This window comes from Buteo buteo, chromosome 17, assembly GCF_964188355.1.
Source record: "Buteo buteo chromosome 17, bButBut1.hap1.1, whole genome shotgun sequence".
NCBI classification, from domain to species: domain Eukaryota; kingdom Metazoa; phylum Chordata; class Aves; order Accipitriformes; family Accipitridae; genus Buteo; species Buteo buteo.
In genome coordinates, this window is record NC_134187.1 from 12,816,414 (window position 1) to 12,960,592 (window position 144,179).

The following is a 144,179-nucleotide window of genomic DNA, read 5'->3' on the forward strand; positions in this document are numbered from 1 at the left end:
ATTTTACCCTGTTCTAGAAGGAGATTCAGAATTTCAGCCTGGACTATATTGAACTGTATGTTTTTACTCTGTGCTTGACTTTCAAATTCTAATGCCTTAAGTAGAGAGATTTGTAACCAAGGAAACATGAAGTGGAATTTCTCTTATTATTCAGTAAATTTGACACAAACTACAGAAAGCATCTATCCATTAGCACTCTGAAGCTAGAATGTTGTCCTACTTCCTTTCCTAGAATTTCTCTCTGTCTTTGATAAATGACTTATAGCTTCAATGTCAGGTATCACGGATATACAGACCATGGTAGAAGAAACTGAAAAAAAAAGCAATTATTTTCCTTGGCATATATGAAGAAAGATTTATGATTTCTGTTTCCTCCATAGATGAAATGTTTCTTGAAGAGCTATAGTATCCTAGCCAGCCGTTCCCTCAGCAAAGGGTCATAACGCGGTGTCAGAGATTCTGGAATGTTACGATTATCTGGTTTTAATTATTAACAGTTTTGACAGCTTTCAGACATAGCTAATTCTAAGAAAGTGCTGATAAGAATAGTGATGATGTTCTGATTAATGCACATAATCAGGACTAAGAAGACCAAAGTTAATCCTATAGGTTGGCTACAGAATTCTCTGTTCTGTTTAAAGCAATGTTCAAGATTTCTTAAGGTTAGTTAGACCCCAGCTGGGCTGAGTATTGAAGAGAGTATGAACTTGGCTTTTTAGTAAAGGAGAGAAGGTGATTAGAAGTAATTAATTAATGCCAAACGAACTCTTTGGCTTCCACTGCAGAAGTAAAAGGAACAACCTGCATGACTGATAAACATAACACTGAAATTTCCAGTGTTTGAGCTTATGGTTTGTAGTTTATTTCTTTCTCTGTTCACAGCCATCTGAAACGTACCAAATATACTATTCTGCACAAACTAGAAGGGTTATCCATGTTGCTGTTGATGATGTGTATGCAGTTTGGGTTGCAGACGAGTCATCCAACTGCCACTTGCAATGAAGCCTTTCTGTGAAATTTGTTAAGAATTTGAGAATAAAATCAAGGTCTTGAATTGTGATGGTGCAAACAGCAATCAAGTTGTTCAGTGCCTTTTACTACAAGTATATGATTTATTATATCTGTTATAGTACCAAAGCAATTGGGGATTAGTGAAAAAAGGAGGAAGATAGATTTGGTGCACATAGAAATTCAGATTAGATCAAACCCTTCTGGTATATTTATACCAGATTGGCAATATGATATGATTTATGAACTGTTAATTAAAGCTCCCTTCTCTGTGTCAGGTTAAATATATGAGTATACATTTCTTTATCTACATTGATAGCAGATAGCGAAGCCATAACTTATCTGATGACTGTACACGGCATATTGATGAAAAACTAGACTCAAACAACTAAACACTTGGTAAATATGACAATAAAAGACAATCACAAGCAGAATAAATTCCCACTTGCCAGCTATTCCTAAATAAAATCAAGCATAAGATTGATAAATAGTCTTTGCATTTTCTGTAATCATGTAATGAAAATACTTTTATAAATATATTCAAAATATTTTATTAAGGTAGAACCACCTATGGCAATTGCTAGAATAATATGAATTCCTTGATTCTAATAGGCTGCTAAAGTTACTAAAGGTAATTTTGTTATTTGCTAATAATTTAAAATGTATAAAATAGCTAATTTTTATTACTGTATTATGATTGATCTTATGGCTATGATGTATAAAATATGGCAATTAGTTTTGCCCAGCAAATAAAAGTCATGTCTGTGACATCCAATTCTATATATTGTAATCTAAGCAATCTATTTTGTAAAATGAGTTGTACAAGGATGCATCACTTGATCCATAAAAGAAAACAACTTTCACTATGTGTTGTGATCTTTGTGCTTTGAGCTCTAGCAGCTCCAGATAGAAATTCCGTACTGTTACAAAAAATTCTATATTTCCTTCTACATAGTCTCATAATCTGGTCCATAACTTCTAGTGTACATAACATCATTAGACTCAAGAAGCAGCAAAATGGAGCACTAGAATATTTTAACAGTTAATATGAAGAAGAATATTATAAAAAGTTTGTGCCTCTGTAAATGCACACTAAATCTTGATTTTCTTCTTTGCTTGAGTAATTCAATTGTAATCTTTATGACAGTTCAGATAGCTAAGGTGACCTTTTTGCTGTAGTATTCTGTATTTGCATAGCACTTTTTTAAAAAGGTGACTACATGTGATAGTTAAGTATTGTTTCTATTTCTGTCTTTTCTTTCCTTTACCCTTCAGCCACACCATCCTGGCCTCTATTTCTTGTTGTCTACTATGTTACATCCTATTCAGCATTATGGAAGGCCTAATGCTGATGGCATTGCAATTGTATTATTTATCAACAGAGAATAATAGTGAAAAGGGAGAGGATGTTGGAAAAGGGGATAGGTGAAATTTAGAAAGCATTCTACATTTCCAATATTACTGACATATTTCTGTGAAGGAAACTCAAAATACTATGCTTCACAATATTCACTGGTTGCTGTGCTATCACAATTTCTTTTGTAATAAAGGACAAGTTATCACTCCAAAGTAATGAGATGATTAATTCTGGAAAAAGGATACAGGATGGAATGGAGAGTTATCATCTATGTTACAAAACTTTTACCACATCTGCACAACGTTGCCATCCATCACATCAGTTTCACTTGATTCTGTGTGCTTTTGATTGGATTTATTTTGCCTGACTTGAATCTCTTGCTCTCTATGCAAAACAGAGAGACAACAGACTTAATTCAGTTGTCTGAACATAAGCATTCATGTCTATTTAAGATAGCCGAGAGAAGCCTCCAGCTGCTTCTAGAGAAGGGTGCAAGTCTCCGCCAAGTCATGTGTTGTATTTGTCAACCCCACACAGATGTTTGGACAGAGTAGGACATCCCAAATGATGCTAGACATCCTGTGTTTAGGCATCTGAACTAAGACCACACATCTACACATTTTCAGAATATAAGTAATCCCATTTCTTTGAGCCATATAACTCACAATGATGAAACACATATGAGAGGAGATACCCTTTCTCTGCATTTAGTAAAGGGAGTCTAGGGACTTCATTCAGTTCACTTCTGTGGCTATGCTTGCCACTAAATATGTGTTCATCATAACAGACAAAAATGGAAAAAATTATTCAGACAGTAATATTTCATAACATGGACTTTGAAAACTGAACCCAAATGAGACGCCTCCCCACCGCCCACCCTCCCCGAGTGTTAGTAGAGGTTAAGGCTATCTTCCCATTGTAAAACCCAGATCTTCAACTAGGAAAAAGCCACTGGAGAAAAAATAGGAACCATGAGGTCTCATCACTTATGGGATAGTCTTTAAAAAAGAGGAGAGGAATACTTTTTGTATTGTTATTACCTACCACCACCCTTCCCATCCTTTGATATAATACACAAATATCATTCCCTTAGTCTATGGACCACCCCTGTAAAATGTCCACAAAACATCCACAAATGTCCACAAAAATGTCCATTGAGTTCATTTAGTCCATGACTTTGGGCTCCATCTGTTATGGTGGTCACTCAGGACAGGAGAGGTGGTGTGTTGTGTGGAGTTACTGGGCACCAAAGCCAGCCCAGGTCAGGTCACTGCTGCACTTCCACTGCTTCTTGCAAGATTTGTCCTCCACTGGTTCAGGTGGTTCCTGCAACAGTAATTCCTATAACATGCAACTCAAATCATAGTTTACAATAGTTTAAAGGTATATCCATTACAGTCCCCACTCCTGGTCCCTTTGGGCCAGGTTATAGAGTTGAACATTGCAAGGAACTCCTCCCCTTGCTCCTAGCCTGGCTAGAGACAAGGGTTTCCTGCTGTAGTAATTCCTATAACATGCAACTCAAACCATGGGTTAAAACAATTCAAAGGTATTTCCATTACAATCTCCACCCCTGGTCCCTTTGGACCAGACCATCACATTTAACATTGAAGTGAACTCCTCCCCTTGCCCCTGCTCCGGCTTGCACTTACCCACAGACTGCAGTCCCTTAGGGTTGTACCCGCTCCAAGTGGAGCCTTCTCGATGGCCACAGTGTCTCCAGGGGTGTACCTGCTGCGGCATAGACTTACCCACAGCCACAGCCGCTTGGAGGTGCACCCGCTCCAGTGTGGCCTTCTCCATGGACCACAATGTCTTCAGAGATACACCTGCTCCAGCGTGGCCGTACCCACAGCCACAGCCCCTTCAGAAGTAAACCTGCTCCAACACGGCCGTACCCACAGCTGCAGTCCCTCCAGGGGTGTACCTGCTCTGTCGGGGCCTTATCCATGGCCACACGCTTTGAGGTGCTCCAGCATGACCTCATGCCCAGCCACAGACGCTTCAAGGTGTCCCTGCTGCAGCATGGGCTTAGCCACGGCCACAGGCGCTTCAAGGTGTCCCTGCTGCAGCATGGGCTTAGCCATGGCCACAGACACTTGGGGTTGTCCTGCTCCTGCGTGGACTCATCCATAGGTCACAGTCCCTTTGACTGTGTTCACACTGGAGTTCCAGCCTGTCCAGCACAGCAGCACAGAAACAGCAGCGATGCCCTGGCCGTCTGCCAGCCCAGGCACATCACCACTGCTGTTATCAAGATGTTCCCAGGCACAGCACAGTAGGAGGATAAGCGGTACAGCGGTACAGCCAGCAGCAAAAGCAGAAAGCAGCCACTAACAAGCCCTAGACTCTAAGATACAGTAAGGCAAGCAAGACCATGGCAAGCACAGGAGCCTGGCAATTAATAGCTAAACAGCAATAACAGCTATAAATTTGATCTAGCACATTCCGATCAAACCTGTCATTATCTTGAACCCTTCAAGACCCACATTGGGCACCAAAAAGGACTGTTGTGGTTTAACCCCAGCTGGCAACTAGGCACCACGCAGCCACTTGCTCACTCCTCCCCCTCCCAGTGCAATAGGGAGGAGAATCAAAAAAAAAAGAAAAAAAAAAAAAAAAGTAAAAGTCTTGGGTTGAGATAAGAACGATTTCATAAGTAAAGTAAAATAAAATGTAATACTAATAATAATTATTATGGAAAATGAAAAGGAATAAAATGAAATAAAATAAAATTTAATTTTAAAAAATGCAAGAAAAGACAAGTGATGCACAATGCAATTGCCCACCACCTGCTGACTGATGCCCAAGCAGCGATCCGCTCCCCCCGGCCAACTCCCACCAGTTTATATACTAAGCATGACGTTCTATGGTATGGAATATCCCTTTGGCTAGTTTGGGTCAGCTGTCCTAGCCATGCTCCCTCCCAGCTTTTTGTATGCCTACTTGCTGGCAGAGCAAGGGAAACTGAAAAATCCTTAATTTGGGATAAGTGCTAATTCGCAACAACTACATCAGTGCGTTATCAACATCATTCTCACACTAAATTCAAAACTCACTGTACCAGCTACTAAGAAGAAAATTAACTTTTTCCCAGCTAAAACCAGGAGAGTATGGAAAATCAGACACAAAGCAATAGGTTCTGAGTAGGACATGTGGGTTCTGTAGGAATAGCTGTTATTTCTTTCTTATATCTAGATTCTTAGATCTTGCTATTGGAGAATAATTTTAAAATTCATTACCTTAAATTTTAAAATCTGTTATTACATATTTATAATAAGGAGTATCATGAAAAAAATGAAAAAGTATTTGAAAATTCATCATATCAGAAAGGATTATTATGCTGAATCCAAAGCAATTACTCAAACAGCTAATAAACCATTGCTTATTAGTACAACATGTTTTCTGGATGTGGGTGTTAAATCCCTAACAGCTGTTAGTGATTCCCTGCTGTATTCCTTTATTTTTATTATTGTAATCCATGTATCTCTTGAATATTAGAAGCATTTTAATACATAGAGTTACCAAGCAATTGCTCAAGACAGCTTTATTATATTCATGTTTCTTGCATGCTTCATGAGACTGCTCTGTGAACAGAATTATCAAAGCACGAGAACAGAAAAGTAAGCTGCAGAAAGAGATCAGCTAAAGGAGACAGCAATTTTAGAGGCCTAATTCTATGAAATTCTCTCTAATAAACCTCAAAGGCTCAAAGAGTGTAGAGGCTGTTAACTTTCTGCAGCTCCAGGCTTCACATTTTGCCATGTGAGGTTGGCTGCAAGGTTCTTAACCACAAATAAGTTTTTCAATGACTTAAGTCCTTCTGTCTTGGCCCTAAAATTATTCTTGTGTGGAGCATGTTCTCAAACCTTAAATACAAACCTGATGACTCCAACATAAAAAGCAGCTTAAAATGACAGAATTCATCAGTGGTGATAGTACTCCTCATAAAATGTGATGTGAGTGTTTGTCATTTTATTTAGTCTAGTTTCTACACCGTTTAGGTGCACCTCAGCATATTTTTAGGCCTTTTCTCCAATAATAAGAGAGCTCAGAGCTTACATCTTTTATAAAAGCCAGGTATTTCCTGTAATCACATGATTTCTCAAAGCTGCAGCGCTTGGAGGGAAGCAACTACATATATACTTGCTATATATTGGTCAGCTTACTTTGATTATGGTTAGATTCTAAGAAACTGTCATGCCATGGTGTTTTTAGAAAACCGCAGTTTGGCTACACGCTAGTGCTGGAACTGTAACAAAAATACAATTTAATAAGAGATATGAGGAAATGGTGGCAAATAATATTCCTTTCTGGAAGCAAATTGTTTCTGAGAATGATGATACCAAACAGGACCACAGCATTAAAAAGAGAATATATGAGACATGAAACCTTGTTCATTGAACAGATTTTGGTTTTAAGGCTAAGTACTCTTTAAGAAAACATGATTTTGTTCAGTCTAGAAAACACAAACTGTGTTTCTTTGCTTCTGTACTTCTAAGTCCATGTGTGCTATAGCATTGTAGAATGAATTCTCTGTAAATATATTTTTTTTTTCTTCTGGAAAGAACACCCACAAGAGGATCTGCAGGAGTTAGCACATCAACTGCAGAGCTTGTGTTCAGGCAAAATTAATAAATCTTTCTCGATAGGAGCTGACATGGAATAAAGCCATGTGTCTTTTCCCCGTAACCTCCATAACTCCAGCTTCCAGGAACAGAGCTTACTGCTATGATAACAGGTCTGTTATCCACAGGCAGTTGTCTTAGGCTTTGCTAAGTGGTTATGCTGCTACCCTTGGAAGCAATATAAATGCATTTACATGCTACTGTGCTTGGACTCATAACTAATATTCCAAGCAGAGCAAGCACCAGTGTCTAATCTGCAAACTGGATAAACTGTTTCTGGATAAATGAGTTTGTCATTTATAAATGCTGCAGTACGCTTTCATGTAGTTAATCATATGGGATGTAAACATGCTGAAAAGCTGTAACATCCATATTTCCCATTAAAAGGATGCTCACCTTAGAGTTAAATAAAGTTAAAAGCTCTACAGGATAGCTTGAAAAAAATAGCTGTATGATATTAGCAGGACAAATCTGATAGTTTTTCCGATGTACTGTTCAGGGTCAAATTGTTGTCACATTATCTGGATTGTGAATTCACATCAAAAACTGTGGCAATCCTTTCCTGAGCAACTCAGATCTGAGAGCTGCACTAGTGGTTGCCATTAATTGCTACCAGGGAGAAGGAGGACTGAAGAAAAGACGGGATTACTTTCTCCACCCCATCTAAAACCATTGTGGGAATCAGAGCAACAGCTGAGCATGAGACTACAGCATGTTTCATATGACATAAAGAACGTAATAGACCAGGTGGACTCACACTGGGAGCTTTTAATTTCTGAGTGGTTTATCACAACATGCAAAGCCTACCTAGTTTCATGTTGCAAGGAACATAAAGAACAAAGATTTGCTTATAGGGATTCATTAGTAACTGGCCACACAATTTCAGACATTAACATCCTGCTTTTCTGCTGCCAAGCAGCTGTAAAGTTTTACCTGCACTTGTGGGTCATAAAGCATTAACCTTTCAGGCATTATCTGAAAGACTCATCTTTGTTAATAAAAAGGTCCACTGATTTTTGAAGATAGGCCAGCAAAAGTCAGCACTAGAAGGGCACAAGGCATTATAATGATCATGCTGTTGCAGACGTCTTCTTCTCCGAAATTACACTCACCAGCCTTCCCTCAGCCCCCTGAGGAATTATGCAGGATAATAAAGATGATCTGGACTTCATTTCTTAAGCTACTCCATTTTAGCTGGAGAAGGAACACAGCACTGTAGATAGAATATTCTACTAAACTGTTTTTTGTGCAATATCTAGAAAAAGAAAACAGCTTTGTGTTTTCTTTTGCATAATACATTAACACCCTGTCACCTATAAATACTCATACTCAACCTCCTGTCAGATTCCATTTGTATTTCTATTTAATGCTTTCTTCCCCCCCTTTCAGCACACTGTTTGATACTCTGCTTTTTTACTGATTTCTTGGGAGCTTGTCTACACATGAAATTAATTCAGCAACTCCTTCCAAATATTCCTGTTTTGAAATAAAATTATCTTATTCACATTTACGTTGATGATTTCTGGACTAACCTGAATAAGTGATAAAATACTCTCATGATTTCTGAATACATTGGTATTCAGGAATAACTACTGCAGATTATATTAATTCTCTAAATCCAAAGTAACTTTTCAGCTCTACTCTTAAAATAAAGTCTATTGCTAGTAAGACTCATCCTAGTGAAATGAGACTATGCTTGATGCTGAAATTATATGAATAATATAACATAATATATAAGTGCTAACATAGTCCTACCATAGTGATCTTTTTTAATTTTATTTTAATTGTTTTTGATATAAATCCCAGAAGCTATGAATGATCCTGGGAACAGAAAACTTCTCATCTGATAGTTTTCCTATTTTTTGCATGGATGTAATGAACATTGCAATACAGACGTTTCCAAAGAACTTCTACACTGAATACTTTTAATTTGATTAATATGATCTATTTGATTAACTTTGTTTCATCTATTCATTGCACCTCTGGTCACTTTGAGCCACTAACATAAGGGTCCCCACATCATTCCATTGACTATGGATGGAGTCTGGAGGGTCTGAGTCAAGAGAAATTGTCTCTTAATCTCTGCCCTTTTTTATCATGTAGGCTGCTGCATCCATACACATTCTTAGCTCTTGTGAATTGCCCTCATTATTGGGCTATTCAATCCACAGCTGCCTCTTCCTCCTCTACAGTGTCTTTATGTGTCTGCACTGCAGAACGAGGCATGTCCTGGGAGGGACGCTGAGCACTGGGACCCTTTTCCCACATGGCAGCACTGTTCATTTCCCTGCCTTCTTCTGGAAATCTCAAACAACATCTCTCCAAGACAAATCCTAGGACAAGCTTGGGGACAGTTTACCCCCTAGGAGGCAATATCGTTAAATCTACCCCATGTTTGGCTCCCTCTGCCCCACTCATTTCCCCATCTGCAAACATCCCTTACCCTCGCTGATGCTGGGGTGGCGGGCAGGCTGCCCCGTACCTGCTGTTCCCAGCTGCGCTGCAGGCACTCTCAACCAGGATAAAAACTCTACAAAAATGTTGTCTCTGGGCCACGGAGTCATCAAATGTGGACACATGGCCTAGTGCTATGATATATGGCCATGTGCAGTCTGTCATAGAGCATGCTGGGTCAGAACCATGGGGTTTGTGTTAAATAAATGAGTTGGATTTACTCTTTATTCTTACTCCTTCACCATCATCCCCCTAAAAAAGAAAAATTATTATTGTCCACTCACACCAGTGAAACATATCTAAGAACTGACCTTTAAGAGACAGCAAATTACCTCAGTGCAATATTACATAAATTGTTGATGTAATTCCTGAAAATCTTAACATTTCTTTTTGTTTGAAAAGTACATATGTATATGTATACATATATTACAACTGAGAAAACCTACTGCTTCGCAATTAAAAGCATACTGTCAATGACAAACTTGTCAAAATCTCAATTTTCTACAGGCTCTTACAATAGTACATTTTTCTACCAGGTTTTATATGCTACCAGTACATTTGCGAGAGTAGACAGATTTTGGGGGTTTACACAGGTTAATTTGCCTTATGACATTGCATGATTGCTTTGGAACACAGCAATATATCTACTATACCTGCTGCTTAGGTCATAGGCACTAGCAACATTATTTAAAGCAAGGAGCTGTCATAAGGATTCTGTATTTGCTCTTAGCTGTATATGAGGCAGGAGGAGCAATATAGCTGTGCCTAACTTCAGAAGATTTTATTTAGCAAAAGAAAGAAAAAGAAATCGCTTTTTTATTCTACACTTTCTATTCTGTTTCTGCTATTTACATACCAGTCTTTGAGTTAGGATACAGACCAGAATAAAGACTTCTCTACATTTTAAATGCAGTGAGATCTGAGATTAACCTGATTTCTGAAAGGAGAGGATTCAGTAGCTGTTTTTTTATTATCAGTAACTTCAGGCATCTGCCTCTGATCTCTCCCTAGGCCTGGGATTATAACAGTTATTTTCTGCATTGGTGGAGGAGGAAAAGAAAAAGAGGAACAAATGTCAACAGTGATGTCTTTAAAAGGTCAAAACGAAACATGAAGTTAGATCCTCCATGGGAAGGGGAGCAGTGCACTAAAAAGGAATGACCATCCCTGAGGAAGTGTCCTGGTATTTCTGCACCAGGGCAATAGCAAGTAGTTTTTACTGTGTTTTCCAGCAAGGACACAGCTTCCATCATGGTGTGTTTAGAGGCAATGAAAAGCCACTTTACATGGACTCTGCAGCACTGCCTGGCTGCCAGTGGCTCTGCACTGTCCCTTAGGTATGGAGATGTGACAGGTCCAGCTTCCTAAAAATCTGCTAAGAAGTTTCCAAGTCATTGTCAGATCCCATTGACAACAGACCTGAAGGCTCTTTTTTCTTGTACAAAGACAAAACAAATATCTGAGATTTATCTGGCTTTGACTGGGAAGCAAGTCACTTGTAAATATGGACAATATCCGACTTATTTTTAATATTTTTTTCCTAATCAGTTTCCCAAGGCATATTCTAAGGATTTTTTTTTAATACTTGACTTCAAGCATTTAAAAGATGTGACTCTTACGCCAAATATTATTTAATGTAGTATAGTGAACAGTCTGCACTAGGACTACATCTCTAAAGGATGTGCAGAATTTCTCTTTAAAAACTTGGTGCTTTTCCACAGCAATTAACTGTCATTTCTACTCACATTATGAAGGAGTCTGGTTTATAGGAATCTCAAAGCAGTCTGAATCCCACAGGATGCCATTAAGGAGCTTGCAGAAGATCTGTCAAGAGCTAATCAACACCACCTCACTTATCCACCACCTAAAACTCATTATGATCACTTGTGAACGACATTGTAATATTAGCTGCAGGGTGATAAATCACAAAAAATGACACCAAAATAGCTGTTAGTTACAGGAAAGTGTAAACAAAGAAAAATGCTTTCCCTGCTGCTTCTTTTTTTTTTTTTACGTTTCTTTTTGTTGGTACTGAGCACCATCTGCTGGATGGTGCCAGCTCGCACTAATACCCGTCCCCGCGGTGAAGAACAGGTTATTCACACACACACAACCTGAATGAGGCAGGTCTTGCCCCCACATACAAAGACAACACGTGTTTTATATAAATATCCTCCTAATCCTCATAAAGCCTAGGCTGACGTATTGTTTTATCATTTATTTCTAAATGCATGAGAGATGCTTAGTATGTCAACAGATTGCATACTGTGTTTGAAGTGCTAAAATAATTAGTGGTCAGTGGTACCGCTGCATGCTTGTGTATCAGGCACTAATCTGCTCTTACCACTGGGCAGGCACTGTCTAGAATATGCCTGTGGAAGGACAAGCTCTAATCCTAATTATCAGCCTTGTGTTTACTTGGTGTTAGAAGATACAGATGTAAAAATAGGTTTTTAACCTTCTGCATTTGTTTTAGGCTTATTACCCCGCCTTGTAATGTAGCAGCCATAGTCTGGCGTATTTGCTCTTTAGCAAATCCCAACCGAATTTCTCGAAAAGGTCTGGTTTCACTGACTCCAATATTTCCCCATTAGAGACTATTAGACTTGTAAGAGGAAAACACAATCTCATCTCATCTTGTAATCCCCAAGACACCTACTTTAGATGTCTTACCAACTACATGCATGTAAACTGCAACATTAAAGTGTCAACACTGGTCTTCATTAGCTGCTGCTTATATTTTTTTTACATTAATTTTGCAAAGATTAGTTTTATGACAGGCATTTCATGCAAATCATTTGGAAAAAATGGCAATGTGTTTTTATTATCTGTGCTGAGTCACTAACGTACAATTATTATCTGTATGGAGCTGAGTAGTTATGAAGAGAACTGTACCAAATGTTTTTAAGCACAAAAGTAGCCTTGACCAAGCTATACCTCGAAGAGGAAATAAGAAGGAAGGCTCTCTTACAGAATTGCCTTTTTTTGGTCACAACCCCTCTGATTTCTTCCTGCAAATTGAGGCAAAATGGAGGTGTTGCTGAGGGCGAAGGCAAGACTAAGTTGTGCAGAGTGAGGGAGCAAAATGGAGCCTGTCTAGAAGCACATTTGAGAGTGGTTCTATTCACATGCCCCAATATTCAAGCCCTTTACTCCATGAAAGACATGTCAAAAAGAAATCACCTCAGGTAAATTTCTATTTTTTTTTTTCCTTTGGTAGCATGGGATATGTAGACCAAATGGAATATACAGACTACAATGCTCACAGTAAGTAAATTCCTTCTACTTTGGATTTTATTGTGAATATATCAAGAACATTGGACTCTAGATAATAGCATGTATCTGCAAAAGGTAGAGCAAGAGCCATCATTATGAATGCCAAAATATTTTTGTCCTAAAATGTCCTTTTAATTTCCTTAAAGACTTTGCTTTCTGGAATGAAAAAATTGCATTTTTTTTTCCTTAGTCCCAGTGTGACTATTCTAGCATTCCAAAAGATAATATTAAGGGGTTTAAAAGCAAAGAAATACATTGCTGGGGGACAGAATAAAAAAGTGGGTAATCATTTTATGCCATTGATATTCAAAAAATGAAATCAGTAGCACTGGAGTTATTAGTGTATTCCAGATGGCACAGCATTATTGCTACTGTGCTCCAATAGAAGTGGAAACAAAAATATTAAGTTTTATGGAAATATGGAAGGAGCCAATGCTCTTACTGCCTGAGAAGAATGTTCTTGTAATTTCTGTTAATGTTAAAACACGTTTACTGAGATAGAAAGAGAGAGTTGTGGCATAATTTGGGTTGGAATGGATCTTTGGAAGTAGTGTGGTCCAACTCCCCACCCAAAGTAGAGCCAATTGCAAAGTGGAATCCAACTCTGAAACCCCGAGGTTGCTCATGGCTTTGCCAAGCCAAATTTTGTATCTAAGGATGGAGATCTCACAGTCTCTCTGGGCAACCCATTCCAGTGTTTCATCACACTCTTTATAGTAATTGGCTTTGTCCTACTACTTAATTGGAATTTTAACTGTCTGCAGCTTGTGCCAATTGCCCCTAGCATTGGAGGCTGTGCACCTCCAAGCAGAATCTGGCTCCATTTTTAATACAAACACCCACTAAATAGTTGAAAAAAGCAATTTTCTTGCTCTTCTTCAGGCTGGACAATATCTCTACAATTGTCTTCATGTCATGTGCACCAGCCCCCAGTCATCTTGATGGCCCTCTGCCATACTCATTTCAATTTATCACTGTCTTATTTGTACGGGGGAGCACAAAATTGGACATAGTAATATAGATGCAGTCTTACAAGTGCTACACTGAATAGACAGCAGTGATCACGTCCCTCTTCCTGCTGGCTGCGGTCTTACTAATACAGTCCAGTATGTTCTTAGGCTTCGCTGCAATACATACAAATTGGTTGCATATAAACCAAACACCGGTGTGTACTTCGATGCTGTAATATAATTATAACATTGTTGTGTTGGATTGTAACTGAATTTCCAGAGAAAAACTGTAGTTAACTGCAGTTATTATTTAATTAATAATTGTATCATGTTAGCCTTGTTATTTATTCTTAAGATAATATCTCAGTGAAATTCTATAAGCTGGAGAATCCCTCCTAGAGCTGTACAGCAAAATATCATGCGAGCAGATGCACAGCAAATCTAACTGCAGTAGAAGCACACACCACTTTGCACTTCTGTAGTTAGTTTTATCCAACACTAATGAAGCTTCGTAGAACTCCTACAGAGAAGGTAATTATTACATCCGTTATGCAGAGGGGAGGAACTGAAGCATAAATAAGCAACAGAACTAATTTTAAAGTCCGCAGTGATGGCCTAAATGACCTCTTACTGAGTGGGAGTTTTAGGAATGATTTAATTAGAGGAGAACCAGGTCAAGCAGAGAACAGAAGTCAAGAGAAGGCCTTCCTTCTAATACTTTATGTTGAGTGCATATCATACTCATAAACAGTGAATTAGATTCCCCCTCCCCAGGTGCTAACATTCCCATTAGAAGAAACACAGAGTTAAAAAGGGGAAAATTGGTTAGTTCCACGGTTCTGGGGGAAAAAATAGCCAGCTAGATAGATGGCTGTAATAGTAGATAGATTCTTGAAACCATTTCAGTAATTCAGTTATTCAGTGCTTTGTCTACAGTCCATCAGTGTCCAGGACACCCTTCACCCATTTCAAAAATACTATTTTCCATGAACACAATTTTTATCAAGGCAACCTGTCAAGCTACCCTTTTAACAACAAGATATTTTCACAGCATGATTAGACAGTTTGTTTACTTTCAAATCCTGAAATGTCTTTTAGAGAGGTAGGGTTTTTTCCTTTTTATTTAACAGGATGAAATTTTTTGTTAGAAAAAAAATAAAAGATCTCAAAAATGTTCCTGGGTGAACAGGGAAATTTTGCTTAATTGTTTTCTTGGACAACATTTCAAGAATAATCTTGAAGACCTTAAAATTAGCGGTGCCTATTATATCACAACAAAAATTAACACTCTTGAAAATGTAACTGAAAAATCAGGAAATGGCTATACAACTGATGAGTGCCACAAGATGGCACTGTTTTATCCCACCTGATATAGTCTAAGCGTCCTAAAACAATAACTAGGTTAACAGACATTATAAAAACAGCAAAGGAGCATATACAGGCTTATAAAAATAAAATTAATAGTAATAAATGAACACAAAATATATATAAAAAAATTAGCTAAATAGCAGATTCAGTAGAAATAGGGTAGCACTCATTCAGCAATGACATGTCTGCCCCCATGTTATCAGGAGGTGAACAGGGGCTGGAAGTAAAGACAGCTGGTCTGGTTCAGATTAAGCAAGAATTCGTCAGTACAATTACCTAGTATTTAAACTTTCATTCTAAGTCTTTAGGTTCAGGAAATAATACTTAATTGTCCTCACAGCATTTTTCAACCTTTTTCTTTTCTTTGAAAGATAAAATGCATCTACACTGATTTCTATGGTCGGAAAAAGTATTTTGCAAGAGAAAGGAGTTCTATAGCATGGAGACTTACACATTTGTGCAGAATGTGTGTATTAACATTATTCACAGCCCTAAGAATAATTTTACCCAAGCTGCCCAGAACAACAGCATAACACGAAGTACCGTGTTTTGATCCTGGGGAACAGGAATTTGTTTCATGTTGGGAGAAAGGAGGATCAAAACAGCTTCTCAGGCACACCCAATACACTCAGTTTGGTATTGCTGGTTGAAACTTGAGACAGCTGATGCTTGTTCAGACCTAAAATGTGGCTCTTCTATTAGTGGGTTGCTCCATAAAGCTCAGGTAGCTTTCTTCACATTCCTGCATGAATGTCAAGATCAATTTTACCTGGGAGAGCATGTCCTACACCTTCTCTGAATTCCTTGGGGAACAGGTTGTTCCCAAAGGCATATAAAGGAAGGCATTCATTCCCACTGACTTCACTGGGAAAATGTAGGCTATTAAATCTTTGTATGATTGGCAGTCTTAAGTTCAAGGTACAAGGCCTGCTGGAGAGCATGTCACACAATTAATATATAGTCTGTCTTTATATCAATACAGGTGAGGGGAAACTGTCTTACTTCTGGGAAAATGTCTAACTACAATATTTTTTTAGGCATATCTTTGAAAGCCAAGCCCAGGACATTTGTCTCTGAGTTTTGAGTTGCCACTCATTGCAATTAGTTCTGTGTCCTCCCATAAAGCCAAAGATAATAGGAAAGTACCTGATGAATTTCAAGGAATATCTGAAATTTGTCCCTTTTTGGATTATTTAAATATTACCATTTTTTCTTCTATTTCTGTATTTGGAATATGCAAGAAGAGAAAATGTTTATATACAAAATGCACATATGCATGTACAGCAATATTATCTCAACAAAGAAACATCAAACTTGATAAGCATTCTAAGAAGCCTTTCTAAAAAGTATTAATTTGTTCATCTAAAACATTTCCCATCCTCTTCTTAATAGAATCACAGAATCATAGAATCATTTAGGTTGGAAAAGACCTTTAAGATCATCGAGTTCAACCGTTGACCTACCGCTACCAAGTCCACCACTGAACCATGACCCTAAGCACCACATCTACGTGTCTTTCAAATACCTCCAGGGATGGTGACTCCACCACTTCCCTGGGCAGCCTGTTCCAATGCTTGACAACCCTTTGGTGAAGAACTTTTTCCTAATAGCCAATGTAAACCTCCCCTGGTGCAATTTGAGGCTCTTTCCTCTCATCCTATCACTTGTTACTTGGGAAAAGAGATTGACACCCACACCACCACCCACTATGGTGAAATGCACTGGGATAGTCAGTCTTAAAAAACTATGACTCCATTGATCAAAGGTCCATTCACCCCTACTATAGGAAAAAAGCTTTGCAGTCATTATTTTAACAGCCTTCATGGAAAAGGAAAGCAGAAAAAAAGGGAGTAGGATGAGGGATTTGGGGTATTTTAATCTATTCAAGTCAGGAAATGAATAATAAAGGTACATTTTGGCAAACGGTTTGGGAGAAGAGACAGGAGGGAGGAAAAAACAGATATAGTGTTTGGAAGATTGGCTCAGGACCCTGAAATATGTGTTTGTAGTGAGTTCCTATTCTGCAGATAGTCCAGTCTTGTCATGTCTCTAAGCGACAAGATCTGTAATATGCACTTGCACTCACACAGAATAAATTGCTTCAAATGTGCATACATTTTAAGCCAGATCCAAATCTTTATTTAGTGATTGCTTTATTATCACAGTCAGTAGGGGAATAAATATTGTCATGGGTTTAGAAGCCTCATAAAGCTTATTATTTCTCAGTATTCATATGAGAATAATATATAAGAATTATTTATATTCAGAGTTCTGACTAATGCTCAAAATTACTGTATGGGCAAGGTCTTCACCTGTAATATTCACCTCTCGATATTTTTTGGAGGTCAGTGATGACAGAATGTAGAAATCTCTGGATTATAGCTTATTCAGTTTTGTTATACTTTTATATAAAATATGCATTCTTTCCAATTCTTGTAATCTGTATGACACTAAAGTTCATAAATAAAATAGTAATAAATGTATGTCTTTCAAGCATAAACTAAATCTAGATATAACTTGGGTTGAATTATGCAAAAAAAATCTTTTGTCATTCCATTAGAAGCAGACTTCTAAATTGCCACATGCAAATATGAAGTATGTTACCTGTATTCCAAGTGTTATAAAACATGTCACAAATTAGATTTAAATCTTTCTGGTAATTCATGACATTCATCAAAAAATGTACAGGCAACATGTGATATTTTAAAATGGGAAATTAATGTTCTGGAGATTAGAAACAAAAGAGTATTTATGGGACTTGAAAATTGGACTTTTTTTGCATTTTTATACTCTGCTCTTCAGTCAGTAGAAGCATTTCAAAATGACTGAATAAGTCTAATATAAATGAGCAAATTTTACAGCACAGAAACAACATTCTATAACACAAACAATAAAGAGAGAATAGTAACAGGCTAAATGCCACATTAAAAAGGTGTGAATTTGGCCATCATAATAAAGTTGATGCTATTGAAGGTATGGGAGATGCATTTATTCATTAAACATGCCAAAGTAGATGTATAGCAACAATATTCTGACCTGGTAACATTTGAGGTCAGTATATAATTGATACAAATTGATATATAAACTTATACAAAGAACGATACAGATTAGTTATGTTGGACAGGAACCTGGAGAAAGTTCAGTGCATTTACCTTACTAGATAAAGTATCTTTCATTGACAGTCTTCTCTGAAATGGATAGTCTTGTTCAATAATTCTAAAAATAAATTTTACTTTAGATGATTGCTTAGACTTTATAAAATATTATTCCTCCTTTACAGTGACTGACTGGCACAATATAGGAATGGGATTCAAATCCAGATTGGGACATCCTCAGCTCAATTCAGTCATTGCAAAATTGCCATCTGCTGCTATTTAAGAAATTACATAGGACTTGTGGAAGACCTGTGTTTCTGTAGTGGTTGTTGGGGGCAAGGTATGATGCTCTGTGGCATCTCATACACCATTACCTACCTATATGCAGGGAAAAATCAAGTTCTAAGTTTTGTTGACTATAACAAGATCTTTAGATACCAAGCACACATACAGACTCCTGCAGGTAGAAACCTAAGCATAGGTGTCTCTATCTGGAGCTGAATCAACCCTAGATATCTTTTTACAAGGACAGTAGAGAGCTGATGTAATTGACCACACATTGGCATCTAGGATTGTTTGATATGTCTTAGTGTTTGACCGGGTGCCTACTCCAAAATAGCCTGGATCACCTCTGTTGTATTTGGACAAACCTCTTCAATTCTTTCAAATACCTAAGGCATCTCAAAAAGCAGTGGATGCTTATGTGTGAGCAAGTGAATGGAGGATATTTTGTATTTATGAATCCCTTTACAACACAAAAATGGCTCAGCAAGCACCCGACACCTATAATTTTTCCTGGCACTGAGTAGCTTTAAGATCCAATCCTTTTTTCCCCCGCCCCTTCCTTTGTGGAATGTCTTACATAGTTTGGTCTCTGTTTTCAGATAGTTTAAATGGTATTCATGTAACCTATTTCAGACATCTTCTTCTGATCAGGTCTTGTAGACTAATTTCATAGTCAAGGAGACTACGACATATTTCTAGACTGCAATTAAACTCATCCTAAAGGATGTGGCTAAAATAGGTCAGATGAATCACATGCCAATTTCTCTTCATTGTCTATAAGGTATGGCTAGCTCAGGTGTAAACATCTAAAGTTAGATCAGATGAATCATGTAATGTGGTATCCCTCAAGGACAGAGTTGGAGGGAGGAGTTACATTCTTTCTGAAGTGACTTGTTACCACAATGTCTGCGGTTGTCAGAAGGCGGAAAGATTAATTCTAGTTATATATTTGTATAAAGTATGATTGCCATTTCACATGTTGTTATTATTTATAAGTCTCAACATATAACGAGTGTCACATTGAGAAAATAAATATGTGATTATCAATACTTGACTGAGCATTTTTTGATCACCCAAGAATTTTAAACTGGTTTGGATTAAAACCAGGCAGATAATCATGCTTTCACAAAGTTAGTCTTGAACGTGACACAAAATTTATGTTGGCTTTATGTCTTTCTGCCATTCTTTATGCTGAACATGGGAAAATGGCAAGCATTTGATGAAGCATGAAGTGGTTCAGATAGACAATGATTTGTTATGCATAAAACCTACCACTACAAGGTCTGTGCCTCATGCAAAGAAATCTCTAAAAGAGACTTGAACTTACACAGCTGGTTTATACTGGAATAATTATTATTATTATCATGTATTCATTATATTTTGATCTGGTGCTAGCAGTCCTAAACCTAGATTTACTATATCCTCTCAACAAAGACTGAGAGTTGAATAAGGCCTTGTTAGGATTAATATTTTACTAAATGCTTGGTTCAGCATAGAAAAATCCCCTTCACTTTTGCCCCAATTCATCAAATCTTCAGTTGTGTAAATATAATTCCTTGTGAAACAGGATTATAAGCAGATCAGTGAAATTATGGGAGTTAAAAATAACTGGCATAATCTGAAAGTCCAGCAAACAGGAGAAGAAGGAGTAGAAAACAGGAATAAGGAGGATGAGTAGGCTTCACTGTCAAACTGGCTTCAGTGTCAAGAAAATGCCACATGTTTACTAGTAGGCAGCTAATAACTGTATATGGCCATGACAAAAGCACATCATGTTTTTAAAACTCAAGGGGCTGAACAACCATGTAATGACAGACAAGTCAAAACACCTTCCTGATGGAACTGAGGACCAAGAAATTCATAAAGAAGGAAAAGACATGGAGGACTGAATCTGAATATCCTCCAAAGGCAGTTCTGAAGAACTGTATCAGAGTTCAGATAAGTAGCAGTTCTTGTGCAGCCTGAAGACTTAATATTGAAGAAGGTACATGCATGTCCTTAGCCAGAGGACTGTGAAGCACCTATAAGTTAGAAGTAAGAAGGATGAGAGAAACCTTAAGAATCTAAATATTACATGAATACATGTGTTCCTATATTTACATTAAACAGGTGTTTTATAAGCCTTTATGGCAGTATTGTTTATCTTTGCTTTTATGCCTTCAATACAAGAAGACTGCTCTCTTTGGCAGCTCCCAGTTGGGTGACCTGGTTCTGTTCCCCATCCCCTAAGCCTGGAACTTGCAACAGTTGAACATCATAGTAATGGATCAAAGTTTAGTTATGTTTAACACCTTGCTATTTCACATGAACTGAAAACAGAGAGACCCAGAAAATGAATTTTCATAGAAAGGAAAGAAAGTGAGATAGAGAAAATAACCTGTGTTTTGCAGTAGTCTGAGAGGTGTGAATTTTTATTAAAAGTGATTTTATGTGGCTTAGGAGAGTTTTTTGGCTCTACTTTTAAAGCACAATAGTGATTATTGTAACACGGCTTTTTTGTTGTACCTCCATGCATTCTGTATCATCTATAATATTGTATCTCTGGGAAAGTTATGAATATTGCAATTTTTTTACCATCTTGAATTTTGCACCCTGAATTTTCCATGAAAAAACAAAGGAACAAAGAAAAGAAAACCCAACATTAAACAAGTATTCAAATGAAAGACGGTCTCTATAAAAAAGTTCATCTTGAAATAAGCCAGTAGACCTCCCAGGAATGTTCTTTTACAAATATTGTCACAGTTGGAATGAATACCTCCTGCAGCCTAAGCCTGCTACCATAACTGGTCTGACTTTGTTACAAGGTGTCGCAATAGGAAGAAAAAAAAAAAACGAAAAAAAAAGCAGCATTTTAAAGACATGCAATGACTCTTAAGAGCTATACTTATTGACTATGACACAAACATCTAATGTTCCTAGTGTCACTTCCTGCAATCAGCACTTTAGTATGTGCAGAAATTATTTTTTTAAAAGAAGATCCTATTTCACTAGAACTTTTGTAAGGGCTTTTTAGAACTGGTTACATACAAGCTGCCAAGACCCACATTTGCCAGATCTTTGAACAGTTACGCCTTCTCTCAGGTGACTGCTCTGGTCGCAGTTGGGACACCAGCCCTAAACTTTGTTACTTTTCTTTTAGCATGCTTATAAACAAAAGCTAACTGAAAGTGTATACCTATAAAGAAGAAAAGCCATACAAGTGTTGATCAAGAACTGACCTGGATGTTTACAAATGCCTACAAACATTGTACTTGTGATAGATCCCATGTTGTATCTGAATGTCTGTAGTGCCACATATGGATCTCTGAGGCAAAAAGCAATTAAATGCCCCAACAGACATCACAGGGCTGCCAGAAACACCAGCCTCTGATGAAGATTCAGAGCAGACCTGTACTAAAAAGGGTCATTGGATTTTAAAATAGTTATTAAGAAAAATGATTACTATTTTCTCACATAACCAGTGAGAAGACAGAATTTAGCAGCTTTGCTTTGCTTAGAAAACTTTTTGCTCCTACTTTCCATCAAAATTCATATTTCTTACAGACGTAGAGTTGTAAAATAATTACACCAGGACCGAATTTTGCAGGTGTTGGCCCTGCTGCGTCATGGCAGGGGCCGTGACTGACTGTGACTGGTCCCCCCCGGGCTCTGCCACCCTCGGCTCTCCACACTCCTGCCCAGCACCCTGCTGCTCTCTGGCACATCATTGGAAACGCAAAATTTCCCAGCTCTTCCCAAGGCGCCTTCTGCAGGAAACGAATGGGAGAAGCTCAATACTCCATACCCTTTGCACAGGGCCTGGATGGGCAGCTTCAATCCCAAGGAACGCTGCTCTCCTGCCTCGCCCGCGGTGTGCGTCAGGAACGCGCTGACTGTTTGTGCCCCTCACATGGCTGAAGCAGAGTCCCTGTTTCTCCTTCCTAGAACAGGCTTAATGTGTGAAATAAGGGTGTAGGTGCTTGCTCTAAAATGGCAGCCATTTTAAGCAACGGCTCAAATCAAGGCCATAGGAGACAATACTGATGAAACGTTGAGGTATCTGAAATAAAGTGGGGGTTTTGAGAACTGCTTTCCAGATTAAGCCAGCAAATTTCAGCCTCAGCCCCAACTACCACAACTTGCATTCATCACTACAGGCATCACCTATATGTTTTGAGATGACAGCTTGTTTTGGGTTTGTGTGGCGGGGTTTTGGTCGTGGGGCAGGGGCTGCAGGGCCGGCTCCTGTGAGAAGCTGCCAGAAGCTTCCCCGGCTCCACGTCGGACCCATTTCCGGCCAAGGCCGAGCCCGTCAGTGATGGCGGTAGCGCCTCTGGGAGAACAGAGTTCAGAGGGGAACCTGCAGTGAGTGGGGGGAGTGGGATGTGAGAGGAACCCCTCTGCACATCCCGAGGGGAGTGAGGAAGGAGGGGAGGAGGAGCAGGGGAGGAGGGGCTGCCCCCACAGCCCGTGGTGAGACCAGGCGGCAGGCTGTCCCCCCCCAGCCCACGGAGGGGAGCGGGGGAGCAGATGCCCACCTGCAGCCCGGGGAGAGAGGAGCCCACGCCGGAGCAGGGGGATGGATGCCCCCCAGGATGGCCGGGACTCTGGGGGAAGCCCACGCTGGAGCAGGCTGTGCCTGAAGGACTGCAGCCCGTGGGAGGGACCCACGTTGGAGAAGTTCATGGAGAACTGTCTCCCGTGGGAGGGACCCCCCGGTGGAGCAGGGGAGGAGTGAGGAGTCCTCCCCCTGAGGAGGAAGGAGCGACAGAGACAAGGGGTGAGGAACTGACCCCAACCCCCATTCCCCGTCCCCTTGCGCTGCCGGGGGGAGGAGGGAGAGAAGACCAGCAGTAAAGTTAAGCCTGGGAAGAAGGGAGGGGTGGGGGGAAGGGGTTTTAAGATTTGGTTTTACTTCCCATTATGCTGTTTTGATTTGATTTTTAGTAAATTAAATTGATTTTGTTTTTTCTCCAAGTTGAGTCTGGTTTTTGCCCATGACCACAAGTGGTGAGTGATCCCTCCCTGTCTGTGTCTCGACCCACAAGCATTTCTTTATATTTTCTCCTCCTCATCCCACCACCAGGGAGATGAGTGAGCAAGCAGCCTCATGGTGCTTTGTTGCCAGCTGAACTTAAATGATGACACAGCTGCTATAGAAAGGTAAATTTCTATAATCATGTTGCATTTTTGTTAAATATGTTTTTAAGATTTCTTCTTTCACGTTCCTTCATAACCCGTATCATTGCTATAGCTATGTCAGTATTCCCAGCCCATTACTGCTGTTCTTAGCAACTTATCCAGGTCACCACAGCCATTATGCCTTACTGAAGTGCACACCGCACAGCACAGTCCTAATGCATCCAGCTGTGAATGGGCAAACAGGGATGAAGAGTCACATTTTTCCTTACTGCATGCAGGTAGTTTCTCTGTAATTAAAGCCATAAGAGAATTTCTTCATCAGATTCTCCCTTGGCTCCCTGAAGTTCCACTCCCAAATTCCATTAAAACTCAGTCTGTGCAATGTTTTTCTGCGCAAGGTATATAAAGTCTCCCTTGTGAACAACTGTTTGCGAAGTGATGGGTTTTTGTTGCACTGTAAAATAGTCCTGATATTTCTATATATACACAAACACAGGTTACTTTACACATGCAAGTACTTCACAAGCAGTTTGAGCTATATCACCTTGTGCTAACATAAACAGGCCCTTGACAGCTACAGGACTATGTAGAATACAGTATTATAAACTTTGTAAGACTTCAAAGATGAATTCTCATTATTAGAGTTTTTTTAGGTTCTATTATATGCACAAGGAAAGGCTTCAGCCTGAAGGGAAGGAAATCAGAATGCTCAGGTCTATTTAAGAAAATCTAATAAATATCACTGTTCATTTTCAGCTCTTACTTTACAACTTCATGCCTCATGTTTTCTGTCTAAAACTCCTCTTGGTATGTTTGTGATTTTTCACAAACATTGCAGTCTAGAAGTTCAGTGCCAGCTAACTTTGCCTTCTATCATTTTTTTCAATGACAAGAACGTGCACACATGTGTTTCCTGCTTGAGGTGAGGTTCATATTTACAGGATATGGAAAGTTAGCATGACAAAAGTAATGACTGTGTAGAAGGAAATTCACTTTCGTTAACAGGCATCCTATTTACTCTACTGTCACCTCACATAATATGCTGCATACCATTTCAGACACCAAAGTTCTTTTGGTGAAAACTTCCTGCACAGAAAATGGAAACTTTGACAAAAAACAACAATAACAAAAAAAAAAGAAAAGCTGAATTTACCCTGGAAAAATACATCAGTTAGATCCTTTCCTCAGATACACCCATCCAGCTCCCATTGAGTCCACTGGTCACATATGAAATTGGTCCCAGAAGATGATATTGAATTATTTGGTTTAATAAAAAATTGTTGGAAAAAATAGGTGGTTTTTTTTTTACCCACTGCATTCCACTCACTGAGAGCCCTGACTGTCTTCAAAACAGTTTTCCAAAACCTTTTAATTATGAGTGAAGCTTAATTCTCCTGGCAGTGGCTGAGGAAGGATTCCCAGTCAGCAGAAAAATATCCAGGGAGCTTGGACAATGATCCTCAGCAGCTATCTATAGGATTACTGTGGGATGAAGAAGGAAAGGAGTAAGGTTGCATTCATAAATCTTCAAAAAATGGAAGGAGAGACCCAGTCACTGAGTTAGAAATACCACGTTCAAGCTAGTGGCTGGATTTGCAATGATGGGGGAACTGCAGGGCTAACTGATGCTCTATCTACAGGCAGGCACCACAAGAATGAGTCATTTAAAGGAAATAATTTTCCATGCACTTAACACTACTAGTAGCCCTCTGCACTTAAAAACTGGGCTCCACGGGATTGCAACTCAAAGCACTGAAATTGGTATAAGACCAGGAGAAATTCCCATGAATTGATGCAAAGATTTTTCAGTTTAAATTTTTTTTTAGGTTTCCTATAACAATAATGGGGAAAAACTGTTTATTTGAGTGCTGCCAGAAATGGCATGCTTTGCATTATTGTTTTAAAAATGAAATATTTTGGATGCTGATTTCACTCAAGATTATAATCACCTGCAACAGTTCTTTTGCAAAGGCTGTAACACTAAAATTTAAAAGGACGGAATTCACCCTCATGAGAAATTATATTCTGTGCAGCAAGATTTGACCATAAGTCAGCTCATATGAATGACTGAATTGAGAGTCATGGCATAATATTCTTCTCTGCTCTGTGATGCATGGATTTAATTTTGCACAGTGATATGGATCACTGAAAATGACCATTTCCAGCGTTATGGAAGAGCTTGCCACTGATTAGAAATCATACAATGTAACTGAATTTAGGTACAAAAAGGCTGAGAATCAGTTTAAAGATCTGAATTTTAACTTTTGAGAAAAAATGTGTGAATGGTTCACTAGTTACTAAAATAGACCGAGTGTTACAACAGCAATAGCATGCAGACATTACTTGTGTAATAAAAATATGGGTGGTAACAAATTATATTGCTGTGAAGAGCAGATGAGGAGAGACGCCTACTGAAACCTGATGCTGCCTTTGAACTTTAAAATTTTGACTTAATAAGCTCTGCACTGGTGCTGCTTAGCAAAGAGCTGTCACGAAGGGCAGATTTGTTTCACAGCAGAGTTGCTTTATTAAAAATCCTCAGCATTTCCATAAAGTCCTGATTCAGAAACAGAAGGAGGAGTTACACTGAACTTGACTGCTGACCTGACAGTGAGAATGGAGCTATTGTACCCAGAACTGAATATGCATATCTGTGCTGCTTCTCGCTGAGCTTCACACGGCAGCTACCCTCAGAGGGAGAGGAACCCTTTAGACATCTGAAAGTTGCTGACTGCCAGACACTGAAACGCTGAACCAGACCCTAAAGTCAGTAGGTTTCATAGCCATTAAGAGGTGAAAATACAACTTTTAACCTTCTCCCTTTTTTCTCCATTTGCTGTAGGGTAATCAGTGGACTGCAAGCCATGTGCAGCAGCATGGCTCATGCCGTCATCTTTGTGCTATTCAGCAAACTGCAAGCTAGATGTGCTCAATTAATAGTAAAGATTGTCAGGGAAGCAGAGCTGGAAATGCTTATTTGGTGCTGCATGAATTGAACCTGCTTGTTTGACTAAAACATTAATTGCCTCACCGAGTCTTTTGCATTAAGCCTCCTCTTTATACTGTGCTTTACTTGGTGGGAAGGAGTCAGTACAGTTCAGTACAAAATGTGATACAAACTAATGCTTGGGAAGGAAAAACTCTAATGGCACATTATGTGTTGTTCATTGCATGGCTTTCCCTATTACTGCTGAACAATCAGGGTAAAGAAAATATCATCTGCAATCATTGGTCAAACAAATAAAACACACAGAGAGGAAATTCATTCCCTCATCTTGAACCTCAGCAAAACGCAGAGCTCCTTTCTGCTCTGCATGCAGCACGAGGAAGACCAGCATCCACCAAAGTCACACGTTTTTGTTAGATTTTAACTGAATTTCAAACTGTGATGAAGATAGATCTGCTTATGATTTGATCTAGTAATGATGGCAAGAAAAGGCATTTTAGTTGTTTTTTCCTCTGCTATCTTGGAGACATAGAGGCTGCCTTATCCAGGAAATATTTTAATTCTTTTTAAATCTTCATCTATGGTTTTCTTCTGTCTTCATCCTGATGGAAGCTCTGGTGCAGTTAAGACATTTTCTTATTAAGGCTGCTTTGAGACACAGCTCTCAGTTCAGTCCTACAGCTCCTTTTAAAAGTGATAGCAGCAGCAGTAAGCCATATCTTGTAAGCAAAGACATGTAGAAAATGCACTGAAAGACTTAAAGCAGAGAATATGCTTCACTCCTGTTACAAAATCTATAAGGAGCCAATGAAAAGCTTTTTATGAATTTCATTTGCTTTATGTGAAATTAATTGTGCTACAATTCAATGCTCAGTTCTTCCTTCTAACAACTGAATGAACATAGTTTTTGTCATAGGGGAAATAGCTTTCTGTTGCCACCTGTTAAGGAGCTAGGAAAGACATTTTGCATATCACATTGTCAGAGAAATACTTTGATTTGCACCACAGTGACAAAGCTGAAATAACTGTACAAGGCAGAACTGCAGGATGTCTAGCTAGGACTGTTGCAAGAAGCAATGCCAATGCAATGAGACTCTTTCTGACTCCTAGAAACTTCTTGTCACTACTGGTAAGTGAGGAGCTTCTCTCCCTAGAATAAAAGCTCAAAGCAACATCATGATGGAAGGTGGCTTTGGGGGCTTTGGGGTGAATGAATCCCAAAAGACACAACAGGGAGTGGGACAGGGGGTTAGGAGAAGTGACATTATTGGGTACACAGAAGAAAGTGAGATGGAATCAGATATTTCCTTCCTATTCATAGCAACTGATGGGAAAAATGAGGCAAAGATTTACTGTCTATTGTATGTCACTATCAGGGGGGAACTAACAGCAGCTTTCCAATGCCTGTGAGAAGGTTATCAAGAAGACAGGGCTGGGCTCTTCAGAGTGATGTATGGCGGGAGGAGGAGATACAATGCATGTACGTTGAAACAAAGGGAGGTTCAGGCTGGATGTAAGGAAAAGTCTTTTCAACATGAGGACAGTCAGCAGTAGAACAGCTTTGCCCAAAGAGGTGGTGCAGTTTCCATTCCTGGGGTTTTTCAAGACCAGGCTGGATAAACACCAGAGTAACGTACTGATCTCACAGCTGACCCTGCTTTGAGCAGGAGGTTGGACTAGAAACTGCCTGAGGTCCCTTCCAGCATGAATTATTTTATGATCCTGTGATCCTATGATTGTTCAATTTATTGTGGAAACAGGTCTTTTTCCACCCATATAAATGAACTTTCCTTTTATGCTTATAATTGACTCAGCATTAATCACTGTTCATTATAAACATCTGCTTGACATGCTGACTATTGACTTTTCATAATTACTGCTGTATTTATCTTTCAGATTAGTAATATTTTATTTCATTTACATAAAGACTCAATGCTTGCAAGACATGTAAGGTTATTTAGAGAACTCAGGAGAATGTGTTTAGTTTTCCTAGTTTAGATGCCAGAAAAGGCCCAGATAGTTTACTAATAATAAGGGCATTTACCTTTTTTTGAGCAGTTTTAACACCATCTGGAAGCAGGAAGATGGTATGTGGGCTACAATTATTCTAACTCTAATAAGAGCGAAAAAGAATAATGCACTTTTGGGAAGTGATGAAAGCATTATCTCAATGTTCTTAACACTTCTATTGCGATGTTGTTTGTATTACAAACTAGACAAATGACAGTCTAAGCTTGGAATGCCTAGACTGTAGAGGACTTAAATTGTTTTCATGTTGGCACCATCTAAGTGGAGTCTTTAACAGTGCTGTTACACTTAAATTTTCTTTGAATTTTTGATTAAAAGAGAGAAGACTCCTTTTTAAAGAGGTACCATTCTTGATTTTTCAGATTTTAGGTGAAAAAAACCAATTAATGGAAAGTGGGAATTTTTGTCAGATGACTAAAACATGTAAGACAATTTTAAACTTATCTTCTTTGTTCTCAAACAAAAAACAGAAAAGAAAATGGAGAGGAGCCAGTCTTCTACTGCCTTGCATGTAGTATAGGTCCTCTACAATTTGTGAAACATGGGTAAAGAGAAAAAAGAACCCTGCAGGAAAAAATCATTAGATTTACTCCTAGTGATTTTTATATATCCTGAGATTTGTTTTGACACAGCAAACAACAGATAAATTCAAGTGACTTTAACAAAACTTACAGCATATGCTTTAGTTTTTTTGCTATATCAGAAGAGCCAAATAACAGTAGAAGGGAGAACGAATTCCAGTTTTGAATTCCTTAAGTTTGCTGGGTGCTAAGTAGATGCGCACTCCAGGAACAACCTCCCCATCTCTCTCCATGTTATGCTGGAAGTTGTCACATTTACTCATGTCTTCTTGAAGAGTTGACAGGGTGAGCATACCATAATATGGTTCAGTCTGAACGAGGTGACCCAGGAAAGACCTACTACTTAAACTGTTTAATCTAACCTGTCTCATTTTGACTATATTAGCAAATCATCCCAGCAAATCTTTGGAGACTATAAACGCAGGCAAGAAGTTGACAAACAGCTGGGAGTGGTAATGTCCTTTACAGATACAGTGGAACTGAGAAGATAACATCCATTCACAACTTAATGCTCCTACAAAGGAGAGCCTGGATCCTGCAAATCCTTTCCAAATAGTCTATTCAAGACAGGGTATTAGGTCTCATTTAGTTTGATGTATTCCTTAAACAATTGTGCTGCATACTTAAAGCATGTGTTAAATACAGTATTTAAAGCTGCAAAGTTAAGATTTCAAGAATTGGGAAACATCAGAATCAAGATTTTAATATATCTTTCCTGTAGTCCAGTTGGGCACCTACCCTGCTTTCTGGCTGAGTCAGAGGCTACGTGTGTTGGTTTATAAACATCAGGCATTCGTGTATATGGAGTTTGCAAAAATATCATAATGTATATGTATTGGGATCCACACTGAGGTTGTATAGGCAATTCAAAGCCTGGCTTTTCCTATTACAAAAGCTAAGAATCTAATTTAGCAACCCAACCATTACTTTAACACGCTTGTGTAATTTCCTGTAACAACTGTTCATCACTTCATATATCATCAAATTGGAGTCCTGACCTTTTAACTCTCTAACAAAGATTTCAGTCAAACCTAAGTTCACTGACTGCCATGTAGCAATGGGGCAAACTCAGATGGCTGAAATTTCCATTTTCATCAGCTCTATCCTCCTCACATTTGAGAGAGAGCCTGTTGTACTCAAGGAAGGCTCTACTGGTTATCTCATGAAACACGTTCTGAATATTGTGTTGGTCAGTACCATGTATGAAGGTGAATTGGAAAAGGGGTCTTAGGCCACCTGAAAACTTTAGTGGCTCAGGAGTTGCTTCAGAAACTGTTCAACGACTCTTGCTATATGTACACTTAACTCTGATACACAGACAGGAAAAGCAACTGAGGACCATTTCAGTTGTCCAGTTTGAATTTCTTCTGAGTATAACTGGGTCCTACTGGTCAGCAGTGGAAAATTATTGTCTTAGAGTGGATCAATGATAGCTATCATGTTGACTGAGGACTAGCTGGTAGGGTTCTGGTTCAGTCTACCAGCTATGCTGCTACAGAAAGTTTCATTTATTGTTGCTGCTTTAGAAGGAACTATATAGGTCTGACTGTTAGAGAATTCAGGTTCAGTGATTTTGATCGAGGCTGAAAGCTCTTGAAGAACACAAGTAAAAAAAATGAATTCATCATTTTCATAAATGTTCTGCACTTATGAGGGTATTATATGCAGTATGTTTCTATAAACAGAGCCTTGTCCCAGCTGAACTCCTTAGACCTTCTCAAAACAAACAAAAAAGGTTTTCATAATAATAGAATGTACTGAAGATACACAGGTTTCTGTAAACCTTCTTCTATAGCAAATGCAAACAAGTCATTCACACGTACCCACCAAAATCAGAAGACAGCTTTCTGAAAAATGTCCTTTCAATGACATTGTCACACAATATGATAGAAACCCCATATATATCACTTAAACTTAGTGTTTGCTGTAGATACTGTGTTAGCTTATCAAATTAGCAAGTCAGCATGCATAGATGTGGTCAATGTTTGGAGCCTCTGCTCTTCTTCCCTCCATAAATTCTACGTGAGTTTGCGCAAAAATGCATCATTTTCAATTCAGAAAATAACAAAGCAGAAGCAGGGCTGTGGTGTGGGATAATCATTACTTCACAGGACACAGCTTGGGTTGCTGGTGCTTTCCATTTTTGAGTAAAAGTATGTGAATCATGTCAGATAAACATTTTAGCTGGGTAGATACACTGAAGGAAATGTTTAATAGATTATTTTTAAAAAAATATGACTCGCATAGATTCCTAGTCATCTATCTATAGCTCTGAACGATGGAGGTTATCCATCTTGAATTCTCATGATTCTTGCAGTATTGGTTACCTCATTTGCATAAAATGAATAGAATAAATTGTTACGAATCCAAAAATATACGGTTGCCAGGATACATCTTGCAAGATGCAAATGAAAATGGGTTTGTGCCGACCAGCTTAAAATAGTTTGGCACTTCGACATTTTCTTATTAACATTAATAGTGATAAATGAAACATTACATATCCAGTGAGCTATTGAAATTATTACTATTTGTTTTGCAATAGGAATATTATTTCAAGCAAATCTGAACTAATTTTTGTACAATGTAATTCCACTAAAATACTCTGCAGTTTCATTGTAGAAGCTGCATACAGAATGAATAAATATTCCATGTTTGCTTCTTGATAAACTTTTTAATTCGAAAGGTAAGTTTCCTCTTAATTGCTTTTATGATTTTCAGTGCTACAGAATTAACAACAAGAATCTATCAGTGTACAGGAACACTATTATTATGCTTTTTCCATGTATATGTGGATAAGGTAGTTACAGTTGAGAACCATACCCCCAAAAATTTCTAGGATCTAACTACATTCCTATACAATTACATAGCTAAAGTCCCATTATTTAATGTATATTATTCTGACTTGCAAAAAAAATGACTAAAATATAATTTATTTTTATTTTAAGCAATAAATTTTATAAATCTTGAGTATTTTTAAGCTGTATGCATGCATATCAATATCTTTAAAAACCTATACCAGAAGCTTAATGATACCACTTTCCTAAGTAGGGTTGTTTAATTTGTGTAAGATTGACAATGAAAATTAGTCGGCATTGAATGCCTAATGAAGACAATTAATGTATGAAATAAATAAATTTTTATTGTGTGCCCTTCAAGGTGTGTACATGTATTTTAAAGAGGATTATATTTCCTGTATATTGACTTCCAAACAGGTAGATAAACACAGGCCAGATTTCCAGCTGTATTCAGTTGAGACTCCTGTATTTTTGGTGAACAGTGTAGCTGCTCTAATCTGCCATGGTTGGTCCCTTATAAGCCAAGGGCTGGTTGCCCGTGCTTCTTCCAATGTCATGCATCAGTTGATACAGGAAATAAACTCGGGGTTTACTGCAATAAAGGCTCAATGTATGCTGAGAAAGAAAGCTCTTCAAGCTGAAGATATCTACAACAACCGAGATGCAGAAGTTCTCTCTGCGCCCCCAAAGTTGGTTCAAGAGGACAGAAAAATACTGACAAAACCACAGTAGCACAATTCTCTCATAGGAAACAATTTTAGACACAATTCAGAGTTGTGAAATGATAGATTAACTCCCTCCTCTCCTCTCATGGTTTGTTATGTCTCAAAAGTTACTGGCTTTACTCCTAATTTTCAGTGGTATAACTTAGAAGAAAATTATGTCCCTAAATTTCAAAATAGCACTGAGGTTCATCTTCAAAAGTGATGAACAGCTACAATTCCAAACAATATCAGTGGTACCGTGAATTATGCAAGTGATGACAGGATCATACTGAATATTCATCTAATTACTCCATAGAATATATTAGCATTATCCTTTTTTTCTGTGTTAACCACAAAAATAAAGTACTTCCAGACTGAAGAGATGATTAAGGGGCTGATTCAACAGCCACTGAAATTGAAGATGCTTTCCTTTGAATTTGGTAATCTCTGAACTGGGCTCTAAACCTCTCTTTTCCTGAGAATGCTCTTTGTACTAACCTTCTTCATGTCAGTCTGCACAGAGCTAAAATGAGCATTAAGAAAGATGCCCTTTTATTCCACAAATCAACTCCTACATGTAAAACTTGAGAAAACTGCTGGATAAATACATTAGTTCTGCTTAGCAAGTTAAACATCAAAAGCTGAAAACTCACGTTCCCATCTGTTCTGAGACTGCTGGTTGCATCCAGATGATCGTTAGTGCAATTCCGCATAAAGCTATAAGTTTCAAGACTTGCAAGGCACCATACTCTACAAAAGACTAGACAACACTCTTCCAGGTAGATAAAAATTCAAGTATTTGCCAACATTGTAGATGACTTTATGAATCATTCCTGCTAAAAAAAAAGAAAAAAAAAATCATCTCTATGTCACTATTCAAATTACAGCAGATGTTATGAGGCCAGCATCCAAAAAAATTGGATGAGATTGCTGCTATGCTGCAATGTCCCAGCTGAGCCCTGGCAACTGGTTGTGTATACATTGTCACAAATGTGAAATACAATGTGTTAAATTCCCCTGGGATTTGAGATTGCAAATCAGTTTCAGCGGGATTCAGTGTGAGATTCAGACTCCTAAATTTTAGATATCTGTATGCAGGTGTCTAAGTTCCCACTGTCACGAAGACAGATTCATTTGTGTAGCAATGGGCATTCTGAGCTACCTCTATGGGTCACAGGACCTACAGGAGATCTGATGCTTCTGGAAGAGCAGTAGAAAACAAGGCAAGATACCCAGGGGCATCTTAAAAAGCCCTGAGTGTTTCTGCTTATCCCACCCATGGATCAGGACCCGGGTCAACAGAGCCTGGGTAGCTTTGAGCTGTGATAACACAGCCTCTTAGTGGCTGGTCCATTGCATTGCTCACCAGAGAACTGACTGTGGGCACCTACCTGCTTCTTGTGATGTGTGAGACAACCATATGAAAGCACCAGACCTGGTCCCAACTGCTGACTCTAATGGGAGATTAGACTCCTAATTAATGTCTAAGAACTTTCAGGTGTTTGTATACCTAAATTGAGAGGCACAATTGACCTGTGTAAATGCAAGCACATCCTTTCATTTGAGAAGTTTAGGGTGTTTGATGTGCTGGGATGGGGCTGGTAGAAACGAGGCAGAACTTTTTGGGATAAGAGATGACTTTATTGAGGAATCTGAACCCTACCGACATGCCTCAAACTGAATTTGTCTCGCATCAGCACTGGGATGACAGTTCTGCACAGAGAGTCACTGTGGCTTGGCTAATACGCAAGTAACCCATTAAACAATTATTTCCTGGTCTCTCACGTCATTGTCCAGAGCTGAGAATCTGAAATCTATCACTCGCCTGCCATTTCCCCTACAGGCTGTTCAACTTCAGTCTTACGGCAGTATGTGACACTAGAGCTATGTAGATGTTCTACAGTTCATTTCATCAATATATAACAGTCCCTTTGTTTTTGGCAGGATTTAAAAGTTGGACTTTTCTAACTCCTAAATACTATCCATACCCAGAATCAAAATATTCTTCTGGCTAAGTCCCTGATGCATTTAGTGCAGACAATCTGACAGCATACACAACATGCACTAATAGAGTCAGAATATTTCCAAATTATGCGTAACAGCTGCCTCTTCTTTTGTAAAAGCATCCAGATGAAGACATGTCCATTATACAGCAGTCAGAAGGCATGCCCCAGAAAAAAAAGTAAAAGGGGACATTAAGCTGCTAGCTGGGACTCTGAGGTTCAGTTCTCCCTCCTGGTTCAAGTTTTACATGTGACTGTTCTTCCCGCTTGAAAGTGGAGCAATGCTATTTACTTCTTTTACAAGGTACTTACTTTGAGACTTGTGGAGAAAAAATGCAAGCCAGCAGCTTAGTGCTCTACTAAGCTGGGTGCTGTAAGGGTAGCTATATTAAACATGTGCTACAGTAACAGACACCAAGCCTTTTAATAGACTAAGTATGTCATTCAAATTATTTTCTAACTAGAAAATTTGGAATTTTCAGGCCAAAGAAGAACAGTTCAAGGACATCTGGATACAGCCTCGGTAAAGGCAAGAAGTTGAAGCGTGCAAGTGATGCCGCTCTGGGATGCCTGCTCAGTGGGAGTGACAGGCCAGAGTGTCAAGTCAGCAGCAGACCCTGCGTGCTCACAGCTCTACCAAACCACTTGGCGTCACAGCTCTTCAAAACTTGCCTTATTCATGAGAATCACACCTCTCGGTGCGCGCAGGCCCTTTCTTCGAAGCGTCTGCCCCAGGCAGAATGCAGCTGCGAACTCTCAGGTTCATTGGCACAATGCTGTAATGGCTTTGTGGTCAGCATCATGGCTTCTCACATCTAAAGAGCTCGGCAAGCAAAACCCTGGTATGAACAAATAACCAGATATTTCTATGCTGTACTTCCAATATTGTTACTTGTATGCTTTTTTCTTGGGTTTGGTTTTTTTTTCTTTCTCTCTTCCTGTAAATGACTCATAGGCTGGCTTTTGGGGAAGGGGGAAACTGAGCGCTGCGTAGCCACTCTTGCAACTTTAGCCTTATTTAACCCTCAAAGCAGCAAGAGGAAGTACAAAGTATTTTCACGAGCTGTGAATGGGCTCAGATCTGCTTTTGACGTCTTGAGGAAGTGCTGCCTTCTGCAAAGCCAGAAATGCAAAACCTGTATTTGCAGTCCCGCTGAACTCAAGCATTTACACACACACAGAGACCCGGAAAAAAAAAAAAAAAAAAGAGAGAAAAAAAAAAAAGAGCCCACCCGCTGGGAGGAGAGGGGATGGGATCTCTGCGAAACGGGGCGGGTTTGGGTCAGTGCCGATGTCCCCGGGCGCGGGTGCAGCACAGGTACCAGCCGCACGTCTCCCTGCCCTTATTTCTAAGCAGACCCCCCAGTCGTGCCCCCCCCGCCACCCGCCGGGCTGAGGAGCCAGAGGGTCCCCGAGTAAGGTCTGCGCGGAGGTGAGGCGAGGCGAGGTGAGGCGAGGCGAGGGACCCCGCTCCCCCGCCGCCTCCTGTCCCCGCTCCCCTCGCTCAGAGCCCCGCCGCCTCCCCCCCCCCTCCGCCACCGCCCCGGGGTCCCCTCCTCCCGCTCCTGCCCCCGCGGGCGCCGGAGGGCGCCTCCCCCCGCCTCCGTCCCCGTCCCCGTCCCCGTTCCCCCCTCAGCCCGCGGCGGCGGGAGGCGGGTCCGAGGGAGCCGCGCCCGCCCGGGGCCGGCTGCCGGCGGGAGCCGCACGCAGCCACCGCGGGGCGGGTCTGCGAGCGTCGCGCTGGGCCGGGCCGGGCTGGGCCGCGCCGCGCAGTGCCGCCGGCTGTCTCTGAGGCGCGGGGGATGGACGAGGGTCCCTGCGGCGGCGAGCGGCGACGGGCGGCTGAGGTGAGCGGGGAGACGAGGGGGAGGGTGCCGGCGGCTGCGCGGGGGCGGGCGGGCTAAGCCGAGCCGAGCCGCCTCCGCCGCCCGTTCCCGCAGCGCCCCTCGCAGCAGCCCCCCCGGCGGCGGGGCGGGGACGGGGCTCTGCGGCCCCCGCGGCTTTCTCCCCTCGCCCCCCTGCCCTCGCGGCCGCCTTGGTGCCCCCTCCTCGGTGCGGGCTCACCCCGCCCCGGCCGGCCCGGGCCGCGGGCGGCGCGGCTTGCCCCTGCCCCTCGCACCGCCGCCGCGGGGGCGGCCTGGCGGCGGGGGCCGGGGGACGCGGCCAACTGTTGCCCCGGAGAGCGCCGGCCCCAGAGCGTTGGCGGCTCCCGTAGCGCCGGGCGCTGGGAGGGCTCGCTTCGCCTCGGCTGCCGGCTGCGTTTGGAAAGGCGTCGGTTGCGGTGCGAGCCCCCGCCGGGGCAGACGCTTCCCCCGGGCACGGGCCCTCCGGGCTGGAAATCTGTGGGCTCTCGTTGCCGGCCGGTGGATGCCGGAGCCGCCGCGGCTGCGGGGGAGAACAGCGCCGGTGCGGGGACCTGCCTCCGCCTGCACCCGGGCCCGGGGGAGCCCGGCTTAGCTGTGAGGCTGGCCGAGGACACCGGCCGGACAACCCGGCGTAGCGCCGTGCAGCAGTGAGTACGCCTGGGCTGTGGCGGGGGGAGAGGGGGGGATTAAGCTCCCAACTTCGATTATCCCCAGAACTTTGTGTTCCGGCTGCGGGTGGTTGTTGGATGCGGGCTGCTGTGAACGCGGTGCTTCCAGGGGGATGCCGCTAGGCACGAGGTGAAAAACGCGAGCTGTAACGCCGCGTTCACCTCGGTGTTTGAATCTCTGTCCACGCTGAGATGTGTTACAGTGAACAGATACCGCGCTTGCATCTGCTCTGCCTATTATTATTATTTCCCTAATTTAATTTCGAGACCGGTTAGCTTTAATTTTATTTATCTGGGTTTTGTTATGCTAAGGTCTTAGTAATACGTGACTTAGTAATACGTGACGCCACTCTGTAAAATTGAATGCTCCGTGCTTTCGGTGGTGTTGGTAATAACTTGCCAAGGGTGGTGATGCGTGTTGGTTTCCAGCCTGTTCCTGGTAGTCTTTGACTGCCATACAGCTCATCTTTGAACCCTCTGCTATTTTTTACCAGCTCCTAAAGACAGTTTATATGTGTATGGGGAAGGGGTAAGTTAAGGGGGACAAGGATGTTTTTGCTTTGCTTCTCCTGTTCTCACCATCTGCAAGGTCAGAAAATAATGAAAACGACTTTGGCTGTGAACTCTTAGGTGGGGAGGTCTGGAATGAAATGCTGTCGTGACATGAGGTTGCCTTGTGGGCAAGGAATTTCACATGCTCAGCACTGCTCTACAAAAATACCCCAACTCATATTACACAGGGAAGAACCAAGCTGATACTTCCCTTTTCTCTGTTATGCTAACTTGTATATTTCTATAACATGTAAGGAAGACTTACACATCAGCAATGTACTACTTTATTTTTTTAAGGAATAAACTTTGTAATTTCTCGTGTTTGATTCTTCTTTCTCCTGTAATACCCCTAACCCCCCACCTCAACAGGCCCAAATTAAAAACTAACAATAAAGCCCTACTACTTATGACTTTAGCTTTCCTAGGGTAGACTTAAAAAAATGTTTTAATGAAATGAAATTACAGATTATGGGAATAGCATGAAGGGTTTGACTTAAATTCATAAAAAGCATAAAGTAGCAACTAAGAATAAAATTATTCAGTTTGAACCACTATAGTATAGTCTATCTGGTCTTTAAGGTTTCACTTAAATGTAAACTATGGCAAGTACAAGTGAGGCTCTCAGGGTTATTTAGATGGTTTCTAATATTTTATTGGATCCTGCTCTGTACTTCTTCACTACCCTCCTGTGCTGTTTTTGCAGTGACACTTAGGTTTTTTTCCGTGAACTTCTGTTCTTTATTAAAAACAGAAAGTAAACAAACCACAAGTGATTAAAAAGACAATGTATGCCAGTAATTAGAATAAAAAATACTTGGTTAATTCACAAAGGAAAAATGGTGATCATCATGCATACTACTGCATAGTTACTGTCAGCAGATGTCATTTCTTCATAATAGTGAGTCTATTAGTGAATTTTACAGTGCTGGGAGGATAATTCTTTGTTAGTGTGCTTAGCTTGTCTTCGTGACATCATTTTTTGACACTGTTTTGTCAGGCTGAAATATCTTGTCCTCAGCAGTATGGTAGTCTCACAAAGACATTGAGGATTTGCATGTGCAGTATGTTGCAGATTTCCACATGTTGTGTGTTACACAAAATGAGAGCTTAAAATGTGTGTCAAAAATACTAGATGTTATTTAGATGACTAACAATTCCCATACTTTAACAGAAATCGTATTTTATAGGTGTACAGATACTATAAATAAGACCTCTTTAATTGATCACATATATATGTATTTCCAAATGCCCTTTTAATTAAAGTTTTCAGAGAAACTGTTAAAGAGTTTTGTAGAATCACTGGCATTCTTTAGCACTAGGTGCCTAATGCATGCAGTAGCACATGAACTTGATCGTTCAGTTCACGTTTCATACAAAACAGAAAAATACTATTCTATATCCAAAACCTGTATGCAATCCAGATGTCATTAGGTCTCCTATTAAATCCCTGGAGACAAACTGAGTATGTCAATGTGACCTATAATATCAGTGGACAGAGAAATATGCGTGCTAATAATATATGTTGATTTGAAGGAGCCAAAACCTCTTAGTGTTTCCTCTGTGCTGAATTCAGTATGTATTTGGATCTGTTTCAGTATTATCAATCATTCTTTTAGCAGTGCTTTCTACTCATGTTATCTAGGAATGCAAAACAGTAATGTTAAATCAGAGAAGACAGTTTGAGAGGCATGAATTAAAATATTTAATATATGGGGCAGCTTGAGAGTTGCAAAAAACAGTCATAAATTTGAATTTTGTTGTTTAAATTAAAATTGTAATAGAAGCTGCTATGCACTTGTGTGAATGATGATGAGAGTGATGTGAATGATGTGAGATGTACAGGTCCTAATTCTTGTGAAGTACTGAATTTACCATTCTTCTACTTTCACAGAATTCCAATTCACACTTGCAATTAAAATGAAAAACGTGTCTTATTTTCTGTCTTTATATACTGCTTGATACAAGTTCTTGATTTAAACTGGTAGCAGTAGTTGCTTCTGTAGGAAAAATAACAGTAATAGATGTAGGACAAATACTTTTTAAGACAGGTATGACCCAGTGCAGCACTGACACACAGGTGCTTGAAAGGTTTTTATTTAGTATTAAATGTTTAGAAATAACCTCATAGTTGGTATCTTCATGTTGACATTAAGTTAAATATCAGTCAGTGTTACCTTAATTAAGGAATGATTACTTTTGCAGGCCAGTGGCTGAAATATTCTTGTCTAATTTATGAACTTGTCAATAGACTACAAAACTAGTCCTCTGTGGGACTTCTTTGTGCATTTTATCCTTTTTTACCTGTCCGTGATAATACTTCTACAGGGCTGTTCGTAGTGGCAATGGACAGGTCGACTTTTAACACCATGGTCTGGATGACTGGCAGTGCAAAAGGTGAAACTAATATGTAAGTCCGAGGCTTATTTTTGAGTAAATCTGTGTAAGGAATTTGTGAAGTTCGTAAAATGTGAAAAGTTCATTTTGAAGGTTCCAGTAGCAGTGCAACTTGTGGTGTTATGTGTGCCTGTCACAAGTGCTAGTCCAGTTTGGGTAAAGTCTTAGGTTAATAAATGTGATCTATAAGCATGTGTCCCTCAGACCTGTTGAAGAGCATCAATATGGCATGGGAGTTGTCATGTCTAGAATACAGCATGGAGCATACTGGGATCTTGAGTTTGGTCCCCTGTTTGTCTGTGATGAGCTCTGGATGACCGAGTCATATATAGGCATTGGAGTTTGCACAATTTAATAACACTCTGGAGGTGGTTCGATGTTTTTAAGGGGATGTGTAGACGAACATTTTAGATAAAAGCCATTCTGTACTCTCCTATAGCTCTCTGATGCACATAGGTTTAACTTAAAATTTAAATAGTTGTTAGAAGCTTTTTTTATATATAATTTATGGGATTTGGAGGGGGGGAATCCTTCTCCCTGTTGTATTACAGCCTGAATTCATAAATTATTTTACTGGCCTATTTTACAGTTAGATGCCTCAAAGCTAAGGTTGGTGTTTGTAAAACTCATGTCTGAAAGCACATTTTTTACTGTGAGGAAAATCAGATGCACAGAGCTTCATTTCTGCGTCCATCCAGAGCTGTTACAGCGTGACTGTTCTGGAGAGTGGCATCTCTCTCCTGCCTAACTGTCTTTGGCATGCTGACATGGGAATGTTCCCTCAGGATTTGGAAAGCTTGTTTTACTAAGAAATAAGTAAGTGTAAGCTATTTACTCAAAGTTGAGGAAGAAGCATTTGCAATGATGTTTATCTCTCCCTCTTCTTATATTTGATGGTGCATTAGTTACATCCCTTGCTTATGAAGTATGAAGCTTGATTCTCTGTCCCCTTTTCAGCTTGAAGTAACTTGAGCTCACATCTCCCTCTTCCCAGGAGAGGGCAACAAGCAGCATGTCATAAGCTGTCCTTTATTTCACCTGCAACTGTGTCACTTTGAAAAAAAGAATTAATTAGGCCAGAGGGAGAGTGCCTCCTGCCCTGTAATTAAGGCATTCAGGTGAGGGGAATCTGGTTTCTATGGGTGTTTCATTCTTTCATTTGATAGATATTTTTCCATTTCATAGCTTGAGTGGGAATAGTCTAGGACAGACTATAGTCTGTGGGTTAGGGCATTACCCTGGCATGCAGAGATGTGGTTGTGAGCCAGCCTCTCAACCTGGAAAGAGCCTACCACCCACTTCTACTTCCTCTGTGGTTGCTTTCCTGATGCTTTTATATTGCTCAATGGTGCTTGGGGGCACGCTCTTACCTTCTCATCTGAAACTTCAAAATTGCATGACTCCTTTCCTCATCAGCTTGTGAAAGGGGTGACTTTGCATCTTGCTCCTGGGGAGGCCTGAGGGTTTTACAACCCTTTTTAATAACATAGGTATCTCTTGAGCTTCCAGGACAGGTGACATTTAAGGTACAGACTTCACAACTTTGTTTCCTGTTAGGTTAGATGGCTTCCTGCTTACTATCCCAGTTATTGTAATTTCCATTTTATACCCAAATTTATTGTAGCCATGCTCAAAATTCTCCCGTGTGTCCATTTTGTGCTTCTAGTCTCATATGGACTAGTAAATCTAAGAAAAGTGTAGATCTGGGGGGGACGAAGGCCAGAATTTGGTAAGACTGAGGTTCCTTTCAGGAGAAAGCCCTTATTTGGGGGTTAGAACACAATTTGAGGCTGGTTAATTCAGTTGTCCAGCATAGGCATCTATCTCATCCTTGCTGAAATGGTTTACAACATCCACCGTGTCTGTGCTTGGCTAGCAGACGGCTAGAAGACCCATGTCCTGATGGACTAGCGCCTACTGGAAAGGTGGGGTATTTTAAGACAGCTCGGTACTATTTGCCTCTGCAACTGAACTGAGCCTGGTAGAGTCCTAAGACTGTTGTTATCTAGGCTAAATGTGGTTAGACTGGGAAGCAGGAGGAAGGGGTTGTTTTGTTGTTTTTCAAAGACATTTCAAAGAAAACCTGCTTTCTGTTTTATTTTCTTTATTGCAAGTGTATTTGGTATCTAGCCTGATCATTATAATTTTTGTTTTGCAGCTGCCCTGGATTAAGTCTGGAAGGTTAGCTTGAGTTAATGGCTTTCTGGGAAGAGGGGGAGAAAGTTCATCTTCTGGTTTCTCTCATGCATGTTAATAGAGATGCGGAGCTGTGGGGCAAAACTTCATTACTGTTGGTTGTTAGCTGGTACGGAAAAGCTGAGTGATGGTGCCACTTATGGAGCTGAATTGGTTTTGGAGAAGGAAAATTCTCTCTGGTAACTGGTCCATATGATCCTATCTCCAGTAAATTGATTCCAGAATTGTGTTTAAATAGCCTCTGAGAGAGATGTGCAGTGGTATTTATTTGGCACAGATGATTTGCTGGTCCCAATTTTTTGGAAGGGGCTCGTTTAATGCTGTGGAAATTGAGCGAGGGAGGCAATGGTGAGGGGAAAATTTTATAATATGCCTCAGAGTTGTTAAAAACTTTAGATATTTTTAGATCTTAGAAATAGATGTTTAGATTTTGGAAGGCTAGATTGTTAAATTTGTTATATTTTATTTCCAGGAACAGTCTAATTTTGTCTCAGTTATACTTTCTGCCACCCACATATACACAGTCTGACTCCTTGTACTCTATTGCTTTGTAATTGCACAGTGTTTTGCTTCAAGGATCATCTGTAGACTGTTGGTGACTCCTTCAGATAAAGATTTCATGACAGATATTGGCATCTTTAGAAGCTTCTGGAAATAAGTTTGTAATCATCCCTAATAATTGATGGCGGCAAAGGAAATGGGAGCTGATATTGTGTAACTGTTTTTCCTATGTTTTTATTATTAAAGCATAAATGCCCTGTAGGACTGGAACACTTCCCTCACCCTCTCAACAAGGCTGTGCTGCAGCAGAGCTCTGTAATACCAATTACTGCGGGGTTGGTTTGCTGTTCCAAATGAGATCATGACGGGGATGCTGGAAAAACGAGTCTCTCTCAAAATGTGTTTCATGCTCTGAATACTCAAGAGGTTTTGTTAGAGTGAGATACTTAAGTCTATGGGGTTTATGTTTTTAATTAGAGAAGGTGTTAAAAAATCTACTTGCTATTTTGTATCAACATCTCTTGTATTCAAGAGGAAAACAGAAAATATTTCCTGATCTCGAAGTATTCTGGGAATGTGTTGCCTGTAGAACTGAATTGTATTTCTGCAACTAGATAATCTTACTACTTTTATTTATGTTATTATTTTTCCTGAAAGACAGGGAGAGAGCACACATATTAGAGGCCTTAGAAGTATACATAATCTGCTTGTCCATTTTTATACTGTGAGACAAAAAAATTATTGGGGTCTGACTACTTACGCCTTTGTTTTACTGAGGTTTTGATTCATTATGGCACAGACAGTATCATGTTGTCCTTTACTGAACTAAAAGTAAATCTGCCAAAAAAAATCCCCTTTTGTTCTGCTGCTGAGGAACACTGTGGGCTGCCAAATCCTGGCAGTCTGAGTCACCACAATCGTAATAAAGTGTTTGTACTTTTGCGGTTGCTGTTATTCAGTGTCTTCTAATTTATTCATAAGACAAAGGGACACCTACAAGTTAAGATACTACTTTTTAAAGAAATATTCCATGTTTATACTGAAGTAACATTTGTCAAAAGAGAATTAAATACGCACTGGTAACGCTTCAAAGCTTCCAAGGAGCAAGTGGTAGTCTTTAACAGTAAGAAATATATATATACACACATATATTTAACAAATTCCATTTTCTGTCTAAGAGCAATGTTAGACTTCAAAAAATTATGAGATTATTTTAAACTCCTTAGTGAACTCTGCTGTTTCGGCCATGTGATCTGACGTGATAATGATCTGATAACCAGGGAAACTGTTTCCTTCCTTAAAAAAAAGAAAAAAGTTTTAAGGACAGAGACTCTGACCCTGGAAATGCTTATCTGTATTTTGACTTTGATGCGTGGGCTGTGACCCAGCAAGCATAACTCATGTAATTGAATTCAGTTGTTTTCAGCATCACTCCCAAAGCAAGCTGTCGAATATTAAGTTGCAATACTCAAATAGAACTCCAAATGACTGCACATAAACAGCTGAGGGAAAGCAAGGTGGTTCTGAATCAATGATGGGTACCTGTAAGGCTGACAAATATGTTCCCTGACTGCACGGGAGATGTCTGCTGGTGTCCTGTGGGTGGCTGTCTGCACACTGTGGTGGTCTGGCTGATGCGCCCTGCTGCCTGTGCTTGGGCAGGAGATGGGAGTTCTTACAAGCTGCTGATCCCATCACCCATGCATGGAGAGGAGATGTGTTTCCTTATAATTTCTCGTTTCATTAGCTATTTATGGGTGGGAGTCCTCATGACTTAGGCTTTTAACTCTAATATCGGTTATTGAGGCAGAAACAATGATTTCTTTCTTTCTCTTGATAAAAGAACAACAAGGCTTTTATTCCTTTTTTGCCTGATACATAATGAATTCTGTATGTCATTTACCTTTCCCTAGTGTTGAGCTAATGAAATTTCCATAGTTCTCTCAAAAAAAGCCAAATTTGGTAAGTCAGGTCATTAGTAACTTTTCCTGACTCCATCTTGTAGAGCTGCTGAAGAAAAGGAAGGTGAACCGAGCTGGGTGTGGGTGGTGGGCACTGGGGTGGTGTGGGACACGTGCGGAAATTCATGCGGCAAAGTACTATAATTTTAATTGCTGCTTTGCGTCATACTATCACTACAGCTGCTTCCCAAAGAAGAAGTTCGCATGCTATTGACAGGACATTCACACAAAGAAAGGAGATGGTAGATAAGCAAATGCAAATATATTACATGCCCTCTATCCTTTAGTTTTTAATACATTCTCTAGTGACAAGTTCAGCGTGAAACACTTGGTGACATGTAGTTATATATGCATTAAGTAAATGGCAGTTGATTCACGGTATCCCTCTCTGAGGGTATATATTCTTAATGCACTGAGGTAGGGATGAGTGAGTAGTAGTACAGCTCTGAGCTTCTTGATTCATGTGGCAATGCAGTCCCACTCGGGTGCTGACTTCCTTTCTCCTTTTTTTTGCCCATAAAAGGAAAAAAGTGCTGCCATATGACTTGCTTTAGAGAGAATCACAAGATGAGGATCGGGGGGGGGAGGTTATTCAGGTAGGTTTGTTTCTTGTACATGGTACAAGACATTCTGCTTTCTGTGTTTAATGTGGTATTGCTAGCAGAGTATGTGGTAGTATTCCCTTCAACTGACATTGAAGTAAAACATTTCATTCTTCTAATAACTTTTTTTTTTTTTCTATATGGATGAGAGGTTCTGAAGGGAAGTTGGATATAAATGAGCTTGGAAAGAAGATAAAAATCCCAGTTCTCGGGGATTAGGCTGTCCTCCAAACCTGCAGACAGTTTCCTGCTGGTGGTCAAAGAATAACTGTGGGTGGTATTTTCCCATCTTGTGCCAGTGGCTATAGGTAGGCATGCCTAAGTTTATTGCTTAATTTTTCACTGTTAAAAAGTTTCATGTCCGGTTTTCCAGAAAACAGACTATTCAGGTGATTCTCTGAAGACTTGCCCAGAATTCAAATCTGGACATCTCAGTGCCTTTCTGTGACTGGAGAAGTCCTTGAGGCCACTTGCTCTGCAGTCTTACAGTGACTTTCAGTGTACAGTAAAGCAAGAATTGCCTGACTTCCTTTGACATATTCTGACAAAAAGCATAGCCCTCCCACTGATGAGGATCACATTTTCTCCATAGAACGAAGGCAATTAACAGCTCTAAATAAGATCCAACCTGCTTCTGCCGTGGGTTACTAGGTGGTGTTTGATGGGCTCCTGGTTTGGCATCGGAGTGTGCAGCCAGCACCAGGATGGTCTCGAACTGTCAGCTTCAACTGTGCTGCCTGCTGATGTCCTGCATGTGCATTCAAAGCTGTCTCCGAGTCAATGATTCACAGTATTGATCAGCTTGGGTTTCGTCAGCCTTGTATGTTCCCTTTACTTACTGATGCTGTGAAACGATTTGACATGGGGGCATGTAAATCAGCTGTCTCTCTTCTTGCTCAGTCTAGCACAAGGCGTTTTAGAAATCACAGCAGAATGGATCTACCTGTGGAAACCAGACTTTTTTCTTTGGCAACTGTGAAAAGTGGAGAACTTCGACCCAAGCATTTACTTTCTTATGAAATTAGGCATTTTGTCAAGGAGTCCAAAGGGAGCTGGAGAAAATGAAGATCTCGGTAATGAGCAGTCATTTCCTAGCATCATCCTTTTCTAGTGTCACCATAGGTATCCCGGGAACAGAGCAAAAGGACCATACTAATTCTGGATCTAAAGTCACTTTTTCTTTCAAGATGGTTTATTAATTATTTTTTTTCCACATCAGAACTAGGATGTAGGCCAAGATCTGTGAGAAACAGATGTCTGTCGCATGCCAGCAGTGTTATCATCGCTGGGATTTAATAAATTTGTTACTTCACTTATGTGGGAGCGGTTTTGGTGTGTTGTAGGTTTTTGGTTGTTTTTCTTGGAAGATCTGATAGTGAGTTTTCTGGTTAATTGGAGTGATGGTCTTTAGTTGAGTGTTGATGTCACTGCTGGGTGGATTTGTCATCTTTTCATCTTTTTGAAAGACAGAAATTGTACCTGTAGTTCAAGGCACTATGATTAAAGTATTCCCACGTAAACTGGGGTGTGGGAGTTCATCATCTGGGACTATTAGGCTGGAACAGATGGTTATTAGGTGGACTCACTGGACCAGATTGGCAGCCAGTACTCCAACAGTTATAAATGGTTTGTCAAGGTTTTACAGAAGAATATGCAGTTTTGTCAATACTGTGGTGTGTTGACCCTGGCTGGACACCAGGTGCCCACCAAAGCTGCTCTATCACTCTCCTCCTCAACTGGAAAGGGGAGAGAAAATATAATGAAAGACTTGTGGGTCAAGATAAGGACAGGGTGAGATCACTCGACAATTACTGTCATGGGCAAAACAGGCTTGACTTGGGGAAATTAAATTAAATTTATTGCCAATGAAATCAGATTAGGATAATGAGAAATAAAACCGAAATCTTAAAACACCTTCCCCTCTCTCTTCATGGGCTTAACTCCACCCCTGATTTCTCCACGTCCTCCCCTTGAGCAGCGCAGGGGGATGGGGAATGGGGGTTGTGGTCAGTTCATCACACGTTGTCTCTGTTGTTCCTTCCTCCTCACACTCTTCCCCTGCTCCAGGGTGGGGTCCCTCACACAGCAGACAGTTCTTCACGAACTGCTCCAGCATGGGTCCCTTCCACGGGCTGCAGTCCTTCAGGCACAGACTGCTCCAGCGTGGGTCCCCCACGGGGTCACCAGTCCAGCCAGCAAACCTGCTCCAGCGTGGGCTCCTCTCTCCACGGGGCCACAGGTCCTGCCAGGAGCCTGCTCCAGTGCGGGCTTCCCACGGGGTCACAGCCTCCTTTGGGCATCCCCCTGCTCCGGTGTGGGGTCCTCCCCGGGGCTGCAGATGGAGATCTGCTCCCCCGTGGACCTCCCTGGGCTGCAGGGGGACAGCCTGCCTCACCAGGGTCTTCCCCACGGGCTGCAGGGGAATCTCTGCTCCGGCGCCTGGAGCACCTCCTCCCCCTCCTTCTTCACTGACCTGGGGGTCTGCAGGGCTGTTTCCCTCACATGTTCTCACTCCTCTCTCCGGCTCCAATTGCAGTTGCTGTTGAGAAGTTTTTTCCCCCTTCTTAAACCTGTTCTCCCAGCGGCGCTACCACCGTCACTGATGGGCTCGGCCTTGGCCAGCGGTGGGTCCGTCTTGGAGCCGTCTGGCATTGGCTCTGTTGGACAAGGAGGGAACTTCCAGCAGCTTCTCACAGAAGCTACCCCTGTAGTCTCCCTGCTACCGGAACCTGGCCACGCAAACCCAACTCACAATATTATTCATCACATTTTTAAGAATACTCCAAGGTAAGCAGCGTTGGGAATGAAGAAGCATGTAGTGAGATGATCTGTAGGTAAGAGGTTGTGAAAGTGGTGTATGTTTTTGTACTGTCAGTGTAATTTTTCAGTATCCTGTGGTACTGCATAATCACTTAGATCTATACAAAGTTTTAAACACAGTGATTCTTGCTAAGTATAATATTTACATCCACATTTGCACCATGGTAGTTGTGTTTTCCTTTGGAATATTTTTATATGCCTCCGTTGCATTTACAAAGACTTCTTGCTTGTGTTTCTTTTTGTGCAAAATAAGAGTAAATGTTTTTGATTCAGGTTTGCATGAATTTTTTTAAAGTAAATAAGTTGGGATTTCCGACTCAGAAGAAAGAAACAAATTTGTGAAGACATATATAAGTATGTGAATTATTGAAAAAACCCACAGATTTGTTCCTGAAATGCTAATCTTGTAAAGTGAATTTCTTCCTTGCCCGCTACCCCGATGTGGGTAAAGTTTGGAGAAGCAGTCTCAGCTGCTGTGCATTGGGATGCTGTCAGTAGAGCTATGCCTGCTTTATACCAGCTGACAGTCAAGACCAATGTTCTACTGGCATCAGTCCAGGCTTGCTGAAATGAAGAAGTCAGATGCTCATCTTCAGTCTGTCTGAACACATTAAAAAACTCCAAAACCTAGAGAGTACATATTTTCACGTGTGCTGCATATAATACATGTGGAAATAAAAAGGCTCAACTGTTACACATTTATTTGGTTCTGTTCTCTTGGTTTGAAGGCAACTATCACCTAGGTGAAGATGTGATATTAAAGGCAGAAGCTATAATGCCTGGAAAAGGTGACTTGTTAATTCTGAAATGCATTGGCTACGTATGGAATTAACTTCTAAAAATGATATTCTCCAGAAGGAACTGGGTACTATAATTGTGATGCATTTTCATAGTAGGAACTAAATAAGGAATGGATATGGCATGCGACTGTACTGTTACATTTTTAGTACTGTTCGTGACACAGTTTTGTCCTGTGCCAACTAACGCTTTCCCAGATAATGCCCAAGCATAGTTCTGGGGTTAGGAGAGACTATGGATCGTTTCCAAAAGGCTCTTTGGATCTGGCCAGGCTGTTTTGGAGGGATAGGATTTTAGTTGTACAGCCATGAGCTCTACCATGCTCACTGGTTCCAAGCTCAGAGTGTGGCTGTGTGCCCTGATCTGTTTTATTTTCTGACATATATGTGGCCACAGATCCTGCTTTCCAGGAAGCTGGGATTCAGCAGCTTCTTTGGTAAGGCAATGGCAGGATTACCTTTCTTTGTGTGCTTAGAAAGGTAAGAGAAAAAATTCTGTCAAACCTGAAAGTGAGAAGCTGTGTCTGGAAAGCTGGAAAAATAATCCAGAGCAACTTGAAATCATAGAATAATTGAGTTTCATATTGTTGTTATAAGAAAAGCCCTAGGGAATACACAGGTGTAATTAGCCATTTGGAAAGTGCTCGTTTAAAAAAAAAAATTATGAAGAATTATGGCCTGGCATTTTAAATCAAAATGAATAAATGAAATGTAAGCAGATGGCATCTACAGTGTCCTCAACCAGAGGATGTATATCCTGGCATTAGTGTAAAATTTATCCCTGTCCTAAGCTTTGCCTTCTGTTAAATAAAGGAGCAGTAGCAACCTGCTTGCGCAAACCTGAGTTGTCATGATCCTTAGGAAGTTTTGTCTGGGGAATCCCTGTCTCAAGCAGATGTTTCGGTCCTCTTCTAATTGTCTGATTGCCTCCTCTCAAGGACGTGCAAATCTAACTTTATATTTAGCAAAACCTGTAGGGCGTGGGAGGTTTTTGTCTGTTTTTTGTGTGTTGGTTTTGTTTTTTTTTTTTTTTGAAGCAGTGTTAAACCTATTGGCATCCTAATGACTTAGCAGAGTCTGATCCAACAGACAACTTACGGGTTGACTGTAGTCCGTGGAGCGCTTCCATCTGTCTCACCACCTCTCTTCTATAGGAGATGAGGAATAGCTGTTGGGATGACGTAGGCTGCCTGGTGAACTGGCCACGTATCCCTCCACCTGGAAGTGGTCCAGCGATCAGAAACAGCTCCTGGTCCCCACGTGGACAGTGACAGGCCAAGTTCCATTCCTGGGCTTGCAATTCCTGGTTCGGTTTGTGGTTTGAGGGTTGCATGGGGACAGAATCGAAGCTCTGGTCAGGATGCTCTAAGGATGAACTGTCCTGAAGTATCTGTATTGCCATCAACATCTCTTTCATCTTTCTGCATAATATTTAAATAGTATGAGCTTGGTAGTAAAGGCTTTAATGAGCCTGTGCTTTTTCAGTACATATTGATAAGTGTGCTCTGCTGCTGCTCCTTTTTTATTTTTTGTATCTTAAATCAAAATATAGACTTGTTACTTCATTCTGGAACATAGACTTTCTACTTCTTGAGAAAGGACTTCTAAAACATGAAGTAATATTGTGGTTGCATAGTTAGGATTTGAGTCTGGCCTCTGACGCACACGTCATCTTATTTAATGCTTCTGTTTCACCTTTGAACTACAAAATTATGTAGTCCATTCTGTAATGCAACTTCACTTAACTCTTTATTTGCAAGTAGAATTAATTTAGCATCTTTGCTATTTATGCTTTGTTGAATACTGATCATGCAGCCTTAATTATTTCTTACACAGCAGGAAACTTTCAAAGTAGCAGCTGTGTTTTGCCTTAAGTCAAATTGGTTGTGGACTACAACTGCTCAAATCCCTGGGTGGATAATAAGCTTTACTCCCAGCAGGTCACCCAGACTACTGTGCTGAGGGTACTGAACTGACTTCTGTGTTTCATTGTATAAATGCATTTTAACTAGGGATAAATTGACTTACTGGATGTTACCGAAACAGTAGAAGAGAATTTTCTCTTCTGCATTAACATGTGATGCTTTGCCTCCTTGTTTGACATCCTTCCTTTAAAACACCATTAAGGTTTTTGCTAAGGTTCCCAGAGTGTCTATTTATTTCTGTCAATTTTTATCATGCTGGTGTCTTCAGAAATGATTCTCCTGAGGAGAAGAGCAGTTGCTGATAAACATGTTCCTTCACCCCATGTTTAGGTCGGATTGTTGTAAGGAATATCTTGGTATTTTGTTATTTTATAAACAGTGTTGTCCCTCTTCATTCACCCTGCTTTCCTATGGAAGACTGCGATATCAATCTTGGACTGTTTATCTCCACTTTGAAAGGAATATTCCTTTTTAAAGACCCCAAACTGGAAATTTGAAGCTCTTTCAGTCAGAGTAGTTTATCCTCTTTCTCTCCCATGGCACTTGCTTTTTCCCACTCAATGGCATCTCTCTCAGTCCAAATGTCTTACCTCGATGAACTTGCCTTGCAGCCCGTTCCACGGAGTTATTGCTTGCGGAACAAGAAGTGTTTCCTGGCATCTGTTCATAGCCTTTTTTTAATGCACGTTTCATACCTGTTCATTGTATTAATATGAATTGGACTGACATTGTTTTTACTTCTCATTTGAGATTGTTTTAGTTTGATTTTGTTTCGACTGAAAGAAATTTGGATATTTGGGATAAATTTTTAAAAAGGTTAAAGAACAGACTTCCAGAATGTAATGCGTATTTTGTTAAACATCTAGTTCAGTGCTAGCTACTACTTAAGTTGTGCTTAGGGTAGCTATTCTGTATAAGTTGTAAAGTAATTTCATGATTCAGCTGAACAGGAGATGCTCCTTGATAGTTGCTGGTTTTTTGTTTCCAAAATTTAGGTTTGCTGTATAAAAACGCAGTTCGACTTCCAAAGTAATTGTGCTATTGTCTACTTTCCAGCCACAGTCTGTAATCTTTTTGTGGGTTGCACCTGTTACATGAGAGCTTATTGTTGCCAGCACTGTTAATTTTCTCCAAATAAGCCAAGTTATGTAACAGAACAAACTGATCTAACATAAAAATACGGAAATTATGAATATAACTGAAGAAAATTCTCATTTACCTTTCTTTTGGTCTGTGTTAGATCTCAAGATTTTTAACTAGCTCACTAGGCTTATGTGCTCTGATGAACATACAGGTTTTTTTAAACAATCCAATTGTCTTGTTTTGCAACATACAAATTCTACAGTATCTATCAAATATATTTTATCTTCTGCTCTTGCATCTACTTCACAACTTTTATGCTATTTCATTTCTTATAGCAATCTTCCATTTTTATTCCATAGAGTTTTAGCCTGGATTTTTTTCTGTCCCACTTGCAAACAGTTTAAAGGTTTCTGGCAATTTTTTACCATAATTAAACTTGTAAGTCTTGGTCTATAATTAATTAATTTTCCTGAAAAACATTTCTGTTCAAATACTTCTGTAGAATTTGGTGAGATATGTCCTGTGCATTTGAAGGGAATTAAGTGGTTGTTCACTCTCAAATTATGATCTTTGAAATTGTATATCCATTTAATACTTCCAGAAAGAAGTGGAAGTTTAGTACCTTTCCCCTTTTTCCCTTTCTTACTTCTGTTTTCTTTCTTGTGATAATGGGTTGTGAATTCAATTAAACTGTATTGCCTGTGGCTTCAGTGACTAAAACCTGATCTTTTCACATTGATGAACTCCTTCTGGAGTGGATCAAATAAATGGATCAGGTCATGGCTCAAATAAATACAGTTCTGCAGGTGTCTGCTTTGGTAGGAGATATTTAATTGATTAATTAATGTATTTAAGGTATTTAGCTAACAAATACTTTCCTCCCCTTTCTCAAACTGATGCAGGGTCTTTTTTTGTGTTGTGATATTCCTCCAAAGCCAGTTTATGTTATGTCGGCATAGTCTGTGCTAGGCTTGCCCTTGCAAAGCTTAATTCTACCTTTTTTATTTCTGACAATCATCTAAATTTCACAGTCCTCCTTCTTTACCTGCAGTGTTTCCATTTCTGTTCTTTCCAGTCTCTTCCTCCCACTGGTAATCCTTTCTCCTCATTTTCATCCACTCTGTTCTATCTATCACCTTCACTTTCATTTCTGGTAGTAAATCTGCTTTGGTTTCTGTTTAACATGAATCTTGCTGCGTTGTTGCGAAACCACTCTTTCCAGTTAACCTTAATTACATGAAGCTTGCTAAATACCTAAATGCTTAGTAGCTTGGGAGTTAACATGGTCTGGTAAGTGGGATACCCTCTTTGAAACTTTCTCACAGATGCTCATTTAATTAGTGCTGGTGTTCCTGAGTCCTTCAGACTTGTCATTTTTGTTTTTGTTGGGTCAAGAGGGAAGGGGTCATGTTTTCATATATCTTCAACCAGTAAAACGCTGTAGAAAATGATGGTATCTAGAGCTGGGTTTTGCAACCCAGTAGGGCTGGAGGCTCAGAAGTTGTCTCTTACTACATCACCGCTCTATAGGGAATGGTGGTTTTCTGGGTTCTGTGAGGTGCTTCCAGTTCTTTCCTTGCCCTGAGGTGTTCCTGCTTTGCCTGTTCACTGATGCCTCCTTCCTGGCTTCTTTCCCATGTAAGCTGCATAACTCTCTGTGATGTGCTGTACTATGAGATTAATTGACCTTTTGCTCTGGGCATAAGGCACAGTAGAAGATACCTTGCAGCAATACTCATTGCTTTTTTTAAAAAAAAAGGGGGAAATTACTATGTTTTGAAGGCATTTAAGTAACTTTTCTGATTTTTACTTGTTATTAATGAAACTGTTTTAATTACTAATTCTTTTAAAATAATTTTTAAATCCACAGACTGCAGCCCCTATCTAAATATCAGAAGGCTCTGGTTCATCTTCAACAAGGTAAGAGTCAACTTCAGTACTTTTTGTCTCGCACAGAACACCTGTCTAGCAGATTTGAATGTAATAAATGATAAATGAATACTCAGCCTCCCTTGAATGGCATCCTGTTATGTAGTTTTACTGTTGCACCGAACTGATGTTTTCAAAATGCTATCTGGGCATAATATTCTCACCTTGAGGTTTTTATTTGTTTGCTTTCCTTATTATAGAACAACAACTGAGAATTTTTCTTCCCATGCACATTTTCATTTACTCCACTGTTTGTTTTGAATCATTTCACTGTTAAGTGTTCTGGTCTGTGAAAACCCTTGGGACAGAATTGGCTTAGGCAGAGAGCAGGATTTGTTCTCATCCCTTTTGAAGTCCTAATTCTGTGATTTTTTTTTTAATTTTTTTTTTTTACACCTTCTACTGCCATTTTTTTTTTCTTTCAAATCTTGAACAGGTTCCCATTAAACTCTCTGAAATATAAGTTCTAAAACCCCTCTGTTGCTACAGAACTGGAGAGAATGTGCAGCCAGCAGCAAACTAAAGCAATGCTGAAAATAGACTTTTTTCCCCTAGAGAAAGGGAGTTTCCTGACTTGACCAGCTACTAATTGGTACAAAGGTTTGTTTACACAGAGGAATTATTCCTAATTAGTTCCCTATGTGGGTGCTCTACTTGGGAAATTAGTGTTACATTCTGATTTAATTTAATCTGCTTTTATAATGAATTGTTATAATTGGCAGTAAGGAACGTATTTTTAGAAGGAAAAAAAAAATCTGCACCATGCCACCTGCGAGTTTTAAAAGATAATTCCTCTTTAGACAGCCATCAAGCACTCCTACTATTTTGAAATTAAATGAATAGAAATCCATCATTAGATTAGAACTAGTTTTTAGTCATATCTTTATAAATATAGCTGCAGAAACACAACCACATGTTTTTTCAAAGCCAAAGCTTAATTCATCTGATTTATGGACCTCTGTTTTTCCATAGTTGTGAGGACAGTGAACCAGAATATTTGGGAAGAATGTTTATGGAGTTATATTAGCGTTATTGAGGTTATGGTTGAAATGGAAGTTCACTTCCAAGCTTTTCTGCAGCGGATTTCTTTTTCTTAAGTTGACTTCACCTTTGTTCTGGGAGCAAACTTGTGTCTCTGTAACTTATTTTATTTAAAGAGTTGAAAAAGTAACATAAGAACAGCTGTCCTTATAGATCCTTATGAAGAACCTGGTCCCCTTGGTTTTACTCTCAGCCTCCCCCCTCAACACTTGCAGAATGAAATGATCACTGTTAGGCATCTAAATTACATTCTTTATTTCAGTAGTTTCAAAAGATTGGAAAATTCATTTCTGAACTTAAAACCACTTTAACCAGACTTCTTTCAATGTAAATATTGTTTCAAATAGATATAGCCTTTATTATAAATTGCTAAATGTTTTGGAAATATATTCGCTTTTTCATTATTTCATTATTATTTCTTTCAATTCTTAATATAATGCATACCAGTATCAATGAACATTATTTTCTTTGGCTGTACCAGTCTTGGCAACAGCTTATTATAAAATCCAAATTAAATTGAGTCTGTTCTGCAGAATTACATGGGATAAAATTTAGTTTAAGTACCTGATCATTTCAACCCAACAGCATTTTTGAATGGTATTACTTCAAAAAAATTTTGGATGCTACAAATTTCACTTTGCAAAGAAAATTTCCATTTTCCATGGGTGTTTCCTTTTTAAGATAGAAAGTTTCATCTAAAAATTGAGAGAGGGAAAAGCACAGTGATCCCAAGTGTAATCTTGGATGTTTTTTATCACAGACGGACGTTGAATGTTTAGCATCGCATCTGTGGATTTTTGAATGTGAATTGGAACCATTGTATTTCTAGGTAAGACATAACCAAGTGTTTGTGTTTAGTACCCCCTTTCTTTTATACGTTAATTGTGAGAAAGCTAAAGAGTGCAATATGCTGGACTTCACTTTGTACAGGGTGTTTATGTCTTTGTTGAATGAGTCCACTGTTATTTGAGATTTTAAATAGTAACAGTTCAGTTGTCCTAAATTTTTATATTCCCTGAGAGGAACCACACCAGCAACTCTGCATGGTCTGTCTAAGTACGGGATTGAATTTTATGATTGGGTGCATCGTCGTTTGATTAGCTTGTTGCCATTCAAAGAGGTAGTTCAGTTCTGTCTGCCCCTTCTCTTGCATCAACACCTATACTCATCTGGGATGTGCTGGTTTAGGGAATTTGCTGCTGAAAATCTACAGGATTGTGAAGACTTCTTGGAGGACTCCTTTTCTGTCAGTTTAGACCACCGCATCAGCTCACTGTGGACTCAAACAAGTACTGGTGTCAACACAAGGAAATCGGTGCCAGTACTTGCATCAACAAATTGTTTTACTGCCTTTAAACTTCTCACTTCTCTCTGCTCCAAGAAAAGGTTTGATACATGAGGAAGACCACGAAGGGGTTGTGAACAGCTGCAGGCTTCAATATCTGAGGAGGAAGCAGAGGGTGACAGGGAAGAGCGAGGAGGTTTTAATCTGTAGATGTAATTACCGGAGAATTTGTCACTGAAGATTACCTTCTTTTTAGTGAAATACTAGAGGTCATGACAATTCGGCTACTCATGTTTAGCACATCGATTAGAGGGAACAGAAAGCAGGTCTCAGTGTCACACTTCACGTGCGGCCTAGCTGCAGTCAGCGCTATGCCAGGACTCTAGGGCTACAAGTTGCGTACACCAGTTTGGTGGTTCTGACCCAAACGTGCCGCTGTTCGGACTGCTGGGAAACGTGAAGCAGACATGACATTTGAGCTGGGTGGTTGCAGCAAGTAACACTTAAAGTCTGAAAGGGAATAATATCTTATTGTGGGGAAATAAGGCCATGCGAGATGGTAACTTTAATCTGGTAGTTTCTTGGAGAGATGGAAACCATCGAGTATGGAGAGGACTTTCTGAGCTAACCCTACTTTAGTAACAGTGAATGCTGTGATTAATTCCACTGCTGTGAGATGCATCCAACAAGCAATGCAGTGGACAAATGACCACAGAAACTTCAATTTGTTGCAGGTAAAAACAAGCCCAACATGGCAGCAGCCTGACTGGCTTTCTGTCAAAGCAGCTTTGCAGTACCCAAGTGAACCCAGGGATCGCAGTGGCAGTCTGTCAAAGTAAAGGTGTTTGCTAATCATGTGGATGTTTGTTCAAAAGAAATAAAGCTGCCTGCAGAGGAGTTTAGAACGTGTAGAGATTCATTAATTTAGAGGCCGCAAAGGATTCTGGTGAATGTGGAACTGGCGTAGCTGAAAGACAGCAGTATTCTCATTTCATTTCACTGGATGGGCAAATAAACCCAGGTCCAAGGGAGGAGGTGGGTGTGAGGGGTGGAAGAAAAGACTTATTAAGATTAAAAGCTGTAATCATAGCTTGACAGTTTCTGCAGTGTAAGAAATTACTCTTCTCTACCTTGTAAACTAATGATGTGATACTTGTAAGGACTGTATACTTAACCAGTGAAGCTTCTTTGTGTGTTTTGTTTTTACACATTCTTTTCTCCTTTAAAAGGCCTTCCAGCCTTCTATTACGTTACACTGTATGGAATTTAAAATAGGAATTATGTATATGACATACCTATTAAATTTTATAAAGATAGCATTTCAACTTAAATTTAAGGCCATTCTACTTTTTAAATGAAGGATGGTCTTTCTGAGCTTGAGAGGAAAGGATCTCAAAAATGAGTGCTCCTCATGGGCTTATCCATGCTAGTGGAGGGGACTGAGATGAGCTGAAGGGAGATCTTGGAGGCAGGACAAGTAGAGTGAAAAGGAAGAATAAAAGGAAAAATGGTAGGCATGGATTCGGAACACTCTAACATGTTACAAGAAACAGGAAATTATGAGAAAAGACTGTGAAATGAAGAAATAGAGATTTGCTAAATTACTGATTCTTTTAAATTTAGTCCATAGAAAGTTAATATTACTACAGTGTAGTTCACTACTTTTATTAATTCCATTGGTAGGAAATAATAAACTGGGAGGAACTACAACTGGTAGGAAAATTTTGTAGTATTTTTTTTACCTGATAAATTTTTGACATCCTAACTGTTTGCTATTAGAGACCTTTTACAGATATTAAGACAAACTATTTTTTCAAAATGAAGCCCTTTAAATATGCCTTTAACGACCTTAAAGATTGGCTCTTTCAGAAGGCTATGACAAAATATGGGCTGTAGAACCATCTAAACAATTTTTTTCTAAAAGAAAAGGTTCTGAAAATCAAATCTTAATATGAGAGTGACAAGCCAATTTGTGCTTATAGCTGTGAGCTGTTTGAGCTGTGCTGAAAGTCTTACGTGATAAGGTTTTTCCTTTCTCTTAGTACAAAGACAAAGATTGAATTTCGTAGGCTGTTTTTAAAATGACCAGTATCCCTTACAACTGTTTTGAAAAGTATGACATGAAATATTATTTTAATTCTCCAGAATTTGAATTTTCTTATCAGATTAAATATTTGTATAACTGTTTGCAGAAATGGTTTTGTGTGTACATATGCACGTATATGGTGATCTATTAATGTTGTTTTTTAAATGACCTTAGGGGGCAGGAGAATGTGGAGTGAGAAGAAAGTAAACTAGTTTTCATTTTCAATTTCCTGTTTTCCAAGAATACATAGGAAAGTTTCTTAATTAAATAATATGATAGCAAATGTAAGTTGAAAGATGAACTATGAGGATGATATTCAGGTCTTTGGATGTACATCTGTAAAATAGTAACTGCTTGACAAGAATTAGGCATCATTTTCTACAAAAACTAGTGTGAGCTGTTAAGATTAAGTTAGCAATGCAGTGAGAGAAACATAAAAAATTTAACCTAATTCAGACAATTAAGTTGGATGCCTGGAGTACATTTGGGAAGCTTCACTAACTGCATAAGGAGTCTGGATTGATGCCCAGGTGCTAGAATTAATATCTAATAGCTGAATCTCTGGAGTGAATTTGTGCTTCACACGCAAATGTGTCCTTAGGTATCACCTCAGGCCTTGATAACTTTTGACTATCTTCTCAGCTACCTTGATAAAATGAGGAGCAGTGTGGTCATAGAACTTCAGAATGCATTTTAGACATTTTTTAGAAAGTAATACAAAGTTCAGAAACAAGATGATCATGTTTCACGTCTGTTACTGTGCAGTTTTTGAAAGATTGTTCTTTTTTATGCTAGCAGAATGTCTTGTACATTCATGTTCTGTACTGTCACAAGGAGTACCATGTAATGAAGTTTTCAACACCAGATTACTAGTTAATTCATTGTTAGGTGTTTTACAGATACAATGCATAAATGTGTTTCAGGGAGAAATGTGAAGAAAGGTACTGTGGAAGCCGTAGTTGGTTGCCTTGTGGTGTTTGCAGATGTGTTTTCCAAAGAAGTGAGCACGTTCTCAATCTGGAATTCAGCTTTAGGCTTGATTTTAGTCTGTAGTGGTAGACTGTGACTCAGTCAGAGCCTAAAATTAGAATGCTTTCTTGAATTTTTGCTTCCTCAAAGAGGGATGGTTTCCCAGCAGGTGTTAATGATGAGGTGTTTGCTAATTCACAGCAGTGAAACTTCATGAAGTTCTTGAAACAAGGGTCGAATTTTTCAAAAATAGCAGAGAGACAGACTCTATAGACTTCTCCTGAAACAAAGGCTCTGATTTTTTACCGATAGCAAAAAGTAAAGCTTTATGTTATCTTTTTTAATAAAAAAATTCCAAGTAAATTTTTCTTTCATGAAAAAAATTGCAAACTTTTTTTTTTGCAATGTTCACCTTCATTAACACAACTCGCTGACTTCCTTCCTCAGCTGCAGTTCTTCCTACACTCAAGAGGTCAGAAAAGAGCAAGATCAACAAGCCGCACATCTGGCTGTCTCTCTTTCCAACTGGAACAAAGAAACAATTTTTTTTAATGGCTTTTTGAGTTAATTGTAAACAATTTGGTTTTGGAGTCGCTGACTTGCAGCAAATGTTTGTCGTAGGCGGATGTAGGGAAAAAGGACTATGTCCTAATACAATTCCTCTGTGGCTAGTGAGGGGAAAAAAAAATCACTTAAAAAAAGGAATGTCTTGATCCTTGTAGCATTGAAGCATGCTCAGAATTTTCAGTTCTATACAATTTTTGTCCGATACATGGACATTTCACAGGCTTAAAATATGTGCTTTGATGAGGCAGAGAGACAGAAGTAGTTGCTCATTTAATTTTCCTATACTCTTACATACAGTAATACTGATTTTTTTCCCCTTTATTTTCAGTAGATCTTTATGTATAAACAAATTGACAGTGATAAAAGACCAGAGACAAACAATAGGAATGGGGATAAAACCTATTTAAAATAAACCTATTTTAAAATGAGAGTTCTGTTCTGATACTTTTTTCTTGTATTTCTACTATTCCTAAATGCTTTTTTCCAGTAAACATTTCTCAAAAAACTGTATTTACAGTCATTAATCCTTAAGTAACATTTTGAAAACTAATCCTTAAATAATTAGTGAAACGTAGTACTTTTCTTACTTTCCCAATTACTATAATTTTTTAATACCTTGTAGCATCAGTCCATCTAATAATTTACTCTTTTTTTTAAAGTGTTTTCTCTAAAGTAAATATCTGGTGTGACTTTTGGTACCTTCACACTTCACAACAGGAAATACTAGAATTGTTGATGTATAGCACTTCTGAAAACCCAGCTGCTTTTAAAATACCTTATTATACCTTTATGTGTCTAATTTGAGCTCATATTACTCTAGTATTTTGGTTGCTTTGTTTAAAGTGTCTGTCACAATAGTTTTATTTCTAACCTGACCATCCTGCTAAATATTTGCAAATGTCTTGATATGAAAAGTAAATTGGTAATGCTGGTTTACTAATAGATTTGACTGTTTGGAGCAATGCCTAAATTTATGACAAACTTGAATAAAATGAATCATCCAAAGAAAATGTTTTCCATCAATTTGCTTGTAGGAGGTTAAAATGCACGGTACTGTGATTATTTTTTGTCAAATTCAGGTGTTTGAGTTGATAATGCCACTTAGTGGATAACAGCCTTAACTGCAGCCTTTTTTCAAAACCAAATCAGGTGGCAGACAGCTATGTTGATTTATATCCGAGTTTTCCTCCTGGCTAGAATATGCTGATCATAGCATGTGTTCAAGGAACCTTTTATTATCAACCCCATTTTAGGAAGCTTATGATATCCAGTTTCTGGATGAAATGTATTAAAATGTAGGAATCATTTATTACATAATTTTAACTGTCTTCTAGGAAAATAAGGATCTTATTTGCATATTTGATTTGATTGAAAAGATTAATCTACAGTCTTGGTCTTCCTTGCACTGGTTCTTTAGGTTAATGAAATTTAATTGGTAGTATGGTTATAATGTTGGTGTTTCAGGCAATGCTTCGTTTTAGCCCTTATGGTTGGAAGATAGTGACTGGGCAAACTCTGAACTAGAACAAGCCAATTCTTCAGGAACTCTGTTGAAAAGGACCTGTCTGAAAGTAGTTAGTGCCTTTTCTTGGATGACACTGTGGAGAGCATACACAAAAGGGGAGTATAGGACTGGACTGGGTCCTGCATTAGTTGGACTTTTGTAGACCTCAAATAATTCTGCTTTGGAAGATCAGAAAGGTGAGACAGACGCCTGATGTCTATTCCATCACTGTCATTTACAATTGCTACTTCCTGAATATATTCTTTTCATAAAGACTCTTTTTTTGCTATGTAGTTTGGATGGTAGTATTAATATCTTGGTGTATTTGTTGTAAAATTTAAATATATAAAAATTCAAACTTTTTATCTGAGACCAATGTATATATACATATATATAGTTTATATTGTGTATATATGTATATTTTTTTCTAATATCAGTGTATCAAAAAAATCCATTCTATACTAAAAGAATACTATCCTCTGCAGTTAATGGCTTTTTTTATGACAAAGGTTTTTTGCACTGTTGAAACATATATTGATTTAGGTCTTTCTTTTCCATTCCAGTCTTTAAACTGTGTTCTTTGAACTTTTTTTTCCCTAAGTAAATTTCCATTACTTCCCATCAACCCTGATAATCTTCAATCACTGAGCATTTTTTTACTTGATCTCTCAGGCTTTTCTGAAATTTTCAGTTACGCTGTTTCTGTTAGTAAGTCAGTTGAATAAATTGCAACTAAAATAAAGATTGGCTCAGAGGAGAAGGAAGAAAGCATAATTCAATTTCCAGACATGTTTCAGTGCTGTATTACAGGCTGGTTGTATCAATGATGAAGATTGAAAGACAATACAAAGACTTTTGTTGGCTTAAGTAACAATATTTTTCAGAAAATCTCTATCTTCCATTTGTTTATCATGAAATTGGGAATAATTGAGGGGTTTTTCTGCCTCATCCTATCCTCCAGAGAATTCACATCATCTAAGTCATGAGCAAAGAGGAACCCGAGTTTTAGGACTCCGTTATTGCTGAAATCACACAGGCATTCTTCCTCCCCGTACTTCCGTACACTGTACAACCGCTGTACAACAGCTTGTGTCTCTGGATAGCTAGAGTAGATGCCTTTGAGTCAGCAAACAGAAAGGTTTGGTTAAGTAAATTATTTTAATCTTGATTTTCTTACAGTTTTCATCTTCATGTATCTATCTTTTTCCTGTAACAGGCAACTAATTCTCAGTTCTTGGTTAAACATGCTCATTTGCAAGTCTCTGTGTATGTACATACGTTATGTGCATTTGTGTGTGTGCATGTGTAGTTTAAATTTTTCAGTAACGTTCTAAAAATATTTTTAAATTAACTATTTAAATAGTTGTTTATAATTTAAAATTTTCTTGGAAACTAATGAATGTTGCCTTTACAAGGGTGTATTTCTTTTCCATGTGACTTATGTCACCTGGAAGTGTGAATGGAGAGTTAGTTAAAATTGCAAATGAAACAAGGTTCTTGGATCATTTTTATGCAAAAATAAAGCTCTAAATGTAGTGTCTTTTCTATACTTTCTAGTTCTGAAAGGCATGATTTGCCTTTCAAACAGGAGTATTCAACAAAGGCAATAAGAAAATCTTGGATGTAACTACCTCCCTCCATTTTTGATTGCAGATAGCTGGCATTTTGAAGTTAGCATATCTCATCCTGTGTATCTGGTTTTTAGTCAGAGACTACAAAAGGAAAATCAGATTTCTTCTTTCTCAACTTCTAGTCTGCTTCTTAACTTCAAAAGAAATAATGCTAATTGAAACTTCTTGAACAAGTGTAAATAAAAATGGTATTTCTGTTCAAATGGAGAAAACAGGACTGCTGCCAGGGGCTGATGCAGTGTGTGTTAGATGCTGGGCTGGAATGCCCTGCTAAGAATGCTCACCAGCCTTGGGACTTCGCTCCCTGCTACAACTGGTCAGCCATATGCTGCTTACCTTTTGAGTAGAAATGTCAGTTTTCATAATTTTAGATGCAGTCACAGTTACTTTTAAACTAATTTCTGAGTTTCAGTGGGAGGAAAGGGAAAGCAATATAATTTTTTTCTAATATCAGTACTTGTTCTGAAATGTGGTTATTAAAACATTGTCTGGATTAGTTTGGCTTCAGTTTGAAAAGCGAGAGTAGAGGAGAAAGTCATCCACTGATAACTGGAGCTGTAATCCTTGCAGAAACTCAGTTTGGGGTATGCATCTCCCGCAGAAGTGAGGTAGCACCAATGACCGAGTGCAAATACGACCAACGGTTGGCTCTAGTCGCAGCCTTTTCCTTGGGTGTAAAGGCAGTGAGCGTTTCAGGTGAGTCAGCCAGGTTTTACTTAGAGTGTGGATTTTCCTGTGCTTTGTGTCAGCACCTCTGGCCTGTCCTCTGACAGTCCTGCGTGGTGCCAGCCTGGGTGGCCAAATGCCTGGCCCCGCCCTGCCCCGCCCCACCCCGCCTGTGCTGGCTGACCACATGTCCGCAGGCTCCTCTGCCGGCTTCGTGGGTCTCCTTGGCAGGAAATCCACCCAGCAGCATTGTAGGGTTGCAAAACAACTGTACAGTGTCCGCTTTTGTGCATAGGTTTAACTTTGCTCGCATGGTTGAACAATGCTCAGTTTTCTTTGTATAATGGGCCTCTATAGGCTTGTGCATCTTGCAGTGGGGAAGGGAGCAAACTGCGTCATCAATGGGCTTGTGATTAATTGCCATCCAAATTTGTCAATTAGCTAAAAATAGATTTTATAGCAGAGTAGGAGTAGGATATAAAGTCACTACTGTGCATCAGTTTTATTGTCCTAATAAAAAGTTATTGTGCAAATTTCATTGCTAAACTAGGAGTAGCTTCCAGTAGTGATTTGAATTAATTACTGCAGAGCCTGTCAGGGTCAGTACGTTATTTGAATTTTCATGTACACTGACAAGAAACCTAATTTTTAATTAAAAGGATGGTTGTAATTCAGCACCACCCATAGTACTCCTCCTTATTTGTCATCTTAGGCAGATAGCAGACTTGTTAATATACCACAAAAAAATTGCAAAGTTTTTTCGCAGCTTACGTTGGGGGACAAAACCTTGTTTGGCTTTCTGTGTAAGTAAAACACGTTGCTTGGAAATAGATTTACTACAGAATGTGCTTCTTAAAGTATTAGGCACAATGCAAAATAAAGAATCTCATTTATGTTTACAGCATTAAGAGGGCTAATGTGCTTGCCTGTTAACTAAATGCAATTGTCAAGGCAAGCTGTTTTGCAGAAAAATGCCATGGACACAATCTGCCCCTGTATGTTTTAATGAATCGAGTGTCTAATGTGAAAGAATAGGAGTTCATGAAATAATATCAGAAGAGATTAAAAAATGATGCAAAGCTAATTAAGGAAAAAGAGGAGTTTTATTGGAATTTATACTTTTCTGTAACTCCTAGACTAGTGTTTTGGAGAAGATCTGTTATTGTTCAATATTCAGTCCTCTCATCCCTTGACTGTGAGAGCAATCTGAAAAATTCTGGAGTTTAACAGCTTTCTAACCTGCTTTATGTTTAATTTATACTCCAGTATAATGATTAAGTATTTTTTCCTCAGTCTTTCTGCTTACCAGTCCATCTGCATTTGTGAGATTGATTTGGTTTTTTTCCTTGAGTATTTTACATTTGTATTTACTTAGTTTCTTCTGGATAGTATCTGCAGTTTATCAAAGTGATTTTAAATTATGATCCTATTTTCCAGAATATTGTAATTCCCTTCTAGCTTAGTGCATATTTTAAAAGTGTATTTTCTTTTTCTCTGGCTGTCACTAATTAAAAGTATTGAACAAAACCAGATCTATACAACAGATACCAGATACTGTTTAAAAACACCATCCTCTCTTTTGCCAGTAAACTACTGACAACTACTTTTGCAGATTTTCAGTGTTGTAGCAAATTTATAGTACTAAATAGCATTTCCTCTTTTCTCATCTCCAGTCAGTTGTCAAAGCTCCCTCCTTTATATATTTCTTCACTTCCTTCAGTTCTTCCGTATGCTTATACAGGCATATTGATTTCTAAGTCTCTGTTTTGTCCATTGGAGTAACCTGTTGTGTATTTTCTTAACTGTCGAGTTTCCTGCACTCCCTTATCCCTTAAATCAACTTTCCAAGAAACCTATTCTTCCAGATATCTGAGTTTACTGAAACTGCTTTTTTGAAATCATGATCTTTAGTTTGCTGTTTTCTCCTTGTTTAAGTAACCTCTGCTGTTTTTAATTAACTTCTGTATTTCCATCCTTATATTCAGTTAATTCTTCCCATAAGTATCAAACAAGTCTAAAATAGCCATTCCTCTGGTAAACTCCTCTATGTTCTAGAAAGAACACTTATCACTCCAGGAGCTTGTACAGATACATGGTTAATGAACCCTCCTGAAGCTTCTTCCCCAATTCTGTTACTCAGATGCCTCCACAGTTCAGCAAAACCTTCCTTTACAACCTTTTGGGGATTAGGTGATCTCTCAAATTGCTGTCTTGGGATCATACCTGTTCTTTCCTCCTTTACTCTCACCCAGAGACTTCTTTTTTTTTTTCTTTTACCTTTTTTCTGAAATTTTTAATTAAAAAAAAAAGTATATATTGTCCTTCGGTCTATTTACAGTGGTTTTTTGAATAATTTTTTTTTCCTAGTGGAACTCCAATGCAAATTGGTCAGCAAGTTTTCTTATTTTGTATAAGATATTTAATAAGACCAGTATTATACAACTGGAAGTATTTTAAACTAATAACAACTAACCCCTACGAAGATCCACATTTAATCTTTAATTCATATCAATCTGACTATTGATACATATAGTCAGCCACAGCTATCTTAATTCCAGTAATGTCAATATGTTTCTTTGATCAGAACTGTCTGTTTAGTATTTTAAGAAAGTGTTTGACTTCTCTCCGCTTTTCCAGAAAAGAGTACTTGTGAAGACTGCGTCAGATCCATATCTTATAGATTATTACCCTCCAAACCAGAAATACAAATTTAGCTGGCAAAATGCATTATGTCCTACATACTGACACATTCAGAGCAGATCACTAGCAAATACACAGTAAGAAATCCAGTCACTGTAGGATTTATGTCTGGCTTGACAGAGATTAGATGTGTTGTTTTGGCATTTATGTATTAAAAACAGTAGTAAAATAGATAAAGAATAAAGTTAACATGCAAAGACTTATTCCCATTATCAACTGGCACAAGAAATACCTTGAAAATAAAATTACTCTGAGGAAAGTCTTTACCATAGTTGTATGAAGAACTAGAATATGAGAGTTTTCACCTTGGTTTTTTCGGGCACTTGCACTGGGTTTTCTGTGAGCATAGTACAAAATATTCTGTATGGTGTAGTCAGAAGGCTGAATAATTGGTAGTCATTCACAGGCAGGAAGGAGCAGCAACATGTTTTTCTGTTCCCGATTATTTCATCTGAAAGTCCTGTTTCTGACTCTGTATCTGCTTATGATCAGTAATAGATTTTTCACTCATTATATCCAAAAATGTTGAAACCAGATACCTTATCAAATGCCCAAATCCAGATTTCCAAAATAAAGTGTGTTCTGAGGTGGTTTATTTCCTTTCTCATCATGATTTTGGTGAGAGAAGACAAGGACAAGGATATTTTAAGCAGAAGAGGGTGATGTGGCTGCTCTTCTCTTACAAGAGTTCAGAAGAACTAAGCCAAACCCCACCTGGAAAAAAATGAAGTGGTTTTGTTTTGAAGGAAGAAACACTTGAACTAGCCAAACTTGTTCTGTTTCTGTCAAAGGCATCTCTCTACTGTGTATCAGTTGGGTAAACATTAGTATCCTGCTTTGCTTACCTAACAGCATTAATTGATAGAGGCTCCATTTATTGTGTACGTGGAAATTCTGTCCCTGTTTTGAGTATAAGCATCTGTGCATGCGATGCCATATTCAAGCTAGGTTACTGTACTTACTATACACTCAGGTGGAAGGATCAAAGTGAAAGTGTTTTTCTTAATTTCAAATATAATTTTATTCTAATTACTTAATTGGCTTCCATTCTACATTTTTCTGTTGGGGTTTGGTCTTTTTTTATTATGACCTATGAATCAGAATCCAGATATTTTGGTTGCCTGGTTTTTATCCTTTTATAATGGCTCTTCTGACATTATGCACTTTGAAAATATATAGGACTTCTGTTCAAAGTATGTTCAGGTGTGAGGGTTGGCATATAGAAAAATCCCCCCTTTGAATAAGTTAGAAGTTCATCTGAGGTAATCCTTTTTTTTTTTTTTTTTTTAACCTTTTGATTTTATTGAAACCACGAGCCAAGCTCTTTAATCCTTGGGGCTACAGGTACTCATATTGTTGGCCAGCTCTTTTAACATTTTATGATTAATGAAAAATGTATTTGTCATTACAAACCATTTATTGACTCCCTTTGACTTGCCTCCCCTTTTTTGTAGGTTTTGTGTCCTGCAATCTGTGTATCAGTTAACAGCAAAAGTTCTTGGCTTGAAGTGTTGCTTATCTAGGAACTGTAATAAAATAATTGTTCAAAGCAGGAATGATTCTTTTATCTTGGGTTACTTTCACCTTGAGCAACTTTCTTCTCTTATTCCACTTTTCACTTCTTTACATCTGTTTTTTGGGTTTCAGTTTTTTGGTTTTTTTTTTTGGTCTGTTTATGCTTCACCTGCCTAAAGAATGTGTGGCACTGTTTTTTCTGCACTTGTGTGTGTAAATTGCTTCTTGGTGCATCTTGTTTTGCAAGTATGTTACTTATAAGAATCTTATAAATACAGTATTTACAGGCCAACATTGGGGATAATTTGATTTTTTTCTGGAAAATGAATATAGATTGCCCTCTGAAGAAACTTGGGTGTGTTTTTCCCTTATCTGTGCTTTGCTAGACAATACTGTGGGTATTTCACAGTGAAATATCTTTGGGGTTTTTTTGCAATCAGCATCACAAACACAAATGTATGACTATTTTTACATATTTTTTTTCTTAGTATAACAATACAGTCTTATGCTTATTTCTGAAATAAAGTCCATAGAGGAATAATACCACTTTTCAAAACTAACCTCTATTTGCACAACTGAGACTATTAAACATCAGTTGTTATATTTCTCTTTATCAATGCAGCTACAGTTTATAAAATTTAGACATTTACCGGTAAAACAACTGAAGATAATGATACTACCATGTCCACAAAAATATTCTTGCCTATAAGAAAATCGGAGAGATGATTAAAAATACCCCCTACTGTGGAGTTTGATGGGGATAGATATAAGATGCTGTATAGAAGCACAACTAATGAATTGCCAAAATGCAGAAGGGAAAGCAATGGGTAAAATAAAACTATGCAGATAATATTTGAGGGATGTGTAAAGCACAGTTTTCTGCAAGACGCAATTCCTTCATTATATCTGGGACAATACTTGGATGCATTTGGAGCACTGTACATAGAGTTGAGTGACCCACTGAGAAGGGGGAGAGAGAAGGGCAGTGAGACTGGTCAGGTGTAATAAAACATGAACTATCATGATTGAGCTTAAAGAGCTTTTTGAAGAGCTTTAAGAATAGTTTACAAACATCTGTGCAGAATGACAGAGCTGCTGCCATTCCTGGTTTGGGATCTAGATGACCCCACCCCTAACTCCGGTGATTTTTATGGCATTGCTGTGAACGTAAATCAAAATGCTTCCTTGACTATTACTGACTTCAGCACTGCACTTTTCACAGCAATAATATTCCCAGTTTCTGACTTACAATAAAACCCGTTCTGTTGCCTGAGCCTTGCAGAACTCCTTCAGGTGCTGGTGGTGAAAGGGCAAGGTAGGGGATGTGTGCGTGGGGCACCCATGAGAAAGTGCTCCAGTCCTGCCTGTACCTTCACTCTGTGCATGACTCCCAGCACTGCAGCATTCTAGGTTTCTTGGAGCTAGTCTTACACAAATACTTGGAGAGATTAGGTGGGCTTAATATGTTCATTGCATAGAAAAAAAAGCAGAAATATGGGTAGTGGATTTGGCAAATGCAATTAAAAATGATCTTTTATATCTTCCTTCCTCTCCCAAACAAAAAACAGTGATACAGGATTTCCTTCAGAAAACGAAGTAGATTATCATTAAGAAACTTCTGCATTTTTTAATCTTTGTTCATTTTTATTTTATTCCTTAATAGAATAAAACTGTTTTCTGAGTCTTGCACTTCTTCTGTTTCCTTACAAGCACCTCAACAAACTTTATAGGTGAATATCACAAGGATTTGGAATCTTGCTTTTGATGCTGGTGTTTTTTTGAAATCACAGTTAATTATTCACATAGTGAGGTCAGTTCCACTGCTTTAATGATGCTAATATGCTTAGTACAATATAGTTCCCTCAGACTGCGGACTGGATGCTGTCTTCACCCATGTAGGTGTGCCATTAGAAGTTACAATTCCTAATCATTCATTGCCACTCCTGAACTTGGGAGCCTCTTTCTCCTGAAACTCCTAATGGAGCTGCTCATGAGAACACTCCCAGCCCCACTTCGTTTGGGTGATCTAAATGAGTTTAAGCAGTAGCCATTTGCTGATACAGCTCAGTTTGACAAAAGCCTATTAGACTATGTTTATGTAAGCAGGCAGATTTAGGAAATAGTATCTGGCAAAGGAGTACTGATGAGCAGGAAAGGGTTGAGCTGGTGAATGTGTCCTTTTTCACTAACATGAGGTTTAAATGCTTTGTCTGTTCTACCTTCAGTGTGGCTACAGTGATGCTGATGGTTTTGAGCTGGTACTCATTAAGTTAGTCCTGTAAAGGAAGAAGAAATAAATTAGTACTTCTCTACCCATTTATATAGTGCTGTAGCTATCGTTTAAAAAACTCCACACTTCAAAAATATGTAATCGCTTAAAACAATGTGTAAACAAAGATTTTAAAGAAGAGTTAAATAACATGATACTAGCTTTGGACATGCAACATTTAGTTGATAACACTTGCTAAATTTTCAAAACTGGATTTCAGTATAAAATAAATAGATATTTCGGTATATATTCAGTATATGTGTATAAAATCTATGGCAGATTTGAAGGGCTGCATTTTGATTTGTTTTGGGGGGGTAGTATTTTATTTACCACAATTCAAAAAGAAACTGATTGGCTTAGTGGGGGAGAAGGAATTTATTTTCCCACCCTAGATAATGCCTCTAGAATGTCAAAACTAAATTAATGAAATTTTAGGAACAAAGTGATGTGTTAGAAAACTAGCTTGTGTATTTTGTTTAAAGCTCAACATTTTTAAGTATGCCACCGGATAATGGTATATGAAATGCAAAATGTTAAGTGTACCTTCTTGTTCATTACTGGTTTTATGGTTTATTTGTGTCTGTGTGCCACTAATTACACGTTGAGCATGAAAAATTGCATAATGAGCTTTAAAATGTCAACAGTAGCTTAGGAAGTGCTTTCTATATGCTTATGTAATATCTTAGGATAAGCTTTAATGGTTTGGAAAACAGTAGAAAACATGAAAGTGGAAACATCATTGTCCTGTCAACATGTCATCATTTTTAAAACATACCGTTAAAAGTTGGAATTTTACGGGATTTGGACACTATCATTCAGTAGTGCTTCAACAGCAATATTTTTATATATGCATTGAGTCTCATTTCAACATTTAAACTAACTTTATAGTAAGTAAAATAAAATGCTTTCCAGTTTAATTAAATGGAATTTTATGTTCTTAGGTTAAACCTTTCTGATTTGCTTCTGTGCATCAGCTGTTAATTTGCATTTCTGTTGCAACCATGGTATACATACTGACCTGCTCAGAATTTATGTCATTTGTTACTTTGAAATCTCGTTAAAAATTCTCCTGGAAGTGGCTTACAGTTCCTGAGGTTTGGAATACATTATTAGAGTTTTCAGGGAAAGAGTTTGGAAGATCCAAGTACTGGGAAGCAGCAAGCTATACAGAATAAAATATTTCAGTTTGGGACAAGGAATTATGTTTATTAGCACTTCCATTAAGGTGAAGGTTGGCTCTTAATAAGGAGGTAAAAACTTAGTGTTGAATGATGAGTTATAGTTTAAAGTGAAAGTTTCTTGGAACTAGGTCTTGCTTTTAGTTTCAGTTTTTAGGAAACTATAAATAAATTATTTCCAATCATAAAGAAGTAAAGCATGTTTAGCAGCTGCCTGAACCATAACTTCTAGATGTTGATGTTGCATATCACTGGGCTTTGGGTTGATGTATCAAACCAGTGCCTTTGAGAGCATTGGAAAATGCAGGCTGACCATGAAAATGGGCGTGAAGTTTGTGGCAGGGTTCTTGTTTCATACTTGTGACCTAAATAGCTGAATCAGTTTCTACACAGGGATTGAAGGAGAGGGGAATAAAATGAAAAACAAGCTAAGAAATATAGTAAAAGTTCAGGAAAAATACTCAGAAATCTCCAGAGCTCTGATGTGCTGTACTTCTGTAAGAAGGCTCAGAAACCAGAGCTTAGGCACATGACCTCAAGCTACTCAATGCAAATGAGGGAGCATATCCTCAGGTTTTTGGCAAAAAGGCTCCCTTGCTGTTCGAAGCATGCTCCCAACTAAACCAGTCTCTGGATGCAGTGCTAACTTTGGCAGTAGAAGAAATGGTTGGATACTCTCTGAAGATTGAAGGCAATGAGGTAAGATATGGCTTAAAACGAGTTGAAAGTGAAGAATCCAAACTGAGTCAGTAATTTAGATTGTGATAATATTTCATAATAATATAAATTGTTTCTTTCAAGGTTATGACAAGGAAAATAAGTGTATGCACATTATCTTCTCCCTCTTACCTGATGCTGATAAAACGTATTATACCAGGGTGATGAAAATGTTAAATTACTGAAGATACAAGTTTTAATGCTGTATAAAATCTATTTTGCTCTGTTTGCATGTTTTTTCCCATCTGTAGGCTAATCAGAAAGTCAGACTCAGTTCATACAGTGCAGAACTTGTTCTGAAAGTAAAACTATAGATTTTTTTCCTGCATATAAATGAATGTAACTTTATGAATAATGGAGAATGTTTCTTCATGTTTTAATATTGTATATGCAAGATGTTGCTAACTGTAAAGGGCTTGACAGTCTGCTCACTGGATTTGTTCTGGAGAGAAAATTTTGAAGTAGTTAATGCAAAACAAAGCCATTTGTCTAACAAAAACCTGGTTTACATGAAGCTGCGTGCTCTGAACAGATTATTGATTAAATTTGTGTCATTTTATGGAATGACTATGGGTGCTTTGAAATCTTCAAGCCTCACGTTTCCTTCCTAGGTTTTCCTGCTATAGAATATATCCCTTATATGCATATAGAAATTAGGGTTGGTGATGCTTTTTCTTCTGTAATGCTTGGGGGAGAATTTGAAAAAAACTTTGTCTCCTCATATGGAATATCAGCCATGTACATGCTTAGAAAAAGTTTTTTTGTGGTTTGATTTCTTAAGTGGGAAAAGAGTTAAACTGAAAAATAGATGAGCGTCAGATGTGAGCCCCAAGAGCCATGGTTTAGAGAACTGAGAATATTTATCTTTGAGGCAAAAATCACTTTTCAATCTGAGTTCTAAATCTAAAATTACATTTTTCTACATACCTCCAGGCAGACCTCTTTATCCTTATCTGTGCTTTTCATGGTTTAATTTTTCTCTCTTCTGAGAAAAAAGTTTTAAGTTTGCCCAAGAAAGCTATACTTTTTACATAGTTTTAGAATAATGTATCTTCCTAAGGACTGTACTGGTAAAAAACTTTTCTTCAAATCTTCCTTCCTTTTTGTCTTCCATAGAGACTTGCTTTTTTAAGAATTGGTCACTTTTTGTTTGGGGGGGCGGGTGGGTAATAACTTGAAATGCAAAGGCTTCCAAGATGATAAAAGATAGGAATAACAGATAAAAAGATAGACTTTGAACCTCTTCTTTTTTTTTTTCTTTTAAATGCATCCATACATTTTTAAAAGTTAAAAAGAACAAGCTTTTTAGCTTTTCTTTCTGATAGATTTTTATAGTAATATTTTATAAAACCTTACTGTTTAAAAACAATTAGATTTTTTTTTCATTAAATTGAGTTATTTTCATGAAATAACAGGGATTTATGCTAAAGAATCCAAACCAAGGATTAAGACCTCATTTTTTACTCTGGACTGGTATTCAGTAATACTGAGTCCAACAATTTAGAGGATTTACAAATACAGATATAGTTCTGAGTTTGTTTCTCTTGCTAAATAAATAAAATCATAAATATCTGTTTGTACTCCGTGATGCTATACTGATGTTTAAATTCCAATTTGTTGAATAGAATTATTTCTGTATTTATCCAAGGTCTTACTCGTTCTGTCCCCATGCATAAATATCACACAATTGACCATCAAAATGTTTCTCATGGTCCAGAACTTGCCAAGATGTTTAATACATGATGCAGACTGTGTCAAGCCCTTAGTTGTAGTATTCTAAGTTTACGTATATAACTGTTTACGATTTTGTTGCATTTACTAGGTTTGCTGGGATGGGTAATCTTCTTAAGGTCCTTACCAGGGAAATTGAAAACTATCCACATTTTTTCCTGGATTTTGAAAGTAAGTTCAAACAATTACAAGACAATGCGAGAATCTTTTCCCTGACTTAGCAGCGAACTGAGGAAAAACTTTTAAAATCTGATTGCTTGCAGTGTGTATTTTCCAGCACAACCAATCTGTCCAAGTCCTTGTCTCTAAAATAATTTGTTCACTCAGGACTCCTTTTCTCTTCCTTTTCTATTTTTCAGGAACCAAATGGGAAATCTTTTAAAAGTTCTCACTTGCACAGAGCTTGATCAGGGGCCAAATTTTTTCCTTGACTTTGAAAGTGAGCAAAGCTTCTTGCCTGGCTTGCCTTCTTTGCTTATTATTTCCTAATAAACTGCATGCGCTTACGCATCATAAAGCAATTCAAAAGGGATTTGCAAACAAATCAAATTACACTTCAGTTAAATATTGCTTTTTGATATTTATAAAACCATACAAAATTACTTAAATTTATTCTGAGTAGAGGCAGAAAGATAGATATGCAACTAAAGCCTTACCTTTAATTAATTTCAAAACATTTATGAGCCATTGTTAAATTTACATACGAATGAACTTGGCCTCAGCTTTCTTTAACAAATCAGCGTTAAAAAAAGATTTCTTTATGTTGCTTCCTTGAATGGAAATATATACTGGAAATAAAAAGCTGAAAAAATAAAAGCAGTGAAGGTGGCACTATATTTGCCTTGTTCAGTGATGATTTAACTGGGATTATTATAGTTTCTAAAAAGTAGTGAAGTGGTCAAAGTGTATGTGCTTGATTGCATCTCTCTTAATTGCATGGTTATCAGTTTGCAAAACAGTGTTTCACATTCTAATTTCCTTGTCATATCTATATCTGATTCAAAGATATTTCACTTTTGCTGGTTACAGTTTCCCTGCATGTACTTCTAGACATTGTCTTGAAAACTGGTCATCAAATCCTTAAATATGGGTTTAATCTTACTTCACTACTTATGTGAAATGGTCTTTATTTAAAATGCTAACAGTGTGTGATGTTTTGTCTCTTAATACCTTTGTTCTAAAAAAAACCAAAAAAACCAACAACCCCAAAAACAAACCCAGAAAAGTTTTGAGGGAAGCCAGTGTTTTTAAAATAACTTTGAAGCATGGTTTAAAAGAGAATTTCAGGTGGTGAGACACACATTTTATCACCTTGAAATAGCTTTCTTGAATCATTTATTCCTGAAGTATTTTTCTGAAAAATGTTAGTGACATGATACGAGACTGTATGTGTGTATGCACTCTGAAGCACTGGTTCAAAAAGTCATTTAAACACATACTTACATCTACTGAAATTGTTCAAACATGCTTTCTTGGATGAGAGCTAGAATGTATGACTATAACTTTGCACACATGTTAATCTTCTCATCTATATCTTATTTACCTCATTATGAAGAATCAGTTTTAAATAATGAAAAAAGGTTAATTGGTTAGTTTGGGTTTAGGAGAAGGTACTGTAAGCCGTGTATCCCTTTTTCTCTTCTGTCTATATCATTTAAGAATTTTATTGTAAACCTGGGATGTCAAATCTTTATCCAAACCACCACGTAATTTTTCTCTATCAAACTTCCGAAGGCTTCAGTAGCGCTCTGTAGCTTTGCCAAGCTATCGTGAAGGTTTTCAGCCGCTCTGAACCTCCAGGTTTAATCAGCCCCATCATGTCCTGGGTGGTAAGAATGTACTCCTGACCCAGGCTGCAGATTTGACAGGAAATGGGTGGTCTGGCAGTGGGAAGCCTTGGTGGAGTGGAGGTGGTGGTGAGAGGAGAAAATACATGTTTTATTGCCTTGGCAGCGAAGGGGTTTTTTTTGCAAAAGTGCATTGCCAAGCACCCGCTCCCACAGGAGGTGACCAGTGGTTAGTGCAAGCACGTGGCCACGCTAGTCAGGCACATCTACCTAGAGAGGACCAAAACTATCATCGCAAAATTTCAGTGAGTTTGATGCTCCTGAGTGACAGGTTAAAATGTTTTACTTGTGAAATAAAGTCCTGGAGTTTTTATGGCACAAAATCTGTGTTGTGTCAAAGGGACGTGACTGAAGGCGCCTGTAGTTATGTGCTTTGGTCTCCTTTAATTAGCCATCGTACAGTGTAAAAAGGCGCTCTTAGTGGACATAGGTAAGAGCCTGCTTGCATGCTCACTGGACGTGTGACTTTCTGTGGCCTGATTTTTCAGTTTGAGTTTGTGGATGAAAATGGTCACTACAGTTGGCCATTCAGAGGATGAGGGGTATGTTGAGTTGATGTGTTTACTGTATTTCATTTGCATCAGCATATTGCTTTCTAGTTTTTGTGCACTTTTTCATTAGCCGTAAGCTGAAATCTCAAAGTAAATCTGTTGGTGCTACTTCCGAATTGTTTACAGAGTTTTTGGATTCTCCTGTCCTGTTGTTTTTTTGTTTTGTTTTGTTTTTTTTTTTTGCTGCTCTTCATTTGGTACGTATTGTACCTGAAAGGAGGGTGTGTGCATGCTATGCATACAGTGTGCAACACAAACATTGCTTAAAAAACCAGAAACAGCTTTTTTCCTTGTATGCAGGAGTAAAACAAATACAATCTGTCTCCATGCTTCAAAAGTCAGAGGCTTTATGGGCTGATGTTGGTCAGAAGTAATACAAGTGTGTATGTAAAGAAAGTGGGGAAAAGGACATTAAGGTGTTAACTTCATTTGATAGTCGATTTAATCTGTGCTGCTCCAAGGAGGTCATCCCATGGGTGATGCTTTGCCACATAGTCTCAGATCCTTACGCTAGAATTGAAATGTACACAGGATTGCACCCATTGTGAATGATAGCTATGTAGGAAAATGAACTTGCTAAGAACTAGCTGTTCAAAAAAACCCCCACCAAACTACCACCTTACCTCTCTCCCCCACCTACTAACTACTCTTCCAGCCAGGTCAGGGTGATGTGGATGATGGCATGGTTGGAAGAGCCCCAGCAGTGGCACGTGAATGGGAACAGAAATGCAGGAGAGGATGGCAAGCAGTTGTACAGATTTAGATATCTTAGGTCAGTCATGAAGCTACACAGTAAGGTCACCATAGTAGGTTTTTATTTTATTGTTTTCCCTTATCCTCCTTAATTAATATACATTTTATAGGCAGTGTGTTGTAAGGATGAGTTGTTCCATGCAACAAAAATAAATTTATTTTCCTGTGAATTATTGTTCTCCAGGGCAGAATTCTGTTTTGATGAAAAATTTGAGGAGGACAATCTTGTATTGCACCTTCTGAAAAATTCCATTATGGTTTTTGTTTGTTTTAAAATACATTTAATTAAAGTTACTTTTCATCAGTTGCATGCTCACTTTTCTCTTACGTATTTTTCACCAACCTGATTTTTTCATATTTAGCCTTAGTCCCTCCAGTGCATCTCTTCTATGCAATTCTTGAAGTCTTGAAAAATGGGCAGGTAGAAACAGAAATGCGTAGAAAAATGAAATTTTTTCACCTAATTCAAAGTTGTGTTTTCTTTCAAATTCTGCCCTTGTGCTATATTTGAAAATGGGAAAGAATCATGAAAGGAGAAGAAGAAGTAAGTTTCAAAATTTCACCTCCCAGTTGTTTGGGGGTTTTTTTAGATAGCTATTTTAATTTTTCCCTAGAAAAGTTTAGGCTACAAAAAAAATTGTTTAAAATCATCTCCTCCCCCCCCCCCCCCCCCCCCCGCAGCTGTCTATATCATCAGTTGCAATTTTTAGGACACCTTTTACTGTCATTATCTTCGTTCCAAACTGGGAGCCAAGTTTCGTTACTCCATGCTCATACTTGAAAAAGCTTGAATCCAGCTTTAATTTCAGTTAATGTTGTATAGCAAAAGCAGTCCTTTATGCTCTCTGGTAATCATTTTAGAGTTAGGCGGTTGCTCTGGATCTGTGCAAGGAGAAGCAATCTGAAGAACCATTCAGTCCAGCCTTGAAAGCAAACAGGGACAAATGGGGACTGTGGTAGCTTCAGCAAGTGATACAGAGAATAGCGTTCTCCTATGCAGGTGAAAAAGAATTTTCTTTGAGGTTAAATGCAAACTATATGCATTCAGCCAAATTACTCTTTTTTTAAGGTCTGCTGAAAGGTTTACATAAAGAAAAAGAATCTCTTCATTCCTGGAAAGTGAACCATATTGCTGTTTTACACTTGTATCCTGGTGTGGGTATTCTTAATCAAACTGCTATGTATTGGATTTGATTATATACCACTTACTTTACTTTAATTCCTTCTTAGCTCTCAACTTGAAAATAATGTTAGGAAGAGTGAGTGCATGGCAAGCCTTGAGAGTCTGTGGATTTCAGGGTTTCACAAGCCCATAGGGCAAATTCTCTTGAAACTGATTTTGTCAGTTCAAGAACTGTTTTGTTCTTTAGATGTTGACCTTGTTTAAATTAGTCACAGGTAAATGAATTCTGGGCATTTGAGGCTCTTTCCACAGCAGTTTGCGAGTGCTCTTTTTTGCAGAAAACCTATTGTCAAATTACTGCTGCCTGTAGAAGGCCTTGTTCAGGCAAAGTAAACAAATAATTCCACATGAATTCTTGGAAACAATTTGAAGGTTGAGGTAACAATTTGTTTTGAACCTAATAGACTAACGCTTATAGGTTATTGGGAGGAGGTGTCCTTAAGTGACACCTTCAGTCCCATCCTCCTCAGATACAAATACCTTTTATAAGACCAAAGCCTTGAACCTTAACCTGAGCAGGTTCCTTTTTTTCCTGAAGGTTAGCTAGGTGGGCTCGTTACCTGATCCTAATTTAATCCCCCTCATCCCCTGAAGAATCAAGGACACTTGCTTTCTAGGATTTCCCCCCACCATCCCCAGAAAGATTCATGCAATTTTCAGTTAATCTTCATGTATGATTAAAAGTGTCTATTATTAGAACATGTCTGGCAGCAGAGCAACTGCCCACTTTTTGCGTAATAGGATATTAATTAATATGCTCACTCCACAGGCGGCAAGGCTAGAGATGTAATCTGTATCCCGCCTGCAGGAGGTTAAACTCTTGTCTCCTGCACTGCAGAGAGTGCCCTAAGCAAGAAGCTATGGCTCAGTCGGAGAAAGGTTGTCCACTCTGTGTCCGCCACGGAGCTGAAGCCTGGCGCTGATATCCCTGGCACAGCACCATGCACATAGCAAGTACTAGCCATTTAGGGAGCTTCACTTTGTTCTAGCTAGTTTAGAAAGGATGAAATTCACAAATCCAGTGTAGACTGGATAGGGTACTGTTTCTACCTCATACTATTATTTTTAATATATGGAGTATAGGAGGTTCTGATACCCTCTAAAACGCATTATTCCCTGTAGTTGTAATGCCTTTTGTGTTTTCTAAGGACATAAACTAGCCTTTCATCTAATTTTGTCCCAGACTGGAATGGGAAAAATCGTTGTCATGGTGACAAACCTGAAATAGGACGTTAGCATTATACAGTAAAATACATGTGCTGCTCTCTAACTTGCTGTCAGTGGCTGGTAGAATTATTGGCCACCTTCAGCAGTGGACAGGACAAGAAAAGCTGAAAGCAGAGCTGGTAAGACAACTTGTTATTACTCACTATTCTTTTGCTAGGCAGTTGAGGCCAGGAGGGTGTCATGTATTTTTGACAAATGCGATTCCATATTCACTGAAATGCAAGCACTAACCAGCTTCAGTGGGAATCCTCTTAACATGCAGTTTGACTGAAGGTGGAATAAAGTTCTGTGCTTTTGGTCTGCATTTCAGATACAGAAAGGGTGTGTGGGTTGGGAGTACTTCTTTTAGTACTGTCTTGTTATCTCTTCATAAAAATTAATTCCTGAGATATTGTTATACCTGATTTTGTATTGGTAAAGGCTTCATATCCTTTTTGTATTTAATCTTGTCATATGAGTACTAATGTCTTACCTACATAGCAGTTTCTATGTTTTTTCTAATGCACGCTTGGTGAAGAATGGGGTAGACACCTTGCACTGTTAGGGTCTTTTCTGAAACAGATAATAGATATTTTTCTAAGAAAAGAATGATGATTCCACCTTCGCACCCCACTATGCACCTGAAATACTTAGTGCATCCACAAATGGATTGTGGTGGGTCCAGCTTTCCCCCTTTTTTAATGACATCTGAAGCCCCATCCAAAACATGGAATAGACCATGTGTGAAGATGAAAGAGAGCATTTGTTCATGCAATGAATGAATTTTCATATCCTGTTTTTTTTGTGATGGAGTCAATGGAATTACATTTCTCTCCAGAGCTAAAATTTTTGCTTTCTAAATGGAAATTTGCTGTATACGAAAGAGTCAGGCCTGGTCTGACTCTTGAATTAATTTGATAGAGGATTCATTTAGTTGTCAGGTTTAGGGTTCACGTTAGAAACATTTGGGCAAAGGGAGGTGCAAGGGTTTCCTATTTTGTCTTATTAAAGACAGCATACTCTGAATGCTAATCATGAGTACTCTAAAAACTCAGACTTGAAATGCAGTAAGTCCAGTGATTATGGTAATTTATTATGGAGAGGGCTTGCATTCAACATGGATTAGTCAGTGGCTGTGGTTTTGTTTATAAATGGGCTCTAAGCTTAAGCATGTGCAGGTTCTCTGGTGGTATGGGGATAAGAGGTGAGCACTGCCAAGCAGCGATTCCTCACTGTGATGCAGGAATGGTTTGGTTTTTTTACTCAGAACAGAGGAACAAGCTTTGGTATTGTTGGAATAGAAAACCAATTTTAAAAGCCCAAATCTGTTATGAACAAGTCTGTATTCCTTTTAGTTGTTGTTGCCATTATTATTATTGTTGTTGACAGCAAGATGAAATCTTTTTCAAAGTGATTGATTAGAGGTATTTTAGCTGACCATTTTTGGCAAGATCTTCATGTAAAATCCCTTTTGAAACATGACCATGGTCTTACCAGAAATCTGTTTGCATAACATATTTCATAAGCAAGATGCATGTTTTTTTAAAAAAAGCCTGAATCATCCTCCCTACCTTTATTTTTAAGCTAAACACTTTCAGCATAAATATAAACCGCTTCTGCAAATGCAAGCTAAGCCTGTTGCTGTGTAGCCTTTGCAGCCCTCTTCCTCTCCCTTCCCTTTCTTTCCCTTTTCCACCCACCTACCTTCTCTTACTCCTACTTCCCCCAGTGCTGGGATACTACAGAAAGCTTAATGGGTTTCAAATATTCAGCCATCCCCCAACTCCCAAAAGATGAATTGGGAAAATTTGAAAAAGACTAACAATTAAGGGTGTTACTAAAGGCCATTTTTAAGTCCCAAAGTGCTGAGCAGTGTATAGTGTTTACATTTCTATTAGGGGATTATACTTTTTAAAGCGAATAAATTGTAAAAAGTAACATAGAAGTTAACCAACCCATGCTTCAGGTGAGCTGAACATGCAAATTTTACACTCATTAATTGTACTAATAAATTACTTATTCTCTTTTGTGACTTAATATTTGCTGAAAATGTTATTTTAATTAACTTTTGTTTAACTATTAAAATATAGATATTGATTTATAGGTGACTCCTACCTTGCCCCTACTCCGTTCTGTGGTATGTAACGGTTTAGCAAGATTACCACTTTCTTCATTAAACTCAGAAGCATTTACTGGTTTTGTTTCTTTATCACAAGGTGACAGACCCCTTAATGGCGTATATCTGAGATTTCTTGCAGCTTGGGGAAAGAACCAGTCAGTAACACTGTAAACTTAATGTGACTAATAGGTCAGTTGAACTGCCATGTCCCAGCTGGGATTTTCCTGTTTGGGATAGTTTTTCCCCTTGGTGCTACTTTCTCTTGCTTTTTGAAGGATAGCGGAATTTTTTAGTTACATGAAATATTTTGGATATAAAACCCAGCTGAGTAAGCCCAGCTTAGTTTTAATTTCACTTGTTCTGTCCTTTAAACAAGATTAGGGAAAACTTCCAGAATAAAAGGAAAGTCAAATCAGGGTTGTTTCATGTGCCCAGCCACCAGGGACTTATGGTGATATAGGAATATGCGAAAGATTTTAAGTACTAGTTGCTTCAGAGCTACAGACGTGTAAATCTCAGCCATTTGTGTGTCGTTTGTGCAAGGCCCATGGATAACTTGACACATTTAAACAAATTATCCCAACCTGAAACGTCATGGAGAGAATGCCTGCTCTTTCCATACTCTCCAAGGTGAACCCATTCATTTGTTTCTAATGGGGGGGTGGGTAAATGAATCACATACTGGTATATGGGTGGAAAACTGTGTCTCATTTCTTAAGGAGAGTGAGAAGACTAAATAGAAAAGGTATTTTTAGTATTTCTTGTCTATTAATGTAGAGATGCATACAGTAGCTCTTCCTAATCAGTGAGTTTTGAACTGAAGGTATTTCATTGCTTTTAATTCAAACAAGTAGTCCTTAAGTCCTAAGATTCACCTTCAAAGTATTTTTTTCTTCCATAAAAATTAAAATTCTATCTTTACAAGAGAATACAAATTTGGGGAGGGGGGGAAGTTGCGTCTCTGTAGGAATCTGCTGGGACAATGTGATTGTTTCTACAAATACTGACTACAGTTCTATATATAGGTCACCCATTCTTTAGTCAGTGCCAGTCGTCTTTATGTTTTAAAGCAAAAGAAGGCAAATCTCCTCTACCTCGTCTAATATGTCAATGTTCTAGGGATAACATCGCTCCCTGGTGTCACAGTGCTGTGAAAATCCCATCGGATGGTATTTGAATGGGAGAATTGATCTACTTCCAAATGTCATTTCTCTGAACAATAAAGGTCTACAGGTCACTCCCACTCTGAAAACTAATCATTGACAGCACTGAATTTATTTTAGTAGCAGGAATGCTCTGTGACGTACATAAGAAAAATGTTTATTTTTAACAGTACTGTATCTGTGTTTTACAAAAGGAGAAATAAATTGCCCTGGTTAAGGAAGCCTGGAGGACAGTCAAAGTGGCATAATACCGCACTGCTCCATCCACTGAAAGGCCTGATTTTATCCCCAAGCTGCAAGAAAAATGAACAATTCTTTGTAATCGAGCTGTGGAGCTCATGAAAGAGAGGGACATTTTTACTAAAGGACTGATGCATTATCCTGTTTTCTAATAACATTGCTCTGTGATACTGCTTCACTTTAAAATGCTGCATTTTGAGAAGAGGCATTATGACTCAGAGCATGCAAAACCTGTACTGTTTTTCCTTCCTTGCTATAGAAAGCAGAAACTTGGATGTTAGCAGAATGGCAGTGCAGTATAATTGCATATTTTAAAAAAGTACATCAGAATAGAGTTACACATAGTCAGGCTGGACATAATGTTGTTAAGTAGAGCTGAGTAATCTTGCCATCTGTACTGCAGTTACCTGTTGACTTTTTGCATTTTGCTTTTCTGTTTCTTAGATGCACAGCCCACAGATGGAGAAAGGGAGGTATGGAATCAGATCAGCGCGGTTTTACAAGACTCAGAAAGTATGCTTGCAGACCTTCAGGCTTACAAAGGAGCTGGACAAGAAATTAGAGATGTATGTTTGTTAAAGTTAATGACAGTTCTTTTGGAAGGAAAATCAAGCAAAACTCGATGTGTTCCTTGCTTCTGTTCTGTATCCAAGCACATTCTATGAAATGATACAAAAATTTTCATTAAAATTGTATTTAGAGAATGTGTTGCAGATTATGTGTAATGTTGAATGTAGAGCTCTAATGTGAAATCATTAAATGATGGCTGTTGGAACTTGTTTTAGGTTTACTATTAGTAATTATTTTCCATTTTAAGAAACAGCATTTCATATACCTCGTTTCAGATATCTCATGGTAGAAGTCAAAGTTCAGGACATAGAAGAAATAATACTCAGATGTCAGAAATACACTATAAAAAAGTTGAAAATAGTTGTTCTTTTGTGTAAGTGAAATAATGAACCACAGTAAATTATAACCTTACATCCACTTTACAGGCATGTTATTCCATGAAACTGGTCCCAAAGTACAATTCTGAACTGTAACTTAAAATTTTTCTCAGCTGACCAAACCTTTTCCCGCATCAGCTTCGCAGTTACTGTTAGTGTGACCTGTTGGTTACTTAAGAATCTGAATATGTGGAAGATTTCAAAAGCATCAAAACCTTAAAAGAAGGCTATTTCTGCCATTTCTGCTATTTCATACAAAAAGTTTTACCTGATGCTTCTACAATAGTTTTGCTCCCCAAAGAATACGTTAAAACGTGTTTCTGTATGTCAGTGGTGCATTGGAATGAGTAATTTTAAATCACTATGTTATAGGGGGAGAGGAAAGGTGGAAAACACGGCATTTTTGGACTTACTAATTTTCTATTCCTGTGCAATGTAATTTCTCATAATTGTTCTATGTTTTACAATAGTTACTTTCTAAAATAATGTAGTAGAAAAATGCCAAACCACCTTTTGCTTGTTATTCATGTATCACAGTTCTTTACAGTAATATTTTCATTTCAGGCAATACAAAATCCCAATGATATCCAGTTGCAAGAAAAAGCATGGAATTCAGTATGTCCTCTGGTTGTAAGGCTGAAGCGCTTTTATGAGTTTTCACTCAGATTAGGTGAGCCCTGTTTTAGTATGTCTGTTTATTAGGCTACTTTATATATAAAAAAAATAGAAAGCTGCTTCTTCCACAGATATTAGAGGGTTACTATTCTTTCTGCTTGATATCAACAGACATTTAACTGCAATTACATTTGTCAAGGCATATTTTTAATCTTAATTTAATTTCAAAATTTTCATGGTTTGTTAGTTTGTCACTTAAAATAGATCTGTATTATCTAAACAGAGTACAAGCAAAGAATGTGGTAAAAGTGTATATTCTCTCTGGTGCCTGCCACTCTTCAGCACTTCACTGGTCCATATTGTATTAATGCAATTTAAATTTTTTTAATTTGGATCTTTCAGTTTTAAAAGGAATGTAAACCAATAACATTGTGAGACTTTAAAAACAGGGATAACGGGGAGAAGGGTATCAATAAACTCTCTCACAGGGTGAAAATCCAAAGTTGGGCAGGTTTTACTCTAACTTTGTCATCCCTACAAACCCCCAAAATGATGTAATTACTCCTTGAATTAGGACTCTGGAAGAGAACCAGTGTGCAAAAATATATGTATGAAGTGGGAGAGCTCCTAATGCAAGGGAATTCTACAACATCCTGCTTACTAAGTCCTTCACTTTTTGAGTTATGCTAGTAATTATAGCTGCGGGAGCTGAATTACATTGCTATCAGTACCTAAGAGTACACTTTTAGTAACAGAGATGCCAGAATAATCTCTGTACTGAGCTGATGGCTGATTGGGGAAGATGAAAGAGAAAGAATTGAATATCTGAATGCCAGAAAAATGCTGTCTTTAGAATTTTTGATAGGGAACCCAGATAAAGGGTGATAAAAAGTGGAGATATCTCAGTGATACAAAATGGAGAGAAAATGTCAGAGTGCCTGAAGAGACAGGTGTCTTTGGCTAATATTTCTCACCTTAGAATAGTAAGAAAAAGCATTTCTATTAGGGCTCTGCATGTTTGGAGGTTTCCTTCCCAATACTTAAAACTTTGTTATAAGGTGGACTGAATAGAATTTGTGCTTCTGATTTTTACTCAGAGAAAGCCCTGCAGAGCTTACTGGAGTCCTTGACGTGCCCACCTTATACTCCAACTCAGCACCTGGAACGGGAACAGGCTCTAGCGAAAGAGTTTGCAGAAATCTTACATTTTACTCTTCGTTTTGATGAACTCAAGGTTAACAAAGTCTTTCAATACATGCTGATTTTCTCTGTGTATTTTGAACCGAAACTGATTATTTCCTTTTTATCTTCCTTGAAGATGAGAAACCCAGCAATTCAGAATGACTTCAGTTATTACAGGCGGACAATAAGTCGCAACAGAATAAACAACATGCATGTAAGTAAATGAAATCTGATCTGCTGTTCACACTGAGGTATTTATCAGTACACATTTATACCATTTGTGGTAATGTTTTTTCTTTTGATACGCTAGCTGTCATGTTCTCTCCTTCACACTGAGAGTTAATCAGCAGTCCGGATGAAGTGATTAGAGTGGAACTATTCATGCAACAATCTGCTTGCTGACATGAGCATATACTGTACCTTTTTCTTGCTGCTGGCAAGATTTTAAAGAGTTTTACTGACTATTTTTTCTCATGTTTTCATCAGCTAGACATTGAGAATGAAGTAAACAATGAAATGGCCAATAGGATGTCCCTGTTTTATGCAGAAGCCACACCAATGCTGAAAACACTCAGTAATGCAACTACACATTTTGTATCAGAAGTAGGTAATGGGGGAGAAAAGGTCTAACACAGACATTCTTGATTTTAATTTTACAAGATGGTATACTGAACATTGGCTGTTTTTAACCCTTCTAGAACAAAACGTTACCAATTGAAAATACAACGGACTGTCTAAGTACTATGGCTAGTGTATGTAAAGTCATGTTGGAAACACCGTAAGTTTTACCTTAAATCTTGTTTTTCTTGTATGAGAGAATTTGTATTGTATTTTAAGTAGCCATCTGGGATAAGCACAGGTTTTTTCCAAATGAATTCCTGTATGTTTGCCTTAAGTTGTTATCACTTTTGTATACAAAGCATGACCTGGTATTAGAAAGCCTTGCCTCCTATTTTAACCACTTTATGATATTTTTCATGAATTAGCATTGAGTTTTGTTAGGAAGAGTTTACGTGGTCAGTCTGCATTTCATCAGAAGCTTAAAATACAAGTGTAATCTTGTGCTTCAGTGTCTGTGTCTTCTCTAACTAGGGCCATAGGCCAGCTACTGTCTCTTGTTTGCCCATGCTGCTCAGTTATTAGCAAGATTCTGGCTCTTCCAAGTACTGCTTTTGCAAATGATACACAGGGACTATTTTGAGGATCATTTAAGTAGATGTTTTTTGGATGCAGCCATCTTATTCTGGATATGAGAAAGTTCAGCTATATGGAAACTGTACAACTGTGTTCCTATCTACTAGCATAGATAGAGGCAGTGGGGTTGCTATTGTTTAGGTATGCATGTAGTTGAGTATTTTTGGGGTTAGAGGTCTCTTTGAGTGGAAAACACATACAAGATAGAGTCAAGGTAGCCTTCCCATCTTTGAATTGTTTGTTCATGGTGCCATGTAGGGGGTAGAACTCCTGAGGTTATTGTGTTTGTTTATGAAAATTCTGGCGAAGTGTATGTAGGAGGTGGGACTCATCTCACGATCCCAGGAGATCATAGAAGTAGTGATTGAAAAGTAACCTTATGTGTCAGCTCATTTTTTGGCAAAAGTGGAGAAACAAAGTTGTGAGTCATCTACCAGAAGATTATCTGATACTTAGTTCTAGTTTTGGGACAATCAAGCATTTTCACATCAAAATGTCTGTAGCCTTTAAAACTGTTCATGTTACGATGCTGTATAAGAATAAAAGTTGAAGTTACTGTAAATTGAGAGGTAGTATAGCACAGATTTTAGAATTTTTAATGATACGTTTAGGTGAAAAAATCAAGCTTTATATTGAAAATCAATGAATGACAGTAGACAAATCTATGTATTATCTACTCAAAATAATATTTGTTAGAAAAATTGTGATAATTTCTGATTTTCTCTGCTGTAGTTCATTTTTCATTTCCTGATGATGGTTTCAAGGATTAGAGCCAATAGGGGCTGTCTTAACTGTGTGTCGTGGTTTAACCCCAGCCAGCAACTAAGCACCATGAAGCCGCTCGCTCACTTCCCCCCCCACCCAGTGGGATGGGGGAGAGAATTGGGAAAGAAAAAAAAAGTAAAACTCGTGGTTTGAGATAAGAACAGTTTAATAGGACAGAAAGGAAAAAAATTATAATAATAACAATAATAAATATAATAATAATAATAATAATAATAATAAAAGAATTGGAACATACAAAACAAGTGATGCACAATGCAATTGCTCACAACTCACTGACCAATGCCCAGTTAGTTCCCAAGCAGCTATTCCCCCTAGGCCAGCTCCCCCCAGTTTATATACTGGGCATGATGTCCCATGGTATGGAATACCCCTTTGGCCAGTTTGGGTCAGCTGCCCTGGCTATGTCCCTTCCCAACTTCTTGTGCCCCTCCAGCCTTCCTGCTGGCTGGGCATCAGAAGCTAAAAAATCCTTGACTTAGTACAAACACTACTCAGCAACAACTGACAACATCACTGTGATATCAACGTTCTTCTCATACTAAATCCAAAACATAGCACTATACCAGCTACTAGAAAGAAAATTAACTCTATCCCAGCCAAAACCAGGACACTGTGCCATCCATATTCTTATTTTGGTATTGAAAAGTTAAAGAAAAACTTTTTGTTCAGTCCAGTCCTGTTTAGTAGGCTTCCACATTTTTAGATGCTCAGTGAACCTGGGTTGTTGAAGTTGCTTGCCTATGGACTTAGAATAGGGACAGAGAGCGAGCAATTACTATGATCCACCTAGGTGAAGCCCTGAACTTACTAGCTGCTGAAATTAGATCCCACTTAAATGTTAACTGTTTCAAAGTAGGAATTTAAGCAAAAAGAGTAGCTTTCCTTTGAGGTCCTGATATGTTGTATTTCTAAGATTAAACAGAAGTATGATCAGTCTCCATCATATTTCATGCACTGTGGAAGTCTTCTGTGAAGCCATCATCATAGACATTTTGCTGAAGTGAGGATCTGGACTGTGAAGGGTTATTAGAAGGGGTTTACATATCTCTTATTTGCTTTCTAACCATTCTTCTAAATTGACATGGACTTATGCAATTCAAAATTCTTTAAAATTTTACTAAGATGCATCTTCAACCTTAAAATACAGTTTTAGTTCAGATTTCATGCGCTCATAGTCTAGTTTGCAAAATTGTCCAGTAAAAAGTCAACTTTATTTCTTTTGTTCTGTTTTCCAGAGAGTACAGGAGTAGATTCACCAGTGAAGAGACCCTTATGTTCTGTATGCGAGTAATGGTGGGAGTTATTATTCTGTATGATCATGTTCATCCTGTGGGAGCTTTCTCAAAGACATCAAAGATTGATGTAAGAGTGACTTTTCTTTAATACTCTGTAGGTTCAAGAATACTAGTCTGCAGCTTTTTTTCAGCACAAGGTTACAGCTTTGTATGCATCATTTTAATTACTTTTGAATGGCAACATTTAGAATTTATCTTCACCTATGTACTTTGTTTGAAATTAAAATAAGGGTCAGTCTTTTGTTCTTTGTATTTTCTTCCAGACACAGATACTCATTTGTCTTAGTTAGCTCTGCTTTCCTGCCAACTGTATGGTTACACTAAAATAATGTTGTATTACACCTACCCTGGAATAAGTTCTATAGTCATAATTGTTTATTAATCATGTACTTTATTTATGCTAAATTGTTCATCTTGGCAGTAGTTCTGTTGTAAATAAGCAGATATTCGACATTCTTTCCCTTTTGTCCGAGATCTGAAGTAGCAGAACTGAAATGTTATTGTTGTAATGCTGATAATGAGCCTTCAGTTGTGGCTTTGCCATGACCAGTGACAGGGAAATGAACCTTATTTTTTCATCTGAGATACTGCAAGCACACACAAAAATATACTCTTATTTTTGCTACGTGTTTTTATAAACCTAGATGTCACACGCTACATCTTTCAGTAGAAATCAGCTGTAATTCATGAAAAAAGATGCAAAGTCTTTCCCTTTACAAGAGAGCCTACATCAAAAGAAAAGAAAAAAATATATATGTATTATTGTGCTCCATGACACTGAGTCTTTGTTAGCATTTTTCATCTGCAGATATCAGTATTTTACCACATCCCCTCTTTGACTCTGTTTTACAGAGGGAAAGATATGTCACAAAGAGGTGAACTGATTCGCTCAAGGTCATGCAGCAGATAGAGCCCGGGAATTGAATGCAGACTTCCTGACTGCTAATTCAGTCTCTTGCCTACAGAGACAATCCACAAGTAAAATTTTGATAGGACCAAACATATGATGTGTGTACTTTGTTTCTCACATTTATCCTAAAGCCCTGTAATCTTACAGGAAAGTTAGCTAGATATAAATGGGAGACAGGAGATGTATGACTCAGTTTTTAAAAATGAGTACATGGTCCCAAATCTTAATTTGCCTAATCAGTTTGATGATTCGTCTCTAATAAAAAAAAATAATAATAATATTTCAGATGATGAGTTTGTTTTACTGTGAAAAACAGTTCTTTTCTCCAAATTAGTCACAAATTAGTCTTGGGAGCCATTTCAAGAGAATGTCAGGGACGGTGGAACAAATTAACCTTTCCTTACTCTTTCAAGACTGGAGACTGTATTTCAAGCTGTTAATTACAGGCTCCTAGCTTGAACATCCTAACAGCTTCTCTTTTTTGACTGTTTTAGGGATTCTGATTCTAAGAAAAATGGAAAAGAATGGTTTGAATTTTTATCCCCTTTGAGTTTGTCTGATCTGATTTCATGGGGCATGTAAACCTGGACTGAGTGACGTGAATATAGTCCTGAGTTTCTCTAGTTCAGGAAGTGTAACTGTGTCACTTCAAAACATGGGCTGCTACCCTGAGAATTTCATCTGATCTGCTACTTGCAAAGCTAGTTTTGTCTTCCTGGTAGAAATGAGCCAACTGAGCAATGATTAGCGACTGTTAGGCTGGTCATGGTGCAGGAAGCTGAGCTACATTTTCCGAATGATTTTTATTGGCAAATACGTGGACCCTGACTTCAATTTCATCAGCCACTTCCATAATAAGGCAGAGTTGCTCTTTAGCTGCAAAGAAAATACTGGCATGTGGATTTAGCACTGTAATGTGACTTGGAAAATTAGAAGGTTCAAATCTTGACAGTGCCATATCTTTATCTGTCATTTTAAATAAGATGAAATTAATCTAGACTAATTTCTGGATAGCTATGAGATGTCTTCATAGCAATGGGAAGAAGTAGGTACTTCTGGAGCATGATTCATTGCATATGAAAGTATATTCTGAATAGGTTAGAGGAATTTCTTATTTCTCTCTATGGACTAGATAGGGAGTGTATAGTGGGTCAAATGAGTTCTACCTCTGCTTTCTGTGCTTCATTTCCCCTTTTGTAAATTTGGACAGAGTTTCAGTGTGGTTTTTTACAGTCTCCATGAAGGTGTTCATTCAGTGTGGTGTTTAAGATCAACATCATGGACTCCTTGTCTCAGATTAAATTTGTAACCACTAGTTATGAAACAAATCATAAGTTATGACTAGTTAGGTTTACAACTAAAAACTGAATACTGAAAATTACTTCCTTGTATGCAAGCATAAAAATAAAAGTCAAAGTTGAAACATGTCTTCTGATAGTTGCTAACAGCAATGGCATGGAACGATCTTCCAAAATCTCTTTTTTTAGCTTATATCAGCTGTTCTTGATATTTTTTTAAGTTGGAATTGGAGAAATCATGTGCAAGTTAAAATACATACACTTGATATATAATTTACTATCTACAAACACTTACTGAAGTAGATGTTTTCTCAAAAGTTAGGTTTTTAACGTAAGATAATTTTTAATAAGCTATAATGCTTTTATTGTGTCATATATAAAGCAGCATTAACACTCAGTAGGAAAAAAACCTGTCTGTCTATGGTGAAATTTCTCCTTGTTTTCAGCTAGTGCAATTCATATATTATTGTTCAATAGTGGCATGCTTCTGTTCCCAGATGAAGGGATGCATAAAAGTTTTAAAGGAACAACCACCTGACACTGTGGAGGGACTTCTGAATGCTCTCAGGTATGTGTGGCATAATTACTCAATTCAGCCTTAACAAATTCCTCTTTGTTTTTCTTCCAGTCTCTTTATATTTAAGACTTTTCACCTTAGAAGCTTAATTTATTAAGAGAATTGTCCTTTCAGGTTTGCCTTCATCACCTGGGGTTTTCTTAAATAATATTCATTTCTTTCAATTCCATTTCACTTTGATAAGCAATGACTATTAGTATTGGAAGTCATAATGTCCTTCTTCAGAGACACTTACAGTTTGTTTTATCACCTAAAACTTAGCCATCTAAAAGGTAATCAATACTTCAAAAGAAAACGATATATCTGAGCTAAGATTTGTTATATAAAATACACCAGCAGCTAGAACATTTTAGAGGCAAAGAGTAGAATTTCTCTTTCTCAAATCCTTGATACTTCCCTTCTCTCTTTCCCTTTTAATAAGACTTCTTTTTTTTTTTTTTATTTTGCTAAATTATACAACTTCAAGAAAACGGCAATCTAAATCCCAATCTTGTAGCTAAGTGTTTAAGGTGCTGTCTTGGGAAGCAAGACACAATGGTCTGACACTTCTCTGAAGCTGAGAAGGTAGTCTTAGTACCAAGTTTTTCAGAACTGTATTGAAATCTCTAGCTTGGATAGAGTGAGAACTACAGCCATAACCACCTCCATATTTGTTTATCATGTATTTTGAATTAAAATCGCTGTGGAGTTAAATCCTACAGGTATCAGGTGTGTTTTGAGTTTATGTGATAATCAGTCTCCCTATGAACATAAGCATTGGAGAATGTTTGGGGTTACATGGAAAAAAACACACTAAAGCTCTTCCATCCTCCCAGGACATTTAAGAAAGCTGCTTAAAATTAGGTTTATAGATTATGCCAAAATTACTCCATCTAGATTCCTAAGTCCTTTTAGTATCTACCCTATTTCTATGTCTTTGCATGATTTTTACTTCTTTGGAGGCATTTAACTGGAAAAAAAGATAATTTTGGCCCAAAATTATGACAATGTCATAGACAGATGGCACACAGTATTTTAGCCAGGATGTAGCCACAATTCTCCATTATTAACAGGGAATAATTTATTGCAAGGGGTATTTATAAGATAAAGAGCACCAGACTATTAGCAGTTAAATTCCAGTGATCCGTGACTAGAGGAACATGTAAGTTCCTCCTTTGTGTAATTGAACTGCAGTGATTTCAAAAAACAGGCACTGAAGTTTTCACTTTTCTAATCCCTGTTCATTTCATAAAGTATTGTTTTAACTTGTACTTTCTAGGTTCACTACAAAACACCTGAATGATGAGTCTACTTCAAAACAAATTCGAGCTATGCTGCAGTAGTATCCTGAGACAAGTAGATGTTTGTATTGATCACAGAAGATGTGTATGTTTACATAATTTAATACGGTTTGATGTTAATACTTGTGTGTATTTACATAACCATTTTCTTCACATTGCTAAAATACATGAATCTGTTCATAATCTGACTGACTTTATATAGTGCAGCCTAAGTTTTTATGCTAGCCTTTATCTTTTGACTTTTAAAATACTTTTTTACTTAGATACTTCAGCTATGACAGTTTATCTGTGCATTTTAATCCTTAAACATCTTCTCTATCAGAGAAGTAAGTAGTAGTGAAGACAAAATGGAAATCAAATAAACTGAAATGTCAAAGATACCACAGAAAAGGAACTTTAAATGAGGAGAAAGTTAGTGTAAGAGAAAGTAAAGTTCACTGGTTATGTTTTAAGAACATGTGCACAGTTTTGTAGTCACTTAGTTTTAGGATCTCCTCAGACTTGTATGAATAGGAGAATACCTGAAAGTCATCACACTCATAAAATACGTTGTCTTTCCTGTAATAAGTGGAGATCCACCTAATTTTAAGGATTATGTGCTGGCTGACATCCAAAAAGGTATTGCAAAGAGGTCATTTTACCTTTCTTATTAAGTATAACCTGTACCTTTCAACAATTGAGGAAATTAATGTCCTTTTTCAGATTCAATATAAATAAACAGAAAATGTGTTTTAAGACAATTGCTAGATTTTGAAAATTCTATATAATGTTATTAGATTTAGAAAGGAAAGGGAAAATACTAATGCCTTGACTTAACTAGAAAGGGTTTGTCAATGTAAATACATCATGATGAACATTATCTCTCAGACAGCTCTACCCAGTAAGTAATTTTTTTGCTGATATAAACTGGTATAAAGCAGAACACACTTCTGTAGCAGCAAAATTCCCTAGTGTCAAACTGGCCTCATCAAACTAGGGATGATATAAATAAGTTTTAAGAGCTGAGCTGTTCTTAGGCACTCCATCAGGTTCCTTGATAGTATTACGCATTAGATGATTCAGAGTCAACACAGAAATATATATCAGCTGACTGCTCTTCATTTGTTTTTGAGATGTGATTGATGCTTCAAGGAGTTGAGTTCCTTGCTGAGTTGTTTGTTCTTACTTTCTAGTAATTTTTCCAGTAAATGGAATAGAAGTACTTTGCCAAAAGCAGCAAAGTGCTCATGCTCTGTTAAGTGTGTCTTCTGGGTGGTCTGCAGTTGCTGTACATATTCTTGCAGAGGTCATGTTCTGAGAATGTGTTCAATTTTGTGTACTTTGCTTGCATGTATGTGTGAAAAATCCAGTGCTTGTGCACAGATTCAGATTTGTATTTGCTTATTCCTGTGTACGTAAATCAGAGTTTGTGTGCTCTCACTGGAATTTTCATGCATATCACTTCTAAAAACATTACCTTAAGACTTTGAAGATGCATTTGGTCTGCTGAAATTTGGCTGCGCTGTGACAAATTGAGTCATTGAACTCAGTCCTTAAACAGTCTTAATATCCTAAGTTCTTTGGAGTAGGGATTGCTTTAGAGTTTATTTCTGAGCAGAACGACCACTGTGAGGTTTCTCAAGCCTGATCAGAACCCACAGGCACCAATGTTACACGTGTCGTGGTACTGGACAGCACCGTAACTCCGGTGTTCATGTCACACATCTGCAGTTGTAGCAGCAGATCACTATGTTGTTGTCAGGAACAGAATTAGAAATCACGCTAGTTTTTTTTCTTTTCCTGGAAGCAGTGATCACATTGCTTTTTCACAGTAGTAAATCCACTGTTTACAAGCTCCATTTTTAATGGGCGACATATAAAAATGTATATTAGGGAAAATCCTGCTGTGTTCAGAGTCACTTCCAGTTAGGTAAATCTAGGTGGATAACAGGTCATTCTGTTGAGCTTTGGTAACTGAAGTTAATACACGCTTACCTGCAATTATTTGTCAAACAATGAAGTCTTATCTTTAAGTAGCCCAGAGGAAAGCTATTTGTCACTTGTATAATAAAAATGTAAACCTTAAAGCATTCCGTGAGTTGTCATGTGCTGTTTGCCAAAGTCACTGAATTTCTTTGCCTGCTTTGATGTTTTTGTACAGAAGTTTGTTTCAAATAATAAAAAGTTTGGTACAGTAAGCATTGGGATTGTCTATATTTAGAGACAACATAAACAGGTTGAGAAATATCTCATTTGAAGTTTTGGATCTGAGATACAGTAGGCTTACCTTTATATATATAGTTTATAGTTTATTTAAAAAGCATTTAAAATGTTTCACTTGTATGCCACAACAATATAACCTCATGTCACTTAAACAGTTCCTGGCTTTTTCTGACAATTCTTGGCACTTGTCTGTCATCTTGACCAGAGGAAATTGTTGATACTTCTTTACAGAGTACAGGGCATGAATCCCTTCTGTGACTTTTATGTCTTCACATTAGTCATCCTAGGCTATGGTGGCCATCTCGGGTTGCATTTATAATCAGTAAGGTCACCAGAGGATGATTCATTTAATCTTAAGATAAGTGCAAATTAATTGCTTTTGGAAGAAGAGCTATATAGACTAATGGTTAAAGTTATTGATCTCCATTTTGTCAGTGTTTCTTCTTACTTTGGCTCATCATTATGTAAGAATACATGTTTGTATTATGATAAATATTTAAGCCTCATAATGACAGCATTTCAGAATGTGCATAAATGAGTGTGACTAGTTTGGGTCAAAACAGCCCTAAAAAAATTTGCTTGTTTTGTGGTAGAAGAAAATATTATTTTAGGATGGTATAAACTTGAAAGACTAGAATATGCTGCTGCAAACAAATGAATGGGTTTGAAACATAATTTATGACTTCTAAGCTTTCTGCTGCTACTAAGTGGCTGTCATGAAGGATAGTTACTAAGATTATATTTACTGGTATGTGATAGACCACATCACTCAGATAAATTATGTAATGTTTTCCATGTCTACTAAAATTTACAAAGCAACAAAAAGTCTTCTCTGTGTTGCTTTCTGTGTTGTATTTCAGTTAAATTTAAACTGGAAGACATAAGTAGTATGTAAGATAACTTGTGTTCTTACATTTACTCTGAATTAAACAAAGTAGGATATAAATTCTTGATATCAAATGATCTCTCTTCCCCCTTCCCCATTTACTTCTTGAGAAGTTTAATGGAATCAATATATTCCTACAAAAATACAGTGCCAGTTAGGTGGGTGCACATTTGGGAAATACTGCATCATTTTTTCCTGCCACATCTGGTTTTGTCCAGAACCAGTACAGATTCTTGTCTGTCCAGTTCTCAGTCTGTCAAGGTCCCTCTGAATGGCAGCACAACCATCTGGTGTATCAACAGCTCCTCTCAGTTTTGTATCATCTGCAAAATTCCTGAGGGTGCATTCTGTCCCACCCTCTGGGTCATTAATGAAGATGTTAAACAGTATTGGTCCCAGTATCAGCCACTGGGGTATGCCACTAGTGACTGGCCTTTAGATGGATTTTGTGCTGCTAATCACAACCCCTTTGAGCCTGGCAGTTCAGCCAGTTCTCAATATACCTCGCTGTCTGTTTGTCATCCATATTTCATCAGGTTGTCTATGAGGCTGTTATGGGAGGCAGTGTCAAAAGCCTTGCTAAAGTCAAGATAAATAAGCCTTCAGGGACATCAGCCAGTTCTCTCAGCATTTGTGGTGCATCCCATCAGGTCCCATAGACTTGTGTATGTCCAGTTTGTTTAAAAGTTCCCTAACCTGATCCTTCTCCACCAAGAGTAAGTCTTCCTTGCTCCAGCCTTTCTCTCTGGTCTTAGGGGCCTGGGACTCCTTGAAGGCAAATCCTACCATTAAAGGCTGAGGCGAAGAAGGCACCGAGTTCCTTGACTTTCTCTGCGTTGTCACGAGGTCCCATACCCCAAGTAGCAGCAGGCACACATTTTCCATAGCTTTCCTGTTGCTGCTGATATACCTGTAGAAGCTTTTTTTGTTGGCCTTCACATCCTTCACCAAATTTAACTTCAGAAAGGCTTTGGCTTTCCTAACTCCAACCACGCATGCTCAGACAGCGTCTTTATATTCTTCCTGGGTCTCTTGTCCCTGCTCCCACTTCCCACATGCTGCCTCTTTATGTTTGAGTTGAGTCAGGGGCTCCGTGTTCATCCATGCAGGCCTCCTGCCATCTTTGCTTGGTTTTGTGTTTGTCAGAAAGGACCGTTCTTGAGCTTGGAGGAGGTGATCCTTGAAAATGATCCAGCTCTCCTGGGCTCCTCTTCTCTCCAGGGCTGTATCCCATGCAATTCTTCCAACCAGATCCCTGAACAAGTCAAATTAAAATTCCCAAATCTTTCCTGTAAACCATATTGTGGTTGTATAGTCAGGAATATGCTTTTAAAATTGTAGGACTGTTAGAAGTGCATGATTCTATGAACATCAAAAGTTAAGAAATACAAATCTGGCATATTCTGAAGTTTGTTAATAGTTGCAAATAGTTGGCAGAGATGGTTTTTTGGTTGTTTTTGTGGGTTTTTTTTTCTTTAAAAAGTAGGACACTAATTACTATTCTCTTACCTCAGAGGAGTTGCCTAATGCAAGGTTACAGAATCTGTGAATTCATACCATGAAGCAGTGGTAGATAACACAATGGAAGCCAGTGAGCTGAAACAGTGACATGAATTTGATTTGCCAGTAGGAGAATAAAACCATTTTGGTTAAAAATCCAATATAGCAGATCTAGTATTTTAAGTTAGTAGTCTGTAATGCTTCCTGCTACAGACTAATAAAGGTGAATTTGTGACTGGTACACAATCCAAATTCTGCAAACACAGAATTCTCTTTCACACTGATTTGAGACAAATGTAACTTAATTGATTTCAGTAGAGCTGTTTGTGATTGACATGGTTGTAAGCAATACCCTTTGTCTTTTCTCTGTTGTGGCCTTTGACCTAAGTTGCTTATTACTGAGCAAATTGAGTCTTCTGCTGCTGCAGATCAATGATGTAACATGATAATCTTGCAGAGATCTCTTGCACTTGACTGCTTTGAAATTAAAACTAAAATGACCAGTGCAGTAGGTGTTCTAGAAAATCAATAAGTATATAGTTAAAAAGTAGACCAACCAAGTGCTAATCCCTAGTTTAAGAGGAAGATATATCACAATTTTTCAACAGATCTTAATTTGGGGTCCAGCTGGAATTAATACAACTCTCTTGTCTTGGGTGTTTGGGCTACAATTAAATATGTAGGCTTGGGTATTAAGAATTTGACGTACCTCTTGACATTTTAAAGTTATTAACAGAACTTAAAGGTTAAAATATTTGTATGTGGCTTGGATCAAAATTGCTGTTACAGTGATTGTTCTCATTCATGATTCTGCATCCACTTCAGTGAAATCCTAGGGTTCAAAGAAATTTCCCATGGATTTTAGTGATGTGTCAAACAGCTCTTTCTTACTGCCTTGAAAATTGTGGAAGAGTTTGTCTATCTTCTCTAGACACACAAAGAAGTTGGAAGAGGACAGTGGAAGATGATCAACCTCAACTGGTTTAGATATTCCATAATGACACAAGGATAAAGCAGGAGACTTGACATGGATGCAGTCCCCGTGCAGTTCAGAAACTACCCTGTCCGGTGGGTTGTGTGACGTGGTGGTGTCTGAAGGTCAAATCATGTTAGATGGACAGAGAACTTCTGAAGGGCTTTGACCAGGAAAGGTTTCTACCCAAACTGAAGAATCTTGTCTCTTTACAGACATGATTTTAGGATGCCATGGTAGGAGGAAGCTTAAGGGCTCTTACTAACCTTACGTCCCTTTCTGTGGCAGCAGCACAGCACTGTGCAGAGCCTGTTTCCACTCCAGTGGCTGCTTAAGAGCCCACCTCAGGCTGTAACCTCTGCTCTTTGATGCTTGGCTTTATCGAGTAATGTAAAGCAGTGTGTGAGAGAATGCGAGGTGGCTCGCCTTAGCTCACCTGTATGCAGCCTCCATCTGCCTTCTGCTCCTGTAAACAGTTTTCTCAGTGAATTCAGAGAGATGGGAACTGAACCTCATTTTGGTAACATTTCTGAGAAGGTTATTGGAAAAAAGTGATCTTACACTGGTTTTTCAACAGTATTAATGTTTGACAATTTCAGATATATTTCTAAATTGAATGCTGTGGGTTTATACGATTTTAATTTTTTCCACAGGAACTTTCTATGTGGTTCCTATTTGTGTCTTTACAAACTCATAATAAAAAAATGTCTGATAGTGAAATATGGTAGTTCTATGGTCTTTTGTGTTTGATTTAGTTTAGGGTGGCTGGGGAAAAAAAAAGTTAAAATCCATTTAATGTCTTTTTTTTTCTTTTTCTTTCTTTTTGTATTGCATCCAAGGCTGTGATTAATTACAGGCACTTTAACTATTAAACTCAGACTTAAATAGCATGCAGCATCAGAGCTCAAAGGCTCTTTAATAGAAACCTTCCCAAACAACATTCCTTACAGTGGACTTGAATTAGGTTTCTTGGAGCAGCTTTACCGAACAGGGATACATGGTCCTAGTTACTAAGATACTGAATATGTCAATATAAGACTGAACCAGGTATTACGTCTCTATGAAAATTTTTAATTTGGAGAAAGAAAAGTTGTGTTATCTAGCCAACCTAATTAAAGGAGTTTTGTGGAGGTTTGTTATGTGTATCAGATGAAATGTACATTTGGATTACGCATACTCAGGTATATGTACATAATAATATCTATGATATTTATACAATGAAAGATTATTTGTAACCACTGACTTAGCCAATTCTTTGCAGCTGTGTTTTAAAACTACAAGGTGAATGCCACATTTGTTTTACACAGCCTGTCAAAGTGACATTTGCCTTATTAAATTTGGAAGCTTAAAAAGCTAATGAAGATTCCTTTTGTTCAGTGGTTTCACATTCACATTGAGACCCACTATTCTGATTATATGTTGTATAACTGTAATTACTTTAATTGAGATATGCCAGTAAGACCATTTTTTTTCTTTATTTTTGTTATTCATGATTAATGGACCAGAATTTTAAATAATACAATCCAGTGTAGGTTAAATGAAGTCAGCAGAAGTACTCAAATCCATGCTATCTGAAAATTAGTTTAAATTATTTTGTTGAAAAATATTACTTCTGAGACAAGATTATTTTTCAAACAAGTTATCAGTAGTCCTTATTAATATATGTATTTTCCAAATAGAAACTGGGGGTTTACTGTTATAGATATTATGTTAGCTGAGTATGCAAGGAGTTTGAATCAAGAGGCACAGTGTAACTGAGCTGAGAAAAGACAGAACAATTTTGGTAGAGTTTGACGCAGGTGTCCAAGCCACTGATCACTGTTCACATTGGAAAGTTTGAGATTCCTCAGTTCTTTCATACTTGTAAAATTAAAAAAAAAAAAAAAGTCTGTCCTCTTTGACCCCAAGAACAATTTGAAATGCCATGCTTAATAAAAATCAGCCCATAAACACTAACAAGCAAACATTTGTGGTTTTTAGCTCTGAGAGGTACAGGCTTCAATTTAATTCAGATTATTTTCATGCCAGATAGTGGGACCAGTTCTGTGTAAAACAAAAGGCCCATGAAATAGCAGGGTTTTGCCCTCGTGGAAAGTCAGTCTGGGATTTTGTGTGTATTTGGAAAGTTCATTTCTCCTAGGGTGTTCATTCAATTGTATCATAATTGTATTAGAAACTTCTGCTGGAAGAATTGTCTGAGACATCTTTTATTAACTACATGGGTCAAGAAGCATAAAAATGAAAGATAGCATTCTAGACTTAGCAGTGACGGGTCATTTACCTCCCTGATCTTGAAAGCAGAATGAAAATAATTCATGGTCAGAGTACTGGCATCAAAGCTTCTAGAAGGACATCCTCTTGCCTTCTTTTTAATGGCATTAAATTTTTAATTTTTTTTTATCATCTCTTTTCAAAATTAGAAAATATATTTTTGCCTCCACTTGAAGCAGATGAATTCTTCCACAGTTTTGTTCATTTTGACTTGATACGCTGTTTGAAGCATAGACTTTTGAGTCCTGCCTGCCACAGACATCTTGAAAATACAGGTGGCAGGTGTTATAACCTTAGTTTTCATTTGACATTTCAAGAGACACCACTTGCAACAGCCATGGGCTTTGCCCGAGGTAGCAAATTATGTCCTCCTATGTGCAGTCCTCCAAAGACTATGGAGAGACAGAATGCTAAAGACCCTCATTCTTTCTTTGACTTGTATGTTAGGCTGGACTGAATCACCCCTGGAAATGATTCTGTCTCTCCACTGCAGACTATGGAGATCCTGGATTATTACCTTGGACAAAATGCCAACTCCTACACTGATCCTCAGGAGAGGTAACTAAGCATCTAAGTGTTCCCAGTAACTGAAAGTTTTTGCTTTGAGCAGTGTCTAGTGCTGTGTCTGTGCTGGGGTTTCTGCAACTGCAAAAAAGAGGCAACACAAGTAGCAATATAAAATAAATGACTTGGTTTTCATTCTCATTTAGCTTATCTTTGAGGATCTGATTCAAATCCTGTTCAAGTCATTAGCCTTCAAATTGCCAAGCTGAAAATAAACCCAAAAAAAACCCAAATAAAACCTCCTCATTCTTACAAGTTGTAACTTTTTCTTCATGCGTGCTAACAAATCATCTTTTCTGTCTAGTAGCGCCCAGGTACCTGACAGCATCACCAGCGATGCTAATTTCCACAACAGGGTTCAGCAGTTCAACCTTACTGGGTTACTAGGATCTCCTTTTGACTTACTCTCTCTGGTCTCTTCCATCTGTATCCACTTTGAATAGACGCCTTCTAAATTCCGTGTTTTAAGACACGTTACCTTACGTTTGCCAAAACATGAGTTTCACGCTCTGCCACAGTAGTGGAGATTTACCCAAAATTTCCTTAGTAACATCTGGGTGTGAATCTGCAAACTCATTGTATGTTGTAATTACAAGAATCTTCACAGTTATCTTTTATTACCATAAATAATTGTTCAACTGGAAATATTTAGCAGATACTCAAAGAAAGCATTTACATCAGCAACAGTATGCAAAACCTGATAAAATCACAGAGCTGTTTTTTCAGAGATTCTAAAAAAAACCCTCTACTTACAAACTGCAGCATTTACTAAAATTAAAGAATAAATAAACAGTAAATAATATATATTTATACTATTATATTCTGGGGGTTTGCTTGCATTTTAAAATAAATGTCCTCACCATTTTATACCCATTATTGTGTTATTGTGTTTGCTTTCTTTGAGATATAAGGAGTGTTTGCTGATAGGATGGGGTCTAAGTGTGGATTCTAGACCACACAGAGGAAAGATCTGCTCCTGAAACCACTCCAGAAGTTTTGCTCATCCAAGCAAAGAAAAATAAACATTCACCTCAGCTGGAGATCTCAGCATCCGAACAAACCACTGTTCAGTAACAGCTTTCAAAGACATGTTGATATTTTGCATTTGAATCCATTGAAGAAAATTAAAAACTACTGATGGGCAAACAACTAACATAAAAGAATTCAAATTTAAGTTGAGCTTCAACTTGAACTACATTCAGCAGAAAGACTGCATGAATCTTGGCTGACTTTATACCAGGTATAAACTGACTTTTAATTATTTTAATTTATTTCAAAGACAGATCAAAAGCAAGTAAAGTTATAGCTCTTTCTCATTTGAAGTGTATTGTGATGATATGAGTGAGAATTCGTGTAAGTAAAATTGAGGGACTGGGTCATTTACCAAGACTGAATTTGCTTTCATTGTTTGTATTTTTCCCTGAGTTAGACTTGGTTACTATAAACTGTTTTGACCTGCAAACATTCTAACAATCATGGGCAAAAAAGTCTACTGGCATAACCCTATTAATGTACGTGTTCTAGATATAAAAAATAGCTTTTTATCACAGATCCTGCATGAAGCAGAAGTCTGTAATGTTCTATTTGTACATCATGAAGTGCAAGACAGCATAGGGAAGGACAGAATTTGGCCCTTAGTTTAATCTTATTAGGCATTTTAATTTTTCTTGGTTTTCATTGTGAGGCAGATTTCTTCTTTATTACCAGAGCTACTCTGGCAACTTTTTTTTCCTGTACTTCTATTTCATAGAATTTCTTTTACTCCTAGTCAGATCTGCTTTTGTCTTATAGGGGAAGAAAATTAAAAGACTAGTCTGTTATCTGACATTTCAGTTAAGTCTAACATATATTTGCTTAGGGGTAAAAAAGGTTGAAGAAAAAAGGGACATGTCAAAAATGAATAATAAATGGCGTATAAACAGAAGCAGATTTTCTGTGATATGTTACCCCTGATAAACTTGATAATGTTTCCCAAATGTGTTGCCTTGGTTCAGATCCAAACCTACTGGTCAGGTTTTATGTGCTATTTTTAATTTTACTGCTTAAAAAACTTTACATCATCTTGTAGGAATTCCCTCCTACTGCATAGCTGTATCTAGTTATTTGTAGGTTAAAATTCATCTTAATATAGATTCATATAAAACATGTGTTACCACAGAGGCAGCAAAAAGACAGATCTGGGTGGGTAAAACAAGCTGGATTTGCAAGGAAACTCTTTTTTCTTTTTAATGAAATATGTTTTCCTTTGAGGTCACTCCGCTGTTTGATATTGTAGACTCCAAGGTCTTTCCATTCAGTAAACTTTCCTTGCCCTTTAAACAGTGAAATAGAACGTGAGAGGCGAATACAAACAACTAGGGACAGGGGGACCTGAAAATATTTAGGATCCACAAAAAGCCTCTAGAACTAGGCAATGAAACCAAGAGGTACTTCAAAGCAATTCAGCTCTTTGGAATACTTAAAACCAGATACTGTCTCCCGTAGGTACTGCTGCACTGACTTAGTGGAGTGACTCTAGATTGATATTAGTGGAGATATTTGTGGAGAAAGAATCTTTCTCAACATAAAATATTAAAGATATGGAAGCATTAAAATGGACTGAGAAAAGAAAAGAATGATGCTTCCCATGGCATGTAGCACTGACAGTACTGATAGGAGAAAACACAGCCCTAGTAATAGAAAAGCTTTGCAGTGTTACTTGCTGATCAGTCCATTAGGTAATGTTTTTTCACCATTATCCCATAGCAAGTAGTAGATATGCTGCAAATAATATCCTTAAATATCGAGTTCATGCTTCAGTGCCCCAGCCTTAGCTAAATTCAGTATTTTGGAGTAGGTTGGGCCTGATGAACTTCATCATAAGGTATTGATGAACTGTCTTAGTACAGACTGTAGTTGCATGTGGTTACTTCTAAAGGGGAGGTGAGGCAAGTGCCTGCCCTTAAAAATCGGGAAGGGGTGTGAAAATAAGAGCCCAGTTAGGTAACGGGCCACGTCAGACCATGTCAGAGCAGTACAGTTTCCTTAATAGAGAGGAAGAAGTAGCAGGGGAGAAGCAGCAATATCAAGTCATTTGCCTCTGTGAGGCTTTTGATACTACCCCACGCTGATTGCCTGTAAGGAGCTGAAGAAATGTGGTCTAGATAAATCTGTTACAGGGTGAATAAAAGCCGTTTCTGGAATGCAGACACTCCAGCTGTCCCACTGCAAGGGGCCAGGGCACGGGTGTAAGCGCCGAGAGTGTCTCGGTGCCTGGCATGCTTCAGTCCCAGCCCACAGCCCAGCAGCCGAGAAGGTCCTCCTGCAGCTCGAGGCTTTGCTCCGTCAGTTGAGACAGTGCTGGTTTGGAGGCAGAGAATGAATAAGGGTATGGTTGTAGCCAGATCATGCCAGTCAGCCCACCAGCCAGAAACTAGACGTGTTCAATTTATTAGTAGCGATGTAGCCTTTTCACGTGGGCACTCTGAATCTCGCTCCAGAGAACTGTGGTTCAAGAAGACAGAGATGTTGGGTGGGGAAAAAAAATGGCTCATCAGACATTTGGTTTGTATTACATTATACCTCTTCTGTAGTTATGCCTTTAAACAAACACCAGAATACGTTCATTTGTATCAAGGAAAATGTTCAATTTTATTAAGTGTTATTACGTAAAACTGTAGCCAGCAGATGAAGTACAAACTCTGCCATGCGGTCTAAAATATGAGGGACTTACATGTCATCTCATCCCCTGCTGAAACACCATAATTGATTACAAATGTAAGAATTTATCCAGATTGAAATACTAACATTCTAACAATAATATTTTTAAAGCTTCAATGGAAATTAACTGATATGATATCCTCGTGCTGGTTTTCACTAGGAAAGCCACGTTTTTGCCTTTGTTTACCAGTTCATGTAACAGGGATAATTATGCAAGGCTAGATCATTTAATCAGTGGGTTAACAGGGCTTGCATGAGTACACTGGAGTCAGAGAGATTACATTTGTTTTTCTTCCTTATTTGAGTGCCCTTTAAAAGTGGTTTGCTAAAGCCATGAATTATAATTAATATACTCTGAGAAAGGTGAAGTGTGGTATAATTGAATATGGGTAAAATGTTACTCTCGCTCTCTTATTGCTGCTATATAATTATTATCAGCAGATAGTCAAAATAAGTAAGAAAGGAACAAAAGACAATCTAATAGTTACCATGATGGATTTAATAACCATGGGTGCCAAACAACAGCTGAATTTTGCGAACCGTTCTTTATCTTGGCTCCACCACTCCTTGATCCTCCCTGGCGAAGACCTTTCTCTCTTTTCAGCATGAGCTGTTGAGCACAATGTTTTGGAAGCAAACTTAAATCCAGTATTACACATTCCGTGTTTTCTTTGTTGTTTGTTTTTTTTTTTTAATATGCCTGTAGAGTAAAACCAGGGGTGTGTGAGTTACTGCTGACATAGGCTAAATGGTGAGCCACGGACTTCCCCACCTTGCGGTTCACGTTGCTGCCAGAAGCCGAGGGTCTCGGGATCCGTTTGGAGAAGCTCCCGGTCCCCGGCCGGGGCTGATGTAAGGGCGCGTTCCTGCGGACTGCAGGCTGGTTTGAGAGAGAGACTGGTCCTGTGCTGAGAGGTGGGAGTCTGAGCTCTGCTACATCCTGCAAAGAGGCCAAAGAAAGAAGCAGGACACAGCAGCAGTAAGGCTAAAAAGAGAAAAATGGGCTGTGTATTGGGGGGTGGGGAGAAGACAGCCAAAGCACAAAAAGCCTTCTGAGTGAGTTGGAAGACGGAACAATACAGCTTTATGCAAACCACGCTCCATGGAGAATGATGTGTGTGCAGCTCAGAAAAAGGGTTTCCTCACTCAGACGCCTATGTAAACACGCCTTAGGAGCCTGAGTTTCTTCTTTTGCGCATTGTTTAAATTCTAGTGTAATTCCATTAGTTTAAATGACATCAGAAGGTAATTCTTCAAAAAAAGAAATAGCTTTCCTTTAATCTAAATGCTAGGAAAATAAATTATTATCCCTCTGGTAAAAGCCTAAGAAAAGAAATCTCACGTTAGACATACATAATACTGCTTCATTCATAGTGGGAAGGTGACGAGGGCAATGTAGGAAACTATATAGGCCTTGTACCCTGTTGAAGTATAGAAGGGCACAGGTACATCTTTGAGGTGCCTGTCTATAAAAGCAAATTAATATAAAGCCTAAATATAAGCGAGAATGATACCTTGAGAAGGCAGCTGAGAGCTCTGGTGAGCTGAGCCCTTCCACAAAGTTTCCACCTGAGTGAGGACTGCTTGAAGACTGAGGAAAGACCTCAGTGTTGGGTTTAACTGTGGACATGCAACATGAGAGACATGAAGCCTTCTAACCATACTGTTTAGGTTGTGATTTTCGCTTGTGAGAGCAAATTTTTTATCTCCTGCCTTGTTTGAAAAGGCAGAAACTGGAGGCTGTAGGTGAAACAATTGTAGGACACAAGGATTACTACAGATGTTATCTGCAGTAACCATTGGCAGCGGGTTGAGTATCGGCTCACTGACTTGTAGAACAGCCTTCTCTCTGGTTTGCCCTAATACTTAATCATAACCAAACTGGAAAGACAACCCAAAATTCACATAGGTAGCACAGAGGCACAGGATCAAGATGGTGCACTTGGAAGTCAGCATGGAAATAAACTTCGAAGGGGGAACTTGCAATCTTGTAATCCACCTACAATGGCCATTTATATTACTTAAGTACAGTACTTTGCTCCTATCCTATTTAATCCTATTTTCAGTGAATTTCCCATTTGTCAAGATTATCTTTAACTCTACTTCTCGCCTTCAGTGTATTATCAGGCTGCAATTGCAGGGTCCCTTTACAATGTCTGTGGCTGAAAAGGGCATCTCCCCCACCGCCCCAGCTCTGTTCACACATTCCCACCCTATTCCTTGTTCAGAGCCAGGTGTCATGTCACTTTGCAGTCTACAATATGCAGCTGAAAACTAATCCTTTCAGGGTTTTTTTTGGTCACATTAGTTCCAACTGCTACGTGAATGATTGTGTCTGAGAGAAAGAATGGCCTGGGGAAAATAGGACCATTTTTCAGTAGCAAGCTGTACCTGAGTCCTTTTGTTGCATTTTCCATCCTTCCCACACTAGTATTATCTACAAATGTAATGAAAGTATTCTCTAGCCCATTGTCCATGACTTTTATAAATATATTGAACAACACTGGGCATTAGGACAGGCCTTTGCAAATCTTTTGACATATACCTTCCTTCGTGCAATGAACTACTGATGACTCTAAGTATGTTTTTCCTTTATGAGATTAATTTAAGTGATTGGATTAGCCTGGATTTGGGGGGGGGGGGGTGATTTTGATAGGCAGGTTTGTCTATACAACCATGTTCATGCTAAGTTGATAGTCTGTAAGGTGTCTACTAGACAAATGGATTTTAAATAAATACTTCCCCCTGAACATCCAGATGTTAGACTAAAGAGGTAGTTCTTAAGCCTTCACTCCTAACTGGAATTAATGCTCCTGATATGGACAAGTATTGGATATGCAATTTTAAAGTGACCATGGACAGGAGTTTTATAGATGCAGAGATTTTTAAATCAAGAAATTGTCTGTACCAAATACAAGGAATGTATTCCTTCATTGGGATGCTGTGGTTTAGGATTTTAGGAACTTTTTCTTCACATCATATCAAACCATATCCTGGACCGGCGCAAATCAGAATAGCTCTATTTAATGAGCAACTCTAATTTATCCAAGTAGAGGATGTGACTATACCAAGCACTGCATTCTGACGCAAAATACTGGCAGTTTACACCTGAACCCTGTTTAACTATGTTGTCTGCGTAGAAATATTTGGTGTTATGTGTACCAAATGTGTACCACCATTTTTGGTGTTATAAAACAAAAAAAAATGTCAAAAATAGCAGAAGACAGAGAAGATTTCAGTGTGAGCTGAGGATAAAAGGCAATTTTTACCTAACAGAGAGACCACAGCACCTACAGAAGTGCCAACACTAGAAGCAATGATGACTGGGGCCCCTGGGCATCAGCAGCATCTTAATGGGTGCCAGGGAAGCAAAGCAATTTGCAAATTACACAGAATCTGTGGGAAGGGCTTGAGTTGTATTAGTTTTGTGCAAAGCGTGGAGGATTTGAGATGCATTTGGTCTCTGAGGTCAAGTGTTAGGTGCTGCAGACTTAAGTTGTGCTCGCACACTCTGCAGTCTGGTCCTCAGAGTAAGAATGCTTAAATAAGGGATGGGTACACCACACTGAGTTCCCAAATAGGAATATCATTTCATCATCATGTCCCATTCCACCAGTCTTTGCCAGGGTGTATAATAAGGCTCTTCTGCTTCTGGAAGTTTTGTCAATCTGATTACAAAAAGCTGTAGTAGCATGGTAGTGCCACTCTTTTGAAGAGAGAAGGAAGAGAGAGGATTTATCTGGCTGTGACGGATGTTTTTATTCAATTCTCAAATTAAAAATGTTAAACAACAACAAAAAAAGCAGGAAATGGTTAAGAGAGATGTGCAACTTCATTACAAGAAAGCAAGGCTTTTACCTGAGGAGACCCTGGTTTTGGAGGGAAGAGAGCTTACGTGTATGGGTGTGAGCCAAGGTATAATCTGTGGCATGTTTTATTTTCAAGCATAGACATAGCCTGAGGTCATCAGACACACATTTCCCACTTCCTTAATATCCAATCTGCAGATTAAGTCGAGGAAATGTGAGTTGCATTTACCACCCCTTCTCTTGCAAATGAGACGTGTGTGCAGTGGGGGCAGGACAGTTGTGGCTTTTTTTGCAAACACAATAGCCCACGGCTGGATCTAAGATGAGGGTGAGTGACACAGCAAAGTTTGCATCCATATACACCAGGCCCCATGGTAGTAATTAAACTATATATTTGGGTGTGTATGCATTAATTTTTTAATTTAGATCAGGGAAATGGAGTTTTCAAGGCAACTTTCTTGCCCATGTGGTGGAGCTCTCTTGGAGCACATGAAACAACTCCTTTCCTCTGATACTAAGCCAGGAGATGTGCTCCAGAAGTTCACTTCACAGCTCTAGGTGCTAATGAGCGTTCAGTCCATGACACCAGAATAGATCTGGCCTTAAGTAAAACCTCCAAAATACATATACAGGGGGCATCACGTCCTCAGCACCAACAGTTTTGCTCTACAGATCCATTTCCTCTTGGGCCACACAACTCTTTACATTTGGCATAACCCAAGGATGATCAGTTAATAATTTTTTTACTTCATGCTTTGGCTCCGTTTAGTACAGACATTGTGAACAGGAAAGGGCCAAATTCATTGTTATTTAATGCTAGTCAGAGCTTTAGTATACCCTTCTTCATTGCAACGCTATCTTACCACAGTGAGCGGGACATGGTGGTAAAAGGCTCAGCGTCTTCCCTGATTTCCCGGCAATCACAAGAAGATGTAACCTGCATCAATATTCACCATTTCTATCAAGGTGACCAGAGCTGCAGCATCTCAAACAGAAACCAGAAAAAAAAAAAGCCTCCCAGAAAACTAAACCAAAAACTACCAAAGCCCTCATTCCCTTCAACCAACTGAACTTCTGCCTGTGAACATCAGTTAGTAAAGCACACATATGCAGCATCTTCAAATATAATTTGAGAAAAATAATCTTCTCTTTTAAAACCCTACTGTTTCAGTGTTGCATAACAAAACATAATCCAGAAGTCCCGCAAAAATCAGAATTCATATAAAACCAAACCAACTTTTTACCTGTGTGTTAAGAAGTGTTCCATTGGAGACGATTTCACCCATATAACTGCATTGGGATCCAGTTTAGGATGATCATCCCAGGGTGCCAAGAGTAACTGGAGGAAAGAAAATTCTCTCTCCACTTCCTCCCATGTTCATTTTCTTGTTCCTCGCAGTTGCTTGTAATAATTTCCAAGTGTGGGAGCCTGATAGGGTGAAACAATTGAGAAGTTTCTTTGCTGTCAGCAGCAACCTGAACTAATTCTGCTTTATTAGCATTATGCAGGATAATTTCTTGCAGAACTGTGAAGGCTTTCTTGGGAATATTTCTGACAAAACCTGCTGGAAGTTGGTTTCATCATGAAATAAAGATGTTTTCCAAATTCTGTACTGTATATTCTCTGACAGAAATATTTAACAGAGAATTATAATCTCATTAGGCAATCTCAGTAATCCGAAATTAATATATGTATATAGAAAATTGCTTATAGCAATGTTTTTTGTTAGTAAGAACAGTAGGGAACAAGTTGAAGTTTCAACACATGGACAGGGACTGTATATAGAAAGATCAGATGCTGTAATTGATGGAAACATATTCTCAGGGCAATTTAAAATGAATACTGTGACACAGCTAACTTTTATCAGTGCAGCTAGCCGAACATCAGTGGCACGATGTTATATAATATGGTAGTGTTCCTCGGAAAATGGGAGAAATGTTGCACAATTCCCCTATGTGAATAGTTTCATTAAAATCATCAGAAACACATGTATGACAAAGGAAGCAGCTTTTTAATTCTAATTTAAGATTTTGACTATGCCCAGCAGTGCCTCTCTGTTCAGCTTTATTCACTCATCCAAGCCAAATTCTCTGGACTGAATCCAGCAGCTTTACACAAGTGGAAGTTCCGCCTGCTAGAAATGTCAAGATCTCCTGTGATTTCAAAGCAAAACTTACGTGCTTGCAAACAATTGTGCTCCACCACCCCTACACCCTTATTAAAGCTGGTCTCAGGAATGCAGAAATCACAGCGCCAGAGAGTGAGCAAGTTATAGAGGGAGGCAGGAGGGAACCTGTAAGGTAACAGAGAACTTTGCCTGGGTCTCAGAACGACCTCTATTCGCTAATCACAGTAAAATACAAAATGCTTCAACCATTTATTAATTAGATTAGAACCACTTTCTGCAAAGTAGCACAGAAAAATTTTCATAAATACCATCAGTCCATGCCTTAAACTGAGCAGAAGAGAGTGCATCAACCAAATTCATCTAACAGCATGGTGGAAATGCCAGCAATGGTTTGAGGACGGGCACAAACCTTACTGACAATCTGAAGTCATCTATTGCAAGTTGTAGAAATAAAGGAATTGGGTTTTTTGGTTGTTTTTTGTTTTGTTTTTTAGGTAAATCCATACGGCTTGCAGCTGGATTGTTCAATGAAAAGGGTAACATTTGGTACACAATGCCAACCAGAGCTTGAATTTTTTGAAGGTCTCTCTAACACTGTATCATATCCAAATTTTTGTAATTTAAAATCCTAGCATCACTGCCTAAAATGGCTTTACTGCCCTGCTTTTTAAATTACCTGTTTATGTGCTGACAAAATCTAAATAAAATCTGTTCATCACCAATATAATGTGCATCATGAAATTAGTAAGAACAGGTCTGTGTGTTTTGTGAGGTGAGGAAATTGCCAGTGGTAAGAAGCAAAACAATCCAAAAGCTGATAATCAGGTTTACCTTTTCACCTTTCAAAGCCGCAGCAGTTCACCTCAACTTTCTATCTTGTTGCTTTTCCAGTCCATCTAGCTGTCATTTATATTCATGCTTTCTCATTCGGCATCATAGTATCATTATTCAGTTTAATGGCATGCATTCTTCATTGCTCACCTGAAGTCTGAATTTATAGAACTGTCACCTGTATAACACGGTGGACTCAAAGGCATCTATATTAATCACATTTGCTGTGTTTCACTGAAGTATTAGTTTTTGTGTATTGACTAGTAACACAGGGAATACTGGGCACATCAATCAAGGTCTATCAGGAGCAAGCTCAGATGGTTTCTCATTGCTTCCCCAAGCTTCTTCTTATGTCTCCCAATCATCTTCTACAGGTGCAACGACTCCACTGTATGTGCACGTCGAAGACAAACATTAAGTCCTCTCTGTGATTTATTCCTGAAGCACAAACCCCCACCCAAATTAGCTATGCTCAACAACTCCTGTTTGCAGGGAACACACACCCTTATGCTGATACATAAAAAAGGCCATGGATGTGGTATTTCTATACCTGTGTTAACAATGACAGATATAAATATTCTAAATTTTGTACACATAACCCTCCATTAAATTCAGCTCTTTTTAAAGGTCACTCATTCTTCATTCATTCCTCACCCCCTCCCAAGCCCAATTAATTACACTATTATCTCTTTTACAATATTTGTACTTAGTCCTTCTTGTCTCCTTATCTGAAATAGAATAAAAAATGAGTGAAAAAAACCAGGTTAAACTGCAGGGAGTTTCCTGCTTGCTAATCAGAGATCCCTTTTTAGCTTCCAAAGTGGCACTACTGCTGTGCTACCAGAAGTTTTAAAGCTTAATTTTTTTTTCTTAGTAAGTACGAGCTTGGAGCACACATCCAAGAGGACTTTAGGTACTTCAGAGCATCTGAGACTTCAGCCAATTTTGGGGGAAGTGATTGAATCACAGAGTGAAATGTTTGTATCACTCGAGAGCTAACCAAGCTGCTGTAAAGATGCTTAATGGGTACTTCCTCATATAGAAGCAACCAGACCAAAAAGTCGTGACCTGCCAAGCAGGTGAGGTAGTTTTTGTCTTTTTGGACAAGCCCCATGTGTGCAGGCTAAAATCTTCCGGAGCTGAGACTTGTGAAGGGCTGAATTCAGCCGTCCAGGGACGGATGGAGCAGGAGGAACCCCCTCTTGTGCTCCTGTTCCTCTCTAAACACGGTCTCCCCCCGGGACCCTGGAGGGGTCCGTTCCATAGCATTTGTGCAACGGTCACATCTGATGGTGGTTATGACCCACAGCATGGAGCACCGCAAGCGGCAGAGAAACCGACCGGGCCCTTCTGAGCCCGAGGTGGCGGAAAGCCCTGACGGGGCTGGTGGCAGCAAAGACCCAGGCGGACGGATGGCTGGAAGGCTGGACGCTGTGGGTGCCCTCCTCACGCTGGCACACACCCGGACGGCAGCGTCACACGTGCACACACGCCGGCACCCCCCCAGAGACAGACACACAGACACCCACACACGGACACAGACACACGCACACACCCCCACACAGACAGACACCCACACACGGACACCCACACACGGACACAGACACACGCACACACCCCCACACAGACAGACACCCACACACGGACACAGACACACGCAGACACCCCCCCGCAGAGACAGACACACAGACACCCACACACGGACACAGACACACACAGACACCCCCACACAGACACCCACGCACAGACACAGACAGACACACAGACACCCCCAGACGCCCCCACAGGCACACGGACACGCCCCCCCCCCGACGCTCCCACCCCACGGACCCACCCCAGACGCGCCCACAGGCGCAGTCCCCCGCCCGCCCCGCGATGCCCGGACGCGGCGAGGCGCGGCCAGCGGCGCCGCCCCCCCCGGGCAGTGCCCCCCCGCCGTCCCTGCCGTTCCGTCCCCGCCGTTCCGTCCCGTCCCGTTCCCGCCGGCGCGGCCCCCGCCGCCGGCCGTAGGTGGTGCTGCGGCACCGGCGCGCAGCCCCCCCCGGGCGCCTCCCGGCTCCGGCCCGGGGGCTCGGCGGGGCGGGCGGAGGGCGCAGCCGCCCCCCCACCGCCCCGGGGAGGAGGAGGAGGAGGAGGAGGAGGAGGAGGGCGGCCGGGGGGAGCCGGGGGCTCGGGGCGGGATAATGGGCGCAGTGTGTCGCGCCATAAAGCGCGGCGTGCTGGGGAGGACGTGGGGAAGCCGTGCGGGTTTCTGCTCATCCATCACCTGTCAGGGCTCCGCTCCAGCAGCCCCCAGATGAAAGAGCCCGGCTTTGTCTATTGTCTCTCTCGCCGGTCAGTCTGGAACCGCTCCCGCGCCGGAGCCTCCATGCTAATCCCAGGGAAGCGGGGGGCTGGCGGGCCAACGTACCGGCAATGGAGCAAAAAGAAAAAAAAAATCACGTCGGGGTGGACGCTGCGCTGAGTTCTCTTCCCTGTCGTGTTGCTCCGTGCCCTTGCAAGCCGCGCCGATCTTTTTCCCACCGGCGACGGGGCTCCGGCCACTCGCTGCCGTGAGGCCGCAGCCCCCAGCCCCGTGGGAGCCCTGGGGTTACGGGCTGCGGAAACCTGCACGGAACTTCGGCCAGGGTGGAGGGGCGACTTTCGAGTCTAAACCTGCAGCAAATGGTCCCTTTCTGAGCAGGCACAGCTGAGGAATGAGCGTCCTGTCCTCACGACAGGACCCGCGTAGTTTCCCTCTTCGTGTTTATTGTTTTCCTCTTTACTTTTGTTACTTTTGCTAAACGCTTTTATCGTGCTTATTTAAAAAAAAGAAACCCGCCCTCTGCCTCACAGCATCTTTTTTTTGTAGGGCATGCAGTTTCCCTCTCTACCTGATGTTTAACACGAAAAGCTTGGCAACTTTGTCTTTATCTTGAGAATCTTAATTAAAAAATAGAAATAATCTCCTAACCTTAGAGAATCAAAGCTCAGTGTTAGTGAGAAGCAGGAGTTGCATAAATGCTAACCTCCGTCTTGGTAACCAGTTTAGGGCTTTTTCTCATCTCCTTCTTAGCAGGTGAAGACATTTACCACAGCTGCCTTACAGATAAATACCAAAGTGCTAGTTATTTGTTATTTGTCAAGCAGATAATGAACTTGAAAATGATCTATTAGGCATATACTAGTAAAGTGTCAGGAGCTGCATCTGAACACTGAAGTTCAGTTAGACCTGAGTCTGTCAGAGGCATCTTCGATTCCTCAGGAACATCTTGTCCCAGTTGCAATTTGAACACAGACAACCTGTTTTGGAAGCACCAATAGCTGTGACAAATGGTGTCCCTCAGGGGACCATATTGGGACCAGTACTGTTTAATATCTTCATCAATGACATGGACAGTGGGATCGAGCGCACCCTCAGCAGGTTTGCAGATGACACCAAGCTGAGTGGTGCGGTTGACACACCTGAGGGATGGGATGTCATCCAGAGGGACGTGGACAAGCTCCAGAACTGGGCCCATGTGAACCTCATGAAGTTCAACAAAGCCAAGTGCAAGGTCCTGCACATGGGTCAGGGCAACCTCCAGTATCAGTACAGACTGGGGCATGAAGGGATTGAGAGCAGCCCTGCGGAGAAGGACTTGGGGGTACTGGTGGATGAAAAGCTGGACATGAGCTGGCAATGTGCGCTCGCAGCCCAGAAAGCCAACCGTATCCTGGGCTGCATCAGAAGCAGCGTGGCCAGCAGGTTGAGGGAGGGGATTCTGCCCCTCTGCTCCACTCTGGTGAGACCCCACCTGCAGTCCTGCGTTCAGCTCTGGGGTCCTCAGCACAGGAAGGACAGGGACCTGTTGGAGTGGGTCCAGAGGAGGGCCACAAAAATGATCAGAGGGATGGAACACCTCTCCTCTGAGGAAAGCATGAGAGAGTTGGGGTTGTTCAGCCTGGAGAAGAGAAGGCTCCAGGGAGACCTTACTGCAGCCTTCCAGTACTTAAAGGGGGCTTATAAGAAAGATGGAGACAAACTTTTAGCAAGGCCTGTTGCAATAGGACAAGGGGTAATGGTTTTACACTAAAAAAGGGTAGATTTAGACTAGATGTAAGGAAGAAATTTTTTACGATGAGGGTGGCGAAACACTGAAACAGGTTGCCCAGAGAGGCTGTGGATGCCCCATCCCTGGAAACATTCAAGGTCAGGTTGGACGGGGCTCTGAGCAACCTGTGACTTGTGAGCCCAAGGAACAGGCTTTGGTATGGTTTAATTTCTAAGTATAGATACTCTCTAGTGCAACAGAGGGGAAAAAAAAAAAAAAAGAAGGCAGACGATTTTAGGCCCTCTGATCTCAGGAAAACCATGCATTTCTATTCCACATGTAGTTCATGGAAGGAGCTAGACATCCCTGATGAGATGTAAGGGCAGTGGGCATGACACCATGGGCTGTGGGCACAGTCAGTGTTTCTGTCTAGAAGCAGCCACCAGAGACAGGTCCTCAAAACTGCCTGTCAGGCGTGACCATTGCGCAGCCATTGCAGGGTTCCTTTGTGCTCCTGGATCCACGGCTCCAAGAAACGCACATGAGCAGGGGACAGAAAGTGAGGATGCAAAAAGTCCTTTGATATAACAATGTACAAAGAGTGAAGGCTATTTGCAAAAATCATGCCTTCATATAAGGTCTTAAACTATCTTAAATGGAAAGGCATGAAGTTCTCAGAGGGCTAAGAGTTCTGGAAGTAAAATAAAATGATGTTTTCAATAGATATTACTCCTGCATATCATCAGTATGGTACGGTAACAGAACTGGAATTTAAATGGTATGAAAAGAAGCAAATGTACTATTCACATTGACATTAGCCTCTCAATATTCTTTCTTTACCAGTCAAAGCAGAGTGGTCCTGTCTGCTTGGTGAAGTCATTTTGCAGTGACAATGGCAAAGGAGTTCTTGGTTAGTGATTCTTTGGCTTGATATTTTTGTTGTTGTCCTGAAAACCTTCTAGCTTTGCTGTAACTCTACTCTTTCTGTAATTTTTCTCAGCGACTTTCGTTTGTGCAAAATTCACTTAATGATGTGTTTTGTGAAATCCCACCTTAGAATGTCTATTTAGAAGGTATTGGATAATTCAGATTTTAACGGGAAGCCATCAGTAAGGTTGACAGAATGCTAATAATGCATATATAATAAGGGAATATGATTTTTTTTAAAATCAGTTTTTACAGGAAGTAGGGGTGAATGGACTTGCAAAGAGATTTCTACACCGTGAATTATCTCAGCGTTAACTAACCCTACCAAAGGAAATTTTGGGGATTAGTGCAGAGGTCTAGATGCACAGATGTCACAGACACCCATGCACTGTACTGTTGTATTTGCATGCTGCTAGCTTGAATTAAGCTCAAGATGAGATTTTATCTCTCTTGGGTGCAGGCCCATAAGAATACTCAGTTCCCTTAGAATACTGAGGCTGAACTGCATTAAATAAGCTGCACAATATCAAACTAGGAACAAATATAAAGAACTCTAAGTCATGTTGAAGTGCCACACTTGAAGCATATATTTCAGGGAAGGAATTTTGAAAGCAGCAATCCAGCGTGTCTTACACTGGTGGCCCATAGAAACTTCTCCCATCCTAGCATTTGTGTTCATAAACTGGCAATGATCACTGTAGCATAGTGTATTTACCTGATTTCCTTAGAAGCACCATTTTAAGAGTGTTCAGTGGCTTCTGCCCCCGGACATCACCCAAATACCAATAGCCTACTAGTGTGCTTACACCCCGCCCCACTGGCTGGTATTATCTAAAAGCAAAACATTTCTTGTGGATGGACCCCATGTACCATTTTCTGCAGTAGCAAAAACAAAAAAAAAACAACGAAAAAACCCACCTCCAAAATCCAGAAAGGCCACTTTTCTCAGTAACCTACAAGGCTTGTTTGTGTGCATAAACTTAAAAAAATATTATTTAAAAGCTAAGCTAAGCTCTGCCACATACTGAATAGGAGAGGACCAGATTGAGACGTCTTACTGAGATGGGGCTGCACTGGTCTGCAAACCATCTCTTCATCCTCTTGTCAAGACCATGGTGGTCATGCAAAGGAGTTCTGGTGAGAAGCAAGGTCTTTTGGGGTGAGGTGCAAGCTCCTAAGGTAGAGGAAGAGTTTAGGAACAGAGCCACTGTAGAGGCAAATTCAAAGTAGTGCTCAGCATGTCATTGCGGCTGTTCTCCTGACAGTTGAAGGATGTCTTTTTTAAGTCAGGAGATATTTGCTAGTGCTTTTTCTACAGTACTGACATTTGACATGGCATTTCAGAAGTGCATGAGCAACTTTGATGAACCTGACTACCGATTTCCCTATATCCCCTGTGACCGTAGCTTCATGACTTCCCACACGTCAGCTGAGTGGCAGTAGCTGGCTCTGTGTGTGTGCTTTTAGTTTGTAGCAAATGTAGATAAAATGAGTCACACCAGACTTCAGTGAAAAAGGTAATACTTTTATGTTATCCTTGGCGGTAGCAATGGCCTACAATTAAGTATGCAAGAGCTGCTGTGGTTCAGCTGATGCATGGTAGCTCATTAATATTCAATGACTTGATCATGTGTCAGAGCCCTCAGTTTTCTTTAGCTCCTTTAAAAAGTCTTAGGCAGGGATTATGCCTTGGGAAGGACCTTCCACCTCGGACAGGTATGATTTTCCCAGGAGTTTAAGCCTGCAGCAGCTGGGGGATGTTCTGCCCTTGAGACTCTGCTGTGAATCACATTTAGGTAAGAAAAAAAATTCAAATCCTACCCTGGCCTCTGGCTGGTACAGTAAATCTGTAAAATTCACTCCTGCTGAGAGGTATGGATCCACATAGACCTATGTGGAATGTAAATCACATAATCCTGAGAAAACTGCCTGGGCTGCGTGGGAGAGAAACTGTAGCATGCACAGAATACCTAAGAGGGACATGTGCAAAGGCAGACTCTTCCCCCGCCAGGTGATTTGTGAGAGTTAACATTCGGTTTACGAGAGATTTAACCGCTGCCTTCTCCCCCCTCAGACTGTTTGCTAATGGCTGGAGGGGAAGATGCAAGCTGCTCCTTGCAGCATAAAAGAACAACAGAGCTGGGTGGCCCAGGCAAAAATAAGTTTTACGAAGCAGATTTTAAAAAGTCAGCACTTAAAACCAGGGTATTGTACCCTTTCTGTCAGCTGAAGTGGCTTTTTATGGATATCAGCTCATGGGGCTTGACTGAAAGTATGCCAGGAATGCTGGATAGGTCAGCTGGGTGCTGAACTGACATGTCCTAAAGGAGTGAGACATGATCCAAGAGCAATACCAACATTAAAACATGTGTTAGGGTGTGTCAGGACAGAAAATGATCAATACCTACTACTTTTAATAGTCCTCAGTTCTGTGCAGCAGCAGTGAGCAGTCTGTGAGGTGTTTTATTGATGACACCACGGGCTGTGAGACAAACTCCGTGGATAAAGATTTTCAGGTTTGCTTTATGGCCATTCCAATAAGGAGTAATCTTTTTTTCAATAAGATAAGAATTATCGGCAATCCTTTAAATTATATCAAATGCCTGAAATATACCTTAGCTAATTTAGCTTTAATAGGAAGGTAATTACAAAGCCAATACATACCTATTGATTGCTACAATTACATTTGCTGGACTTCATCGTCTCCCTACTGTTAGATGCACACAGTCTGCGAAATCTTTCAATTCATATTTTAAAGTCTTAGAGGGGGACCTGTATCCTATCAAGGTTAAAGGCATTGCTGCATACAGGAATACATTTTCAGTTGTTCAGAATTTTTCCTATTTTCTGGGCTGCTATTTTTAAGCCAAGCATCTGCTTTGTGTGGAGTTCTGTGCATGTGCATAGAAAATTTTGTCCAAAATTTTTCAGCTGTTTCAGAAAACTAATACATCAGTTTTAAGAAAAGTACATGATTTTGTTGGTGTTGCAGAGGTGATTTACTTTAAGTAATCCAATTATCCACATGCCATGAGGCTTTAAATTTGGCAGGGGAGGACTGTGCCTTTTACAGCATCTCAGTCCTCATCTTCCCGCAGCAGCACAACATGTCACCCCATTCTCTCTGTAAAGTCATTCCTTTTTCTCATTTCATTGTCTGCGCTTTTACAGACCCACCAGTTCTCAGGCCAAGTTTCTTTCCCGTGCACGAGCAGGAGGTTTGGCCAGAGACCTCCGAAAGCCCCCTCCCAGGCAGCTGCTTTGACCTTTGGTTCTCCGTCCAGCCTCAGCTCCTCGCCGGCACTGCTCTTCACGTCCTGCTCACATTTTCCTCCAAGTCTCCTGCCACAAGCTGCTTTTTTTTTTTTCACAGAAACCCAGTGTCAAGTTCAAACCCTTGTTTCATAGTTCTAGAGCTTTGCTGTTCCTGAACTTTACTGTGAATTCCTTTTCCCTGCATTTTTTTCTTGGTTTTTTTTTCCTGGGATGTTTTCCTTTTCTGAAGCACATTTAACCCTGTCTGGATGCTACTAAGTTCCTGTAGTACCACACTAAAAATACAGCCTTTTCCCTACAGGAGACCAAAAAGATTACAGAGACTGAAGAAGCTCCTTGCAACTTCACCCACACACCTGCGCAAGGGTGAGGCTCCGTTTGCTTCCTCGAGGCTCACTTCTCATGACCTCATTCAAAATCCTGACTCAGATAAAACTCCCCTGGAAATCGATGGCTATATGGACTAATTAAGAACTTCTGGACTGGAACCAAACATCTTGTTGGAAGCCTAATTAGGGATGATTATAAGTTGATTGTCTACAGTAAATAAAATAGGCCTTCTTGATTTTCTTTTCTGCTCTTCTTGGGAAGTTGAGACTGACTACAGGAAAAACGTTTGTGTTGATGTTGTGACCTGTGCACAGCTGTATGCAGGTGGCCACTCTTTGTGAGTGTTCAACACTGTACAAATCTTCTTGCTAAAAAAAAGAAAGAAAAAAATAATAAAAAGAAAAACAACCATGTGCTAAAATTCACAGCATTCTTTCAATGAATGTGCCTGGGCTCATTTCTCAGGAAACAGGGTAGAAACACCATTGCTTTACCCAGCTGTAACTTAAAAGTTCTTTTGAAAGGATTGGTAGAAAAATTATTATATGAAACCTTCATGAGATTGTAAGTCTGGTCATGTGCTTCATTTCTATTACTATTTCAATTCTTTGAATTCTGTAACATGCTGTTGGCTTTAACTTCCCAGTGGGATCTAACCAAGCTACAGTCCAAGCATCACCAAAGTAACACTGAAAATCTCATAGGGAGTTTCAATGAGGAAAGAGTTTATGGGTATTGTGCTTTTTATTAGATTCTGTAAAATAAGATTTAACTGTGAATTAAAAGATGGCAACATAAACAGCCATATGTAAAGAATTCAGAAAAAATGTGTACAGTATGGTATAGTCCCTGTGAGCACAGGAATTCCATATCTAGCACTTGGATTATTATGTAAGAAAACTGGTCTTCCTCAGTAACAACAAATGAAACTAGTTTGTACTTAATGCTGATGTTGCAGAGGCCTGACTGCTGATGCCAGGCAAGTTAGCTTGAGTATTTACACTACAATCTGAAATACAAGGATTCTGTGACAAATTTTCAATGGACAATACCAAAACACTAAAACTTGTCATTATAACTTTATTTTCTCTCTGCATGACCTGTAGAATTCATTCATGCTGACATTCATGAAACAGCAGTTTTCCAAAAATAAGCACAGAATAGTAGGGTTTTGTGCAATATATTTCAGATGTGGTAATCTTTCTCTGACTCCATTTCTTTCCTTGACCAGGTGGGGGTGTTCTTGGCATAACATTTCTCAAGAGTAAGATCCACAAATACATGGTAATTCTCTGCTGACATCTGAGAAGAGTTGGTTTTAGTCTATGTTCCAGCTCTGACAGCAAGCAGATGGGATCACCATTTTGACTGGATCACAGAAATGGTCTTATTCTGAGAGTCCTGTTACACCAAAGTTCACAGCAGTAAGTCTGGGCCAATAGTTCTGGAGCAATGCATTATAATTAATACAATCACTGGAAACAATGTGGAATAATTGCCTTAACAAAAGTGTTCTGTTTAGGGTTTAAATCCTAGCTGGGGGAAGATTTGGGGGGGGGGGGAAAGTAGTATGGTTGGGGGGGGGTTGTTGTTTTTGTTAAAATTATGGAACAAAATAAGAATTCTGCAGATAGTTTTCTGCAGTCTATAAAAAGTTAGCCTTTTTTATGAATTCACTTATTTATCCTATCTCTGTGAGTTACTAGGTAGCTCTGGAACTGTATTAATCTTAACTTAATGTTTATATGGTTGTATATAGACTTTTATCATTTAGTACCTTTATACCTAAAAAGAGGAAGGAGTAGTAGTTTACAATGACCCTGTTAGACAGTGAAGAATTTTACAGGGTGGAAAAGGGTACAAGATTTCAAGTCACACAGAAAGACTGCAACCAAGCCAGGAAATTAAGCCATGGTAGTGCTGAATATAAGACCATCTTTCCTATTTTATTCTCACTCTTAAAGTTTACTAAAAATAGGAGTTAAGTAAGTAGCTCAGAGAACCGGTTCACTTGTTCCAGTGCCAAGAAGTGAGTGTCAAGAGAATTCATTCAAATTTTGCAGACGTTTACATTAGAGCTGTGGACTTTCTCTTGACGGTGACTTCTGCTTCCCAAAAATGAAAGTGCTGTCACCTGAAATAGCCTCTCCCTGGTCACACAAGTGGGATAACCAACAATAACTGTGGTCACCATCATCATCGTAAGTGTTGAGCATTCCTCAGCTTAAGGGGTATCAGTCCATGAAAATGTGATGGGAAATTAATGAAGAGGATAACAATGTGGATGGAAGGGATCACTGTTTTCCTCTTACAAACAGGAGTTGTAGCTGAAGTTGCTTTTCCAAATAAAGCATAAAGTTAGATTTCATGTTTCCTTTGTCCCACACAGTGATCTACCCACTAGCCTATACTGACCCTTGTTAAGCCGAAAGGCATGTGTCTTCAAGAACACTTCTGTATTCGCTGTTGCCTTAGTAAACATTATCACCTTGACAGAAGGCATGTTTCAGCTTTTATTATTTAAATCACAAGCCAGCATTACCCAGGGGATAATATCATAGGTCCGTATACATACATTTGCAGCATATGATGCTCCCTGCAGAGTGAGCAATATGAGATTATGCTCCATTTGTGCATATGCAGGAATCTGTGCGCTTAGGTCTGCCATCATGTCCATCTACATCCCAGTAATTCTCAATCACTTGACTAATTTCAACCAAGTATAACAGAAGTTAGCAGGAATTAAATACCCAATTTTGTAGGAATAGGTGGCTGAGCAGGAAAGAGATGTTGTTAGTGGTCTAATTGAGTCAGACCTTCTCTGATCACAAGGTTGCAGCATGCTCTCCACCCACTGGAGAATTCACACAGAAGACAACTATTATGGCTGCCCCAACCACAGGAAAAGTTTTAATTGGTATTCACACCAAAGAATCCAACCACAAGACACAAAAAAAATGATGAAAAAACCTCAATCTTCATTAGCTCTGCTGCAGATGGAGCTGCTTGTCTCTCCAGGAACCACTCTTTATTTGTGGCAATTTTACCAGACTTTTTGTCTTCCATTTCATTTGAGCTAATCTCTCTCCATCTCAGGTGGCCTGCTGAGCACTGAGGAACCGAGGTATGACATCCCTGACTGCGGCTTGGTGAGCTTGGCTTGCGCCATTTCAGTGCTAGTGCTGTGCCATTCCTCCACATCCACTCCTTTCCAATCTCTGAGTTCTTTGAGCTATTGCAATGCAGCTGTGGATCAGTGAAGGTTTTGCAGGGAGCCCTTTTACATTGATGAAGGGAAAAAGTGTCTGCAACTCCTTTATTTGTCATCTTTTTCCAAAAAGATAGCCTCCAGTTTCCCAATGTTGGCTAATGGAGCCAGTGAGTTGGTTTTGGAAAAAGCATGTTTCATCCCTAAACTAACTCCAGTCATCCGAACAAGCTTGGTACAACCTCCTTTTATCACTAAGGTGCTTTTCCCATCTCTATAAACCCCAGATTTTCCTGTCTTTGTGAATGGCCTAGGGGATCACCCTCTACAGAGAAAGGCAGATATCTCTGAAGAGAGATGTTCATGCCAGCTATTTTTTAGGACATTTTGTAGGCACTCTTTGGCAGTGCCTGTACGTTTTAGCAATACAGGGGCAGCTCTAGATAAGTAGATTAGATTGGATATCTAAACTTAGTTTAAATTGTGTTAACAAAATCTTATTCAAAATATATGGACTATAGCCTATCATGAACATAACATAAAGCAGAACATAATATCCAATTGAGAAAGGAGATTTGGAAGTTAGGTGATTTTTTTATGATAACCCAATCATCATTGAAGTAAACTGGCATCAGCAGCCATCAGAACCAATAAGGTCCTGTTATCAAAACACCAGCTAAGGATGTGGACTTAAAATAACATTATTTTATTTTCACTAAATAGAAAATGCTGGAGAGGCAGTTGTGCTCTTGAGAAGAGCCAAGCAAGCTGCCATACCTTCTCTATGCCCATCTCCTCTACTAGCAGGGGAAGAAATGCTGATGCACAAAAGTCTTGTGAATCTTAGCAGCTAGAGAGGAAAAAATTTCTAAAAAGAAAATCTCTGTTTTGTCCATTAAGGGCTGTTCTAACACCAGGGAGAGATGCCAGCGAAGACAGCCTGTTTCCACCCCAGACGGGAACTCTCTATTCTCTTTGCCAAGAGTAGGCAACAAGATACAGTCCCACATGATGAGCATGGGCTCACAGAGATGTTAGGTGGCCCTTCACATTTAATTTGTAGTCATCTTTACCTCTGGAAGAAGGGAAACCTTTAAGCTGTCATCCTTAGGTTCAAATCAGATGTGCTACTTTAACTAGTAGGTTCTTAAAATCCTCCATACGCTCAGGTACTTTACATAAGTTACAAGGAAATGGAAACACAACAGTTAATGTTTTTTCAAAGTTATATCTTACCTTTATGGGATCTAAGCAATCCTTTACATCTCTAATTGCAATAAAACCTATTTTATGTTAACATATACAGCTTTTTGTTTTAGATTACTTTCCTAATATGAAAATTATAGACCTCTTTACACATCTTTAATATAAAATTCTGCAGTATATCACAAGTGCATGACAGTACCACTCTAGATTTTGAGGCAGGCTATAGGAGAAAAGCTATAGCATACTGAGATTGCTGAGAAATTTCAGAAGACTGCCTATCCCCAAACAAGTTTGGCTGCAGATTAATATCCTTTTGCTTTTGAAAATATGCCTTGGGATATGCAAAGGCCTCAGTCACACTTTTATATGTCACCCAAGGGCAACAGCATGGAGGGCTTTAACACAATTTAGGGGAAGCATCATCAGCCTTTTCTGAAAGATTTCTCCTCTAGGTACAGTTCTAGAAGTCCTTGATTTAATTTATAGATCTGACAGGGTTGGTGAATATAGTGGAAGATATTCCATTGTGTGTGATGCATGCTCTTCTTTCATAAAGTCAGCTAAATGGAAAGATGGAACCACAGTAGCCCACCAGGAATCCTTCATGAGCTATCCAGGGAGATACCTATTATCTTTTAATTTTCTAAAAATCTCAGAATACCAGAATTTCTCCTTTTAACGTCTTCATGTGAATGTCAGGAAGGAAAGGACCACTACTGACAGATAGACGATAATATTTTATTACCTCCAATGGCTACTTGTGTACCTCCCAAAATCATGTGCATGGTCTTGGCAAAACGCCAGGCATTTCTGTTCTGTTACATCGCAGCTGGCAAAAAGCCAAGGAAGCAGCAGTTTTGGTTTGCATGAGGAGAAAATTCTTCCCAGAGAGTTCAGATGTGATGGGATTTTAATGTGATCCAGGATGTTTCTTAGGTCAGCGAGCCTTTTCTAGGTGGCGAAAGGAAGCGTTACTAACAGGAAGGCCCTAAAACCTGGCATTCGGGGTGTTTTTCGAGGTAACTCTACCCCTGCTCTTGGCGTGTTGCCCCTCACTGCATGCAGGGAAACTGTATTCAGTTAACAATATCCATAACTACGGACTTCACAGAGTTGTGACGAATGCAGCTGATTGATTGCTTTTCTCAGGCTTTGCTTGCTCTGTTTTTCAAGTGCAGACCAGCTGCTGGAAAATGGTATATCAATTCTTGCTGTAAGCCACAGCTCTTAGTACCGAGGTGCTACTTCAGCCTTTTCTGAGAACATCAGCTCCCCCAAACTGAAACCATGGACACTGTACAGGGGCATTTGATTCATTTTCCTTTTGTATTTTAGGCAGTATCTGTTAACATCCAAATTATTCTCTGCTTCCTGCAATGCTCCCTAAGATAAGAGTGGTTCAAGAATGTCTGTTTGTGGTAATTAAACCATCATGAAAGTTGCAATGTCAGGAAATATATGGTTCTCCACTCTTTTTTCCCCTTCTCATTTTTTTTTCCTCTCTTGCCAGCTACTTGTCTATTTATAGAAATATGCTTCACCATCTACTTCAGAGGCAGTGACATGGAGAAGCAGATATTTAGAGGAAGTCCATTTGCTTGACAATAACATCCATTACCTTTATCACCAGTGGAGACCATAAAAGAATCGATTACAGTACTTCACTTGGGAATGACTAATTGAATTGTGAAATATACTGACACTCTGAAGTCACTGTGGTAAGCTAAATACCAGCACTCGTAAAAGGCAGGAAATGTAGATCAGATGCTGATTCACATGATTTGAGACTAGAATGCATTTTCAGTTTGTGTTGATGCTCCAAGCTTGTCTAATTTCCACCAAGTCTTATTAATCAAGGGTCATGGAATTAGCTCAGAAGAGACAACTGCAGAGGATTTGCACCTGCTTGGTTCAACTATGAAATTAGCTCTAAGTGCTGAATACACCGCGTCCCATCCTACAGTCAGAGATGAGCTGTCAACTCCTTATTTAATCATAGAACCACTTAAATTAGTCATTTGACTGGCTTTAGTGGTACATCTATCATAGGCACTCTATTATCCTCCTCCACATGTGCTAGCACCTTCAGATCCTGCAGGTGATGGCAGAGAACATAGGTAAGGGTATTGCTGGATGGCCTCACTGGGGGTGTGCTCCGAGTCCTCATCCTGCAGCAGTTCAGCCGTGTCGTATATTACTGTACATTGAATAGCTCCACTGAACATCCCCCGGGGACTGGAACTTCATCATCTATGCAGCTAAATTGTTAGGCAGATCTTTGGCACATCTTTAGCTGGGGCCAACCTCCCTGTTCCAAGTGCCAAATGGTTCGGAAACTGTCACAGGGCAAATAGGCAGGAGGCATTTTGGGTGAATATCCTCCATTTGGGCATTCACACTGAATGCAATGATCTCGATGCAGGTTTTACTACATCATTTGACCTTAGTGACAGAGAACAGTATGACCCTCATTTAATTTACCGGTGCAGACATTGTTTCCATGTTGCAACAAATAACTGTTTGACATAAAATACTGGAACTCAGGAAGTCTAGCCAAGAAATTGAAAATTTGTATATATACTACAAAATTAATCAAATAATATGTTAATATTATTCAGTTAATTCAGATATAAAAAGCTGCACATGGATATAATATAATTATTATGCTTGCTTAGCAACAAGCATGTGGTTCATTACTGAAGGAGACTTGCATGTGCTCAGGGGATCCTATTTTTCACATTCCCCCTGAGCTCCAGGAAGGAAGAAGGGGTGACCTTCCTTCCCTGGTGGAATCCACCCTACAGACACATCCAAATCAAAAGGTAGCTTTTATTTCTAGGGCTTTCTGAAAAGCTTCTGAAGAGGAAAATGCTTTGGTCTTTGAGATGTCCTAGAGGCCTGATCCAAGCACTTTGCGAGCAAAGAGAATTGCTGAGTTTGCTACAGAAGGTGAAATCTCAGTGCCATTGAAATAAATGCCACCATCCGCTTGATCCACTGAAGTTAGAATTTAAGTCCATAATATTGAAGAAGAAATCTACTTCCATATTGCTCAGCTTTAACTCTTTCAAATAACAATAGTTCAGCAACATACTTCAGTGGTAATGTACTCAAAGCTGCTTTTTTTTTTCCACAAAGGAAAGAAAAACACACTCTACAGGTACACTTAATTGAAACTGGTTACTAATCTTTCTAATATATTTTATTTAAATCCTAAAAGGACTGGCCGTGCTTACAAAATGAAATAAACTATTAGATTCGCTGGATTCTCCCCTCCTAAATTGACTCAGTCTCATTTGTATCTAAGCAATTTGTGACTCATCATGGTGTCAGGAAGGAATGTCCCTGTTAGAACTGGTCAGGTTATTCACTATAGCAGAAGAAAAACAAATTTCAGGAAAGAAATGTGTGTTTATGACCTGTGATCTGAAAAAGAGAAAGTTTGAGGAGTAGAAAGTAAGAGACTGTTTCTACTACTAAGCTCAAGGCGGAGGCGGGGCGAAGGGAGGAGGAAGAGGAGAGGTAAAAAGGGTAATTTGCTGCATATTTTTAGTCCATATTTACATTGCTAGATGCTTTGATGCTGGGCATCTCATGAGAAATGGTATTTTAGGTACAATCTAACTGGCACAAGTACCTTTCCTTTTTCAGGCAGGATCAAGGAGTAATTTTACATACTGAACATTAAATAACATGTACATGACCTACTGGATGTCATATTGTGGGACTCGGCACTAATTTTATGTCAAACACTGCTGAAGAAGAGAGTAGTGTCCATAGCTTAGATGGACAAATAACAGGGGAAGAAACCGCTGAAGCTGAAGTAGCTTGCCTATGGGCAGACAACACCGAGTTGGCAGGACTGGGGATTAAACCTGGTTTTCTGACTCTTAATCCCATGCCCTGCTTGTTCAGTGATAATGGGCAGATGTGTAAAATGAAACAAGAAATTGCAACAAACTTCTGTATCTCTTTTTCCTCCTCTTCCCCTTTTCTTGCCTCCCTATTGGCTTAAGGTAAAGTTTTTATTTAAAAAATTACTTCCTACCCAAACTGATTCCGTAAACCTCATTAAAATAAGCTTTGAATCAACCATGATATGATTTTGTGTTAGATATAATTTATTTTGAGTAGTTATTTCTGCTTGTGTATAAGATGCAATGTATTTATTAATATATGGACAAAGCTAAGACGACAAAATGTAGCTTCAGAAAAATAACTTAAAGAATCCAGACTTGTTAAATAGAGATGCCAGGTCATTTGTGCATATAAATGTGGGCAACGTAGCAGCTCTGTATTTTAGAAACAGGTTTTCACGTATGGTTTGGATGCCTAAATACACGTGTCTTAAATCTCTTGAAATTCAGCGAGTTTAGAAAACTTTGATGTCAATCTGAAAAATCAGATTTTTTTTACAAGTTCTTGAAGTGTATACAAGAACAAGTACACATTTTTTCAGTCATGTCACACACAAAAAATGACATGCACTCCAATCTCATTTCCAAGGGTTTACACCACATATTTTCAGTGCACCTGTTACTCAGATAAAAATTGCACTTCAAACTGAAATTTTGTCTGACTATGTCCACATCTGTAGTAAAAGTTGGCATGCTATTGAAAAGTCAAATGCTAGAGCCTGAGGATGGTATTGAAGAAATGCTAACATAGATACTCACTTTTCCCATATTTTCAATTAAGTAGAGGATGAGCTTCTCAGATGAACTTAATTTTGTACAAAAAGGCAGTCATGAATATAGATGCACTGTGGGAAAAGGAGTCTGGCCAATGAACTGGAATGAGATGGCCAGGAATGCAAACTGTAATTCCTGCAAACTCCTTTGGCAGCATCTAGTTGTAAGTTTATCACAATACAAGAATGATATTTGCCACAGGAAAGTCTGTTCGTTTGTGTTTTCTTCCTGTAAATCTTTACGCTAGCATCAATTTGCAGCACTTCCATTTCCTGAAAAATTACCTTTAGTAATCTCATCTGGGAATTAAACCCATGTTGCTGTCAGTATGTTTTACATTGTCCATAAGTGATGGCAAATGTGCAGCGTGTAGAGACCCCAACAACTGCTTAGAGCCTTGACAACTGCAAAACAAAGATGTTCTGTGCTGGCCTAAGCTTGCGAGAATGAGAGAAGTGCTGGAGCCAACCACATACTTTGGGACTTTTCCAACTCTGGCAGGAAAACCTTTTTTTTTTTCTTTTTTGGTAACAAATGGCACTAATGAGAACAATGAATTTCAGTAATTAGGTTAAGAGGCTTAAACAAACAACCTCACTAGAACAATGAAAGATGAAGATGAGAATATAGATTATTGTAAGCTTACTGTCATTGTAGACTGATAATGGTTTAGTGGGCTATCTGGCATTATTATAATTCATTTTGTCACAAGTTTTGTTCCAGAGCTGCCCATTTCTCTATCTGCTGTTCAGATTTAGAGGCAAATAAGCTGTATAACAGAACTGGAAGAAAGTAAATCTGAGAGCTACTGGGGGGTGAATTGACTGCACAGGAAGTAAATTCCTTGTTCAGTCAAAGAACAGCTGTAGTTTTTACAGAAAGGGAGCTCAGTGCATGAGTTAATGTCTCTAAGCTTTTGGAGAAGAGCGTTCAAATCCCTGCTCTGCTGCACATTTTGTGTATGATCTTCAACAATTCACAAACCTCAGTTTCCCATTAGCTAAAAACTACAGTAAAAGAAAAAAATCTGTCTTGCAGGAGTTTTGCAAAGCTTATGACATGCTCAGAGAAGACATAATGAGTTCATTTAAACGTCTTATGAACCACTGTAATATTTGAAAATTACCCTACTAATTGGCTTCAGCTGAAACCTGAAGGATGCTCAGTAGAAAGCCTGCCTTTGCATACAGGCTGGTGTTTTCAGTGAGGAATCAGGTTTTTCTTTCTCTGGTGACATTCAATGGTTCTTTACAGGTGAAGTTGCTATACCTTTTCCAAATTGGCCCTTTTTTTGCTGTACAGTCAGTCATGGCAAACATGTTTGCAAAGAGATTTCATTTTTAGAACAGTTGGTAGAGAAACCAAGAGGCACACTTCCACTGAAGTGGGGACAACTTCATTTTATTCTTCAGGACAGAGACTGCTGTAATCATAAAAGTCAGCTTTGCTGATAAATTTCTTCAGGAACAAGTGGAGCTTCTTTCCATGCTTTCAAGCTTCCACAGCAGTGTAACAGGATGGGTTAAGTGATGGATAAAGGTAAGAGTGGTGTTGGACTGGAAATGTGCTGCTTAAAGACCACTGATTGCAATTTGTCTATATTTAAGGTGAGAAAACAGCAGATGTATCTCAAATATTAATTATTTTATATTTATTAATTACTTCAAAATGTCTTCAAATGTGTTAAGTTTCCTAAGGCAAAAACAATTTGGGGAACCTGATGGAGAGGAGGGATTGGACAGGAAATTAGGCTGATAATGGGTTTTGCTTTAACATATATTTGCTACATACCTAAACCTTCCAATGATTGACATGCAAGTCTCTAAATTTAAAAAAAAAAAAAAAAGAAAAACAAGTCTGGTTACATTAAGAAGTAAGGCAACCATTAGGAAAAACAACCCACAATGATATATAATATGTAGGAATACCTATGCATGTAACTTGGAGGTTAAGAAAATACTGAAAAGAAGATGTGAGAAGCTAAAAATATTGAGGGGAAATGTCAGCATAATAAAATGTAGTTTTTAAATGTATATTGGAAGAAAAGTATGTCTTAACATAGAATTGTCTTGATGTTGGAAACAAATCATCAAATTCTTATTAGAAGACATAGACTAGTTAAAATTCATAAAATAGCTGGATTCCTAGAAACAAAATACAGATGATGTATTTCTACCATATAAGAACAGCAAACTTCTTTCTGGCTTATGGTCTGAGGGAAATATAAAGCAACTTTAGGTAGAACTAAACACTTTTAATTCAGTGGACACAGGAGGTTTGCACATAAATTGCTCTGGGAAATCTTTAATCCTGATTTTAACAAATTCTGGAATACCAGGAAAATTCCAGAAGACTGAAAGTGAACTTATGGTGTGCCAATATTCCAAAAAGCCTGACAAGATGACTGGAGTAAGTGTAGGTCAATTAGTCTGACATCTGTTCCAGAAAATATGACAGAAAAGCTGGGAGGAGAATCAGCTGAGAAATAATTAAAGGATAGAAATAAAATTAATTCCAGACAACATGGTTTTATGAAAAGCAGATCATGTCAAAGAAATCTCACTTTATTCTTTGATGAAACTGCAAGCTTGTTTGAGTAATCTGATTTTTGTAAAATATTTGAATTTAGCAGCACAGGATGTTCTGATTTAAACATTGGCATCATATACTATTAATAAAGCAAATGTTTTATGAATTAAGAACTGGTTAAGTGATAGATCTTAAAAAGAGATTGTCTCCAGGAAATTATCAACAGCTGAACATACTTATAATAGAGTTTCATGGGGATCAGTAGCAGACCTGATACCATTCAAAGACTTCACTGATTATTTTTGAAAGTAAATAATAAATCACTTATGATAACATTTGTAATTAAAATGGGAAAAAACCCCCAACTTGGTAAAATAGTAAATAAGGATAAAGCAATGAGACAAGATGATGTGGATCTTTTAATAAACAGGACTCTGAAAAAGACCTAGGGATCAAAGTGAAGGAGCAACCTAATGTGAGGTCTCAGCGTGGTAAAAGTGCTGATAATTAGCTCTAATTGTAGCCTGTTTTGAATGCAACTATGTTGTTCTCTGGATTCAGGCTCTTCAGCGTGCAATCAGCTCTGGTGTCTCTGTACTGCACTTCTCTACACTTCCTCTTCTCCTGGTTAGTATAAACTGAGACAGCTCAGATGCCTTGGATGCCTCTGCCAGCATGATGCCCTTGATCACAATCACAGTACTTTCACAGGGAGAACGTAATGGGTATTAAATAACCCTTCAATCTAGGAGGAAGGAAGTAACAAGAACCAACGTCTGAAGTTGAAGACATGCACATTTGTGTTAAAATGTATTATAGTTAGTGTATGCACATCACTGGAAGAAATTATCAAGGGAACGGCCAGCTTAAGTGCCTTTGGAAGCATATAATTTTGTGAAGGGTTGTGGCCATTTCCATGAGACCTGGGTGAAAAACACCATATAACTTTCTCAGTATTGCTTTTAAGAACAGAGACCTGGTAGCAATTTTTGTTTACTGCTCAGAACAATCAGCTTGCTAACACTGATTTTGGACTGGAACAAGTTGAAATCTCATACTCACGGACAGAAGAATATAATATATACAGAAGAATCTGTAAAGCAAAAGTTCATAATAGAAAGTACTAACAAGTCCAATCTGAAACTCTGCTCTCAGGCAACAAACCTGCTGGTTGGAAAAAAAAGTCCTAGAATGGCCCATGGTTAATGCTTTTCAGATGACAGAAAGGGTATGACCTTGAGAGGTCATCCCCTATCTTAAGTCAAGATCAACTCCCCTGAAAGCTGATTAAGAGAAAAATGAAATGCCAGCAATGTTAAGCTCACAGGTATAAAAAAATGTCCTTGCTGTAACAACATAAATGGCTTCTAATCCAACTGAACTCCCTCCTAACCCAGGCATCTCAGAGAAATAATAGCAGCTTCTCGTACAAACTGTGAAAGTGTGACCCTTCCAGAAGAATCCTTAAAATTCTCCAAATGTGCTGTTTTCTCAGAGACTGCAGACTACAGAACCAGAAGACACTGCAGCTAAATCTGTGTGTTTGTAAGATAGTTTGGGTGAAGGATTAAAGAGTGTCCTGATCCTGATTCAGCCCAGCTGGTGTGCAAGTGCTGAACAGGTTGTATTTCAAGAGCAGAAGAACAATAAGAACAACTACAAGTGACTGAACTTCTCAACATAGACAAGGCTCCTTATTGGGAATATGCTCTTTTAAATTCAGATTTATAGGGGGATTCTGCAGTCAGTACCGTAACCTGCCTATAACCCCCTTCTGCCCACTGCTGAAACAATAAACCTTCCAGACTCCAGTTCATGTAGAAACACTTATCCTATCTGACAATAGTATGCTTAAGGATCCTTAAATTAAAGGTTATTGATTTGGAAAACCACGAAGTAGTTCCCAATTAAAGAGTGATATTGAAATAGTTTCTTGGTAAAATGACTTTAACCCCCCCACCTTTTTCAGTATTTTTTAGCTGGTGTATGTTCGTACTATACACATCTTCAGTACAATTTCATTTAGAGAATATTGCCATAAGTTGGGCTAACTAGGGGAGCATGCCACAAGCAGTGTTCATTTTCCGTTATGAATTATTTTGGGATGTAGACTAATGCTCTCCCATTAATGATTTGAATACAAGAAATATTGGAAGAGATATCCTCCATCTTTCTAGACAAAATAATGTAAGAATTGAAAGAGTTCTGGTACAGCTGCTTTGGGAAATATCTGAACTGTTACTTGTGTAAGACAATGATTTACAGTCTACTCAAATTATATCTTACAAACCCCAGCCAAAGACCCTAAAGTTGCACAAACTAAAGAAATGTAGAACTTGAGCACATTAGATCAATTTAAATAAGCAAGACTTGACCTAAAAATAGTAATACTATCATCCCTTTCTGCTCCCACTCGCTATCAACCATAGTGGTGGTCAGTCAAGAATAATGTATTTGGCTCCATGGGTTTGAGTTTACAAAGACTAAGAAATTGAAATGACTTTTTTACATTTTATATTTATTGTAAGTGAGAACAAATTTTGAAACAAGGAATGTGGGTCTATCATAAAGGCACTTGCACCGGCACAAGGGATTAGGTGGGAAGAAGTCGGGTAGGGAGCGAGCAGGATTAGCCTGTCAGCACAAGGGTAGATTAGCTCAAAGCAGCTGCGAAACCTCACCCGGAGTCTCTCTGGTCAGGTTAGTCTGTGCTGGAGCCCAAACTCCCTGATGGCCTGGCTTGTGTCCCGAGCGAGGGGAGCAGGTCTCCGGGCAGGGGCCCTGTCTTACGCAGGAGCTCTAGCCACACGTCTGCTATAGGCACAGTTGGCTCCAGCCCAGGCTTGATCCCAGAGTGCTCCAGCAAGCAGTGCAGACATCACGGTGCTTCACGGACACTCTTCTTATGCTGTACGTGTTGCAAACACACAATGAAAAGATTGTGCCTGACCCAGTTTTAATGATCTTAAAAGACAAGTCTAAAGTGAAAGACGGGAGGTGGTAGAAACCAACAGATTCAGCACAAACAGCGAGATGCGTGGGAATTGCCATGGGAATGCCAGATCACTGGTCCTTCCATTAACAGCTATTTATACACAAGGTGAGAATCTACCTTTAACAGTTAACATACAGCATGCAAATCACTTGTCAATCTCAGCTCACACAGATGATGTCATTTTCTCCCGAGACCGAAGGCAGTGCAGCAGCAGCTTGTGTCTCCATAGTGCTTTCTCTAATGGACATCACAAGCATTCTCCTTTGGGATAGTACCTGCATTTCCTCTTGTTTGCTTTGCAGTGCCAACCCCACTAATGGACCTCAACAAACAACTCTGTGGCGACAGGCTGGAAGCAGTTTATAATAAACTATGGGCACTGCTTGATGAGAAATGTTAAGAAGGTCATACGTTTACTATCAAAATTCCATAGCTGGATGATTGGGAGGATGGACAGCAGCCGAAATAGCCACTTCCCATCAACTGTGGTGGGTTACTTCTGCTCCTTTGTGGGCTCACCAGACTGTCTTCCCCAGGGTAATAAAAGCAGGTGGAGGAGACAAAATTGAAAAAGATGGAGGAGAGGAATTTAAATAGTCTCTCTGAAGGGAGACATACATTGCTTTTGCTCAGGTAAAGCAAAACCTCAAGCCTAATGTAGCAAAAGACCTCATGTAGAAGATGGAAGCATTCTTGTAGACTTATGTTGTATTAACCCTTTCCCTTGTTACACTGTGTTACTTACGTGGAGATTAAATTACTCTTTGCTTTAAGAAAACTGTGTTGGCTCATCGATGACAGGCCCTGAAAGGAAGCCTTTAAGCTGACTCAGGACATGTTCAGTGAATGTATTTCTCAGTCTTCTGCAGTGTGGATTGAATTTACCACTCTGCTCCTCTTCACAGAGGTTACCTAAAATATAGTCCTTAATAATTCTGTTGGAACACTACTCATGTAGTTTATACTCATAAGTTGTACTCATAAGTTTATGTTGCTGTAAATTTCTGATGAGTTATTCTGGCAAAAACTCACATACATATTCAGTTACATGAGTGCACAATTATCAGCATAGTCTTGTGTCTACACTAGCTATCTTCATCTAAACACCTCTATACCAGCACTTCTTCATTGCCTTGAATTGTAGCCATAATGTGCTGAATACAACACTGTGTGCTATGCTGCTGTCTTTCTTGCCTGAGGAAAGAATTAACCCTGAATTTTTAACTTGAACCATTAAAAGCCAAAGGTGTTGAAACTGCAGAATGACAGCTTTTCCTCTATTCCTCCAACTTTCTGCATCACACTTAGCTTTATAGAAGTCTTTGAACTTAAGAGTTCCCTTTGGTGTAATGCTCAATAGAAAGAGAAGAGGCTTCAGCTGTGAGTTTTCTTATGTCTTCAGACTTCAACAGTCCTGAACATTTAAACTTCACTAAAAGTTATGCTGTCGATTCATTTAATATTTATTTAAGCACTGTAGTAAGACTTTGTCATAGAACTTTTTTTGCTGTAGGCTTAGGGCTTTAGTACTCAGATGTAACCATTGCTAAACCGAAAGATAACTACCAGCTCAGAAGATGAAGGAGTGGACATCAAGTAAAAGGCCATTGTCCAGCAGAACATGAGAACAGAATTAACACATTTGGAGAGGAGAGCTGCCGGCCTCTGGGGAATGATACACAGTTCAGTGTTTCTGTCACTGCTCCAACTGGCTGACCTAGATTGGCTCCAGACCTGGGAACAGCTTGCCCGGTTATCAGCCCAGAAATGAATGCTTCAGCAACTGAGCATGTGAAATAGAGAAGAAAGAAAGAAATGTGCTAATGAGGTTTTATAGAGAATTTTGTGAGTAGGATTTAGAAATAATGAAATAATGCATCAAAATTGGTAGGACCTGGGGGGGGGAGGGGGGGTGGAAATTGGCTGTGTTTGGAAAGTGCTAAAGTTAAGAATTTAGAAAGTAGCAGTTATTAAATAAATAAATAATGAGGCCCACATAAATTTGTGGTCCCAGAGATGAAAAATGAACAAACTTTCCAGACTTACATCATTAGGGGTACTAAAATGAGTGTTAGTAATTATTAAATATACTTGCTGATTAATTGGTGGCCTGTTTAGATCTGTTTATTTGGGAAATGCAGTGTCTCATTCTAAATCTGAAGAAGGTGGCATAACCACTCAGGGAATGTGCAGCCCATGTAGAGGAGTTGCCTCAGTCTACAGCTGTATAATTACATCAGTTCATGAAGTAGCTAAGCAATTTAGTTCCTCACGGGAGGAGTAATTAGCCAGTGAATAGAGGTAGAGCATCAGTTCATGTATTGTGTGCTCAAAGACTGAGAGAAAAGGCATATAGCCTCGCTTATTTCTACACATAGTGTGTAAGTCTTTATTAGTTATGTAAAAAAATGCATGGAAGCTCTTTTTTCCTCCATTGCCTGAGTCACCAGAAAATAAAGTATGGAGAAATACAATAATGCAGAAAGTTTCCCAGCTATGTGGAGAAGTGAAGAACCCAGGAAAAAAACGGAGTGTAGCCTCATGAATGAATAATGCTGAAAGGCAGAATATGGCAGGAATATATGAAAGGTAGAATATGCCAGTTCTGTTGGCAGAGGAAGGACTAAAGACCCGTTTCCTCAGTGAGTGGAGGGTGCTGCAGTAGATGTCTCCTGAATGTAGGTTGGTCATTGCTGCATCTTCAGGGCTTCATTCAGTAGTAACCTGCAGCATTGAGGTACTCAGTAAGTGGATCCTGGATGATGCTTTCCTCAGCCTTTTGGGGGCTGCATTACTGTCTTCAGGTCTTCTTTTCTGTCACCCCAGCTTCTCCTGAAGTTATGACAGCATTTGCTGCCTTAAGTGCTGCAGTCACCTCTGCCATGGCCTGGTCTGGTACCCAGTGAGTCCTAGCCAGAGGACTGAGCATAAACCTGCTTTACCTGTGAGTAAGGACACAACAGGCCAAGCTGCATACACAGGGCTGCAGAGCAAGAAGTTGGATCGCATGTCTGGGACCTTATTCTCCTCCCCTCCCTGCATTTAGAGTAGAGACTCAGCTTTAGAGAGAGGGACTCACTAGCTTGGCTTTAGGCAGTCTTTTCCCCCTGGGTTTCTGCAATACCACAATAAATGTCGGCAGAAATAAGGAGAGGGAAATATGAAAATTTTGAGCACATTCAGAAACCAGGCAGTTCTTATAGGATGCATAAAATATGAATGTGTAAGCAAAGCAAAAGAACTCAAACACCTGCAGTGACAAAGGCTCTTTTGCAAACATACTTTTCAATATTTAAATAACCATTTCTGATAGCCTTTGGGGTAACAATACAGCTTGATTGCTGGCCATTCCCTACAATGGAAAGTTAAGGGGCATCCAGTATAATTTTACTGTAATAAATAGAATCTGAAAAAAACAAACTGTAAGGCTGCAAAAGCAGACTGTTTTCCTAAACTGCTTTGCCCTCTGAAATATTTTGATGGCATGACATACAATGTTTATTGTTTTATATGTCTTTATAGCCTTCAGCCTCTCTCTCTGTCAACACATCACTCTTCAGCTTCATTGTGCTCTTCTCTCTTCTCTGGTGCCGTGGGAACATAAAGCAAATGATTCTACTGTTCTCAGCTAGAAATTGTTTTTCATTATAATTTCAAGAGGGGCTTTGAAGTATCTACTTAGGCTCTCATAGCTAATAAGAGACAAGGCAGTTGCTATGCTACTTGTTGATTAAATGAAAAACAGACCTGATAAGATGTGAAATCTTCCTAGGGAGGTGTTTCTCTTATGGAGATGAGTACCAAACAGTTAAGACCTGATTTGCAAAGTTGTATGTCTAAGGTTAAATGCCTAAATGGTCACTTTAAGTTCCCAAAGCAATGAGCTGGCTATCTGGAGCCAGAGTGTCAGCTGGTGTAAATCACCATTGACACTAGCTAAGCATTTGGGCACTAGGGGCTTTGAGGCCAAAATGTTCATTTTGTATTCCAATCTTTTAAAATCCTAAATTTTCAATTAAGAACTAAATGAAAAAAAGACGTATTTTTCTGAGGTGCAATGTGACAGAAAATTCTAATGACACCCAGGAGAAGAGAAGATCCTCAGCTCTGCCAAAACCAGTATAGTATATTTAAGCCCATAAATAACATGTAGTTTCATACCTATAAGTCACAGTTTGAAAATAAGTTTCTAGGAAAAGCTCCAAAATACAATTTATGTTTCTGACATAGAATATACACCTCTAAATTCAGGACAGCAGTTTAATCTAAAGCCCTGAATCTGTTTAGACATTGGAAATCTCTTAAGTATGTTGTACCCCTTAAGTCAGACTCAACACATTCTGAGAGCACGGAGTTCAGAATAAAATATAAGTCACACTGACTTCCACTGTGAAACACAATAAAAAGAGGTGCCAGAGCAGTTTATTCATTAACCATTTTGCACAGCAAATAGAATATGTATAATTTAAAATTTCATACTGAAAACTGTGACTCTATTTTTTCCCCTTACTCTTGAAAATTGGCAACTCTGCAGCAAAGGATGTAAGAGCCATGAGACCAGAGAAAGAACAAGTAAAAGAAAGCATGATTTTTTAGTCCAGTGATTTAAACACTGTTGGGAGAGAACAGAAATGGTTCTGCTCTGTACATCATTTCCTGTTTGTCTGTTTAAATTGAAATGCAGAAGCAATCCACAGCAGCAGAACAGAAAATGCTATTACACCTTGTCTTACTTTCTGTATTTTTGGTCTCACACTTGTTAGCCGGACTGTGGTTACCATGTGAACTGCTTGAGGAGTGGTGAACGTCCCTATAAGCTTATGGTTATCCTCTTAGTGTAGCGGAGATCTGAGTTTAGTTCCCTTAAGCTAAGAAGGGCTTTCTTCTGTTCCAGTTATCAGCAGCAAAACACCTGATTTTGTAGCTGCTCACAAATCAACAGAGTTAGCAAAGGTCTGCATTCTGGCTTGACTGAGGAGCAAACATCAACTATACATGTACATTGGATGTCAAAGCTTAAGGCAGAGAGAGATGCACATTTTCAGATACATTTCTGTCTATCTCCAGCTGGAACAAGAAGCCGGCTGCTGTCAGCACCCTTCTCTCCCATGTGTGAGCAGCTGATGTGTTTTCCACCCATACTCCAAGGAGCCTTGATTTTAGGTGACACGTTACTGTCTGTTGCAACATATGTCTTTCTGTGAATGGGGTTCTACACAGAGGTCATCAAGATGTATTATCTACCATACTTATTTCATCCATATGGTGTGTCAACATTTCAGTGATTGCCTTAATAATATATACTAGGTGAAGAAGTAACAGCTCACTATCAATGTGTTGTTAGACAGTAACATTGGACTTTTTCTGAACAGACAAGTTTCTGAAAGCAAAGATATTTAAGATGTTAGAATAATAGGAAACTTATTCTATTAACTCATGCTTTCTGGAGAGGAGGTGAAAGTAAGGAGATTCTCCTAGGGCAGCAGTGTCCGCAGGTGTTTCCATTTTATACCTTTTCTTCACCTTTCTTTTCATTTTCTATTTCATATTATGATATGGGGTTGTTGTTTTATTTGGGGTTTGGTTTGTTGTTTTTTTTTTCTTTGAATAGCTTCCTTTATTTAAAACATGGCACATCCTTTAACAGTTAGATACAGAGAAATAGATCAGTAATTTCAGCCTCATAAAAGGAAATTATGCGCAGGGATAAATTTTTGTTTATTGTTTCAGATTTTCTTTATTGCACTTGGCAATTTCATCCAATCTGTGCACTGAAAAAAAGAAATTCCCCAAACAAACAAAAATTCCAGTTGCATGGTAACCAGCCCACATACTAAGCCCTAGAAATATCAGATCCAGAGGGCTCAGGACTTTGCCAAAGATTCAAAGTGCTATTAACTGATTTCTTCATATGATAATAACTGCAACGGGGATTTTAACCACTACACTATACAAAAATGATCCTGTAGCCAAATTCTTAGCTGTCACTGAAGTCAAGGGAGTTACACCATTGGAGAAGAGGATTCTAGTTCTTCCCAAGCAGTTTGTCCTTGCGCAGCCTGCAGAGGGGAGTTTGCCTCCATCAGACAGGGGAAGTCTCACCAGGCAACAAGCTCTTTCTGTCAAAAAGGAACTTTACCTTAAAGACACTGTGGACTTTAGAACCACAAAGTAAGAGGACATAAGAATCAAAGGCATGGGGGGAGCCAAGAAGGCCCCTCAATGTTTGCCATCCTTCTAATGTTATGGAAGAAAAAAGACAGACACAGCTGCATGATTTTCCTCTGGGCATTTCACATTAACCTGATAGTTTCAAAGGTTGTAGTTACTTTGGCTTCCCTGATGATGTGGATCCACTGGAGAGAAATTTCAAGAAGCTGGAAGGAAGTCCTGAAACTGGTATAAATGTCTTGCTAAGGATCACAATATAGGGAACTATGATCAGAAAGATCTTCATTCCTCTCTTGAGTAAGGAGAAAAGAAGGTCTCAAACCAAAAATTTCTTCAGTTTGTAATGCATTCTCATGGATAACAAACTAACAAAGTTTCTTATTCATAGCGTGTGGTTTCTCCACAATCATGAACTTAAGCCAAAGTGAGATGACATCAAAGTAGTCATTGAGATATTCTTGATTTTCTGCCTAACATTGAATGCACTTTAGACTGTGGCTTTCACCTCAATGTTTCATCCAATTATAGTTTTTGATTCACTTAAATCCTCAAACTTTAATCCACGGGCAATGGCTGGTAAGACACTGGGGTAACAAGAGTAGTGTCTATGGCAATGTAGATATTGTCTATTGAAATCAGTATTGTGTGTTCAACAGATGCAGCTGGAAATACCTGCCATAATACAAAATTTCAAATAAGGTAAAGATCATTGCTGAATTCACATTTGAGTGGGAAGGGAACACCTGACTTTCAGTGACAAAGTTCTGAGATTGTTCTGGTTCCAAAGTTGTTTCATTTTGAACAATGGAGTCCAACCACTGTTTTTCAGCTGTGTTCTCAGCCTGAACACACACACAGTACTCAAGGGATACATTTCTTCACAAGGGTATGAACTCCAGAAGAGAACTGTTAATCTTTGGGAAGACTGGCAATTCAGTAGAATGACAGTGGTGAACCTTTGCTGAAATGAGCCATATTTCATTCACGCATGTTGGTTTGCTCTCTACATGCCCCCGGTTCTGTGAGCAACACTCAGTCCTCAGATTTGCCACAGTTCAGTCTGACACAGCTGCTTGTTGCAGTCCAACCCGTGTGGTGTTTCTCACTGCCCCTCCATCTCTCCTTCCTGTGCCAAGTCCTTTACTCACTGTATTTTTGACTATGTGGACGTGACAGAAAGCATCTCTTTTCATATCTTCAGGTCTGTAAATTTGTCTCTTGATTTAGGTCTCCTCTCTCTAGCCACAAAAGCACCAACCAGCCCTAGTCCCAGTAATACAGCTAGGCTTGCCCAATCTGTCTGGACCCAAATCTGGATGGCACAATGGCAATCATCTCCTGCTCTGTGGTTGTCACTGAAGGATCTATCCTACCTGTGCCCTCAAGGGTAGACTGTCAGACTCCTAATGGTCTAGTTTCAACTGGTATGGTTGCTTGACCTGAAAAATAAATGGATGAAACACAGACTCTTTGGTACTCTTGGAGCAGATCTGCTGCTGGAATGAGACAGGATTCAAGAGAAGCAGCTGGAGTCTGGTATGTAGGATTTGCTGGAGTAAAGCCAAGGAGCTTAGTTAATAACTCAGCAAGACAGACTGCTCCATCTTCTAATTGGCTGACAACTTCAGGCCCTAAGTGCCCAGTTAGTCATACAGGGACCACCACAACTGGAAAAGATCTGTATTGGTTACAGCCTTCATAGTTGGTTTATTCTGTCAAAAGTGGTTGAATTGATCTGTCTCTTTGCAGACAAAACACAGGTTGCAAGTGGCTTGTGGGCTGCAGAACCTCTGAATCAAATCATGCATCTATCTCAGTCTGAGCGGCTCCATCTTTATAAACAGCCGGTGTGAATTTCTGTATTGCTTTCTCAAGATAATATCAGACTTGAGGCCCAGAAAGCCTACAACCTTCTGTATTGTCTGTCTTTAAACCTGAGTGGGAGATAAACCAGCATATGTGATACTAGGCAAGACTATCCTGTTCCACAAAAGTGTCTATACTCAGAAATTGTGGGTATCCAACCCGTTGTAATGGATAACTGTATCTGATTATAAGGGGTCCTTCTCTAAGACTTATCTTACTTGAACCTTTGCCTTTGACCATTTTGTTTCAGAATTATGGTCTGAGTTGAACCTCACTTAAAACCAGCAGCCTATAAGATCTGTTAGATAATAGGAAGTTAAACACTTTGCAGCCAGATGGCCAAATCTGTAGAAAACCTCCTGCAAAGGACATGCATCAAAACCAGTGCCCTTGTGATGTTCATGTTGACAAAGGATTTGGGGGAATGCTGCCTTCGGAAACATGTATGTGTGTGCAGGGCACTGAGGTGGGAAAAACAACACTGAGGAAAGAAACACTAGTCACTCTTCAAACAAGCATTGAGAGCCTGACCCTCAAAACAAACAAACAAACAAACAGAGCTTATCAAGAATGATTTTTTGGGGGTAAAGTGCTGGCTGAAAGAGTCATGAAACTGTTCTAACAGGAAGAAGTCTCCTCTTGTTTGCTTCCTCCTAGGTTCAGTTAAACAGGGCTTTGTAGAGTCTTTGTAAACAAGAGAGACTGGAGAAACACCTGATTTTAGCACTCATATCTCCTCCAAACTGGAAAAAGCTTCAAGGCTCATTTGTTTTGCTAACCAGGAAGGTCAAAGGAGGGACTGTGGAAAGTCCATTATGGAAGTGAATTGAGAAGAGACACAAAATCCTTGAGTGTCAAACAGAAAAGGATATATCTGAATTATACCTGTGGAAAATTCTGGCACTGGGGAACAGAGCAATGAAAGAGCAGGAAAGCCACTAAGGCAGAGGGAGGATAGGCAGAGAGTGTCTGCAGCTGTATATGAAATGATGTGGAAAATCAGGGAAGAAGGGAGGTCGTGGTAGTCTAGAAGAGAAATTATGCCAAACAGGCAATAGGTCTGGGCATCAGGGATGATGAGGAAGAGACTAATTTTGTAAGTATTGTAGAGAGAGAAGCAGCAGGACATTAGGGTGGGAAAAGGGACAAAAGAAATGAAAGGTGACGTGAAGGTTGAGAGCCTGAAAAGAGAAAGAAAATGTTTC

At 39.1% G+C, this 144,179-nt stretch overlaps 1 protein-coding gene and 1 long non-coding RNA gene across 9 annotated transcripts; one reads left to right on the forward strand and one right to left on the reverse strand.

Annotated features, from left to right (window-relative positions):
• The first annotated feature begins 35,895 nt into the window (after positions 1-35,895).
• Positions 35,896-94,962, forward strand: CYRIA (CYFIP related Rac1 interactor A). 8 transcript variants are annotated; one of them, XM_075049101.1, is made up of 13 exons: positions 35,896-35,918; positions 53,835-53,884; positions 55,695-55,763; positions 73,844-73,923; positions 83,259-83,380; positions 84,326-84,431; positions 85,474-85,610; positions 85,695-85,772; positions 86,045-86,161; positions 86,257-86,336; positions 88,774-88,900; positions 91,539-91,609; positions 92,877-94,962. In XM_075049101.1, the coding sequence occupies exons 4-13, from the start codon at positions 73,854-73,856 to the stop codon at positions 92,938-92,940; spliced, it is 972 nt and encodes a 323-aa protein (XP_074905202.1). In that variant the 5' UTR covers positions 35,896-35,918; positions 53,835-53,884; positions 55,695-55,763; positions 73,844-73,853; the 3' UTR covers positions 92,941-94,962. The 8 variants fall into 8 exon arrangements, 7 of the variants coding, with proteins under 7 accessions (XP_074905202.1, XP_074905200.1, XP_074905198.1 ...); XR_012653306.1 differs by lacking the exons at positions 35,896-35,918; positions 73,844-73,923 and adding exons at positions 36,312-36,447; positions 74,112-74,191 and having other exon boundaries at positions 91,519-91,609; positions 92,877-92,951; XM_075049099.1 differs by lacking the exon at positions 35,896-35,918 and adding an exon at positions 36,312-36,447.
• Positions 94,963-105,043: 10,081 nt separating this feature from the next.
• Positions 105,044-111,058, reverse strand: LOC142041182 (uncharacterized). Its single transcript, XR_012653372.1, has 3 exons — positions 110,981-111,058; positions 110,047-110,231; positions 105,044-105,933 (listed from the first exon to the last, which is right to left on the reverse strand). It is a non-coding gene; the product is annotated as an uncharacterized LOC142041182 (long non-coding RNA).
• Positions 111,059-144,179: the final 33,121 nt, after the last annotated feature.

What these genes read in the sequence shown, in the direction of transcription:
- CYRIA (XM_075049097.1), top strand. Translation starts at nt 74,119, where the DNA reads ATGGGAAATCTTTTAAAAGTTCTCACTTGCACAGAGCTTGATCAGGGG. An exon ending in AAAGTCATGTTGGAAACACC is followed by an intron (nt 86,337 to 88,773) that starts GTAAGTTTTACC and finishes TCTGTTTTCCAG; the next exon opens with AGAGTACAGGAGTAGATTCA. An exon ending in GGACTTCTGAATGCTCTCAG is followed by an intron (nt 91,610 to 92,876) that starts GTATGTGTGGCA and finishes TGTACTTTCTAG; the next exon opens with GTTCACTACAAAACACCTGA.